The 140083-nt window shown below is 31.4% G+C and overlaps 16 protein-coding genes and 9 non-coding genes across 34 annotated transcripts; 22 read left to right on the top strand and 3 right to left on the bottom strand.

Annotated features, from left to right (window-relative positions):
• Positions 1–5024: 5024 nt before the first annotated feature.
• LOC114175841 (Pyridine nucleotide-disulfide oxidoreductase family protein) lies at positions 5025–10305 on the bottom strand. 3 transcript variants are annotated; one of them, XM_085670541.1, is made up of 14 exons: positions 10001–10304; positions 9830–9934; positions 8981–9094; positions 8827–8880; positions 8548–8664; positions 8273–8382; positions 8115–8188; positions 7499–7560; positions 7078–7276; positions 6791–6851; positions 6494–6561; positions 5958–5996; positions 5676–5818; positions 5025–5503 (listed from the first exon to the last, which is right to left on the bottom strand). In XM_085670541.1, exons 1-14 carry the CDS (start codon positions 10124–10126, stop codon positions 5273–5275), a joined length of 1503 nt encoding a protein of 500 aa, XP_085526667.1. In that variant the 5' UTR covers positions 10127–10304; the 3' UTR covers positions 5025–5272. The 3 variants fall into 3 exon arrangements, with proteins under 3 accessions (XP_085526667.1, XP_085526668.1, XP_027916468.1); XM_085670542.1 differs by lacking the exon at positions 7499–7560 and having other exon boundaries at positions 7078–7272; positions 10001–10305; XM_028060667.2 differs by lacking the exon at positions 5958–5996 and having other exon boundaries at positions 10001–10300.
• A 20521-nt stretch (positions 10306–30826) lies between these two features.
• LOC114174882 (transcription factor bHLH68-like) lies at positions 30827–33949 on the top strand. Of its 2 annotated transcripts, none has more exons than XM_028059615.2 (9): positions 30827–31209; positions 31387–31675; positions 32074–32148; positions 32376–32441; positions 32639–32704; positions 32859–32942; positions 33116–33160; positions 33414–33461; positions 33561–33949. In XM_028059615.2, exons 1-9 carry the CDS (start codon positions 30971–30973, stop codon positions 33693–33695), a joined length of 1047 nt encoding a protein of 348 aa, XP_027915416.2. In that variant the 5' UTR covers positions 30827–30970; the 3' UTR covers positions 33696–33949. The 2 variants fall into 2 exon arrangements, with proteins under 2 accessions (XP_027915416.2, XP_027915417.2); XM_028059616.2 differs by having other exon boundaries at positions 30830–31209; positions 32859–32915.
• A 3307-nt stretch (positions 33950–37256) lies between these two features.
• Positions 37257–44549, top strand: LOC114176884 (putative E3 ubiquitin-protein ligase LIN-1). Of its 2 annotated transcripts, XM_028062069.2 has the most exons (15): positions 37260–38155; positions 39050–39286; positions 39407–39492; positions 39580–40737; positions 40828–40972; positions 41115–41375; positions 41471–41777; positions 42111–42235; positions 42316–42432; positions 42814–42945; positions 43022–43144; positions 43400–43510; positions 43594–43740; positions 43907–44152; positions 44285–44549. In XM_028062069.2, exons 1-15 carry the CDS (start codon positions 37349–37351, stop codon positions 44300–44302), a joined length of 4020 nt encoding a protein of 1339 aa, XP_027917870.2. In that variant the 5' UTR covers positions 37260–37348; the 3' UTR covers positions 44303–44549. The 2 variants fall into 2 exon arrangements, with proteins under 2 accessions (XP_027917871.2, XP_027917870.2); XM_028062070.2 differs by lacking the exon at positions 44285–44549 and having other exon boundaries at positions 37257–38155; positions 43918–44099.
• A 3026-nt stretch (positions 44550–47575) lies between these two features.
• On the top strand, positions 47576–49881 carry LOC114178212 (protein NRT1/ PTR FAMILY 1.2-like). Its single transcript, XM_085670522.1, has 4 exons — positions 47576–47719; positions 47823–48042; positions 48284–48822; positions 48921–49881. The coding sequence occupies exons 1-4, from the start codon at positions 47631–47633 to the stop codon at positions 49798–49800; spliced, it is 1728 nt and encodes a 575-aa protein (XP_085526648.1). The 5' UTR covers positions 47576–47630; the 3' UTR covers positions 49801–49881.
• Positions 49882–54335: 4454 nt separating this feature from the next.
• On the top strand, positions 54336–56651 carry LOC114175627 (protein NRT1/ PTR FAMILY 1.2-like). Of its 2 annotated transcripts, none has more exons than XM_028060392.2 (4): positions 54336–54606; positions 54718–54935; positions 55032–55573; positions 55682–56651. In XM_028060392.2, the coding sequence occupies exons 1-4, from the start codon at positions 54522–54524 to the stop codon at positions 56547–56549; spliced, it is 1713 nt and encodes a 570-aa protein (XP_027916193.2). In that variant the 5' UTR covers positions 54336–54521; the 3' UTR covers positions 56550–56651. The 2 variants fall into 2 exon arrangements, with proteins under 2 accessions (XP_027916193.2, XP_085526541.1); XM_085670415.1 differs by having other exon boundaries at positions 54336–54633.
• A 3272-nt stretch (positions 56652–59923) lies between these two features.
• LOC114174942 (cyclin-dependent kinase F-1-like) lies at positions 59924–61990 on the top strand. Its single transcript, XM_028059675.2, has 2 exons — positions 59924–60465; positions 61062–61990. Exons 1-2 carry the CDS (start codon positions 59977–59979, stop codon positions 61752–61754), a joined length of 1182 nt encoding a protein of 393 aa, XP_027915476.1. The 5' UTR covers positions 59924–59976; the 3' UTR covers positions 61755–61990.
• Positions 61991–65187: 3197 nt separating this feature from the next.
• On the top strand, positions 65188–72056 carry LOC114175665 (protein tesmin/TSO1-like CXC 5). Its single transcript, XM_028060443.2, has 8 exons — positions 65188–65827; positions 66265–66372; positions 66481–66658; positions 67490–67843; positions 68709–68809; positions 68883–68977; positions 70018–70440; positions 71553–72056. Exons 1-8 carry the CDS (start codon positions 65628–65630, stop codon positions 71747–71749), a joined length of 1656 nt encoding a protein of 551 aa, XP_027916244.1. The 5' UTR covers positions 65188–65627; the 3' UTR covers positions 71750–72056.
• Positions 72057–73536: 1480 nt separating this feature from the next.
• On the top strand, positions 73537–75232 carry LOC114177190 (uncharacterized). Of its 2 annotated transcripts, none has more exons than XM_085670953.1 (3): positions 73537–73794; positions 73952–74056; positions 75017–75232. In XM_085670953.1, exons 1-3 carry the CDS (start codon positions 73658–73660, stop codon positions 75054–75056), a joined length of 282 nt encoding a protein of 93 aa, XP_085527079.1. In that variant the 5' UTR covers positions 73537–73657; the 3' UTR covers positions 75057–75232. The 2 variants fall into 2 exon arrangements, with proteins under 2 accessions (XP_085527079.1, XP_027918247.1); XM_028062446.2 differs by having other exon boundaries at positions 73952–74070.
• A 1299-nt stretch (positions 75233–76531) lies between these two features.
• On the top strand, positions 76532–80726 carry LOC114179804 (proteinaceous RNase P 1, chloroplastic/mitochondrial-like). Of its 2 annotated transcripts, XM_028066266.2 has the most exons (8): positions 76532–77997; positions 78092–78181; positions 78282–78463; positions 78546–78666; positions 78915–78986; positions 79124–79253; positions 79598–79680; positions 80357–80726. In XM_028066266.2, the coding sequence occupies exons 1-7, from the start codon at positions 76609–76611 to the stop codon at positions 79642–79644; spliced, it is 2031 nt and encodes a 676-aa protein (XP_027922067.2). In that variant the 5' UTR covers positions 76532–76608; the 3' UTR covers positions 79645–79680; positions 80357–80726. The 2 variants fall into 2 exon arrangements, with proteins under 2 accessions (XP_027922067.2, XP_027922066.2); XM_028066265.2 differs by lacking the exon at positions 79598–79680.
• An 894-nt stretch (positions 80727–81620) lies between these two features.
• On the top strand, positions 81621–83655 carry LOC114179352 (putative protein ABIL5). Its single transcript, XM_028065674.2, has 8 exons — positions 81621–81837; positions 81913–81995; positions 82462–82609; positions 82714–82813; positions 82905–82944; positions 83033–83187; positions 83289–83353; positions 83428–83655. Exons 1-8 carry the CDS (start codon positions 81763–81765, stop codon positions 83512–83514), a joined length of 753 nt encoding a protein of 250 aa, XP_027921475.2. The 5' UTR covers positions 81621–81762; the 3' UTR covers positions 83515–83655.
• A 2759-nt stretch (positions 83656–86414) lies between these two features.
• LOC114176718 (uncharacterized) lies at positions 86415–90591 on the top strand. 3 transcript variants are annotated; one of them, XM_028061846.2, is made up of 5 exons: positions 86415–86822; positions 87343–87420; positions 87507–89158; positions 89281–89401; positions 89917–90591. In XM_028061846.2, the coding sequence occupies exons 3-5, from the start codon at positions 87524–87526 to the stop codon at positions 90504–90506; spliced, it is 2346 nt and encodes a 781-aa protein (XP_027917647.2). In that variant the 5' UTR covers positions 86415–86822; positions 87343–87420; positions 87507–87523; the 3' UTR covers positions 90507–90591. The 3 variants fall into 3 exon arrangements, with proteins under 3 accessions (XP_027917647.2, XP_027917649.2, XP_085526849.1); XM_028061848.2 differs by having other exon boundaries at positions 86415–86826; XM_085670723.1 differs by having other exon boundaries at positions 86415–86826; positions 87343–89158.
• Positions 90592–91059: 468 nt separating this feature from the next.
• Positions 91060–92034, bottom strand: LOC114176703 (uncharacterized). The gene is made up of 2 exons (XM_028061824.2): positions 91618–92034; positions 91060–91511 (listed from the first exon to the last, which is right to left on the bottom strand). The coding sequence occupies exons 1-2, from the start codon at positions 91753–91755 to the stop codon at positions 91368–91370; spliced, it is 282 nt and encodes a 93-aa protein (XP_027917625.1). The 5' UTR covers positions 91756–92034; the 3' UTR covers positions 91060–91367.
• Positions 92035–99144: 7110 nt separating this feature from the next.
• Positions 99145–99241, top strand: LOC114180064 (small nucleolar RNA Z43). The gene has a single exon (XR_003603638.2). It is a non-coding gene; the product is annotated as a small nucleolar RNA Z43 (small nucleolar RNA).
• A 732-nt stretch (positions 99242–99973) lies between these two features.
• On the top strand, positions 99974–100055 carry LOC114179988 (small nucleolar RNA U83). Its single transcript, XR_003603568.2, has one exon. It is a non-coding gene; the product is annotated as a small nucleolar RNA U83 (small nucleolar RNA).
• Positions 100056–100168: 113 nt separating this feature from the next.
• On the top strand, positions 100169–100258 carry LOC114180061 (small nucleolar RNA snR60/Z15/Z230/Z193/J17). The gene has a single exon (XR_003603636.2). It is a non-coding gene; the product is annotated as a small nucleolar RNA snR60/Z15/Z230/Z193/J17 (small nucleolar RNA).
• A 113-nt stretch (positions 100259–100371) lies between these two features.
• LOC114179989 (small nucleolar RNA snoR99) lies at positions 100372–100476 on the top strand. Its single transcript, XR_003603569.2, has one exon. It is a non-coding gene; the product is annotated as a small nucleolar RNA snoR99 (small nucleolar RNA).
• An 86-nt stretch (positions 100477–100562) lies between these two features.
• On the top strand, positions 100563–100686 carry LOC114180023 (small nucleolar RNA SNORD14). The gene has a single exon (XR_003603600.2). It is a non-coding gene; the product is annotated as a small nucleolar RNA SNORD14 (small nucleolar RNA).
• Positions 100687–100804: 118 nt separating this feature from the next.
• Positions 100805–100928, top strand: LOC114180022 (small nucleolar RNA SNORD14). The gene has a single exon (XR_003603599.2). It is a non-coding gene; the product is annotated as a small nucleolar RNA SNORD14 (small nucleolar RNA).
• Positions 100929–101052: 124 nt separating this feature from the next.
• On the top strand, positions 101053–101176 carry LOC114180021 (small nucleolar RNA SNORD14). Its single transcript, XR_003603598.2, has one exon. It is a non-coding gene; the product is annotated as a small nucleolar RNA SNORD14 (small nucleolar RNA).
• A 95-nt stretch (positions 101177–101271) lies between these two features.
• LOC114180024 (small nucleolar RNA SNORD14) lies at positions 101272–101395 on the top strand. Its single transcript, XR_003603601.2, has one exon. It is a non-coding gene; the product is annotated as a small nucleolar RNA SNORD14 (small nucleolar RNA).
• A 2382-nt stretch (positions 101396–103777) lies between these two features.
• Positions 103778–106963, bottom strand: LOC114175730 (chloroplast processing peptidase-like). Its single transcript, XM_028060517.2, has 5 exons — positions 106446–106963; positions 104785–104922; positions 104411–104497; positions 104264–104331; positions 103778–104167 (listed from the first exon to the last, which is right to left on the bottom strand). The coding sequence occupies exons 1-5, from the start codon at positions 106866–106868 to the stop codon at positions 104020–104022; spliced, it is 864 nt and encodes a 287-aa protein (XP_027916318.2). The 5' UTR covers positions 106869–106963; the 3' UTR covers positions 103778–104019.
• Positions 106964–107907: 944 nt separating this feature from the next.
• On the top strand, positions 107908–107980 carry TRNAA-UGC (transfer RNA alanine (anticodon UGC)). Its single transcript has one exon. It is a non-coding gene; the product is annotated as a tRNA-Ala (tRNA).
• Positions 107981–116816: 8836 nt separating this feature from the next.
• On the top strand, positions 116817–118630 carry LOC114176129 (polyol transporter 5-like). The gene is made up of 2 exons (XM_028061064.2): positions 116817–117062; positions 117139–118630. The coding sequence occupies exons 1-2, from the start codon at positions 116960–116962 to the stop codon at positions 118503–118505; spliced, it is 1470 nt and encodes a 489-aa protein (XP_027916865.2). The 5' UTR covers positions 116817–116959; the 3' UTR covers positions 118506–118630.
• A 9096-nt stretch (positions 118631–127726) lies between these two features.
• OFP8 (ovate family protein 8) lies at positions 127727–128894 on the top strand. The gene has a single exon (XM_028065118.2). The coding sequence runs from the start codon at positions 127806–127808 to the stop codon at positions 128694–128696; it is 891 nt and encodes a 296-aa protein (XP_027920919.2). The 5' UTR covers positions 127727–127805; the 3' UTR covers positions 128697–128894.
• A 5788-nt stretch (positions 128895–134682) lies between these two features.
• Positions 134683–135751, top strand: LOC114179357 (uncharacterized). Its single transcript, XM_028065679.2, has one exon. The coding sequence runs from the start codon at positions 134923–134925 to the stop codon at positions 135505–135507; it is 585 nt and encodes a 194-aa protein (XP_027921480.2). The 5' UTR covers positions 134683–134922; the 3' UTR covers positions 135508–135751.
• The last annotated feature ends 4332 nt before the right edge of the window (positions 135752–140083 follow it).

The raw sequence follows: 140083 nt of genomic DNA, 5'->3' as shown, positions 1-140083 counted from the left end.
TGAATTATTCAAACTTATTGATTACCATTGAGCATACTCTTCTCTTGTAGCATGAAATCAGGAGATGGGAATTTCACCCTGGTGGTCTAATAATACTGGACCCATGGCCTATTCTTTTCCCCTACATCAGTAAAGTATGTGCAATCATGATGGTGTGCCAGCTGCTAGATTAACTACAAGGTGAAGTTGAGAAAGAGAAGAGTGTGACATGAGGGACATAAATTGATTGCTCTTTACCAAGGTAAATCTAACATTTGTGTCTCATCACAAATCAGCATCACCCTTTTACCTTGTCTTGTTCAAAGAGAAGTAACAAGGTCCTCAATATAAATAATATGCTAAGGTTGGTTATTTGGATGGACGGTGGAGTAGTGGGATATATAGCATAGGTACGTAGGGGGATTAGGAACAAAAATCTGTATGTTGGAACATATATTCAGTGATTTTATTCTCTTTCAAACTTTACTTTAATTTCATTAACTTCGCTTTATTAATTGGGTAGAGCGATAGGAGTGTACCGTGACACCGTACAAGAACATAATCTGAGCCTCTTTGGTTCAGAGGATATCGAGGATGGTGGTGGTTTAGAAGAGTTCAAGTCTAAATAAAAAATAAGAGGGTAAGAGAAAAAGAGAACTTTAGATAAGGTGAAGGAATATGTTGAAGTATTATATCGGATGCATAATAGAATCTCTTTTTCGAAACGAAAAATAAATAAATGTTTACTCTCACAGGTAGCTTTTATGTAAAATATGAATTCTTTAGAGTTTATGATTTTTGTCTTTAAAATTCAAGGAAATAAGAATTTTTTAAATGTCATAACTTTTTTAATCTAAACAAATTAACACTATATTCACGTTTACATAAATTATTTGAATGTAACTTGATTTATAATGAACTCATTTTGTGACGTGATGTGTTGAACTGTATAAATAAATAAATGTATAGTTATATTTATATTTTTATAAATAAGAAATAATCGTTAAAATAAACAAAGAAGGTAAAAAGTAACGTGGTGAACTAAAAAATGCCTTAAATAAAGAGAAAAAGCGAAACAACTTACATTAAATATCCTTCGCATTTAAGGAGGAACCGTGTAATTGTCTTGTTCCCGAATCTTGAAAATGAGTTGTGACCTACATATTTGTGTAACATGAACCTTTATATAAACAAATACATGATTATATTTGTATTTTTAAAATAAGAAAGAATCAAAAAAGAAAGTAAAAATTAATGTGATAAATTAAAGGGAATACAGAAATTTTAAATAAGAAAAAAAAAAAGAGGAAAAGTAAGATGTAAGTGTTTTGTTGCGTCAAAAATCTTGGAAAAAAATATTGTGAATACAACTAAGTCTAAACTCATTGTTTGAAGGTTTTTTTTTTGAAGTTAAAGTTAAGTCTCTTTTCAAGTTAAAGTTAGGTCTCTTATGTAAATTCAACTTATATTTCATTAGTTAGATCTCTTATGTAAATTTGACTTATATTTTATTGTTGCTGAATCTTCTTAGTAAACTCTTTCAAAAGATTAATTAGTTCTAATGAGTGACATTTTCCTCACAGATGAAAAATTCTTATTAAAATCAATATTCTTTGTATATCTAAAAATTTGTATTACTAACTTAACTTTGTATTTTAGAAACGTAAAATTAGTCTTTTACTTCATCCTTCACCTCATCTCAAAAACTCTTTTGTCCTTGAAAATTTTCACTACATCATAAGTCTTTTTCTTCACTTCTCAAAAGTTATTTAAAACACTCAAGTTCTCCACTTATGATAATTCAAACGCATCAACAAATTATTATCATAACAAAGTCACTATATAATTCAACTTTTAATAATTATTTTAGCTGATATTTTGAATAAACTTCTCTAGCATATCAAAGTTAACCAATTTTGATTTTCTTTCATCAAAATATTCCTTTTAAATATTTTTTAATCAAATCACTTTCTTACAATATATATATATATATATATATATATATATATATATATATATTTATATATATTTCAAACTATCTCGATTTTCGTTATTTAGCTTATTTATTACAACATTTCTCCAATCATATGTAATTATTTAAGTTATCTTGCAATATATGTTTATATTAAAGAGTAAGAATCCTGAAACTAATTCTTGTTACCCTCTCAATAACATTTACCGATTATAAAATATTTATGATAAATAATTTTCCTTTTTATTATAGTAATAAATAATCGAAAGATAATATAAATACTAATAAAAATTAAACTAATTAAGTTCCTTTTTAGCGTAATTTTTATTTTTTTTTTCTCTATTTTCTCACAGGCACACGTATTATGACAGAGCTGATCGCATCCACTAATACCGGTTGTGCCGAAAAGAGAGCTTTAGTGGCAACCCAATGAGTGTGGGACGTATGCACATAACACAAAATGAGTCATCACAACGCACCTATTTTCTTACATAGGATCAAGGCTCTATACTGCTGGTCGGGTCTCAAAAACAAAAGGAATGAAATTATAAGATTTATGAAAAGAAACAAAATTAGCAGTCCACGAAAATTAAAATTATAAAAAAAAATGTTAAGATTTTAAAAAGTTATCTATGTTGCTAAGCGGTGTTTGGAAACCTGTTTTTGAGATAAGAATTTTGTGCTACAAGCTTTTGGTTCTGATGTTTTTCTATCTTTGTTTTTGTTTCTTAATGGAAATCACGTATTTCCATGTATAATTTTATTTTATTTCCTTAAATTTCAGTTACATTAGCTTCACTCTACATATTTAACTTTTTACTTTTAGAGATATTATGGTATGACTTATAGTTTATTTTTTGTGATTTTGAATTTTCTTTTTAGAAATTAGTTACGTGTTTTTATGTTTTAGACTTTCTTTTAGAAATTGGTTATGTTTTTATCTTTTTGAGCTTTCATTTAGAGATTATTTTATGTTTTATGTTTTTGGATTCAAGTCTTATAGGGTTTATATGTTTTCTTAAATTTATGTATCTATATATAGAGGTACCAAAAATTGATATAAAGAGAGTCATATTATATGCATTTGCATTATTTGAGAGAGAATTCTCTTATTTTTTGGATTAAAATTCTGATAATTATTAAAAATTAATATTTTTGTGACGAATCTATACCTGACTTATCAATTTGTTAAATTGTGATGTCTTTTACCCCTATTTTATTCTTTGTTCTTTTCTGATTTATTTTTGTTGTGCTTCTTAAGGATTCATATCCAGAAACGATCATACTATTGGATAAGATCGTATCAATAATCAACTATGAAATTAAAGTAAGATAATGTTATCAACAATTTATCATAGAACTTTTTTTCCTTTTTATTTCTCTACCTTAAAAAAATGTCTTATGAAAAGTCTCGAAATTGAACATGTAACAATTTTTATTTCACCATTTTATTATTGAATAATCTTAATATTATTACTAAAAGAATGTAACATGTTATATTGTTGATGGATTGAAATAATATTTCCTAGATATCAATTTGATAAAGTTAGTGAGTTTTTAGGTCACTAGTTAAACTAGTAAGCCTATATTTAAAATACATGAACATACTAATGTTAAAAGTTACATTAAATTAATATATATATATATATATATTGTATTCATATGTATTATGGATCCAGTAAAATTATTTTTCTTGTTACTGAGAAATGAATCGGGTAATAAACATTGTCTTGAAAAATAAGAAAAGAAAGTTAATAAGGATTAAAGACATGATTATTAAGTTTGACATTTACAATTGTCTAGTGAGAAGGACTTCTAGATATAGATGATCAACATGAAACATATCTTGATACAATGTATTTATCTTGTTCAAGAACCTAACAATTGACATCGTATTTGAAAAGTACCATAGAGGTGAGGGACTTATGGGTAAACTAAATAAATTTTAATTAAGAGTCTATGATGTATGGTCACGTTTCAAAGAAACATTACAAGTAAACCAAGTATTAAAATGAGAGTTTCAAATGTTATAGATAAACGAGATAAATAATATACAAAAATATAACGCACAAATATATTCTCACGATACTGAGTTAAAATTCACATTAAATATATTATTTGAGTTAACTTATAATTCATAAGAGCCCAACAAATCGAGCACACAGTTTTGAAGTTTAGAAAGTTATAAAAGTGATACGTGATCATCAGAAAAGTGAAATATTCCTATATTTCCTTCGTTAACCACAGTCCTAATTTTAACCATTTTGGGTATTGTTGCAATTCTAGTACTCTGAATTGGGAAGCAACATCCACCATTATTATAAGCCATTTTTCATTGAAAGGTAAAGAATATTTGAAAAGCATTGAATGACACATAATGATGTGATTGTGGAGTGTGGAAGACTTTGAGCATTCTGTGTTGGGAGACTTTGAGACGACTTGAGCAGTGAGTTGAACGTATAAAGAAATTGTAGCAAGTGCTAATTTGACTTTTGAGACAAATAGCTATGGCTACTACCTTCAAGCCACACTAAATTAATATCTTTATAATATACCAAAAATGGAAACACTGAAAATTTTGATTTGCAGGTGGAACTAATCATTTTTTCTACTTTAAAAAATTATGATGTTTGACACAATAAAATATGGGAAGAAAGCATAAAAAAATAAATGTAATAAGGACTTTATTCCTTCTCATGACATAAATTAAACTTATGTATTCACATTAACAATCAGGTGTGTGAGCAAGACAACAATTTTATCATTGTGAATTGAAATTCCATTTAAAAAGAAGTAAAGGAAGAAATAAAAGATAGACCGACAGATTTTTCATACTATTTGTATTCAATCATAAACCTTATGGTAATTCATAATAAGGATAATTTCTGATTGATAAGCTTTTACAGAAGACATGCCTATTAAATTCTTAGTAATAAGCTATATTGAAAGCAGTGTTTCTTTTTCTATTTAAGCTGATACGTAGCACAAACACTCTCGTGGACTTAGCAGCCTCTCTTACTAAGGGAATCATCAGAAACCCGTTTCAGAGAGCTTCATGAAATACATCAACATATTGTAGTTCAAACGTGTTCAATTGGGAAATTAAATTTTGTATTATTCACTTACATACTAAAATTAAAACTAAAGAACTCTTCAAAGGGATTCAAAAATTTTAAGAAATAATTGAGGGCATTACAACAGACACAGGGATGACTTCACCTAAAAGTTTATAGCTTCTTCGTGTATTTTACCGTTCTTCGGGTACGAAAAGATGTTTATGAAGCATAAAATAATGAAGTATCATGTGAAATAATTGATTAATTATGAGGTAGCTTTATATAGTTCATCCCAGGTGGCAAGTTTTTCCCTAGGCTTGTTCCTTAAACTTCCAAGCCTCCTTTCTTCAGAGTCTATCTTTTCCCAATCACCGAATGAAACTATTCTGACATTTCTATCATGCAGAAGCTGGAGAAGTCCGTCCCTGCCTGGTTTTCGCAGGGCTGATGACGAAATCAACCCTCCTTTTTCAAGGTCTTCGGATATGCTTGAAACCTATCAAGTCAAAATGAGTACAAAATACAAAACTTACGTAAGTAATTTATTGCACAAGTATAACAATTACCAAGACATTTTACTATAACTGATTTCACTGTCATCTTGCTACTTCTGTAAGTTTAACTGGTATGGGAATAATATGTATGATAGAAAAGAATAAGATACATACAGTTTCTTCCGCACAATACAGGTTTGTGGCAATAATGCCAGTTGGTCCTCTCTTCAGCCAGCCACAAACATACAAGCCCTTTTCAGGGACTCTGGGATCTGAAGGGTCACTCAACACTCTACCTCTATCATTTGGAACTATACCTGAAAGGTAACCATCATATATACACAACTATGAGCTCCTGTCAGATCACACGTTTACATACATCCACACATCATGTTTCTCGGCATGTCTGAAAAAGTTCCATCTAAATGTTTTTTATAAAACAGGAGAGACACAAACCAGGAAAGTTGGGAATCCGCCAAAATCTTAGTCCTATAGCTACAATGAGAAGAATGTAGAAAATAAAAATACATCAACACAAGAGCAACAATCCATTTACTTATCTGTCAAGGAACACCCGTAAAAAACACAACTAGACAAGTGAAACACAATAGTGTAATTACAAAATCATGCCATGAAAAACCAAGAAAAATACACTGAAGACTATTTTCAGGAGAGTGTAAACTTCTTCTAAGCCTAAGAATAAGAAAGTATTGTAAATGCTATTTGTTTTCATTTCATTTCCCAATTGAAACCATAGGATCGACAAAACTACATCATTTGTTTCCAACGGTTTGGGGAAGTTTGGTATGGGAAAATGTTTCTATTACATTTTTTGTTTTCACCTTTAAAAACAAGGTGATTTCTTCTAGAATTAGTCATTTTTTAATAAACACTGTTTTAAACGTGAATACTTCACCAAAGAATATGTAACATCGATTAACAAAGAATTAGATGAGAACTGAATTGATTGAGAGCATCGATTACTCATTCACCTTTCTTATGATCAAAAGGTAAGCCATCAACCGGTACTGATTTGTAACCAATGCTCTTAAGTACCATCCTACAAAAAGCCAGCCAGTTGCACCATACTATTACTCTCAACATTGTGTGACAACAATAGATGAATAAAAATCTTGAGAGGCTGCAATCAGTCATTTAAAGAGTATAATAACAATTTCTTTATGATGTATATAGATTATCAAAAAACATGGATCTTTGATTATAATGCTACCATCAGAAAAGATTTCATGTCAAGCAATGACAATTAGTAATCATAAATAAGATGATACCCGCATTTTATATCTTCAAACTCTCCAGTTCCAATGGCAATCTGTTTGCCGTGGCTAACACCTGCAATAATTAGCTGAATCAGAAATCACAAGTAATCCATTGCACAATAGACTACTATGGACTTAAATGTACTAGTATATAGCAAAGCTTTAAAAATGGCTTATATTAAGCATTTTACGAAAGCCCAGTACTGTACAACTTACAACTTTATATATTACTTTGTCGCCAATACTATAGAGCTCTAACTTCAAAGTAAAAAGTAAATATTTGGACAAACAAAAATTACCCTGAAGAACCGTCTTCTCAAAGTGCACCCCAGAAACATGGCCAGCTCTCTCTTTCGACTCCTGAAAATCATTTGGCTTACGGAAGAAGATGAAACGGAGTTCACGCTGGTTCAAACTGGTATGCTTAGGTTTTGCTTTAGCAGCCTTAGATAGCAACTCGTGAACTCTTCTCTGTATTCGGTTACTCTTAAGTTCTTCCTTTCCCAGTTGACAGCATCAACACAGATATAAGATAACATCAGTGAAAAGGAATCAACATTATTTTATTATCAAAATACAAATATTAATATTCTTAATTTAGATAAGAAAAATAGGAATTTAGAAAACATATGGTACTAAGGGAATCCTAGTCCTCCATGCTTTTGGGTGAAGATGATTGAAAACAGTGATTAAAGAACTAAAAGTAGATTCATCTTATACCTCATCAACTGGGGTTAAAAGTAGATCAGATTCCTGAATTAAAATATCAACATTATGAATACCTGTAAAATAGACCTTAAAGCTTCAGTTTCCATCATGAAATAGCATGTAACTCTTAGTATATGACAATTAATAAATTAGTAGGAAGTAATCGGCACTAATACAGATCAAGATGAGAAACCAATTACAACATGTCAGATTGTAAGAAAAAAGTGATGATAAGGGCTCCATTTCATTTCAGACCGAGTCCTCAGGTTGTAAATGGTTTGAAATTAAAGGCCTATGAGTAACTAGAAACAGGTGCATGAGTAAGAAGCACTCGTAAGTATTTGGAAGAAATCAGTAAGGGACTGAACTCGCAGAAATCAATGGGAAGTTGGAAGCGAACAAGCAAGGTAATTACTAGGGATACAAATTAAGAAAGTATTAGTTTACAAAGGAAACTTTGAAGTCTAAAGCATTATGTAGTACATCACATAGCGGAGGCATAACCATTTTTCAAAACAGTTCCATAGGAAAAAACCAAAATCAAAACCAAATCAAAGTATCTAACAAATGTGAACAAGAAAACCAGATCGCTAAACTAACTAGGTATAAGAGTCGATGCAGAAGTTACCAAGAATTTCACGTAGTTCTTTTGCAGTACAAGCTGCTTGTGCTGGACCACGTCTTCCAACCAAATAAACCACCCTGAAATATTGCTTATATTACAGAAGGCAACATACGAGATGCCAATGAGACTATCTGGTTACTTCAACTAATGCAACTAAGAACCTGATAGAGCTCTCCTCTAGGGTAGCCAAAGCATGACTGGCAATATCAGTTGTTGCTAACTCAGTGGTAGGTCGTAAAAGAATCCTTGCAACATCTAAAGCAACATTTCCCTGAAATTAAATAAAAACTTTAAATCCAAGTTAAAATTATATCTATAGAAAATCCATTTTCACATCACAAGTATGCTTTTTAGTCTAAACATTCATTAGATTGTCTTTTTTCTAGAAAGAAACTAATACAGCTTTGGAATGGTAGGACACGATAGGTAAAGGTACCTGACCAAGGATTACAGCTGAATCAGTGCTCTTTAGGTCTGGCTCAAGATTTTGTCCATCTGGGTGCCCATTATACCACCAAACAAACTCCCTAGCAGAATGTATCCCTTTCAAGTTCTGAGAAGGAGAAGAATATTAAAAATCATTGAAATAGGAGTGACTCAAACTATCAGCTAGCATAGCCATCACATAATAAATGAACATTAAGATATTGCTTATGCCATTAGAACACCAAAAACTCTAGCAAATTCAGGAACGAAAGTAATAAATCGAAGTTACCTCCCCAGGAATACCAAGACTTCTATCACTTTCAGCGCCATATGCAAGGACAACCTGCCCAACTTCAGAAACTGATTATTGAAACGATGGTACAAATGACCAATATCTACACTTTGTTACCATTAACACAAAGAATCAAGAATTAGAGCCTCACCACATGATACAGCTCACGTAATTCAGAGAGAGAAACGCTTGATCCAAGGGTCACATTACCCAAAAATGAGCATCGTTCTTGTTGTGCCACCCTTGAAAACTGGTTGATGACAATCTGTTGCAAGTTTTCTGGTAAACTAAGCTCAATGGTGTTACTCTCACCAAAGAAAATAGTGAAATCCACAACACCATAAAAATAAAAAATAATGTTTTGAAATATTTCTTCAAGTAAACCTCAAAATTCATCCTTAAAAAATTTGTCATCTGGAACAGTAGTTCCTAGCAAAAGCCCCATTCTAGTCCCTAAGAATCACAAATCATAGCCATATAAGTCCACATACACCAGACAAATTAATCCCTCACAATCACAACACCAAATATATAGCCATCACATATCCAAATATCTGCAGTGATTAGAATTAAACATTTATGCAATCGGCGTATTGGAACCAATGGAAAAAGATTGAACAGCTTATATTAATTTTGTAAATCGAACTAACACACATAGAAGATTTGAGTTGCCCATTCTTCATCCAAAAGATCCAACCTACTGACTGTGTGTGAACACATGATTCTCGCGATTGCACAAATTCGGTTTGATCAGGGACTAGGCGGAAAATTTTTAATTTTAGGAACTACTGTGGCATGAGGATTTTACACCATTTCTTTTTTCACTACTACAAAACCAAAACATCTAAATAGCTATAACATAATATAACTAACAACTTCTTTTTCTTCCCCACTCCGTTGCAGGCAAAAAAGATCCCATTAACATCACATACATTATGAAAAACACCAGTGCTAGTGAATTTTGAAATAGAAAAACGGTGCAAGAAACAAGAATGTGGACCTTTGTTTCAGGGTGATCGGGTGCAACACCAGAGCGAACCAACCCAAAAGGTGTGGGCAACCTGTCAATGATATCAACTTGTGCTTGTTGGTGCGCCTTCAACATCTACAAAGAACCCATTCGGTTACAGTTATCCATTTTCACATTGAAAGCCTAAAGATTAGGGTTTACCTTCTCGGCAGTGTAGAAACCAGCAGGGCCACTTCCAACGACACACACCCGCAATGGGTTTGAAGAAATGCCCGAGAAGCTCCTACATAGCCACCTCGTAGCTCGGAAAATTGCTAATTTTTGCATTTTATTATCTGTGAGAGAGAGATAAAAAAAAAAAAAAAAAAGACAAATATGGGAAAAGAAATACACAAAATGGTGTTGGGTTTTTTCTGCAAGAAGGGTTTTCTTCTTGGGACGGAAATCAGAATCACCTGTACTGTGTCGCTCTCACAAACAGAACATTATCGGAGGCGATCCGACTTGAAATGTTTCGGGTCTGGATCGGTTTGGTGGAAACATATTTTCGGCTTAATTCTAGACTTGACAGATCCAATTGAACTGGGCCAAATTATGACATTGGCGGCTCCTTTAGGGCTTTTTGTTCTTGCCCTACAATTTCTTTGTGCACCCCAAATTTTCACGTGACCATAAAAAGAAGGATTCAAGATTATTTATTTTGGATTATTTATTTTTGAAATTTTCTGGAACAAATTTTTTAAAAATTTCAGAATATAATTTCTGAAACAAAATTTCTTAATTTTTGGAACAAGATTAATGGAATAGGATTTTTAAAACTTATAAAATGTTTTAAAGAACAAGTTTTTTTTTAAAAAAAAATTGGACCTCTTAAATAAGTTTTCTGAAATGTATATAATACTTTCTGAAACCATTTTTCCAGAATGAGTTTTCCAAAACAAAAGCATTTCTTTAGGCACGGCTTATTTTTGCAACATATCATCATTTATTCATGATTATCTAAATAGAAAAAAAAAACAAATTTATTTTCGATTTTAAGATAAAAAATAATAAAGAATAAGAAATTAGTCTAACTTAAACATGATAAATTTAATTACAAAATTAAATAAAAATTTCAGAAATGAAAAACTAATCATAAAAAAAAAAAAATCAAATACAAGCAAATGGTTAATTTATCATTTTGCTACTGTACAATGAGAAGCAAGGAACGGAAGCAAATTGAAATGAAGGAGTGATGCCTCAAAACATGTGATTCAATGAAAACGACTAACTTCTTTGCAACAAAATGTCACATACACCAGTCATGTTCATTCACTTGTAACGAAGAACAATTCATAGGAAAAACTTCTTCGGAAGAAAAATAAAACTTTACGTTTTTTTTTTTAATTTTTTTATTTCTTTTTGTAAAAGCTATAAGTTCAACCATATTTTATCTTCTTCTTTTTTATAATTGATTGTGAGAAACTTCATTTTTAAAAAATAATGTTTTTAAGTGTCACGACATAATTATGCTAAATAGGAAATATAGGTATTTTTATTCAATATAATTAATCAGTTGTATGATTAACATTTATGTCACCTTGACATAATATATGATTAAAATTAATTTATTTCATGTCAAACAGCCAACAAAATCTTTACACTTTCTACACTTTTATTTTACTTTTTTTTTTTCCTTTCTTCCTTTTACTTCCTTTTTCCTAATTCAAATATGCCAATAATAATAAATTCAAGTCTGAAATTTCTGTGAGTTGAATGGTTTGTGTTAAGTTGACTAGTACATAAAATTTATTTCACGTTTTCCTTCCTTTTGAAGAAGCACATGTTTTTATTAACCCACCACTTGCTTCGTCAAGTTACTAACTGTTGGGTATTGGGCTCCCTTCCTATGTGGAGAAAAGGCCCAAAATTTGAGAAGCCCATGTCTCACTTAAACCTAGTGGAGAGGAGGCTATAAAATAAAGAGAGATGCAGAACAATAGAGTAAGAACACACTGAAAGCCCTAACACATAGAGGGAGAGGTAGAGGGAAAATTCTGTTCACGTTTTTCATAGAGCTGTCGCAGTAAATTCGGCGCTGCGGATTCGTTCACCGTTGGATCGGGCTGAAATTTTTACAGCAGGTTCGGAACTCATTGCTCTTCATTCTGACCGGTCGGATCTTTGATACGAGGTCTGAGTTGGGAGATATTAATTTCGCACTGCAGCAGTGATTTGTAGAGGTTTTCCTCTCTTGTTCTTCTCTATTTGAAAGCTTTGTTGCTTTGTTATTTGGTTGGGTGTTGGCACTAATTTGTGCTATTGATTAAGACTCTTTTGTACTCTTGTTGATCATAGTGAAGCTATTTCTTTGGTCTGGACGACTCGTGGTTTTTACCCTTGATTTGAGGGGTTTTCCACGTTAAAAATCTTGGTGCCTTTATTTGTGCTTTTGGTGGTTTATTATTGCTGCTCTTTGATTATTGCTCCTCATAGATTCTTGCAAGTTAGGGGAAATTATATCCGCTGCATTCTCTGGTATATTGTTTGTTATTGTTTTCCCCATCAGAGTGGCATCAGAGCTCTTGGTTGGGCTATATTTACTTGCTTGAATGATGGAGGCAAATGCAAAGATGGTTGCTTTGAATGGTACAAATTATCATTTGTGGAAGGGCAAGATGAAAGATTTATTATTTGTCAAGAAATTGCATCTTCCGGTCTTTGCTACACAGAAGCCAGATTCTATGTCTGAAGAAGAATGGGACTTTGAGCACCAACAGGTATGTGGTTTTATTCGGCAATATGTTGAAGATAATGTTTATAATCATATTGCTAATGAGACACATGCCAGAGCTTTGTGGGAGAAGATTGAGTCTTTGTATGCTTCTAAGTCGGGCAATAATAAATTGTATTTGTTAAATTGCTTGATGAATTTGAGGTACAGGGAGAATTCTTCTATTTCTGATCACTTAAATGAGTTTCAAGGGCTCCTAGATCAATTGTCAGGAATGGGCATAAAGTTTGATGACGAAGTTATGGGATTATGGTTGCTTAATACTCTACCAGAGTCTTGGGAGGTATTTCGGGTTTCAATTACGAACTCTGCCTCGAATGGTGTTGTTTCTTTTCAGATGGCAAAGAGCGGTGCTCTTAATGAAGAGATGAGAAGGAAGGCACATGGTTCTTCATCTCAGTCTGAGATGCTTGTTACAGAAGCTAGGGGGAGAAGTCAGAAAAAGGAACATAAAGGTGGTAGAGAGAAGAGTAGGAGCAAGTCCAAGTCAAGATACAAGAATTTAGAGTGCCATTTTTGTCATAAAACTGGACACATTCAGAAATACTGTTTTAAGTGGAAAAAGGAGAACAAAGACAAGAAGGGCAAACAGAGAGAGAATGATCATGATGATGATGATCGTGTCACTACTGCTACAGATGGTGATCTTGTTCTTCTTCGTGACTTTGAGTCCGTTAATCTTGTATCTGATGAGAGCATGTGGATTATTGATAGTGGTGCTACACTGCATGTTACACCTAGGAAGGAGTTCTTCACATCTTACACTTCTGGTGATTTTGGAGTGTTGAAGATGGGTAATGATGGTGAGTCTAAAGTGATTGGTGTTGGTGATGTTTGCCTGCAAACCAACATGGGAGTGCAGTTGTTGCTTAAAGGAGTCAAACATGCTCCGGATGTCCGTTTTAATTTAATCTCTGTGCAGTTGCTTGATGATTGTGGTTATGACAATCACTTTGGTTCTAGTAAATGGAAGCTCACTAAAGGTAACTTGGTTATGGCCAGAGGGGAGAAACAATCTAAATTGTATTGGACTAAAGCTTTGGTTGCTAAAGACAGTGTGAATGCTATGTATATGGAGGCATCTTTGTGGCACCGGAGGCTTGGTCATATAAGTGAGAAAGGGCTTAACTGCTTAGCTAAAAAGGATGTGCTTATGGGATTGAGAAATGCAGAATTGGAGAAATGTTCTCATTGCATGGCTGGTAAACAAACCAGAGTATCTTTTAAGAAGCATCCACCCTCAAGGAAGTCAGAATTACTTGAATTGGTGCATTCTGACGTTTGTGGCCCATTAAAGGTAAAGTCATTTAGTGGTGCAGTTTACTTTGTTACTTTTATTGATGATTGTTCCAGGAAGCTATGGGTCTATGCTCTTCAGCGGAAAGGTCAAGTACTTGAAAAGTTCAAGGAATTTCATGCTATGGTTGAGAGGCAATCAGGCAAGAAGCTGAAATGCATCCGTAGTGATAATGGTGGTGAGTACCGTGGACCTTTTGATGTTTATTGCAGGCAGCATGGTATTAGACACGAGAAGACTCCTCCTAAAACTCCTCAGTTGAATGGTCTAGCGGAGAGGATGAACAGGACCTTGGTTGAAAGGGTTACATGTATGCTTTCAGAAGCAAAGTTGCCTAAGCACTTTTGGGGAGAGGCATTGCTTGCAGCTGTGCATGTTATTAATCTCAGTCCCGCAGTTGCTTTGAATATTGAGGTGCCAGACAAAATTTGGTTTGGTAAGAATGTTAGATATGATCATTTGCGTGTCTTTGGTTGCAGGGCATTTGTTCATGTTCCTAAGGATGAAAGATCCAAGTTAGATAAAAAGACAAGGCAATGTATCTTTATTGGCTATGGTGAGGATGAATTTGGCTACAGGTTTTATGATCCTGTTGAGAAGAAGCTTGTTAGAAGCCGTGATGTACAATTCATGGAAGATCAGACCATTGAAGACATTGATAAGGTGAAGAAGACCACACCCGAGAAAGACAGTAATCTCACTGATGGTAATCCGATGAGGTTGCCCACTCACAATTTGGAGAATGTTGAAACGGAAGCTCAAGACAATGAGCAACATGGTGATGTTGATGATCAACAGTTTGGAAGTGGAGTAGAGGTTCCAATTGATGATGCTCAAGAGGAACATGATGATGATGACGATCTTGGTGATATACCTGAATCACCTCAAGTCCAACTCAGGAGGTCTAATAGACAAAAACAACCTTCTACAAGGTATTCCTGTGATGAGTACATAACCTTGACTGACGGTGGAGAACCTGAGTGTTTTGAAGAGGCTTTGGATAGTGAAGAGAAGAAACAGTGGCTGGATGCAATGCAAGATGAGATGAAATCTTTGCATGATAATCACACTTACGACTTGGTGAAATTGCCTAAGGGCAAAAGGGCATTGGAAACTAGGTGGATTTTCAGGGTGAAACAAGATTCAAATTCTACACTTCCAAGGTACAAGGCCAGATTAGTGGTGAAAGGTTTCAGACAGAAAAAGGGTGTTGATTTCAATGAGATTTTCTCACCTGTGGTGAAAATGTCATCCATCAGAACTGTGCTAAGTTTAGCTGCTACTCTTGATTTGGAGGTTGAGCAGATGGATGTGAAGACAGCTTTCCTTCATGGTAATTTGGAGGAAGAGATATACATGAAGCAACCTGATGGTTTTCTTGTTAAAGGCAAGGAAGAATATGTGTGTAGACTAAGGAAGAGTCTATACGGTTTGAAGCAGGCTCCAAGGCAGTGGTATAAGAAGTTTGAGTCTTTTATGTGTGAGCAGGGTTACATGAAGACTACTTCTGATCATTGTGTCTTTGTTAAAAGTTTTTCTAATGATGACTTTATTATCCTGTTATTATATGTTGATGACATGCTTATTGTTGGAAAAGATATTTCCAAAATTGACAGGTTAAAGAAGACACTTGGCGAGTCTTTTGCCATGAAAGACTTGGGAGCTGCTAAAAGGATTCTTGGCATACATATCTCACGTGATAGGAGAGAAAAGAAGATTTATCTATCACAAGAGCAATACATTAGGAAGGTGTTGCAGAGATTCCAGATGGAAAATGCTAAAGCTGTGAGTACTCCTCTTGCTACTCATTTTAAACTGAGTGTTAAACAGAGTCCTTCAAATGAAGTTGAGAAGACCAATATGAGTAGAGTTCCTTATGCATCTGCGGTGGGCAGTTTGATGTATGCGATGGTGTGTACAAGACCAGATATTGCACATGCTGTTGGTACAGTTAGTCGATTTTTGTCAAACCCAGGTAGAGAGCATTGGAATGCTGTGAAATGGATTTTGAGGTATCTTCATGGTACAGTTGATATGAAGCTTTGTTTTGGAGGTGATAAACCTACTTTGATGGGTTACTCAGACTCAGATTTGGCTGGGGATATTGATTCCAGAAAGTCCACTTCGGGCTATTTGATAAAGTTTGCAGGGGGAGCTGTGGCTTGGCAATCAAGACTACAAAGGTGTGTAGCGTTGTCTACTACAGAAGCAGAGTTCATTGCTATTACTGAAGCATGCAAGGAGGTGTTATGGTTGAAGAAATTCTTGCAGGAGCTTGGTTTTAGGCAAGATAACTATTCATTGTTTGTTGATAGCCAAAGTGCTATCCATCTTGGTAAGAATCCAACTTTTCATTCTAGATCCAAACATATTGATGTGAGGTATCATTGGATACGTGATGCTTTGGATGCTAAGTTGTTGGAGTTGAAAAAGGTTCATACAGATGATAATGGTGCTGATATGATGACTAAAGCATTGCCAAGAGGAAAGTTTGAAGTTTGTTGTGAGATCGCCGGTTTGGCGGTTATCTCCACATAGTTGTGAGGGGGAGATTTGTTGGGTATTGGGCTCCCTTCCTATGTGGAGAAAAGGCCCAAAATTTGAGAAGCCCATGTCTCACTTAAACCTAGTGGAGAGGAGGCTATAAAATAAAGAGAGAGGCAGAACAATAGAGTAAGAACACACTGAAAGCCCTAACACATAGAGGGAGAGGTAGAGGGAAAATTCTGTTCACGTTTTTCATAGAGCTGTCGCAGTAAATTCGGCGCTGCGGATTCGTTCACCGTTGGATCGGGCTGAAATTTTTACAGCAGGTTCGGAACTCATTGCTCTTCATTCTGACCGGTCGGATCTTTGATACGAGGTCTGAGTTGGGAGATATTAATTTCGCACTGCAGCAGTGATTTGTAGAGGTTTTCCTCTCTTGTTCTTCTCTATTTGAAAGCTTTGTTGCTTTGTTATTTGGTTGGGTGTTGGCACTAATTTGTGCTATTGATTAAGACTCTTTTGTACTCTTGTTGATCATAGTGAAGCTATTTCTTTGGTCTGGACGACTCGTGGTTTTTACCCTTGATTTGAGGGGTTTTCCACGTTAAAAATCTTGGTGCCTTTATTTGTGCTTTTGGTGGTTTATTATTGCTGCTCTTTGATTATTGCTCCTCATAGATTCTTGCAAGTTAGGGGAAATTATATCCGCTGCATTCTCTGGTATATTGTTTGTTATTGTTTTCCCCATCACTAACTATTTCAACAGTTTTAACCTTCAATAAAATGTCTGCTTTACAATGTCTACTTTTGTTGTCGTTTTATAGCTTTTTCCACAATGAAATAAAAGTGGTTCCATTCAACAAAAGATGATTAAATCCGAAAACCCAGTGCACGGGTTTAACGATGCTATATATTGCCTTTACCAATGTTAATTAAAAGGTTCTTATACGTATATTTCCCAATATCACGTAAGTCGCAAGAAGAGAAAACGACCGTATAAAGTTCAAAACACGTACGTATGTATAAAGTGCATGCAAACACGTACGTACATGTATACGTATACCTCTTTATTGATGACGTTTAACAAAAACTTAGTTTATCCTCGATATTTTATATTGAGTGATTAAGGGTAGGGTTGGTGAGAGATTGTCAATGTCACGAGTGACGTGAGCATGACGTGGTAATTAATTAGCATGTTTAAAAGCAATGATAGAATATTAAAAATTTGTGGCTGTGTGAATTTACGAGTAAAAAAAGGAAAAAGCAAGAGAAATAATTATAGTATGGACCCGATGTTGATTTTGGAATAGGGAGATTTATTCTTTAAAAAAAGGAGAGGGAAAAAGAGAGGTGTAATTTTTGGCTTTTTGCTTTATGTGTATCGGAAAGAAGACAAAGTGGGCCCGGGGATTGGGCCCACAGCACTAGGATTGAGTAGTTGTGTCCAAAAACTTTAGCTCACTGTCAAATATTGAAAAGCCCAAATAGAAAGGAGTTCCCTTTGTATAGAACTCTTTTCGGACTATTACAGCCAACCCGGGCCCACAAACCGCCTATCTCACCTCCTTAACTACTTTTTCAGGTCGATCTCTTTCCACCTTTTTTATTTTTTAAATATTTTTATTTCAATAAATTATAATAAATTGAGTCTGAAACAAATTGTGTTAAGCAATGCCTCGCACGAGTTAATAAGCACTGGCACAGATACTTAACGAGATTTTCACGAGTTACATCACTGGCAAAATTGAAACTTTTGTCTTTCTAGAACACCAATATAATCCTTATTAATTAATTACATAAACCTTCATTGGTGTTTTTATAATCTAGATTACCATTATTGTAAAGCGTGTGGTTCGACTAGTATTGGTTGGAATGAAATTATTGAAGCATAGATAATAATTTTTAAAGTCTTTTAGACTAATAGGTTTAATGGAGAAAACAGATTTAACACTCGTGATAATGAGTCTATATATTACTACTTTATACTTCACCTTCTCAATGTATTCTCACATAAAACAAATGACAAGTTTAAACTTTTTTTTTTTAATCAAAGCTAATTTTGTTTTTATAAATATGGACAAGTCACGTTAAGTTATACAATTTCATTGTGAAAAAGTTATATTTAGATAAACTTATCTAATGTTTTTAAAGATAAAACTGTATAAATATAAATTAAAGTTATACCGTTTTAACACAAATTTCAGTTTAAAAAATATTTTATATTAGTCATATTAATTTAACACGACTTAAACATAATAAAATCATGACAAATGGCACGATTTTCTCATATTCGTAATTCTTTAAAATTTTATGTATTTTGATAAATTAAAAAAATACATTAATTTGGTTAAAAAACCGAACAATATGCAATGTCCAAAGTGTATGTTGAAATTGATCAAAATTAGGCTACACACGTGAAACAGTAAATGAAAAGAAAATATAGAAACTTGATTAGTTTATTTCATACTACGAAAAATAAAAGTGAGAAAATAAATATTTAAAGTAATGGTAAGAATGATGAAAAATATGAACCTTTTTCACTGTAAAAGAAATATATTTTCATCTTTATTAGTTTAATTTTTGGGTATAATTGTGACAGTCCATGGGCTTGGCCCATTTTCTCCCTCTAACTTTCTTTCAAATTTCTGTCTTCATTCTTTTATTTTGTTTCTCGTATTTTTTTTAAGAGAAAACCATTCTAATTATAAAATAATTTTATCCCATCAGAATTGAATTTACAGTAATTGTTTTTGTCTAAAATTTCATTACTCCTAAATTGCAAATGTTTTCAGTATCACTTATGTTTGTTGTGGAGAGATATTCCTCTCAACTAATGTCATTGTTTTTTTGTATTTTTTTTGTTGCACAATTGTTCCATGGCGGAGGTTAGGTAGACCAAGTCACAATCTAAGTGGAATTCTGAGTAGGACAATTGTTGAGGAAAAGATTATTATAGGTTGTACAATTGTTCCGTGGCAGAGGCAGGTGGGCCAAGTTACAATCAAAGTGTGTTTGGTCTACTACCTACCCTCTTAAGTAAAAAGAGTTGTACCCTAACTAATGATTATAATTATTTAGTATAGTATAGTAAGGGTTTGATCCTAATATTTTTAGTGATACCTACCTTGAAAGTTTTTGTCTCTCTTTTACATAGTGCTTTAACTATTCTAATGAGGTAAATAAAACAATTTAATTTAAAATTATGATGTGTAAATGCTTTTTATGTTTTTAGTGTACAATTTATAATTGAATTTAATTTGGAATTGTTGGTGTTTTTATTGGTTTTACATCTCTGAATTTTGGTTTAATGATTATATTAAATGACATTAGTGTCATTATCCAAACCATACTTTGTGTGTTATTTATGCATTTTAAACTTCTTGGAATAACTTAATCAAGTAGTTTGAAATTGAATTTTGTTTTGGAAAGATTTTAAAGAATTTGTTGTTTTTGCATAATCTTCCTAATATATGCCATTTACAGAACCGTGATTCATCCAAATTTTATATATTGGACAGATCTTGATGCGTTTTACGAATTTGATAAATTCACTTAATAGATCGAATTCGACATAAGGTATTTCAACTGAGTAATTATAATATTTTTCTAATTAGATTTGCTGGGGAAATTTTATTGCGGTAATTTTTTTTAAATACTTCAATTTGATTAAATGAGTTGGAAATAGTATAGATGTTTTATATTTTTTCGAACATCAACACTGACAATTTGTATGATAATTGTAGGTAATTCGCGTATAATGTTCATAATTAAATTGTTTGAAATTGCATATGTACACAAAGGATTAGGAAGGTAGGTTTAACTTTTAACTATAAATTAAAAATTTAATTAAGAATTTGTGAAGTAAACCCCTAGATGATAATTTTATCAAAATAAATATTCATTATTTAATTTCAGAAGTAATGATTCACAAAGATAATAATTTTAACAAGTTTTCCCTTTCTTTTTCTCCATGGACATTGTCACACACCAGTATAAACTCAAAATCTTTCAAAAGACATGCTTTAATTAAAAGTCACCTGTGAAACTCTTTTGATCCTTAACTTTACTTTAGGATTAAGTCTGGTAATGTTATAACATTATCATCCGTTAATGTTATTGAAGGCATATATGTATTGGTATTATGTTTTATTAAATAGATAAACTATATAAACGTTAAATTGGTGCGTCATTTCATAAATTTTAAATCGATTTAAATGTCTAGTTACATTATTAATTATTTGTTTTCAATTTAAAATTTTGAATAAACTGATTTTGGCTTACAAATTCTTCATTATTGTGAATCAATCAGTGTCAAAACTATCCTTTTCACAACTTTTTGTTAGACAGTAGTAGGTTTCAACAGTACATCTGATTCCATTTTTATAATTGTTTTAGAATTTAGAATTATGCCCTCAGACACTGAGTTGACCCCTTGATTCAACTTCTAAGATATCTTAATTCTTAAGATCAAATTACGGATTTTTGTTTCCTCTATCTTGAAAACGATTGTGAGAAATAATTAAAAAATAATGATATCGTCACCGAACCCCTCAAACTAAACGAAGATATCAATCATTTTAATATTTTTTTATCGATAATTATTAGTTGTTAGTTTTTGTTAGTAAAGGAGTTAATCACAATCTTTTGTGGAGATTCAAATTTGTGTTTAAGTCTTACATTGAGTGAAAATGAGAAAATTGAGCACCATATAAGGATGAAGACTCATAAACTCATTGTGTTAAGGTTTTGGGTTGAGAATGATATCAATATTTTATGTGTGAATTAGATTCATGTCTCATTGATGTTAAATCCCTCCGGTGATCATCTCTTGAAAGATCCAATACCACTCTCCCTTCTAAACTAAATTGGTTAGTGGTAGAAATCGAACCCAATTGTTAAAAAAATGTTGAATCCTCACAAACATAATTAATTAAAATACTTTCTTATAATATTGGCATGAAATATTTATCAAGTTTATTATTGATCGTTAATATCAGGTGAAAAAAATTACTTAACCACTTTCAGTGAATTAAGTAATAAGCATTAAATTAATTTTTGTATGTTCTTATCTTTTTATGCTTCATGGTTGGAGAAACGGAGGTTAGAAGTGGATGAGTGAGTGAATTATACAAGTGTGACAAAAGATTAGTTAAAGTAAGATTGTTAATTAATTAATTAATTAATTAATTCTTGAGTGTTTGACTTTGTTTCTCTTTGATGAGAGTTTCACTTTTGACACATGAGAGGGTAGAGAAAAAGCAACGAGGAAAATGAGCATTGTTAATGTATGTAGATGATTTAAAAATAGATGTAGTGATGGAGGGTGCAATTAAAAAATAGATAGTGTGAATTATTTTCCACAAGATATACGAAAAGACAAAATAAGTAAAGATAGTAGGGTTGTGAGAAAACATTGTGCATAGGGCATTGGAATTTGTATTTAAAGTAAGTATGTATAAACTATAGAAATATGAGTATCAATTTCTTACTCAGAATGATTGAAGCTTTTATTTATAATCAACTGGGATCCTGCATGCCTTTTGCTTCTCTGCCAACATTATTCCTTCCCACATTTTTAAAGTTACTCAACACTTCACTATTTTCCTCCAAGATATTCACGCGCATTAGTTTCTGAAAACTAAATATTCATTTTTATCATTTATATATAACTTATATGTTGAGCTAATTAGGGGTGTACGAAATCAAACTTAAAAAAATTAAACAAGACTATATTATTCTTTCATCAATTGCGCCAAACCTAACTATCACACCTAAATAAAAAAAAGAAAAGAGAAAAAAGAGGTGGTACAATTGATGTGTAGTGGAACTCAAATCACAATTGAAATGATGCATATCACAATATCATCTCGTGTGCTTCTTTTATTTCTAGCCTAAGAAAATAACAAAGTTTTTAGATATTGAAATTGCACTTTACCTTTCTCTCCATTGTAGGGTTGTTCTCTACATTTAGAAAGGAAAGTAGGACTAGGGAAGGGTTAGCTTTTGGGACATCCTATTAACCTACATTTTTATTTATATTTTCATATTCTTGTTATGTGTTAACTAAACCGTCTTGGGATCATCTTCAAGAGGCATAATAATGACCTAATTTTAAAGGAATTCCGAAGCATGTGATGAGGAATCCGATGACCATTTTTTAAATTTTTTTAAAAAACACACTCTTTTCAAGTTTTTTTATGGATAAATATTGGGTTTCAAAAACCACATTCCAAGTTTCAATATTGTCGTTTTAATGTGTTACACAAATAATTTAGAGTTATGAGTAGGATTTGCTAATTATGATATTGTCTAAGAACATCATGCTCATCACGCGGATTCATATTAACAATAATTCTTTGGTTACGTGACGGGAAAAGACAAAGCACCCCGATATTAACACTCTAATTAATGATCATGGATTGTAGAAAGTAATTGTAGTAGATTATTAGCAATTACTTTTACTCACGTGTTTAAATTGCAACTTTTACTTATAAGTTATGACACTAATGACTAATAACTTAAGCCGTTTGAGTATATAATTGAAGTTCAATTTTCATAATGTGAATAGAACAATAGTTAAGTGGAGTGAGCTATTTTTAAGCGATCAAGTATACAAAAATACACGACTCTTAGAGGGGTGAAAATAGCAATTATTTTATAACAATATTTTTCCCATTTATTTGTTGTTGCTAATAATAGAACATATATTTGACTTAAAAACTTGCGTGCACTCTTTGGTATGAAATAAGTTTTGGCTATGTTGATCACAAATGTGATTGCTGAAATAATCAAAATACATGTTAAAGAAGGACATACATATATAGATGACGTAAAAGCTAGGTCAATGTCTTCCTTTTTTTTTTTTAATTATACATATGTACACGGTATAGAGATGAGAAAAAAAAGCACATAGTTGAAAGGAAAAGTTAAACGTGTACTACTAAAAAGACAATTATTAAGTGGGAGGGGGAATCCAATATATAAATTTATTTAAATATATTATTTAAATAATTAAACGTAAGACTATACCACGGAGATATTTTACATATGTTTAAATAATTTTGTTTACACGTGATTAAAAAAACAACAAACTAAACTAATTTGTAAAAGAAAATAAAACTTGATTTTTTCTTACTTTATAGTTTATTTAATTTTTAAATGAGAAAGAGGGTAAGGTAAGGACAAGAATTTGTTTCTCGGGAAAATAAATGAAAAAGTGTGGGACTGAGTGTAGAAAAAGGAGGTTGTGTCATGTGTGTGTTACCAAGAAACGACACCGCACCTATAACCAAGATTTGGGAATAGGGTATGTGCTAAGAAAGACAAACCCCACACTAGCTAAACTATGTGTCTATTACTTATAAATATCTTTATATGCTTAAAAGTTATATTCTTTTTCACTTTTTAAAAAGTTATATTCTTTTTACTGCGGTTACTTCAGATTTTTTTTTATTTACGTAATTCGTTTTTATTTATTTTTTATACTTTTTCTGTTTCATTTTTCTATTATATTATATTTGAGAGGACAATAATATTGATTATTAAATTTTGATAATTTTTTCTTATAAAATGATACGTTATTTACTAAGTAATTTTTAAATATTAAAAATAAAAAATAAAAAACCAATGAAAAAATAACACAAAAAAATTATCAAAATTTAACAATAAAAAATATTTTACCGATTACTCATAGAAATTTCACGGATATTGAACAGGTAGATCATAGATGACATGACATCTTCTTTTAATTTGTTTTGTCTATATTTTAAATTTTTTCCAATAATTCACGTGCATGAACACCGAATGTAATTATTTCCAAGCATCTGCTCGACAGGGTAGCCTTAGCTCAAGAATTAAAAGCTTATTTTGTTTGTTGGGAACATTAAAATGCGGTTTAAGGAATGTTTGTCTGAAATATATAAAATTTAATAATTGTATTAAAAATTACTTTAATTGTTATTACATGAATAATCGCATAAATGGTTTATGTTGACTATTGATTTGCATCGATCGCATTAAAATTTGTGATAAAGATTCTCATGGAAGCATGTGTGTCTAAGAATATATTATTTATTTATTTAATGAAGGAGGAGGTAATCTTTCGTGGGAGAATTGTATACTCTAATTTTATAATGTGTGTATACTTTAATTTTTTTATAACAAATTTATTAGTTACTAATTTAATATTTTATTAAGATATTTGTTTTACTTTCATCCGGGAAGATTAATTTAAAAAAATTTACTTCAACATTTATTGATGATGCTCTTAATTGGTATTCAAATTTTCAGAATTTATCAATTTATGTCCATTTTTAACAATAATAAAAAACCAGCGATCTTAATTAATTGATCACTTAATTTTATTTTTTAAGTCTTTTTTATTTTTTAGTTACAACAAAAAATTCATTTTCTTAACAAAGATGATCAAAATAAGATTATAAAATAAAATTAAAAAATAAAATTAAAGATGAATTCCCCTTAAACAATATACTTACATTGGAAAAGACATACAATTGTAATTATGATTAAATTATAAAAAATTTAAACATTTAAAGAAATAAAAACAATTATATATATATATATATATATATATTATGCAATAATATAATAAATAATGAGTTAAAAATATTGTTAGTTCATGAATTTTGATCTAAAATTGAAATTTATTCTTATCTAAAACTTCGATAAATTTGCTCCTAAACTTAAAAAGTGAATGAATATAGTCATTTTAATTTAATTATGTTAAATTTTTCTGACATGTCAAATGCGTTTCATATTAGTATTGGAGTTGTTTATACCGTTTGACACATTTTCTGTTCAATATTTGGTGGTAAATATATTTGACAACTCAAAAAGAATTTATGTAATTAAGTTTGAAAAACTATATTCATTCATTTTGAAAGTTTAGAAACTAAAATATATCAAAATTTCAGACAAAAACTAAAAACATATTTAACACATAAATAATAGAGAAACATATAAACTAAAAAACAATTTCATGGATAGTTCTCTTATCTTGGTTAGACTCATGATTTACAAATTTTTCCAAATTCATTTGATTGTTCTAACTCTTCACTCCTGATTTACCCCATTCCATTTGTTTCTTAACTTGTTCCTAGTAGATTAATTCGAATTCATGGAAAGGCTTGAAGTAAAGAGGAAAAGGAAGAAGATATTCTCCGTCCAGTTTTCTCATATCACAAACAAAATGTTAATTATTAATATGTTAAATTTTATTAAAAGAGAATACAAATCCATTATCTGTCCCTCCTCTCACCTCACTTTTATAAGAAAAAAAAAAAAACAAAACTTTATCTCTTCATTCATACCAGGTTACTGGAATGACATTATTGGTAGATGAAAAGGTTCTTGAGACACTTTTCTAATTTGTGTCCTTTAATCAAGATAAACTTTTTAAATGACGTCGTCAATCTTGCATTCGTATACCTAAATGCACAGTCCATTATGGGTGTTTATGATCACTCCATAAGATTTAGTATTATTTATATTATTTTAGAACTATAATATCATTTATTGGAATTATGCGTAATAATGTTTATCGAGTATTTCAATTTAGTCTTATGAAATATAAATGAGTGTTAAACATATATGGTTATATTGGTAAAGATATTAAATGAAGATTTTCATACGGGGATAGGAAAACTTGTTTATTGGTTTGCGGTATAGATAATAATCATGATGTCTCAAAATTTATAATTTATTAGGGCTCTCATTGTTTAAGTGGTCAGATTCATTTTCACATATTAACTTTAGGTGTAGCAATATAATAGATTATCACTTACACAAAGTTGATCTAGGTGTAAATAATTTATAGATATATTACAATATAATATAATATTTCCTATATTATATAGTTATAAACTATAAGTTTTAAAATTTCTGACAAGTTACAAATATATATATATATATATATATATATATATATATATATATATATATATATATATATATATATAAATTGTTTGAATTTTAAATAATTGATTACATTAAATATTTTGAATTAGAATATTTCAAATGTAAATTTTATAAACTGATTTCAAACGTTCATAAAATTATAAGTGGGTTTTATCAAAATTGCTCCTTTTGAATGATTTAAATATAATTCAAATATATTTTTAGTTTTAATAATTATGATTTATGAGTTCTTTCTTTCTTTCGAACTTAACTTTAAGATTCTCCTAGGAAAAATGAGTTTGAAAATTTATAGTTTCTTTTAGACTTCTTAATTTCTATAATTACTTCGAGATTTATCTTCTAATAAGTTTATGCTAGACATTACTTTCATTACATAAAAATCTTATTAAAAAAAACATAAAGTTCACACCAAATCCATGATCAAATTACATTGCACATATAAGAAAAAAAACTATTATAAAAAAATATGATTTTTTTTTCACGAAAATCATTATACTTTGAATTCCATATATATATATGGAAAAAGATATTAGAAGTAGGTTTTAAGCCTAAAATAACTCAACCTCACAAAACCGATTTATAGGACAAGGATTGCACCCACTTATATATTGTGAATTGGCCTTATCTCTAGTCGATGTGAGACTTTTAACACACCCCGAGGATTGCAGCCACTTATATATTGTGAATTGGCCTTATCTCTAGTCGATGTGAGACTTCCAACACACCCCCTCACGCTGAGGTATATTCATCTCGTGCGTGGGACAAGAAATTAGTGGGTGGTCCGTTATCGGGTGGAACAGAATGTCCAATAAAGTTCGTTAGGATAGACTCTAACATGGCTCTGATACCATGTTAGAAGTGGGCTTTAAGCTTAACTCAATCTCACAAAACCGGCTTGTAAGGTGAGGATTGCACCCACTTCTATATTGTGAATTGACCTCATCTCTAGTCGATGTGGGGATTCCAACAAAAGACAAATTCAACATATCAAAAAATTTATCATTAGTCAATCTTTTCACGCTAAAAAAGGATCTTCAGTTTTTTAAAATTTTTTGCTTTAGAAGATTTAGTATTAACTTTCTTTGGACTACCCTTATCAGGTTTCCTTGTAGTTTGAATCGGCTTATCATCCTCCTTAGGATTATAACATTTTCTTACATCAATCATATTAGCCCATTTCGATGTTATTTTTATTTTCTCTACAAAACAAGTTTCTTTAAATGTCAAAGAACTAGGAACTGTCGCTAAACTATTATGAGTTGAATCTAATTGTTATAAACCTAACAAACTATTAACAGTATGAGTGACATCCTCAAAAGAAGTTATACTAGTCAAGGAATCAAATATCACTGACACACCACCATCAACACCACCATCAAGATTTTTAATATGAGAAGATTCATTAACAACACAAATATTGTCATGATTAAACAACACTTGCTCAATTTATGACCGAGTAACATGTTGTACCATAATCTTGAGACTTATTTGAGTTGTATCTCATTAAATATTAATTTTATATCGAATCTGGACGTATATGATCGACACGTAACCTATATTAGAGTGACCTATGTACACTTTTGAGCTTGTAAAAATGGTTTTTCTTTAAAATTCGGAAACTATCCATTTCTTTAAATTTAGAGATTGTTGAGTTGTTTAAGAAACTATGTAGAAAGTTGTTTTTTAATAGTAAGATAAACACCTTCAAAGATAATCACTTTTATAAATTAAAGATTTCTTTTCTGACTACCAACACTTTTGAATACGTTGGCTTAAAGATGAACTGAAGTATACGATATAAGGGTTTTACATTTTGTTTTATTCTATATTATGCGTAGATACTAGTAATATGCCCACGCTTACACCAATATAATCTCCAAGGATAGGTATAATAATTAGGAAGAAATTGCATAGAGACTATTAGTGGTTAAGTGCATGTTATTTTTTATATGTATATGCGATCTTCTAAAAATTGTGATGCTTGTAGCTTAGATCACATTTAACATCTTATCCACGTGTGCTAAAGTGCCACTATTCTTAAATTGATTAATTGATCTTTCCTTATTCGTGCAATGTATTGCAAACTTAAATATATACAAGCAGATACATTTTCATCTTTGAAAAAACGCACCTTTAAAAATTGTTTAAAATCTAATACTATTCCTTTTGAGAAAGGAAACGTCAAAACGACACACGAATAATTAAAAGCAAGCCACATGAATGTCGTTTCAGGTTTTTTTTTTATTAAGTGATTGGTTTGGTGAGTGCTTTGCTTTTGTCACATTACCAGAGAATGAGTTTCTTATCCGGGGAAAAAAATCCGTAACAAATAATACTTAATTTAAATTATTTCTCAGATAATTTTAGTTAGGAAACAAAGTATAAAATTTTGTGTGATAGAAGATGTAATCACTTTCTTTCTCATTTCGTCCCTACCATTTCTTTTACCTGTTGCACTTAAGCAAGTACATTTTGATATTGATTTCTACTAATACGAATTCAAACTCTTAAGAGTCTGTTCGAACAAGACATTTTTGAGAGAGTAGTTTGTTTTTTTTTTTTTTTTCAAGAATTTGAAATGTTTGAAGAAAAAATATGTTGTTTTGAAAAAGAATTTTGAAAGAAATTAAAGTTTTAGAATTTTGTTAAAATAATTATAATACTTCAAATTTTACCTAACGTTAAGTATTTGAAACTTTTAATATTCTGAAGTTCATATTTGATTTTTATAATTTGAGTCTATTTAAGTTAATTAAGTTAGGTTTGATTCTGAGTAAATTTGACTTAATCTAAGTTCAAGTAAATTTGGTTCGATCTAGGTCTAAATAGACTTGACTTGACTTAGTTTGATATAAATTTAACTTAGTTTGACATGGTTTTGATCTTGATGTCTAAACCTAATATGTGTTTAACTCGAACTTGGTCAAATTCATTTAACTTGATTTGTCTTGGTCCCACCTAGGTCTAAACTTACTTGGACCCAATTTGAGTTGGACCTGCTTCGACCTGACATTGGACTAACCTAATTCATATGAACTCGATCTCTTCTTAACTCAACTTGAAAAATGAGAAAAAACAAAATAAAATGACCCCTTCAAAATTAATGTATTAAGAAGTTCATTAGAACTTCTATCAATGTTAATTATTTTACCAAAAAAGAAATTTAAAAGTAATAATGCAAACTAGATTTTCTCCTTTCCAATTTCGTCAAGCCAACATTCACACAGGCAAATTTGGTTGTTCATAGCTTATATGGTTATTTTATTTTGCTTAAAAATGATGAAGCTTGTTTAGAAAGTTGATTTAAACCAATAAAGTTATATATATTTTTTATAATGAAAGGGTGGAACTATGTAATGTCTACCTTGCAAAGTGTTCCATTTTGATCCCAATATATATTCAACTTTTAGGATTCAATACAATTTTGATGTCTGCATGTACATTTTATGCTTCAATACAATTTCGGGCTTTCTATTAAAAAATATATAATTTTGATTTGTGCTTAATTTTTTTCATGTTTGATATTTTTTCTTACATTTTAATTAATTAAATAGTGTTTATCGAACTTTTAATTAAATATGCTAATTTTTTAAATTAATTAAACGTAAATATAAATTATAAATCATATATCAAATTAGTAATTAGTTTATAATTACAGATTTTCTAAAATAAGGAGATAAAATATCTTTATTTTTAATATGGATGATAATCAAAGTCGCGGATTGAGGAAAATAGGAAATACATACTGTATTTAAACCTATATTTGAATTAAACACCTAATCTCTTATAAATTATATTTGGAAAAACTGTGTTAAAAAAAGTTTGGATCAAATATCAGGAGAAAAAACTGAAATTGAAAGAACAAGTTGCAATAAATAATAATCAAATTGTTTAACAAATTAGTCAGCTACTATTAAATTCTGTTCCCACCAATAACATCATAACAAATTATGTCATCTACTTACAATGAAAACAAAAGACCATGCACAATTGGATACATAGTAAGATGAAGATTAAATAGGTAGCTGTAACCCTATTTTCCACAGAAAAATTAGCTGTAAGGTTTAACTTTTCATACATAAATATATAGAAGACACATACTAGTTAATTAACTCTCTGACAAGTGGTTAATTAATGAAATGGAATAATAATAATGAATGAATGAATGCAGATAGAGTCAAGGATAAGAAGGTGGAAGAAGTGATTGTGTTGGATAAGTCAAATTAAATTTCCCAAGTTTTAGACGTCTCATCTATTAAAAGGCATTGCAATATCTACAAGTCTCAGCAGCGCGCCACGTGGAAGATGTGATACAAAAATCGTGCACTTGAGAGTGGCTATGGTTAGACGCATATATTGGTTTTCTTAATTATGGGAATTGCTACCACCTTTTCTGTCCCACTTTGAGATAAAGCAAAAGCTAGTAGCTTAGGGGAAATACAAAAGCAAAGGGAAGAAAAAGAAAAACATGAAAGGAAGAAAGAAAAGAAAAGAAAAGCAATAAAGAAAGCCAAGAAAAAAAAAAATAAAGACAAAAGGTTCTCAAAACTCCATGATTATTCAAATTCTCTCAAAAACAGTACCAAGCAGTGGTAGTAGTGTTCCCCCTACTTAATCCACCCACACTCTGAAACTCCTTGGATTGGAACAACATCAGATCGTGGAAACTAAGAAAGGCATGAATAGAGGTGTGTTGCAAAGCTCACCGGTGCAACAAATGATGGCCGGAAACCCTAATAATTGGTGGAACATCACCACCACTCCTCCTCCGCCACCGCCTCCTTCTCAGCCTTCTTCTCCGTTCTTCTCCGCTCCTTCCAACTTTCTAACTCCGTATAACACCTCTTCTTCTCTTCCTCTTCCTTCTTGGCACGATAACAATCAAGACCTACCCGAGTCATGGAGCCAGCTACTCATGTAATAATCTCTTTCACAGAATCAAGCACTTTATGCTTCCTTCACTCTGCTTATTATTACTTGTTTTAATTTTAAGAAACGGATCATTTCATTTTCCGAAAACCTTTTAAGTGATCCATCAAAATAACCGATCAAATCTGAGTTTTGTTTTTCGGTGCATGTGGTTTTGGGAAATAGGAGTGGAATGGTGTCTGAAGAAGAGAAAGGGGCCATGTGCCAGGTTCGGCAACAAATGCTGAATCAGGCTTCAAGGGCTTCTATTGTTGATGTTAAGCAAGAAGGGTCGGTGAACAGCTACGTGTACGGTCATGGAAACGAAGAGTTTCACCCCGCAAAACCAACTTGGCCTCAAATAGTGCCTGCTTCTTCCCCCAAATCATGTGTAACAAGTTTCAGCAGCAGCATGTTAGATTTCTCTAACAACAACACAGATGCTAGGCCTCTTCCTCCAGACCCATCATCAGAGGTATATATATTCAGAATTTAATTCCTTATTTTTATTTCTTTTCTGGGTTTTTCTTTGAGTTATGTTATACATTTCGTGAAACTTTACTAAAGCCATCGGTGTTGAAGAATATTTTTGCAAATATCGTTTCCGATTGATAAAGGCATGGGTCCTCTCCAACTTTTATTTTTTGAATGAATATCAATTATGTCAAACGGTTCTTCTGTTCTTTCTTTATTATATAGATCAAGCATAACGGATTTCTTTGCTTCTCTTTATGTTCTATTCTTTCTATATATAATAAAACCAATTCTAGTATATACATGGTCTTGTACAACTTCTATTTTCTTCTTCTCTGTGGTTTCTTTTTCTTTGCATTATAATTTTAACCAATAGTTTTTTGTTTTTTGTTTATTAAGTGTAATAGCACTGCAGCTGGTGGGGCATTCAAGAAAGCTAGGGTTCAACCGCCCACAACGCAGTCGACCTTCAAGGTATTTTCATCCACTGAAAACTATTATACAGAAACTTCCAACCTCGAACACTTTTTCAGGCAAACCAACACACATAACCGCACACAAAAACATCACATGTGTGTGGGTGGTCACTGTTGTTTTTCTTGATTGTCTTGTTCCTGCACATGTTTTTTTTTTTTTTCTTTTTTATCTTGAAATGAAGAATCAACTTAAGCCAATTAATTAAGCACATGTGTCCATTTCAGGTTAGGAAGGAGAAATTAGGTGACAGAATTACAGCCCTTCATCAACTGGTTTCCCCGTTTGGAAAGGTATATAAACTTAATTTATTCAATTGAAGATTGAAATAAAACTAAATAAAAGAAAGTACCAAGAAAAGTTAATTGTATTACCTACCTCCAAAATAATAATGTTGAAGAACGCAACATGCTCTTTGTTTAATTAGCATTGCATAGAAGATGACCGGGAATATGACTGTTGTGTATGCTATTTTTTTTCACTTTTACAGACTGACACGGCTTCTGTCTTATTAGAAGCTATCGGGTATATCAGATTCCTTCAGAGTCAAATTGAGGTAATTAATGTTTATTCCCTCTGTCGATTTTTGCAAACAACTACGAGAGTCAGTGAATAGTGAATGCACGCTAGCTGTTAAAAGTCCATTATTTCACACATTGATGTATAGTTTTTGAAGTTCTAAAATTATTCTGTTTTCACCATCGATGCAGGCCCTTAGCTTACCATACTTGGGTAATGGATCAGGAAACATGAGGCAGCAACAATCTGTAAGAAATAATACCAACCCATTTCTGGTTAGCACACATAGTAAAGTCGTTTCTCATTTCCCAAAGCAAAATGATAAAAAAAAAATAAACTTTTTTCTCTCTTCGGCATCTTTCTTCTTGCATGTGCGCCAGAGTGAATACTAATTAATGGGTAATTATGTGGTACTAATTGAGTGATGATTATAATTGTTTAATGTTAGGTTCAAGGAGAGAAGAATTGTATATTCCCTGAAGACCCCGGTCAGGTATGCTTTTTCCTTGGATCCACTAACCCCTTAAAGGGGTTTGGGGATTTTGCATTTCAAAAGAAGCTATAACATGTTCAACTTGAATTCTATATTATAAATGAAGAAAGTAGCTAGACAATTAAAGAGAAATGTCACCAGCTTTATCTGATATACTATATATATTATATTACGTACTCTCTGAGTTTCTCTAATTTACTGCATTGTTAGTCAAATTCTTAATTATTTCATTTTATTTAATTTCTGGTTACAGTTGCTGAACGAAAACTGTTTGAAGAGGAAAGCAACAACTAGTGAGCAGGTACTTCGTTTTGGATTCGATCTTGATAATGATGAAACTAGTTCAATTATATGTTTTTTGATTTTAACTCGTGTTGTTTTGTTGTTGTTAACTAATCAGGAATCTGAAGAAGAGGCGAAGAAGGACTTAAGGAGTAGAGGTTTGTGTCTGGTTCCAGTGTCATGCACGCTGCAAGTTGGAAGTGACAATGGAGCTGATTATTGGGCTCCAGCTTTTGGAGGAGGATTTCGGTAGACGAAGCTAATTTATTATTGGGTTAAGTAGCATAAATTAATATATATATATATATGTTGCAGCACAGAGAGAAACCAATTCATGGAGATTGTATAACATCATTAGCAGTCAATCTGCTGCAAAACCTAAGGCTGATTGCTCATGATGCTATACAACATTCCTGAATAAAATTTGTGCTGTGAATCGAGTAGTATATATTTGCAACTCCTTGTTAAGACTCTAAATTCATAAAAATCGACCTTTTGTTTATTCAACCAGCTTAATTAGATGATTGTATATATGCAGTAGTAACTGTATGATTATTTTCATTGCTACTTCTGTAGCAGTAATAAAAAAGAACATAAAGCTATTACTAATGCAGGTACATAAACTTCCGAAATTAAGTTCTGAAAAAATTCTATTCGTTTCATGTTCTTATTGTTAAGTTAACTATGTGTGAATTTCGTTAAGGAATATAAGAAATGGATCTTTTGAAAGTGCTTGCAGTGAGAAAAAAACTTTTGGTTGGCTTTTGTTGCTGCTGTTATGTTTGGGTTGTGGATGAATAGACGTAAAAAAGTGTGCCAACTTCACACAGACATACACCGACACAGTCCAACACGCATGCAGAATTGCATCGCATGCGGGGGTTTTATATATATATATATATATATATATATATATATATATATATATATATATATATATATATATATATATATATATATATATATATATATATATATATATATATATATATATATATATGTATGTATCAATCACAGGATGTGTAGCAGAATAAATAACCCTAGATTGGCTAGGGCATCCCGCGTGTTACTTCATTGCAGAACATATACAAATTTCTGAAACATTGTAATAAAAACATTGTATTTAGAGTAACTTTCAAATATAAAACTCTTAATGAGAAAAAAAAAAAAAACTTTACCTGCCTTAGATTTTGTTTTAATACTTGATCTTTTATATTTGAAAGTCAAGACTTTATTTTATTAGCTTACTTAAAAAACAAATATAGAATTTTAGTATCATGTAATAAACTTAATATATGACAATAGTGCTAATAGAACTTATAATTTATATTTTCTTAAACAGACTCCATTATTTCTAAAAGACTTTTTAAATAACCTACAATTAATATGACTTTTTTTTTTAACTATTTTAAATGTTTTTTAATGTCTAGATTGTTCGTCCTGACGAGTGACGTAACTTATTTTCATTTCTATTTATTCTGTGAAGACAATGAATTAACATATAAATGATAAAAAGAAACCTCAAACAAATCCTAGCTTGTTTGAAAAAAAAAAAGGGTATTATTAGAAAAGAAGGAAATAAAAAAGGAAAATGAGGAGAAATAACATACGTAGAAATAAGAAAATAGAGAAAAAAAAATCATTTATACATTTTTTTTCGTTTATCCAAATATAAACGAAAATATTTTATTTATTTAATTCTATCAATTAAACAAATATTTATTTTCTTTGTATTTTATCTTCTCATTCTAAATTCAAACAAATAATAATTTCGAAGGAAACTGAAAACTTGCTCAATTCCGGTGACATTTATGTTTGAAATTATGGGCAGAAATTTTCCAAACTGTGATAATATATATAATGATAACTTGTTCCCCTTTGTTTCCATCAGTATATCATCTATCTTGCAACATTAAAAAATCATAAAAAACAAAATCTTTGTTTCTTCGTTAGTATCACATAATATGTGGATTGAAAATGAACACATTCCTGTATACAAATTTTCAATAAAAAGTGGCGAGTATGAATTATAAAATTTGTTGATAAATATTATTCTTCCAATTTTTTATTTTATTTTATAAAACTGATCATAACTGTAGAGAAGGTAATGAAAATATTCAACAACAAAACAAAATCACTTAAAACTTCAAATTTCACAATAACATTTACGTAATTCGCTTTTTATAAAACTAAAAAAAGGAAAAATAATAAATTGAAATCAATGTCCAATTCCGGGTTTTTGTAGTGCATTTTTTCTCTCCTCGGTGACAAAAATATTACAAGGCCAATCTGATAAAATTCCAAGCAAAAAGCTTGGCCCACATACAGTTTCCTTATTATTATTTTTAATCTGGAATAAAATACTAATGCAATTCTTGAATGTCTAAGATGTTGTTAATTTCAGTCACTAAAAAGGTAAAAAAAAAATACATATTTATCAAATATCTAATTTGAAAATAAATTAAAAATATATAATTGAAGAAATTGGATTTTAGAACCAAATAATTAAAACTGAAATCTCATTAACACTTTCATCGAGAGAGGAAATTTATATATAAATATAACTTAGATAAGTTAAGATAAGTTCACTGAGACTAATTTCTATAAAGATAAGTTACTTTTTTTTATCATGATAATGATAAAACAGTTTTATTTTCAAGCATTTATTTGTAATCAAATAACCTTTTTCCACTTTCTTTTCCAGCCCCTTTTTTCACTCTTACATTCATTTGTAATGTGTCAAACAAAACATTAGTCACAGTGAACAAGTTAGATGTTAAAAAAAAAAAAAAATCCGCCCTATGATTCAAAAATGGGTTGTGATCTTGGTCTTACTGCCTACGTTATGCTCTTGTTATCAAGGCCCATTTTTTCAACTATGAATGAAGCAATGGGCTGAAAAAAAAAATCAAATGCATAAAATCACGTGTCACAAAAAGTTTTTTAACCCTAAATTGTACAAAGTGATGAAAGTATTCGATACTTTAAAAAAGGACCAAAATTTTGAAAGAATAAAATTAGCAAGACATAGCTAACATTTTGATATGATAATAATATTCTGTGGTCGTGAATCAGTAAGCAAGTGGAATTTACGCGAAGAAAAACAAATATTAATTTAAATAATTTGGAAGTATGGTTAAGAATTAAGAATTAGAAAAGAAGCGTGATTGAGTTAAGAAGGAAAATAATATATACACAAAGATTAACGGTCAAACGGAGCCGGCTGGGCGGCAAAACTGGTCCCACACCTTGTTCATGTTTTGCCGCCACATTTCGAAGTGGATACAGTTACCAAAATGACCCTACAGCTGTCGCCGATGTTGCCATCTTTAACTTCGCCCTCTCTCTCTAATTGCATCGTTTCTCTTTCTAATTTAAAAATTCTTAAACTGTAAATTATTAATTTGTGATTACAACCAAAATTATACAAACGACAAACTAAGGTGTATTACTGTACACCAATTAAGGTATCTCTGTCCTTTCACAATATCTGAATATAGTTTTGACGGTAATAATAAAAGGATTATATATCTCACTACAATTATCATCACCAATTAAACAACGAAGTTCAAAGAAATTAAAGACAAAACATAGATTATGAGGTGAATATAACATTAGCATATAAAATATTTACTTTAACCTAATAAAGTATGAGCCATTCTTCGTTATGCTGTGAATTTATTATTTACATTTCTCAACTCTATCTATCTACCTATTATTTTTGTTTACTTATTGTCAAAGTAAGTGCCTGAGACCAAACCAAGGGACTTATGGGTCATTTCAAAAGGTGCCGCCCCAGACTTCCCATTCCGGCAAATTGAATCAAAACCGTTAACTGCTATTTCCGTTAACGTCATATTCCTGTACCCCTAAACGCACCAAACTTTCACTAACTGTCCCACCGCCATGACCACCGTAACGGTCACCACTCGATCTCAGATCCTCCGCCACACCGCCGCATTCACCTCCTCCGTCCTCTCGCAATCCGAACTCCGGCGCCGTCTCATCGCTACTCTTCTCCGTCACACTCCGATCTCCGACCAAAAGCACCTCAAACTCGCCGCAGACACTCTAGAAAGCGCGATATCCTTCTCCAGCCCCGCCCTGCGCACCTCCTCACTCTCTCTCGTGGAGAAGCTCCTCCTCCCTCTCCCCGACTTCGCTCTCTCCTCGCTACTCCTCTCGCTCGCCCACGCCCTCCGTAACAGTCCAACTGAATCCGCCACCAGCCTCCTCCGGATCTTTCACTCCAACAACAACAGCAACAAAAACGCTTCACTCGTTAGATCGGAAATCGCTCCTGCACTCTACGAGCGCCTCTTCTCTCCACACCTCTTCCCTGTCTTCCGCTGGTTCGATGAGCAGAGGACGAATATTCTCTCCTCCACTCCCTCAACCTCCATACGTGAAAATGATTATTATTCAGTTTCTGAGGAGTACTCGGTGGTGCTGCCTTGCGCTAAGGTGCTGTCGAAGATGAGCGAGGAGCAGGCCGCAATGCTCCGGGAGGTGGAGAGAGAGTACGAAGAGGTCCTCGACGAGAACTGTAGGGTTCTCGCAGAGTATTTCAAAGAGGTTTTGGTGAACGAGAACAGTGACGCGGGGATTAGTCCACCGTCGTTGATAATGAAGAGCGGTGCTGAAGGTGGCGGCAGGGAGAACATAACGGAGGAGATAACGCGAACGAATCTGTTAGAGAACGGACGGTATAATGTAATGTTGTATATCTACTTTTCACCAATTCGTTACTCTTTTCAAATCAATTGCTTTTGTTATCTAAGGATTAAGGGCAAACCTTATTATCTTACTCACATGCAGGTTACTTCGATTTTAATTTTAGATTTTTATTTATAAATAAATGAATTATACAGACAGTTTGAAACAATTCTCAAATTAATTATATCCATTACATGTATCAAATTATTTTATGATGATCATTAAACTTTTTTTAATTAACTGGATTACGATTTTTCCTCTCTAGCTTAGCTTACATGTGATTCTTTAATATCAGCAAGCTTAGATATGATTTGTTGTTCTCTTAATATCATTCTGAAATTTTGTCCAAATTTTTCATAATTTTCATGTTTGATGTTAACTATATAAAGATACTTGCTCAATAATGCATACACCAATTTAAATTATTTATCATTTTTTTTCTTTCTTTTTCTAAATGTCTACTAACATGTGACAGGAGTGCGATTGCATTAATTATTTTCCATTTTCTCAAATTGTTGTCTTAAAAAATACGTTTTAATAATTCTATTTCGAAGGTGATTTTACGAAAATAATTCTATTTTTCTTATAACTGGTATTTTAGCGAGTAATACATAGGATACATATTTTTTTATATAACTAAAATTTATTATTATAAGTGAATATTTTAAATAGATAAATTGTATCTAAAATTATGATTTAATTTATTTTTAATTGTTGAAAACGTATTTTGATAAATTGTTAAATTTTAATTTAAAATAAAAGAATATATAATTAAGAAATATACGTATAATAAAGTAAAGAGAAAATAATAAGAGATGATCTCCAGAATACTTGCACTTTCATTTCATAATCATTCTGTCACACTTCTTTTTTTCCTATGATTTGCTGCAGCCAATATGGTCCGAAAGGGAAAGGGAAGCATCTGTTGAATTTTTGAGCCCCAGTTCCAGCAGAAGATCTTCCCAGGAACCATTTTATCCTCAAAGAGTCTTTTCCAGAATTGTCAAACCCAAAAATCCTTCAAAAGCTTGGACAACACCGGTCTATTTAAACTCAACCGCTGACGCCGATTTTTTTTCAGATGAGAGTTTGGTTAGTTCTTCTTCAGATTCCGAGGCAGAAAATGAGGTACGTAATTGATGCTACCGAGAGAGGGTGCCGAGAAAATATTCCAAGGAGGACTGAATTTTCTATGACAGTTGTTTTAGTTCTTGAAACGCTAAGTGATGATAAAGCTGTGTCCTGTAGGAAAAGGACAAAAGTATCGCATTGTTGGAGCCTCGACAAAGCCAAATTCAAGAACAAATGCAAACCGTCTTCAAACAATCTAGTGGGTACGTCAATATTTAACAACCACCATTATTCTTCATTATCTCGTGGTGTGCTGCGTTTTCTTTAACTTGGATTATTCCTATTTGTAGTTCACCAGATTATCCTATGGCCGACTTCGATAACACGCTTAATGGAATTGGGAAACATGCACCTCCCAAGGACTTTGTCTGTCCAATAACTAGTCACATATTTGATGATCCAGTGACTCTTGAGACTGGTCAGACGTATGAACGTAAAGCTATCGAGGAATGGTTCAACAGAGGGAACTTTACCTGTCCCATCACTCGCCAGAAGCTGCAAAACACTCAGCTGCCCAAAACAAATTATGTGCTCAAACGACTAATTGCAAGCTGGAAAGATCGCAACCCCCATTTGGTCCAACCGCCGTATGAGAGTCCATACGAAGATACTGAGGCAGTTGTGCAGTCAACAACCGTTTCAACTTCTCCTAATAGCGTTATAACCCAAGCCACAGTTGACGGGATGATGAGTGAGTTACGCTGTGCCATCAATAATCTTTACATGTCAGAGGTTCTCAAGGAATCGGAAATGGCCGTGCTTCAAGTTGAGAAGTTCTGGAGAGGAGTGAATCTTGGAGTGGATATCCATAGAATGTTAGCAAAACCTGCGATTATCAATGGATTTATGGAGATCCTTTTCAATTCTGTGGAGCCCCAGGTGCTACAAGCAGCAGTTTTCCTTCTAGCCGAGATGGGGTCAAGGGACAACGCTGTTATCGAGACTCTCACCCGTGTGAAGACTGATGTAGAATGTATAATGGCTCTTTTCAAGAACGGGTTGACAGAGGCTGTTGTGTTGTTGTATCTACTAAACCCTCCCATCACGAGTCTTGCGGAGATGGCCATAGTGGAGTCTCTCATAATGGTTTTGAATACGAAAGAGGAAGAATTGGTTACGATGTGTTTGAAGCCAAAAACAGCTGTAGTGCTTTTACTTGCTAGGATAACTGGAAGCAGTGAAGAGATAATTGCATCATCTGTTGTCAATACCCTTTTCTCTGAAAATGCAATTGGAACTATTGTCAGCAGTTTTGGAGCTGACTTGGCAAAGGAGAGGATTGCTGCAGTAGAGATCTTATTGAGATGCATGGAAGAAGATGGGACTTGCAGGACGAACATTGTTGATAAAGCAGAGTTGTCACCACTTATGGAAACCTTAATCGGTGCAGATGATGGAGAGCGTTTTAAGATTATTCAGTTTTTTGCTGAGCTGGTCAAATTAAACAGGTATAAAAATTTTGTATTCATAATTACACTAACTAATTAATTAATCTACCTTTTAGTTTGTCTGATAGCTTCTTCTGGGATTCCCTTCAGGAGGACATTCACTGAACAAATTCTCCATATTATAAAGGAAGAAGGACCATTTAGCACAATGCATACTCTTCTTATTTATTTGCAGGCTGCTCCTCACGATCATTGTCCAGTTATGGCTGGCCTCTTACTCCAACTCGATCTTCTGGTGTGAATCTTTGACGCTCCCTATATCTTGAATATAAGAACTAGTTGTATCTCTTCTTACGTTATCTTTTTTTTTTTTTCTGCCATGATAAAATGCTGTTTTACAAGTAATAGGGGCTTAACTTTCACCGTGCTATTTTTAGGTTGAGCCAAGAAAAATGAGCATATACCGTGAAGAGGCTATGGATACTCTTATTGCATGCCTGAGAAACACAGATTTTCCCGTTACCCAATTAGCAGCTGCAGATACAATCATGTCACTGCAAGGGAGTTTCGACTTCTTCGGAATCCCTCTAACCAGAGAAGTCCTCCTTAAACGTGCAGGTATTGACAAAAGTTCCAGAAGTCTTGTACTGGTGGGTCATCAGATTAGCAATTCCAGTCCAGAAATTGAGATAACTCCTGTAAAGTCCTTCGAAACATTTCTTCTATTTTGACTTTGAGCTTTCTCCTAGCCAATATTTTTTCTGATGCCTAATTTTTTGTTTGGCATCGACAGGAAGACGAGAAGGCAGCTGATGATTGGGAAAGAAGAATTGCATATGTTCTAGTTAGCCATGAATTTGGCACTATTTTTGAGGCTTTGGCTGATGGCATGAAGAGCCGAAATTCAGAACTACGATCAGCATGCTTTATATCAGCTACCTGGCTCACGTACATGTTGACCATTCTACCGGATACAGGCATACAAGTAGCAGCTCGTGCTTGCTTGCTGAAGCAGTTCATAGCTAAATTAAATTCTGCCCGGGATGTGGAAGACAGAATCCTTTCTATGATTGCTCTCAATAGTTTTCTTCATTTCCCTGGTGAGGTTCACAAAGCCATTAATTAGAACTCACAGCTTACAATCATCATTTCAAAATCTGGTAGCAATAATCCTGTCTAAAAAAGAAGGAATAAGAATAAGCGCTGATAAGAAGTTCCTCGAAGCATGACAAGCCACTAAAAATACAGAATTCAGCGTTGATTTATATCAGATATTATCTGTATTATTCTATTATTGGGAATGAAAAAGTTCAAACTAGTTTCCTTCTAGATGAATATGCGAGGCTTTCATATATTTATGTTTTCAAATTCCTCCAAGTCATTGCTATGCAAAATAGAAAAAGGGTGATGATACGTTATATTGTGAATTTCAGAAGGCTTAGGTGATCTAACTTCCTACACTAAGGATATCTTAAGAGGATTGAGAGAGCTTAAGAGATCCTGTCCCTTAGCACCTAAAATGCTAAAATCTCTGGTTGAAGAAAATGAATCTAAAGCGGTAAGTTCTTGTATTCTTAACCCATTTTCTAGAATAGGCATCAGGCATTGTGGATCATTTAAATTTCTCCATTGGAACAGGACATTTGGATACATAAAGAGCTCATAAAAGAAGACTGCAGCGAAAATGGAGAGGTGGTGTCTGTCACATGCTTCAAGGATAAAATATTTTCGGGTCATACAGATGGCACGATTAAGGTAATCGGATTAAAATTTTACATACTCTGTAAATTCTAATGAATAATGATTTTAAGTGTCAAAAGAAACATATTTCCTAAGGCTGTTGCAGTTTATATAAATGTCTTCTTCTGTAAAAAACAATATTTGTTTCTTAGATGTCTAGAAAATAAATCATTACATAATTGATCTATCAATCCTAAATAGGTATAAATGTAGATATATGTACAGAATAATGGAGTGGACTTTATGTGGTGTTCTCTGCTACATGCTTCAAAAAATGAATAGATCTATAGATACTAACTCATGCTTGATCATTGCTAAATACGTTTCTGTATTGGTTGCAAATTACAACCTTACTGTAGTATGAACTGACTGCAAAATACTCTGTAACTTCTGAAGGTCTGGACATTAAAGAATAATTCATTCCATCTGTTGCAAGAAATTCAAGAACATACTAAAGCAGTGACAAACTTGGTGATTTCAGAATCTGGTGACACACTATATAGTGGTTCACTTGACCGAACGTCAAAGGTAAAATTTTAGGTAGTTACTCTAACTTCAAGGTCAAGCCGTCTGCTAACGAAGGTTTTGTTTCACAAAATAACAGGTCTGGTCTATTGGAAAGTCAGCAATACATTGTGTACAGGTGTATGATATGAAGGACCAGATTCATAATTTAATTGTAACCAATAGCTTAGCTTGTTTCGTTCCGCAGGGGACTGGTATCAAGGTACTCTTAAACTATGAATACATGTTCTTCTTTGAATGGTGCTGAGAGAGTCTGATCACTTCTTTTATACAATCTAGAGTGTAAAATAACACTAGTCTCCTTATTATCAATGCCTCTGTGTCACACTCAACCGTAGTATCAAACATTGTGCTCTATACTCTGACCGTTTACTTTATTTTATTCCCATGTGACTGATTATGTAATTGAAAACAAAATCCCCAACATTGGTTTCTACTGAATTGGCTTGCTCATCAGGTTCAGTCACTGAGTGGAGAGTCAAAGCTGTTAAATTCTAGCAAATATGTGAAGTGTTTGGCTCACGTTAATGGGAAGTTATATTGTGGATGCCATGACAGTAGTGTTCAGGTATAGAGTTTTTTAAGTGTGAGACAGTCTAATGGATGCTATATCAACATTGTTGCAATAATATTGATCACGTGATATTTCAGGAGATACATTTGGCAACTGGAACAGTCAACACTATTCAAAGTGGTTATAAAAGATTACTAGCGAAAGCAAATCCTATTCATGCAATTCAAATTCATGGTGAACTTATATACGCAGCTGGTTCTTCCTTTGATGGATCTTCTATAAAGGTATCTTAGACTCGTTTGATTTAGCAGTACATAGAAAGGCAAAAAATAGTTAAAATTGATATTTTGAATTCCGAAGGGCAGAAAATGTATGAGCTACTTGGTGTTAATTTTAAAGATGATATACCATTATCATAGTTAGCTAACTGATGCATATATAAATGTCAAGATATGGAACAGTTCCAGTTACAATATGGTTGGATCACTGCAAACTGGATCTGAAGTTCGGACAATGGCAGTGAGCTCAGGATTGATTTATTTGGGGTGCAAAGGAGGTACTGTAGAAATTTGGGATAAGAAGAAAAGCAGTAAAGTTGACACCTTGCAAATGGGTACCAATTGTAGGGTCAATTGCATGGCTCTAGACAGCAATGAAGAAGTTTTGGTAATTGGAACTTCAGCAGGACAAATTCAGGTGACTTTTTAGAGTTCAAAGTTCTGCATTTTTACTTTGTCATCAATGCACCGTGTATGTAGCCTTTATACATTGTCTTCCAGTTCCAAATCAGATACAAGGAAACTGTAATGATAGAGCTTTCCCTTGCAGGCTTGGGAAATGAATTAACAGAAAATGCTGAGGGTACAGCTGGTGCGGGAAGACATAGATGAACTTGACAATATTTGATTCGTTAATACTTTCATTCTAGGTTCTTCGTGAACTGTATATCCGAGTGCCTTGTACATAAGATTAACTCGTAGATACGTTATTAGTTTGCAACATGTGAAGTTATCTTTTTATTTGTTTTCCTTTTTTTATGGAGGGATGAGGAGAACTTCTCCAATGTGAATAACATTATGCTTTTGTCTGGGTCTCTGATGTTTAATTTTTTGAAACATTATATGAATAAGTATAAAGAAAAACTATATGAATATAATCATGATCATACAATTATAATTTAATAGTTTGATTAAATATTTACCTTTTTATTAAAAAAAGTATTAACAGGGTAATATTTATTAAAAGTTATATTAGTATATAATCGTACCTTGCTTACATATAATAATGAATTCATTTCTTATATGTCTATCTATATATGATATAGTTGTACCTCTAAAACTTTGGTTAACATTTTTTTCTTTTCTAATTTTTTATTTATTTAAATTATATCTTAATTTTTCTGATTTTTATTTCTCCTTTGATATTTTATTTTTCATGTTTTCAAATTCTTTATGCTTAATTTTTAGAGTTATCTTTTTTTTTTCAAACGAGTATTGAAAGTACATTAGTTTTCCATTAAGTGAAAAAAGTCTATTGATTTAAATAGATGAAAATACAGAAAATAATTATTATTATTTGTAGTTATTTTAACGTTTAATACACTGTAATTGTAATGTTACTCTTACAAGGTTTATATATTTATTTAACTACATTTTTGTTTGTTATCTTCATAATGTATTTTAATTTTACCAGTACTAAAAGTATTCGATAAACATTACACACCCGATGACTATTTTTTATTTTTTAAGTTTCTTTTTAAAAGGGTTATTTTTTGGAAATGGGAAATTGAATCATTTTATTGGATACTTTAAAAAAAATAAAACAAAGAAAAATTATTGCAGTTTGAATATGAGAGCCACTGAGTTATAAATTGGACCAAACAAACAAATATAATTATACAAACATGAGGTTACTTAAAGGAAATTTATATTAATTTATTTGTGATAGATGAACTATTACACTGATTTTACTAGAATACATAAAAACACATTTTTATGATTTTCAAATATATTTTCATATATTTTTAATAAAAAAAAATCATTATTTCAATTCCTTAATAAGACTCATATTTTTCGGGAAGGTTTTTTTTTTTTTTTTCTTTCTTACTGGCACTACCCTAACAAAAATTACCCCACTAATATCGCATGCATGGGCCTTATTAACATGAGCCAACATACATCTCCCTCATTACCAAGTTATTAGACAAAAAAAAAATGCTAACTTAACTGGTCATTTTCCTTCTATTAATTTTGGTAATATCTTATACAGGCATTACACATTCTCATGAAAAACATGTAAATTATTATGGTAAAAAAAAGTGGAAAAAAATGAAAATGTTTTAAAAATTAATTAAAACAAACAACATAATAAGGATAAAATATAGATAAGTATTCTTTTGACAAACTTAAATTAAAATTTAATAATTACATTTAATTTGGAAAAATAAATTATTAATACTTAAATAAAAATGGCTAGTATAATGTAACTTAAAAATATATGATGTTTTATGACTGATAAAATTAATTGAATCATGTCAGAGTGGGAGTACTAATAAATTAAGCTAAGTATTAATGTTTTAACTTTGAAAAAAGATTGCCCTGAAAGCTAAAAATATATTAATTATTAATTTCATGTTAAATTAATTTTAAATTAATGATTAAAATAGAGTTCATTTTGAGATTTCATTCACTTTAAAAAATAGTTTCGTAAAAAATATTAAACAAAACAACTATAAAGATCTTAGTATGTATAAACCTAGAAAAATAATAACTAAATCAAGATATATACCTCATTAAAAAAAATAAAAAACATCATTTTAGAAACACCTAATTTTAACATCGATGTGCTAAAAAGGCACTTGGACAATAAAAATTGTTAAAGTAGAATCTGTGAAATCATGAGCCAGTTGGAGCGAAATAAATTATTACAGTTAACGTTAAGCTTCAAAAGCTAACCTTTGGATCCGTCGTTGGACACTAAAACTAACCTTTCTGTTTCATCGATACACATTATTTCACTTCAAACTCCAGATTCTGATTATGACCAATTACATCTGCAAAAACCTTATTTATATACATTAAAATATAGCGCAAGAACATGAATAAATATTTATTTGTTTCATTTACAAAGATGAGAGCATAAACTAGATAATAACGAAATTTACCTGCCTCTACCGAAATTGAACTATGGAGAGAGATCTATTTCTGTGTATGAAACAAAGTTCTTGTACAGTGTAGTGTTGTAGTGGTAGGTTATATATTCTCTCATATGCTTTGGTTATATATAGATTCTCATATGCTTTGGTTATATATAGATGGTCATAGTTATTGAAAGATTGTGATTCTATATGATTATGTGACATTAATCTTATCTTTATAAGACATTTGACACCACTTTAATCTAAAACTTTAAGACAATGGTGCTATGAATCTTTGTTTTTATATAGTGTTTAATTTTATCTATTTTATCTAATGTAAGATTTTTTGACTCGTACTTAATTATTTCATAACGAGTAACAAACTTCAAGTATATTTGTGTCTAACATTTTCATGTGTATCACAAAACAAAAATGGAGCAAAAGAAAATCACCCCAAATCTCACTTATAATTTTAGAAATTAAAAAAAAAGAATTCACACTTTTTAATGTGAAAAATACGTTCCAAATCAAACTAGAATAATGTTTCAATATTTGAAATCAATTTTGTCAAAATTATTTTTATCAAATTGACAGTTAAAAATTAAAGTCAGTTAGACAGTTAATTACCCTTTCGTTCGACCGATTCACATATATGATACAACGTATTTTTCACTTCACGCCAGTTCAAGGTGGATGCCACATATTCAAACCAATTGAATCCCATTTCGTGTACTTCCTCTGACTAACTAAATGGTTTAGTATTTTTCTGCACTAATTATAATTTTGTTTTCCTTTTTAAGAAAATTATTGGTTGTCTGCAACAACAAACACTCATCTCCTTCTATAACTAAGATGCGATACTAAATTATTATAATACCGTTGTGAACTGCATCAAGTTAATTGTATGTGAAAAGAAAGAGCCTTGTACATAAGTCTGAGTTCATGTAAACCAGAGTTTTTCTGTTGTAGTATATAACGAGCTTCAATTATATTCTGTGTGTACCCTTTCCATGTAGCAGAAGAAAAAGGGTGATACGAATGGAGCAGAATAAAGGCAGTGAAGTAGTTGAAAGGAAAAGGGGTGGTTACAGAACCATTCCCTTAATCATAGGTGATGACCCTTTTGATCAAATAATATATATCATGGTTTTTCTTTTAGCACAATCTTGTTTTACTGCTACTGAAGTAAAGGAGTTCTAACCAAGTTGTGATTTTCAATCTTGTTTCTTTAGCAAATGAGACGTTTGAAAAGATTGCAATAGTGGGGCTTCGTGTAAACATGATATTGTACCTGCTACAGGAGTATCATTTTGAACCTGCAACTGCAGCTATTGTAGTATTCCTGTGGAGTGCCTTCACCAATTTTTTGCCCATCTTTTGTGCTTTCCTTTCTGACTGTTGGCTTGGACGATTTTCTGTTGTTGCACTGGGAACACTCATACACCTTCTTGTAAGCCATTACATCCACATTCTTAAAAAAATCTAGATTTTTTACCGGATTTTTTGGTGTTATATGTCGAGAACTAAAAAATACACTATACAAGGGAGGAACAGTATAGAAAAATCCATCAAAGAATCCAAATTTCACTCTTAAACCATTAAAGTTTAGTTCTTGTTAATTATATTTGGTTCTTAGTATACATTAAAACTTACTTGAATTTCCTTCGTCTTGATTTTTATCTTCATGGCAGGGCTTAGTTGTGTTGTGGCTCACTGCTATTATTAGGCATGCAAGGCCTGAGTGTGAAAAAGAACCTTGTGCAAATGCAACAGGATCTCAACTGCTGATTCTTTTTTCTTCACTCACTCTCATGGCTATCGGAGCCGGTGGAATTAGGTCGTGTACCTTAGCCTTTACTGCGGATCAAATCAACAACCCTGAAAACCCACAAAACGAGAGTACCATGAAGAGTTTCTTCAATTGGTATTATGTTTCGGTTGGACTTTCAGTAACGATTTCATTGACATTTATAGTGTACATTCAGGTTACAGCAGGGTGGATTGTGGGTTTTGGAATTTCGATGGGGCTCATGTCATTTTCAGCTGTCTTGTTTTTCCTGGGTTCTTCCATATATATCAAAGTGAAACCAGACAAGAGCTTGTTCACGGGCTTTGCCCAAGTGATTGCAGCAGCTTGGAAAAACAGACACTTACCTTTGCCTCCGAAGAACTCAAACATTTGGTATTTCCACAACGGCTCTAATTTTGTTCAACCTACAGACAAAGTAAGGTATGTAGTATTTGTGATACAACATAACGCACTAATTTCTTTCTTTGTATCTTGTGTTTAATAATAACAAATTCAGTTTTTTTATTTTCTGCACCTAGGTTCTTGAACAAGGCATGCATGATAAAGAACAAAGAGAAAGATTTGGACAGTGATGGCATGGCCAAAGAGCCATGGAGTGTGTGCACAGTGAGACAAGTAGAGGAATTGAAAGCCATAATCAAAGTCCTTCCCATTTGGTCTACTGGCATAATAATTTCTACTAGCATAAGCCAGCAATCATTTTCAGTGGTTCAAGCAAAAACCATGAACAGAGTGGTGTTGAATATGGAAATCCCACCCACCAACTTCATTGCATTTATATTCCTGACTCTGACCCTATGGGTGGTTTTGTACGATCGCATTTTAGTCCCCTTGCTCCCTAAAGAACGAGTACTCACTGTAAAACAACGAATGGGAATTGGGTTAGTGATCTCATGTTTGGCCACTATAGTTTCGACATTGGTAGAGAAGAAGAGAAGAGATTTTGCAATAAGGGAAGGGTTTGTGGACAACCCCAAAGGAGTGGTGAACATGTCAGCCATGTGGTTGGTGCCACAATGTTGTCTGTATGGTTTATCGCAAGGTCTTAATTTCACCGGACAAATCGAGTTTTATTATTCTCAGTTTCCGAAAACGATGTCTAGTGTTGCTGTTTCGCTGTGTACCCTTGGCTTTGGAGTAGGGAACTTGGTGGGATGCTTGATTGTGAAGGTTGTGAAAGATGGAACAGAGAAAGGAGGAAAAGATAGTTGGCTAGCATCAAATATTAACAGAGGACACTATGATTACTACTATGGACTACTTTTCGTTCTTAATTTGGTTAATTTGTTATGCTTTTGCACATGGAGCAGAGCTTATGGGAGTACTCAGGATATAAAATATTGGGATGAAACGGTTCATACAAAATTGTTATCAGAGAAAAACACCAACACAAAATAGAGAAATCAACAAAAACAAATAAAGGGATTTTGCGGTATATTTTATTTGTAATTGTAGTAATGGAATAATATGTCGATAAGAGCAGTGGCGATTTTTTCGACCAATATTTTGAGCATTTCGACCAATATTTTGAGCATTTCGACCAATATTTTGAGGATGTCAAAATTTTGGTTAAATTACTCTTTTGTTCTATTTTTTTTGTTAAAAATATGAAGTTGGTCTTCTATTTATTTAGTCTCATTTTGGTCCGATTTTTTAAAAAAATTGATGTAGTTTGATTATTTTCGTTAAATTTTTTAAAGTGGAGCAATGATTTTTAATTATGACTGACTCTAAGATTAGGTCAATTACACAAACAAAGCAAATCATTTTTATTCACAATTTCAATTTTGATTAAAAAATCTTTATCTGATTTAGAAAATTTAACGAAAAATGATCAAATTGTATCATTTTTTCAAAAATCGATATCAAATTGGAACTAAAAAAAATAGAAGGACTAACTTCATATTTTTGAACGAAAATAAAAATTAAAAGATTAATTTCAAAATATTTATATAAATTGATAAAAACATTGTATTTACTTTTTTAAAAATAATAAAAAATAATAAAATTATTATTATTATTATTATCATTATAATTATAAAATAAATACAAATAATTTTTATAATTTTAGTATAATTAATTTTCATTTATAATAGTTAAGTTTCAAATAAAAATAGTCAAATAAAAAAATGATTAAATTAAATAAGTGATCACTTGAAAGATAATATTAATAAAATAATTAGTTTTATTTTTAAAAATATTAAAAAGGTAAAATTGAAAATGTGAAAAAAAAGAATAAAAATATATTAAATATAGATATATAAAAAAATTTATAATATTAAATATATTAAAAATATTAATTTTTAAATATATATTTAAAATTATATATTAATTAAATTATATAGATATAAAAATTTTGGGGGGCATGGCCCCTATCTCTTGTCCGCTTCTGGATCAGAGAGGTTTATTTAGATTATATAAATATTTTTCTATTTATAAATAAAATAATTGCAAAAATAAAGTGATATTTTTTTTTTCATGTTTTCAAATTTTTTATGTTTGTGTTTTAGAGTTATCTTTTAACTTTATCAAACCAGTATTGAAACTTTCCATTGAGTGAAAAAAGTCTACTGGTTTAAATAGATGAAAATATAGAAACCAATGAGTATTATTTGTAGTAATTTTAACGTTTAATACATTGTAATCGTAAATGTTGTTTGTTCACAAGGTTCATGTATTTATTTAACTACAATTTTGTTTGTTATCTTCATAATGCATTTTTATTTTATCAGCACTAAAAATATTCGATAAACATTACACTATTTTGATTTTTTAAGTTCTTTTTTAAAAGGGTTATTTTTTGGAAATGGGAGATTGAATAATTTTATTGATACTTAAAAAAAACAAATAAAAAATTATTGCAATTTGAATATCAGAGTCATTGAGTTATAAATTGGACCAAACAAACAAAGATAAATTATACAAACATGAGGTTACTTAAAGCAAAATTATATTAATTTATTTGTGATAGATGAACTATAAAACTGATTTTACTAAAATACATAAAATCACATTTTTAAATATATTTTAATATATTTTTAACAAAAAAAAAAATCTTATTTCAATTCCTTAATAAGACTCATGTGTTTGGGGAAGGTTTTTTTTTTTCTTACTAGCACTACGCTAACAAAAATTACCCCACCAACATCGCATGCATGGGCCTTATTAACGTGAGCCAACATACATCTCCCTCCTAAAGTTATTAGAAAAAAAAAATAACCATGCTAACATAAGGAGTCATTTATCTTCTATTAATTTTGGTAATAATCTATAATAATATTTATAATAATATTTAAACAGATACCCTCTTTTGTTCTTTTACTCTTAATTACTATTTCAAAAATTAATTATTTTATAAATAATTTATCTTTAACCGTTATTCTTAATTGTTATTTTAAAAAAAAATTATACTTTTAATAATTATTTTAAAAACCTTTTTATATATATTTTTTATTCTTTTAATTAATATCTAATAATTATTTTAAAAATTAATTATATATTTTTTATTGATCTTAACTCAAATTTTTATAAAAATTAAAAGATACGAATACATTATCATGAAAAACATGTAAATTATTATGGTAAAAAACAAGTGGAAAAAAATGAAAATGTTTTAAAAATATAGATAAATATAGATAAATATTATTTTGACGAACTTAAATTAAAATTGTATAATTTAATAGATATTTAATTTGGAAAAATAAATTATTAATACTTAAATAAAAATGGGTAGTATAGTATAATGTAACTTAAAAATATATTATATTTTATGGCTGATAAAATTAATTGAATCATGTTAGAATGGGATTACTGATACAATGTTGTGTGAATGCTACATTAAATTAAGCTAAGTATTAATATTTTTACTTTGAAAACGGATTACCCTGAAAGCTAGAAATATATTAATTATTAATTTCATGTTAAATTCATTTTAAACTAATGATTAATGTAGTTTTATAGTTCATTTTGAAGAAAATAATAAACCTAGAAAATAATAACTAAATCAACAGCTATACCTCATTAAAAAAATATATATATCATTTTAGAAACACCTAATTTTAACATCGAAATGCTTAAAAGGCACTTGGATATAAAAATTGTTAAAGTAGAATATGTCAAATCATCAACCGGTTTGGAGGGAAATATATATTACAGTTAATACTAAGCTTCAAACTTCACTGCTGTTTTTTTTTTTTTTTGGCTAAAAAGAAAACAAATAAAGTGTTATTTTCATGTAATTTGGCCACACTGCTAACTACTCTCATATATAAATTGTTCCTCATTCAAGGGACAATAAGTTAAGGGAAATCAAACATTTAACAATTAAGTGTAGGTTAAATAAATTAAAATTAAGTTTAATACAATTTAATTTCCTGTAAAAAAATTACACTTTAGTGTAAACGAGCTAAAATTGAAATTTAGGTCTGACGTTTTAAAGGATGTGTTTTAAATTTAACATACTTAATTTATTTAGATGGGTATTCTTTATTTATTAAACATATTCTTGAAGTATTTAATCTAAATTTATATTAATTATGCATTTAATAAATAGGGTAACGTTTGTTTTCCAAGTATTGATAACCTATTTACTAATTATCATTTACGAAAATATGCATCAGTTTCTGATGAAAAGTGTAATTGACAAAATATTTATGATAAGTTTATTTATTCGCAATATTTTTATAAAATTTACCAGATTCTAATAGTTAGTTTTTTAAAATTTTAGTTATTTTAATGAGATGTCTTATAAGTGTTCATGTATCAATATGCATCTAAACAGTTCAAAATCGATTAATCATTTATCAATACGTGTATCTAAACACAGATAACTTGTTTAATTTTAAACACTACATAAGCTCTTATTTAATAAGAAATTATTAATTTAAAAATTAATTAAGCTGTTTTTCCAAACTGACTTTGATCAATATGAGAAATTATTCAATTTTTGTTACATTATATTACTGAGAAAATGGGTGTTTAGCCTTAAAATATAGATAATTAAATAGTTAATATTTTTTTGTTTGAAAAGAATATATTATAGAGAGTGAACGTATAAAATAAAAAACATTGTACAAGTCAAAATCAACAAATTAAAAGTGTGTAAAAAGCTCATGGCATTTTTTTTATAACTAGGTAGGAACTATAACTACCAACCAATGTTCTTTTTTCTTTTTTTGGAGTAAAGTTGAAAAGTTTAACTTTTTAAAACTAAACAAATGTGTCAAGAAAAATGAAAAAATAAAATAAAATCACTGTTACATAACCGAGTCATTTGATTCAGAACAGTAACATTCACAGTTACAAAAAATATTCATACTTAAATATTTACCAAATATTAACCTTTTGTATAGATGCAATATTAGTTTCCACACATATAAGCAATGATTCTTCGAACAAAACAAGAAATCGGTTGATGCGACATGTTTGGAACTCCGAATCTAACTAGGAGTTACAAAATACAAAAAAACTTTGGTTACATCCAAAGGATCAAATTTAACTTATATTTATATCCAAATTAATAAAAAAATCACATTTTTTACGAAAACTACTTTCCAATTAAATTTTAAATACGTTTCGGTGTTTACAATGAATTTCATGAAAGGAGTTCTAGATCAAACGAACAGTAAAAAACGAAATCCAGTTCACTGACAAGTGAATGACATAAATTAAGTAAATTTTGTGCTTCACCCTTTGAAACCTTTGATCCGTCGTTGGACAACTAACCTTTCTGTTTCATCGAGACAAATTCTTTCACTTCAAACTATGGTACAACGTGGACGGCAGATTCCGATTAAGACCATTACATCTGCAAAAATCTTATTTATATAGTAAGTTCTCACAACCGTGGGAGCTAAAACCTTGGAATTTTTACTCATGCATGTTCACACACGCCAGCTTTTTCATCCCTTGACCAAACTAAAACGATAAATGCACAAGAACATGAATAAGATGAGAGCATATACTAGATAATAACGAGGTTTACCTGCCTCCACCGAAGTTGAACTGAGGAGAGAGATATATTTCTGTGTATAAAACAAAGTTCTTGTATAGTGTAGCAACGAGTAACAAGCTTCAAGTATATTTGTGTCTAACAATTTCATGTGTATCGCAGAAGAAAAATGGAGATGCCAATGGAGCAAAAGAAAGCTACCCCAAAGGTTGAAAGGAAAAAGGGTGGCTTCAGAACCATGCCCTTTATCATAGGTGATGCTGACCCTTTTCTTTATCATGGTTTTTCCTTTCAGCAGTTTTGTTTGATTGATAAAGTCATGTACTAGAAGTTCTAACCAGGTTATGATTTTGAACTTGTTTTAGCAAACGAGACCTTTGAAAAGGTTGCAAATGTGGGGCTGCATGTGAACATGATATTGTACCTGCTACAAGAGTACAATTTTGACCCTGCAACAGGAGCCATTATAGTATTCCTGTGGAACGCCTTATCTAATTTTATACCCATGATTGGTGCTTTCGTTTCTGATTCTTGGCTTGGACGATTTCGTGTTATTGCCCTCGGAACCATCATCGACCTTGTTGTAAGCACCACAATACTTAATAATGAACAATTTTTTCAGAGTTCCCAAAACATAAAGAATTTGTTCTGAAAATTACATGAATTTCTTACATGACAGGGCCTAGTTGTGTTGTGGCTCACAGCGATTATTAGGCGTGCAAGACCTGAATGCCACAATGATGAAGCTTGTGCGAATCCTACAGCATTTCAACTCCTATTTCTTTTCTCTTCACTTGCTCTGATGGCTCTTGGGGCTGGTGGAATTAGGCCGTGTACCTTAGCCTTCACGGCTGATCAAATCAGCAACCCCGAAAACCCAAAAAATGAAAGGACCATGAAGAGCTTCTTCAATTGGTACTATGTTTCGGTTGGCGTTTCAGTAGCAATTTCAGTGATATTTATAGTGTACATCCAAGTTAAAGCAGGGTGGGCGATAGGTTTTGGGATTCCTGTGGGGCTTATGTCGTTTTCTACTATGATGTTTTTCTTGGGTTCTTCTTTATATGTCAAAGTGAAACCAAACAGGAGCTTGCTCACTAGCTTTGCGCAAGTGACTGCAGCAGCCTGGAAAAACAGACACTTGTCTCTTCCTCCCACGAACTCCGACACATGGTATTTTCACAATGACTCCATTCTTGTTCAACCAACCGATAAAGTAAGGTATGTACCATCAGAATTCAATACCAATCTGGAAGTAACACACCATGACGTAAACCTGATTTTGTAATCTTACATTAATCAATTTAATATTTGATTCTCCCTTCTTAGGTTCTTGAACAAGGCTTGCATACTCAAGAACAGAGAGAAAGATCTGGACAGTGATGGCATGCCCACTGATCCGTGGAGTGTGTGTACAGTGAGACAAGTAGAGGAATTGAAAGCTATAATCAAAGTTTTTCCTATTTGGTCGACTAGTATCATATTTGCAACTACCATAAGCCAACAATCATTTTCTGTGGTACAAGCGAGGACCATGAACAGGGTTGTGTTCCACACAGACATTCCATCAACCAGCTTCACTGTATGCATAATCCTTACTTTAACCATATGGGTGGCTATTTATGACCGCCTTCTGGTTCCCTTGTTCCCAAAGGGGCGAGCACTGAGTGTGAAGCAACGAATGGGAATTGGAATATTTATCTCATGCTTGGCCACTGCAATGGCAGCGTGGGTGGAGAGGAAAAGAAGGGATGAAGCAATAAGGGAAGGGTTTATAGACAACCCGAAAGGAGTTGTGAACATGTCTGCTTTGTGGTTAGTGCCTCAGTACTGCTTATATGGTTTGGCAGAGGGTTTGAACATCATTGGACAAATAGAATTCTATTACTCCCAGTTTCCTAGGGCAATGTCAAGCATTGCTATTACCCTATGCACCTTTAGCTTTGGGGTAGGGAACCTTGTGGGAAGCCTTATCGTGAAGGTTGTGAACGATGGAACAGGGAAAGGTGGAAAAGTTCGTTGGCTAGCATCAAATATCAACAGAGGCCACTATGACTACTACTATGCCCTTCTTCTTGTTCTGAGTTTGGTTAATTTATTATGCTTCTTAGCCTTTAGTGCAGCTTATGGGAGCACTCAGGATATTAAAAACTGGGATCAGGATTTTGCTCCAGAGAAAGAGATCGACAACAAATGAAGGAAAACAAAGACAACAAACAAACAGAGTTTATTTTTTTCCCATGTTTTAGTACTAAATTGAATACGGGAAAAAAATGGTATTTATTTATATTATTATATAGTATGTTTGTAGACAAAATTACATATACAACTTTTATCGTTACTAAAGTGTAAATTCAACAATCAAATATTAAAAATGTAAATTTAATCAAATCAATGCAAGTTGAATGATATCCCCTTAAGGTAATAAAAGGAGCTATTAAGTACTTTAACTTTAGATTATTAGTTTATGACAATACGGAAACATTAATGATAATTCTTTTCCTAAAAAACTATAGATTATCTATGTGTCATATTCTATCGGAAGCTCTATCTGATTACTACTATGAGCTACTTTACATTCTAAATGTGGCGCTATGCTGTTGCGTATGGAGCAGGGCTTATGGAAGTACTCAAGATATAAAATATTGGGACGAAGAGGTTGACGCAAAAATTGATATAAAAGAAAAACTTAAACACAGAATAGAGAAATGAAAAAGTAAATAAAGGATTTCTGCCGTATATTTTATTTGTAATTGTAATAAAATGGAATAATATGTCGGTCAAAATTACATTTAGATTATTTAAATATTTATTATCTTTAAATATGGTTTCATTTTAAATATGGTTTCATTTAGGAGTGGCAAAATTAATGATAAGTTCGAAAAGAAAAAATGTGGGTTGGGTTAAGACTTTTGATCTGTTAGTCTATATTATTTGGATAATGATATTTCAACAAAAGTTTTTGACAAGTATTTGACAAAGGTGACGTGGCAGCGATTTTTTTTAATTTTTAATTACGAAATGGTTAGTTCACACGTGCAGCGGAAAGAGAAACCAAAATGAAATTAAATGTCAGTTAGAGAAAGTGAAGAGAGAAAAGGGAGAAAGTGAGCCCGCCGGAATTTGTGGTTCAGTGAAAGTGAGATTCCGGCAACCATTTCGCCGGGGGGGGGGGGGGGGGTGGAGGATAGTTATCAGTGAAAGCGAGAAAGATAGAGAGCAAGAGGGATAAAGCGAGAACGAGAATGAGAGAGTGATCGAAGTTAAGCATTGCAGATTAGTGGTGGATAATTGCAGTCATTGACGCCGTTTGGGTGGGTTACCGGAGGCAGGTCGTAGAAGAAGTCGTCGACAACAAGGAATTCGTCATCCCGAGCGTACACAACTGTATAAACAGTTGACGCCGATGTGGGTAGTAAGGACGCTGTATGTGGGGAGTTGAAGCAAAGTTTTTTGAACTTAGAATCATGGAATCGACTCGATCATCAGATTTTCGATTCTAAATTCATAACCCTAGCCCATTCCCATTTTGGGCAGAGCATATCTACTAATTCTTTGATTCCAGTTAGTAAGGTAAGAGTTGAACTAAGAGATAGATTCTAGAAGCTAAAAAAGGGTATCCTGAGCAATTTCAATAATAGCGTTCATTGATATTCCTGGTATAGTAGATGTTATCACACATACAATATAGTGTTTTCTCTTCTAAGTTAAGAAAAAAACAACACTTTTTTTCTTTAAAAAAATGACAGCCCAAACAGACTGACTCATTAGTTTGTCAATCCATCATGACGGGACAAATTCTATTTTTTAACCCGTACTATGTAAACGGGTTGACCCATTCCAACCTATTTTCAATAGGTCAAAAATAGGTCGAGTCGAGTCAAAAAAACTGGTCGACCTTTAGTTATATTGTTACAAAGACATTTTTTTTTATTCATTTAAAAAAAATAAAAAGTAGTATAACAATAATAAAAAAGAAGTGACATGGATTTCTTAAAATTTAGCTTATTCAAACGTCAAAACCAATTCATGTAGAACATGAAATAGATAACTTGAGATTAAATTTTTATGGTATATGATTGACATAATTTTTATTGAAAGGTAGATAATCTTCTCAACGAAATGACGTTTAAATTATGAATTTTTTATATTAAATTAAATATAATTTTTTTATAATTTTATTATAAATAGTTTTATTTATTTATAGGTAATTTTATTAGAAAACAGTAAAAATAAAAAGGTTAGATTTAAATAATTGATAAAATTAATAAAATAATTATTTTAATTTAAAAATAAAATTTTATTTAAACTATAATTTTGGAAATCAAATGTGACTTTTTTTTGTAAAATTAAAATTAAAACAATAAATTTGTAAAATAATTGTACATAGTTATAAATAAAATAAATTATAGTCGTTGAAATACAAATATTGTCAGTAATATTACGTAAATAATATTATGAATATTGAAAAAGTAGTACTAAAATGATAAAAAGATAAATAATTATTTGAATTAGAAAAAGTAATTATTAAAACGATAAAACTGAAAAAAAATTGTATCATAAATAATTATTTAATTTAAAAAGTAGGAACTAAGAGAGTAAAATTGAAAAAAAAAAGACAAAAAATATATTTTATATATATAGTTATAGGCTACTGAAAATATATTTGCCACACAATTATTTTTTTATGATAATAAAATTATTATTATGGTTATTATTATAATTATAAAATAAAAATTAAATAGTTGTATTATAAATTAAAAAAAGAAGGTCAAATCATAAAAGAAATATTAAATTTAGAAGAACTCTTATTTAAAAGATAAAATTTATAAAATTATTATTTTAATTTTAAAAAAATATTTAAAAGAAATTAGAAAATAAACGTTAACATAAAATGAAAGATCTTTGTATATATATCGCGTATACATTTTATAAATATACGTGATATTATATTAATTGGTGATGATAATGTGATGTTATTAAGTTAATATATAAAATAAAATTATATTTATTAAATAAAGTGAAATATATCAAAAAAATGAAAAAATTGATAAAAAAAAGAACAAGAATAGACGATTTTATAAAATTGTTTATAAAAACAACGGTCAATTTTAAAAATTTAATAAATAATTATATCTTGAGGATAAAATTAGTATTTTAAAACGAAAATCTTATATATATATATATATATATATATATATATATATATATATATATATATATATATATATAAAAGAGCTATAATTATTGTAACTATAAATATATTGTGATGTTAAATCTTTAGATTTCTTTTATATGGTTAAATTTTGTTATAAAATTCTAAGTTTTCTGTACTTACCTCCTATAACTGTGATGTGTATATTTTCTGCACACGTCTCAAATAAAAAATAACACGTGCTAATTCGAATTCTGAGGAACTAACTGCTAATGTAATCATTCAGGTATCATTTAAAGGATTCTACTCTGTCTCACATCTTACTAATAATAATAATAATAATAATAATAGCCACTTAATACGTTTTCTATCTAAAAAACAAATTCATAGATTTAATTTAAGGCTTAAAACCTTATTATACCAGAAAAGGTAGGAGAGGCATTGAGTAGTGTTAGTGGAAGTGAGTGCGATGGAGATGGATCCTCCACCCAAGAGCTGGAGCATCCACACCCGATCCGAGATCATCGCCAAGTACGAGGTCATGGAACGGGTCGGGTCGGGGGCTTACGCCGACGTCTACCGCGGCCGTCGCCTCTCCGACGGCCTCATCGTGGCCCTCAAGGAAATCCACGACTACCAGTCCGCTTTCCGAGAAATCGACGCGTTGCAGCTCCTCCAGGGATTCCCAAACGTCATCGTTATGCACGAATATTTCTGGCGCGACGACGAGGACGCCGTCCTCGTCCTCGAGTTCCTCAGGACCGACTTGGCAACCGTTATCGCTGACGCCGCCAAGGCCAACCAGCCCCTCCCCGCCGGCCAGCTCAAGCGGTGGATGATCCAGATTCTCTCTGGCGTCGACGCCTGTCATAGCAACATGGTCCTCCACCGTGATTTGAAGCCCTCGAATCTCTTAATTTCCGAAAACGGCCTCCTCAAGATCGCCGATTTCGGACAGGTAATCACTTATCATTGTCGACAACCACAAAACCCTAACCCCGACTTTTGAAATGTCTGAGCGCTTGATTGAGCGGGTGTTTGCAAAATTGACTTTATTTCAAATATTTTCAATGCTTTTATTCATTTTAAAATCAAGCCAGTAGAATAATAAAAACACAAATCTGAAGTTGTTTCAACTCAAAATCAACACCAAAAACTCAGTGTATGTTTAGTCACATGTTCGATTATCCAGAATGCGGAAATAATCATTAATGTGTTTTTTTGTACACTTTTACATATCTAGTTTTAGCTTGAGTAGTTGGTTTCTGAGTTAACGTAACTTAAATGGCTTCTGTATTAAATAATGACAATATTTAGTGAGTTTAGCTACTAATTTGCTTTAGAATATTCACTTTTAATTCAATTTTCATCAAAACTTACTTTACATAAAACCAATTTCGTAACACTGACCCAAACACATACACACACTCAATTCCTCAAAAAGTGAAACCAAACACATGAACACTAAAATTTCGTTAACTAGCGTATCAACGAAATTCTGGATGACTTAATGGGATTCCAAATACGTACTGAATTGATGGCTATTTTTCTCAGGCAAGAATTCTCACGGAGCCTGGAATTGATAATGACGACACTAGTCCTAATACTCCCGATGGAAATGCAACATGCACCACAAGTGACATAAACAAGGAAGATGATGAAGAGAATGAACTTGGTTGTTTCACTTCATGTGTTGGGACTCGTTGGTTTAGGGCTCCTGAGTTGCTTTATGGATCCAGAGACTATGGTTTGGAGGTTGATTTGTGGTCCTTGGGATGTATATTTGCGGAGCTTTTAACTTTGCAGCCTTTGTTTCCTGGAACTGCTGATATTGACCAGCTCAGTAGAATCATCAGTGTTTTGGGTAACCTTGATGAGAGTGTTTGGGTTGGTTGTTCTAAACTTCCTGATTATGGGATAATCTCCTTTAGCAAGGTGGAGAACCCTGCTGGAATTGAAGCCCGTCTACCAAATAGGTCCCCTGATGAAGTGGCTCTGGTGAAAAGACTGGTTTGTTATGATCCTGCTAAGAGGGCTACGGCAATGGAGTTACTTCATGACAAGTACTTTAATGAAGAGCCTCTTCCTGTGCCGATATCTGAACTGCCAGTTCCTCTTAACAGAAACGGACAAGATGAGGATTCCCCTGGTGGGTGGGGTGATCTGGATGGAATGGAATCTGATTCTGATTTTGATGAGTTCAATATCACTAGAACTGGTACCGGTTTCTCCATACAGTTTCCTTGAAGAATTCAAGGTACATCGTATCCTTGGAACCTCCCTTTACCTTTTGTGTGGTGTTGTTCAAATGGTAATTATTTGGTGAGAATATTTATCAGAATTTTTTTTTCTGATTTGATGTTCACGTGTGAACAGAGAGATAAACACTACTGAAAAAAACTTGATGGACTGTGTTAACATGAATTCATACTTGACCATGACACTCACAGTTGTTGTAATACATGGATTTGCATCTTGTCATATTTACAGATATAACGTATTAGTAACTAGTTTTTTTTCTGTTTGTTCCTGTCATGACATGACCTGGTAAACAACTTAGTGCAAGAGGATTTATATCTATAGAACAACACCATAAACATAGGACTGCCAATGGACCAAATTACCCAAATTTCTTCCTTTGAAACGTTAAGCCCTAATACAATTTCTTCAAATTTATTCACACGATCATTCACTTTTCAATAATGTTTAACAGAACATCTACAGTTTTGATAAATGCTGTTAAGTGCTGCATACGACTGTATGCTTAAACTATTTATGCGTGTAAGTACCATTTCATTATATGCACAGAGGCAATGATCAATATTCCAATGAAAAACAAACTGAAAGGATAAAAATGCTACTGTGGTTAACAACATAAGTTCTTGAAAAAAAAAAAAGCTTCTGGGACTATAACAATTTCCTAATGTCTTCTGAAGTATGAGAGTTGCTCAGCGTGGAAACACTGATATCAGCATCAGTTCCCCCTGCCAAATTCTACATCCCAGTTAGCTAGTCTTTAAGCAATATTGTTCATAATTTCTAGACCAAGAGATGAAACTATTGATTAACCAAGGGCAGTAGTGATAGCAACAAATAACTTTTGTATCTAGTTTTCGAAAAATGATCTAATTGAGTATTTTTTTCAAAAGTTGAAATTTAATTGACACATTTTTAAAAACAGATACGAAACTGATACATCTAAATGAAAATGGGATTTAGTGGGTGTCATCCGATTAATTAAACTAAAATATTTTTACTCATATCGGTCTTAAGCTTCAACTGAAGCTATTAGATAGCTGGTGAGCCCTGACTCTTTTTCTTCCAAAAATGTGACAGACTTTGCATAAAGAAGAATGTGATACACGTCAAAAAGAATTATGAATATACATTTTACCTTAATCTTCTTCCTTACGCCACGTTATGATTTTCTGTTTACATACACAAGAGAAATAAAGAAATAATAATGATAATAATATATTGAATTAAATTATCTAATTAAATATGAATTATTTATTGAATATAAAATTAAGAAAATGAGTTGTAGAAGGGGACTACAAAATTTATGAGATGTCAGGTATAGAAATAAAAATGCATAATTAATTATGTGTCACATTTTTAATTATTGAAAAAATCTCTATAGACTATCTTCTAATTTTCATATTAATAATTACTAGTAAAATACATATATTTATTTTTTATGATAACAACAAATAATACAATTATTATTATAAAAATAATTTTAAATAAATTTTATAATTTTATTGTTGGTAATATTTACTTTTTTATAGATAATTTTTTACTATAAATAGTTTTTCAGTTTAAAAGAATAGGTAGACTTTAGAAGAAAAAAACAGTTAAAATAAAAAAGAAAACAGTTAAATTAAAAAAAAAACAGTCATTTAAAAGGTAGAATTGATAAGATAATTATTTTGATTTAAAAAAAATACTTAAAAAAGATAAAATTGGAAATAAAATGTGTAGAACAAAAGAGGAATATCTTTATATAATAATAAAGATAATGATAATAATAATAAGTAATTAAAGTAATAATGATAAAAAAATAATATTTCATTTATTTTTTATATTTTAATCAAACAACTCAGTTTTCCACTATTTTTTTACATTGTTTTTCTTTCTTTTTTTCCTGGGCCCTTTATTTTCTCTGGAAATTAAATAAAGCATTGATTAGATGAAATGTAGAATGCATTGTTGAGGTCCATCAAGCATTAATTAACATATGAATAATAATTCAGTATACGTTTGCTATCTTCTTTTAAAAATTAAAATTTTAATAGTTCAAACAGCCTATATCTCAAATTTAAATACTTGACTATAAATCTAAATTATTAGTTATCTATCAAATATATCTATTTATTATGAGTTTTAAACATTATTTATTCATATATTACACGTATTTGTTTACTGTGAATTATATATATATATATATATATATATATATATGAAATTAAACATTTTTTTATGTTTAGTACACAGGTTAAATATTGTCGATAAAACAAATAGTGGCAGCAAATTGGAGAGAATGGTAATCTAAATAACTCTTTAAACGCTGACCAAGGGTTATCTCAAAATCTTGGTATATAGTGTTATGGTCCATGCTGAATCTATTTTTGCAATTTTCCAGCAAAATAAAAATAATAAGTACCTTCTAAAAATATATAATAATGAGAGAGTACGCAATGATGTTCTGAAATGTAAGTACAAGAAGTTAATTTCATACTTGAAAGACAAAATTTGCTACATCAATTATAGATCTATCTTGGTAAAATAGATACTCAAACACTACAAAGGAACTACCAACAAGGTTTCGTGATTTCATGATGAAAAACTGACGTTAAAAGGGCTCACACACGTATGCATGGTCGGAACAAATTACAATAGTATACATTTATTTTCTATAATTTCTAACATTTCCTGAAATTTTCCAATACCCATATTAACACAATTGATGATCAAATTTTATGGTGTTTTCTTGATGGTAATCAAAGTAATTGAAAATGGAGAATGATGATGATGCCACCTTTTCTAACTCTCACCTGAAAAGGAATCGAATAATGAATTGACTTTTACGATGAAGTCTCATGTTGGCTTATATTGGGCCAATCGAAGTGCTGGTGTGTCTTCCATGGTCCAATTGTAGTGGGTTGTTCGATTCAGGTTTTTAAACCTTCAAACCCTTTTTCTCATTTCATTTTCTTTACCAATTTTTGCAATTGGTCCCAGGAAAAAAATTACTGTGATACAAATTTTTAAAGTTATCATATTGTAAATATGAAATTAGAATTTTCTATCTCAATTTGAATTAAATTGAAAGGATAATATTATTAAAGACTTTAGCATTGCAAATTTGTTTGATAATTTGTTTACCTGTGTTGCATGTTTATGAGATGACAGTGAAGTTAGCTCAAAAGAATAGCACTGGGAAGTCAACAACTTGGGTGGGACCACTTTATTTTAGCGCCAAATTCTCTGTTTATTTACATCTTAGGTTTAACCCAAAAACGGAATCCACTGTTGTAACCCCCAGCGACGCAAAGAGAGGCGTAGGATAAAAGACGCACACGTGTCGACCTTGAACGGGTGATATAAGAAATGGGTTTGGAGGGGAGTTGAATCGAAGGGTGGAGGAGGAAAGAGGAGTGAGGCTTCTATGAATTTGCGCCGCGAGATTGGCACTTTAGCGGAGGAGCGTGGGATGAAGAGGGGAAGGAGATCTGGCCGTTGAATATTTACGAAAATTGAATTTGAAAAGCTTGGGAGAGAGAGGGAGGAAGAGAGGGGCGAACGCGAACACCACCAACGAAAGAAACACGAAGCCCCTCTCTTCTATTCTCTTCTCTTAATCACACACTATTCTTCTGCTTCTTCTTTTTCTTCTTCTTCTTTTCTTTCTATTGTTGTGTTGAGTTGGTTTTTGGATCGAATTGTCTTGATTCGAGAGTTGCACGCGCAGTCGCGTGGTGTTTGGATCTGAAACCACTGAATTTGAGCTTAACTTTTGATGAATTTGTTGCTGATTGTTGTTGATGTTATCGTTGATAATCGGTGAGTGGAGGAGTGAGTGAGGTTGTTACTTTTTTTATTTTAAAAATTATTGTTTTAATGGGAGAAGGGGAAGGTGAGGGGAGTGATTGTGCTCCCAAGAATGTTGTGCCCAACGACGTCGTCGCGAATGCGCTTTTGCCGTCTGATGTTCCCGCCAAGAAGCTCGCCAGACAGCTCGATTTCACCGGCTTCGGCGGGATGCCACCGCAGTCGCCGGTGGTTTTGCCGCTGCAGCCTTCTGCTTCCGTCAGGGTTGGGTGAGTTCTTGAATTCTGTATATGTTTCTATCTTTTTTCATTTCTCATGGAATTTCAGAGTTATGATAGAAGGAAGGTTTAATTGTGTTTTTTTGAAAAATGTCTGATTTTTTTGGAAATTCTGGGATTATGAGTTTGTTAGTAAAGTTTCGATTTTGATGTTTCTGTTTGGGCGTATAACACATGGCCGGTATTTGTTTATTAGTTACGAAGTTGAGTTGCAATCAGAGCTTCTGAAGATTTGGATAGGAAATTTCCTTTCTGGTTTCGGGTTTCGGTTGTTGAGAAATGAGAAAGAAGTGACTGATAATTATTATTTGCTTTGGTTAATTTAATATGGATGGAATTTTTCTTTTCCAGCTAAGGTGTTTGTTGACGACTTGAATTGGCTTTGGTTTTTTGCTCTTTGGTCTTCAATTAGCGTTTGTTTTGTTCAGGAAACCAGAATCTCCAAAGTCGAGACCGAGGCCTGGCTTTGAAATTAAAGAAGCTACTCCCAAAAAGCAAAAGCAGTGTAATTGTAAACATTCAAAATGCTTGAAGCTGTAAGTGAAATACTCTGGCTTTCTCTGTGGTCTTGTTATTGTGCTTTTGATACTTGTTGGATGGAATGGTAAGTTATGTGGAGCTAATGTTTGAAATGTCTTGCGCAGATATTGTGAATGTTTTGCTTCGGGAATATATTGTGATGGTTGCAACTGTGTAAATTGCTATAACAATGTGGAAAATGAAGCTGCTAGACGAGAAGCGGTGGAAGCTACTTTGGAACGCAATCCAAATGCGTTCAGGCCGAAAATTGCAAGCAGCCCTCATGGAACACGTGATAGCAGGGTATGTGCTCCGTTTAGCTTGTCTGACTGTTAGTGTTGCGTGTCATGTTTTATATTGTGGGTCATTAGCATTGATTTAAGTTATTGTTTTTATTGATTAGAAATTTAAAACCTATCTGGTTACATTCTGATGCAGTGGTGCAAGACATTTCTCCTGTTATCTTTAATTAATTTTATTTAAATTCATTGTGTACTTATATGCAAAACTTCTTCATTATATTTGGAGGTCACTTCTGCTTGTGTGATTGTTTTCCCCCATTGCATAATTTTAAGTTCCTTTAAGTGCATCATTCCATTATTACGGAATCATGCATTTGCTTATGACTTAACCATTTCCGGGTTTTATAATTTTGTAGAAATAAGCATTTTTATTTTATATTAAATATCCTTACTTGTTACATTAATTGTCTCTACTCCGTACCTATCACTATGTCGATATTGTTTTCAACAAGCAATAATTTAGATAATTCATCTTTTTTATCTCCTAAAATGTTGTGTCAATGGAATCGTTACATTTCATTTTAGTTTCCTTATTTGTTTTTTCTTTAAATTTAGTAACACAAGCATACCCAGGGCTCAGGTAACTGAGTTTTTTCAAGCATGTGTCTCATTTGTCTGCACAAACTTGGCTTTTTAAGGTATAAACATTTTGTATGACAGCAACCTATTGCTAAAACAGCTGAAAATTCACTTATATATGCCCCAAAGTGTAAAACTGTAAACAAATGATTTTTCTTCAGAACTTAGTAATTTTCTATTACCGGCAAAAGTGTTACGTTTTTCTTTTAACTTTTCAATTATTGACTATCTTTGGGCATCAAAATGAATGTAGGAGGATGCTGGGGAAATTTTGATATTGGGAAAGCACAACAAGGGATGCCATTGTAAAAAATCTGGGTGCCTCAAGAAGTACTGTGAGTGCTTCCAAGCCAACATTCTTTGTTCTGAAAATTGTAAATGCATGGATTGCAAAAACTTTGAGGGTAGTGAAGAGAGACAGGCTTTGTTCCATGGAGATCAAAATAACAACATGGTGTATATTCAGCAGGCGGCCAATGCTGCCATAACTGGAGCTATTGGTTCCTCTGGCTATTCATCACCACCAATATCAAAGAAACGAAAAGGTCAAGAACTCTTATTTGGGTCAACCATCAAGGATCCATCACTTGGAAGGCTGGGACAACAGGTGAAATTTGTTAATAATGTTTAAGGTTTATTTTACCTTTGGAAATCAGTAAAATTGGGGAAGTGGAGACAAACAGCTACTGCAGTTTTACAATTTACAGTCACTTAATATTTCATGACTGTAATATTTACGATTATGCAATAGCGATTTATAGTTTTCAATTAAACGGGAAAGATTCATTTAAATTCGATTTAGTCTTTATTTAATCGACACAGGGTCCCTTTGATTTGTAGTACGACTCAAACCCAGGAGGGAAGCCCATCTCAAAAAGCTAATCTATTGGGCAGGTGGGCCTCAAGGCCTAAGTATGACAATATGCTTTCATATTTTCTCTGTGCGATATTATAGTATCGTACATTAATTCAAAAGCCTGTGTCCACTATGGCCAATCTGGATATCCAGTCAGAGTCTGACTTCTTTGAATGCTTAGGGTTTCACTTAGAGCAAGTCTTTCTCTGGTTGATTTTTACCATGTCTAGGTCGCCCCATCCATGTCAACTGGCCTCAATGAAAGCATCATTTGTTGTGACCCAAGCCTGTCAGGAAAGTCCATAACTAAAGACTAGCCTTGTGGGTTGATGATTTCTTGTCTTAAGTGTCACATTTGCTTAATCACGCACATAAAAATGTCAACTTGTTATTTAAATCGTAAGTGAATAAATACAAATCAATTCTGCTGCTTTGACCCTGAAAGTTTCACTTCAATACCACGATGACTTGACATCGGGTCTAGAAAAAGTTCTTCCTTGAGTTGCAAGTTCATATTAGCTTACTGCATTTTTATAGTGAAAATTGCAACGTTTTTTTTATATCTAATTCATATACAATAATGTTATAAATATATATATTCTTTAATGTTCACCAGGCAAACAATGTCAGAGCTTCTGCACCATCCTCATCCTTGTCACCTATCCCAGGTGGTCGTGTAGGACCGGCAACATTAGGTCCTTCAAAATTAATGTACAGGTAAGACTGTTTAAGTTTTATGAAATGAAGATATATTTTTTTAATTTAGTCATTAACTTGATTATTGTTGAAGGTCTCTTTTAGCAGACATCATACAACCACAGCACCTGAAGGAACTTTGCTCAGTTCTGGTGCTAGTATCTGGACAAGCCGCAAAGACATTTACAGGTATATTGACTTGTTAAATTGTCAATTAGGAATTGCGTCATATGTTTTGAATCTATCATCACTGTTGATTTTTGTTTCTTCTTTATGAGTAGTGTTGTCTTAACCGAGAATAGATTTTCTGTCTCCCACTTTTTCCCTGCTTTTTCTCTTTTGTATACTGAGTGAGCATTATACATGGTTTAATTCTGCGTGCTCAAATTGAATTTGTTACATCAGATAAGACTTTTTAATTTTGTTGCTTTACAAGTGCTTGACAAAATGAAAACTAAACATGTTTTCAACCATGGTAAGGTTCGAATATTTATCAACATGTTTATGTGCCATCAAACTAGTTTGAGGATTTAATTAGCTAAATAATAAATTACAGTATTCAACCTGATTTATTCATAATTTACCTGCAAACAATAGTTTCCTTCATGGGAAATGAGGAAAGCAGAAAAGGAAGTGCCATTAATTAAAATTGATCTATTTTGAAGAGGAATTAATTTGACGTGATCTCTAAATGTTTGGTGAGTTTTGGAATATTGGAGGGAATGCAAATGTTCAAGATGCTGGAGTATTGAAAAATTTGAGCACCTAAGAAACCTCTATATTGACAAGTGACCTTTTAGTTCATCTAAATTTTTTATGTTACTCCATAAAAATATGATTAGGAAACAGTTCATCAAAAGTAATTTTTTTTTTTGTTTATGGACATGTTTTCTTTTTATATATTCTGTTTCTATCATAATAATTATTAAAACTTTCATTTTATTTTCTAGAGTTTTTGTTTTGGAAATGGTGAAAGCCATGTAGCGTTTTCATGATCATAAGTAAAAAATTAAGGATTTGAAAAAAAAAATGTTTCCTACAACCAAACTGGCTCTAATACTTGTGGTCCATTAGTATACACGTACTAGAAGAAAAGATTGTGTGTGGACAAGAAATTTCTAGTTTTCTGTGTAATTGGTGATTTCAGTTGCTATCTATCTATCTCCTAGTGATTAACATTATCAATTGAAATGTGTTCTTTGACCAATTATTTTTATTACTGTGAACAGACCAGAAAAATTTAATGGATAAGCATGCTGAAGATCACACAGAAACTTCTCTTGCTTCTTCAACTCAAGAGCAATTACCAAGCCAAACGGAAGCTAATGTTGAGAAAGCTATGGCTGATGATGATTGTTTGAGTGCAAACCAGACAGATAAAATCAGCCCCGATAATTCTAGTTCAGATGGTGCTGATGTCCCAAAAGGGAGGCCAATGTCTCCTGGAACCTTAGCATTGATGTGCGATGAGCAAGACACAATGTTCATGACTTCTGCCTCCCCTATTGGATCAAGGGCGCATGCTTGCAACACATCTACGCAACCGCCATATGGACAAGGAATGACAGAGGTCTATGCCGAGCAAGAAAAAATTGTATTGACAAAATTTAGAGACTTTCTCAATAGGGTCATCACTATGGGAGAAATAAATGGTAAGTTATGATCCGAGTTACCTTCATCTGATCTGAGTTATGATTTGTTTGCAAAAATTTCATAAAATCCCATCCATAGCACTGGTGCTGTTACAAATGGATCTTCTCAACTTTCAATTTAGACAAATAATGGCCACCCTCCCTATAACATTGACAGCCATCTCAATAACCGTTTTCTATTTTCTGTGAGTTGATTTGTCTTTGTTACCATCTGGTTAGTTCTACTTATGTGAAGCTAAACCTGTATTCCTTATGTATAAACTGACTTTATTTGAGTCTGATACCAATCAGTCGAGAGACAGTTTACATTTTCACGAAGATAAGAATTACGACAAAGAAAGTAAAATAGCACTGCGTTGGCTTTACCCCTTTCTCACTTACTAACCCTTATGCTCCACTCCCCCCACCTGAATTTCCCCTGTTCCATTTGCTTTCTGACACCCTGTCCATCCATTTCATTAAGATGCACATCCGTAGCATGAGTATTCTTCATGATTTCACTGTTGCTTCACTGCTGGCCCTTGAGGCTTGATTCTCGTACCATCTTATTCCTCCTAGAATATACCTTAGTTATATCACATCCCTGTACATGATATTTTCTCCACTGCTAAGAGCAATCTATTCATATTCCGTTGATTTCTGGGTAGCAGCTTGTGCTTAAACACCTAATCTTGAAAAATGTTCACTTCACATAGAAGTTACGCGGTTTGTTCTGTGTTCTGCTGATTTCAAGTTATTGTTTGTTGTGGTAAAGGATGAGTAAGTTCTATGGAGCATGAAGTAAATACCTAATGGACTGAAAATAGTTGTGTATTATTGTTGTAAAGTGTACATCAAGATAGTCAGATTATCCGGCTGTTTCTTTCTTGTTTGTTAATGCTTTGTTGGGCCTGTTTATATATAGCTATGTCTGTTGAAATGGCTTTGAAATTTCCGAGTTATGTGCTCAAAGTATCAAAATCCATGTGCTGGATTCCTTCTTTATCTCAGTAGATGATAAAAGTTTATTTGTGGTTTACATACTCTAACCAACTATATATCTCGCGTATTTTTTGTATTACCTACTATATTGTTTGATGTTGCTAATTTCTAATATCTATTCCCAATTTCAGAAACGAAGTGTTCTTCATTAGCTAGAAGTGAATTAGAGAGTCAAAAGGAAAACCCAAACAACAATTGCACTGGAAATGCCAGTACTGAGACAGCGCATCAGCAAGGAACCACTAATAATAATGGTGTTGCCAAAGCTGCGGGCAACATTACTTCTACATCTTCGTTCCCTGGTGGTAGTCTTATTCCTGAAAAATAGATATGAAAAGGAATCTAACTTAGATGAGCTGAGATAACTATGGAAGAATATTGTGTGCAGGTATGCTACAACTCTGAACTGTAAAAACATTATTCTTCGTTATGTTGCTTCTCTTTGAAGGGCGTGTCAACTGTTAATCACACAGGCTCACCAATTAGTTATAGGATCAATTTTTTTGGTTATCAATTTTCTTCTTCTACTCTAGTCATTCAAGTATAGAAATCTGAATTAATTGCTCTGCTTCGACGTAACTTGTAAATTGCAGACTTGTAATTTCATAAAAGAAGCAATGTAACTTAATTCCCCATTCTAGAGTTTTTTTCCCCTTTACTTTCTTTTGCCTCATTCATTGTTGTATTCAAATAAAGAGAAATTATGGTTTGAGAGCGCATATGAATTGTAGTTTGGTCACAGTCTAGCTTAATTTAATTACATTTCTCCAATGGATGATAATTTGATTCTATGGTTGGTACTCAGCCGATAATTCTTCACCATTTAAGGCTTTGTTACTGTAATTTAAATTGCACAATTTAAAAAATAATTTTTATTTCTGAATTTGACAATCTAAAAGTATTTTTTACTTTTGAATTTTATAATTTTAAAAAGATAAAATGGAAATTTTAATATTCATGAAGTAGGACGAAAAGTATGAAGTTACGGGAAGATTTTGTCGACAATAAAAATTGTAAAGGGGTTCGACCTTGGGTTGATGAATTAAAACTGGCATAGTTTACCTAAATTTTAGAAAAATAAATTTAAAATTCAGAGGGAATTACTTTTGAATATTTAATATATTTAACAAAATATAATACATGTAAATTAAGACTATAATTAAAAATAAAATATTTTATATCATATATATCTATAATTAAAGAATTAAATATGTTACATTAACTTATTTTTCAATTTTTAAAAATATTTCGATTTTTAATATTGTGTTTTCATCAATTCCAAGTTTTTGAATTTTTTAACGTATATATAATAAATTAGAGAATTGAAGTTTTAATTTAATATTATTTTTAAAATTAGGCGAATTTATTTTATGGTAGATTGGTGGTAAATTCAGCTATCATATGTTTAACCCATATAAGTGGATTTGACTTATGATGAGGTGAGTGGGGTCATAGGTATATTGAATTTAATTTTTTTATTCTTATAGAAACATTTTTATTGTTTATCGGTTGGTCTTCGGATTTTACCTATTTTAATATTTTTAGGAAATAATTGATAAAATATGTTATTTAAATGAATAAAAATGGAAAGAAAAATATATATTTGTACAATAAATAAAAAAGAAAATTAAAACTGAAAAAAATATAAAAAAGTAAAATACCATCATCTACTTTTATGTCGTTTTCATATCTCTTCATCTAGAAAATGATTTTAATAGCTTCATGACTGGACTTCAACATGTACCCAACCCAATGGGCTAGTTCAACCACCAAATAAAAATTTACTATATCATTATTGTCCTCATCATCGCAATCAAAGAACGGAAAGAAGAGAAAAATAGCGGAAAAACATTAAAAAGTTATTTATGACTTTTAAATTGAGCAATTGAGAATATATTATAACCATTCCTAAAGATATAATATGTGTTATGGATTATAATTTTGAATTTTTTTTATACTTTTAAATTACACAATATGCATTTTAATTGATTTTTTGAAATATAATGAACTTGATTTTTCTAAAATAAATTATTATTTATGAGTGTTAATTAACTAATTATTAATTGTTACAAGGTATAGGTTAGAAATGTCTTTCACAGATATGGCAAAAGAAAATATAGAGAATCCCTAAAGAAAAAGAGAAATACAATTAACGACGAAACGACATCGTTGCATGTAGTATAGGAGTAGGGAAGGTTTCATATTCAGAAGTGTTTCCAGCTGAACCAACACGGAAATGGCATCATCGAAGGTTTTGTGTAGGTTGTCGTCTCGGTTACAGACACTTGCTCACAGCAACTTCACCAAACCCTCACTTTCGCTTCACTCCAATCCACTTTCTCTTTCTGCGCGCCGCCTTTCTCGCACTTTCCGGTGAGCCCTGCATCTCCCTCACGCTTCGTGTCATCCCCAATAGAAAAAAAGATTGGATTTTTACATTGGCATTTTGTTCTTGAAAACCTAGACGACACTTTTATATGATTTTGTTTATTCATTTGTTTTAATTAAACTTTGTAATTTGGTTGGTTAGGTTACCGGTGGAGTTGGGAAGCTTGGAATCAATTATGCCGTTACATAGCGCGGTGGCTTCAGCTCGATTAGTGTCAAGCTTGTCTGTTGAGTCTATGGGTTGGGGGTTAGTTCCTCAAGGTGTGTTCTTTTTGTGTGTATTCTCTATTCAGCAATGTTATTGTGGATTTCTGACATGACTTTAAGAAATGTGAGATGAGTATACAATTAGAAGGGTGAGGTTTTTTTCTTGTGTTTTTGTATCTTCGTTTTTTTATATGCGTATACAATTAGGAGGGTGAGGGAATCGAAGACCTCGTTTAAAGTACTCAAAACTCCTACCATTAAACCAATCCTATGGAGTAAAGTTCATGTTTGCTATATTGTGTTGTGTACATTCTGCTGTTTTCTGTTGCATTGCATATGAATCGGTTAAACTTCTCAGTAAATATTTATAGGAGAAGAAAACAAGAGAGTAAAATAAGTTGTGTTTATCTCGGAAGTTAAATTGATTTAATTTATTAGGGAAGCTTAATTCATCTTATTTACTTGTTTCCTTCTCCTATAAGTGTTTGTGGAGAAATTCATCCTAATTTTTATCAGGATTCAACTAGTTTTTCATGGAGGCATGGCTTAAAGTGCTTCTTTGCCAATTTGTATAGACATACCATTTGGTTCTCGTTGGTTAGAGGTTGAGCTTTCTTGTGTGAAGATTTTGTAGGGTATAGCATTACCAAATGATCAGCACTTGGTATTCGAAGTATATTTTACAGGACCTACCTGATACCCAAGCAGACAAATATGTAGATTTTATAATTTTTGCATAAAATAATATTTTAGAACTCAACAAAATTAAATGTCATTGGATCCTTTCACACTTTCTTAGAAGTTGTCTGCTTCAGTAAATATCTATCTTTGATGTTAGGCTTGGTGTACAATGTAGAAATGTCAGGATTTTATTTTTGTTAAAGTACATTGTTGATTAGAAAATTGCACCCATCTGATTTTTCTATCTGATTTGAGGTACTAATTTTAATGACTGAATGACAAGAACTCATTGCAATGCTTCCATTTGTGTATTTTACAGGTATTTCCATGCCTTTATGACAGCATTTGTCTGCAGTTAGTAGCTGCAAGGTAGCATTTTCTTTTGGATGTCAGGCTCATGTTGATGTTTTCAGTTGTTGTAATGTTGAGGCTACTGACATATGATTCTTCATCTGACATGTTTGAGGACACGCAGTGCAATTGATGTTGCTTGCATATTGCTTAGTTCAATTTATCTTCATATATTTCTGGAATATATCATTTTTGGTTTTTCCAGTCTATTGATAAATATTTTGTTAACTAGTAATGCATTTGAGTGCATTATACCTGAGGATTTAATCCATTTGAGTGCTTTTGATTAACTTAATAGTTAGCATAAGCTAATAAACAACTTAAAAGTCATGCATAATAAGTCTCATTATTTGAATTTTATATGTCATCTATTTGTTAGTTATATTACTTTATCAATTTCTAATGTAAATTGGCACATGCAATACTTATTAAGTCCAAAGAATGTTTAAACTTTATGGATAAAAGAACTTTTGTCATTTGATGGATTATCAAAAAGTACGAATCTTTTTACTATTTGATTACTTTGTTTTATGGCATCGCAAATGAAATTGTTTTATGACATCACAAATGAAATACATCTTGACATTAATGTTTTATCATCTCATGGTATATTTGGTTCTTTATCAAATGAATTATGTTTTGACAATCACTAAAATTGCACACAAATAGCTCTACTTCCAAAGGATGAAGATGTAATCATTCAAGAACATAATGCAATCATGATCATCAATAAAATCTAGTACAATGGCTATATCATTTATTTCTCTTATAAATTCTGAACTTTAAATTTGAAAATCCACTTTGCAATTTGTCAATTAGCTTTTCTTAGATGAATAATGACATGTAACAATACTCATTAAATATACGTTATTCTGACTTGTACAAATCATGACATATAACATGTTTTCAATTATATTAAAGAAAGATACTCTATGCATGAGTTTATATTTCGCTTATGGTGACATTTTTCTAAATAATTTAAAATGATCCAAGAAAATTGTAATAATTTTTTTTATTTCGCTTATGGTGACATATTTCGCTTATGATGACTAATAAACGAGTTTTAATTCTTTAAAGTCCGTAATGTATGTATTGTATCTTGACTCCAACCTTTTTTTTTTTTCTAAACATGACCATACACTTTAAAATTGAATACTTTAGTTAAAAAAATTGACAACATTCTCTCTATAATCTTACACTCAATATAACATGTAATCTTGACTATTTTTGTAACGTTCTTACTTTTATATAACTAAATTATTATTTTTATTTTACTTTTATAAATATAAAAGTAAAAGTTATAAAATTTCACATTTTAATTCTTATAATTGAGTTTGTATTTTACAAGTTCTATAAGTATTAGAATTTCTTGTTGTATTAAGATAAAGTTTGAATTTAAAAAAACAAACTCGTAATCTAATAAAGTAAAAATCTTATTTGAGCAGATTTATGTATGTAGGCTTAAACAAGGGAAAGAAAAAACATATAATATCTTCGAGTGAAGGTGAAGAGTTAGCGCAGAGAGCACAAACTCAGCAACAGATGGTGGTGAGGTAGGTGATGGCTCCCTTTGCCCTTTACTTCAACACTCTGCAATTTCGACAATCTCTCACTTTCTCGTACTCCAAGCCTAACCTTTGTTGTCTCTGTCAACCTCGTCCTTCAAACAACATCGTCACTTTCATTTCCATCAAAACAAAACAAACTGCAATTCGACACTCTTATCTCAATTCTCTATCCGAAACCGCTCCATGGTTTGCCAAGACAGCTCCTTACGCTTTCAGAGACTGCAGGGGGTCTTTGGAAGCAAGAGCTACCATCAGTGGCAGCAGTTGCACGGTTACCGAGAAAGTGGAAAAGAAGATGAGGAAGAGGAAACTGGATAGGGATAGCCCGCAAGTGAAGTTGAAGAATGCTTTGGACATGTGTTCTAAAAGAGGTGATGTTATGGGGGCGTTGTCCTTATATGACGCTGCAATCTCAGAGGGTGTCAAACTGGGGCAGCACCATTACACTGTGTTGTTGTATCTGTGTTCTTCTGCAGCTGTCGGTGTTGTTCGACCGGCTAAAAGTGGAAGTGGTGCTAGAACTCTCAACGCACTTGTTTCCTCCGACGGACTTCGGAATGAGGGGCTCAGTGAACCAATGGACACAAATGACTCATCTTTTGAGTTGGATTGCAATGCTGGGTTAAATTCTGATTTGAATTCCACTCAGAAAGATGGGATTTTTGTGGTGAGTGATGAAGTCAAGAGATATGCACTTGAGAGAGGGTTTGAGGTGTATGAGAATATGTGTGTGGGTAAGGTTCAAATGAATGAGGCTGCGCTGACGGCTGTGGGTCGAATGGCCATGTCCGTGGGTGATGGTGACATGGCTTTTGAGATGGTGAGACAGATGAAGGACATGGGGATAAGTCCTAAGTTAAGGTCTTACGGTCCTGCTTTATCCACATTTTGCAATAATGGGGAAATAGATAAGGCGTTTGCTGTTGAAAAGCACATGCTTGAGCATGGTGTTTACCCTGAAGAGCCTGAGTTGGAGGCTCTCTTGAGGGTGAGCATAGGAGCTGGAAATAGTGACAAGGTTTATTATGTGTTGCACAAAGTAAGAAGTAGTGTGAGGAAAGTATCTCAGGCCACTGCGTCTTTGATTGTTGATTGGTTTAAGAGCAAGCAGGCTTCAAGAGTTGGGAAGAGAAAATGGGATAAGAGATTGATAATGGAAGCAATAGAAAATAATGGTGGAGGCTGGCATGGGCAGGGTTGGTTGGGTAAGGGGAAATGGGAAGTTGCTCATACAACCATTGGAAAGGATGGAGTGTGTAAGTGCTGTGGACTGCAGTTGACCACTATTGATCTCGATCCTATTGAAACTGAACATTTTGCCAAGTCAGTTGCATCTATAGCCATGATGAGAGAAAAAGGCTCAAACTTCCAGAAATTTCAGGTAAGAAATTATCATTATTTGTAAGTGTTCTAATCTAATTAATGTTATAGATTGATGATGTTGCAATTGGAATATATGAAAACGTGCATTGCAGAAATGGCTTGACTACTATGGACCTTTTGAAGCGGTGGTAGATGCTGCAAATGTTGGCCTTTTTGGCCAAAGTAGGTTCATGCCACACAAGGCAAGTTACCGAGCGTAGAAAATACTCTTGTCTTTTATTCCCTGTTTGTTGTTCTTGTTTTAGGGTTACTGATTATTTTCTTTTGAGATGAAAACTTTAGATCAATGCTGTTGTCAATGAAATGCGCCAAAGGCTCCCTTCAAAGAAGTTACCACTTATCATTTTGCATAATAAGCGTATCAAGGGAGACAAAATGGATGAACCAGTCAATAGGGCATTAATTGATAAGTGGAATGCTGCTGATGCACTCTATGCAACACCTTCAGGATCAAATGATGACTGGTAAGAACAAATGTTAATTTTTTTGTTATCTGTTTCTTCTGGTTAGGCATATCGTGCTGCATTTTACTGACCCGTGTTTCAGGTACTGGTTGTATGCAACTATAAAACTTAAATGCTTACTTGTTACCAATGATGAGATGAGAGATCATCTATTTCAACTTTTGGGAAATGACTTTTTCCCCAAATGGAAAGAAAGGCATCAGGTAAGGCCCTTTGGAAAGAAGAGATTTCTATTAGATCTTTGTTTTTATTGTCATGCTGATTTTATATATCTGATGAAATAATGTTTTAGTCATGGTAGTTGGTTAAATCATATATAGACAAATACATCTGCAATTTAAGGTTTAAATCATTGGTAATAAGATTTTGTCTTGAATTTATATTCCCTTTCTTTGATTATGTGCAATTTAAGCCCATCCTAACATTGGAATCCCTGTCTACCAAATTTAAGGTACGCTTCAGTTTCTCTGGTGGTGGTAGTCCAGTGTTTCACATGCCCCCTCCTTGTTCTGTTGTAATTCAGGTAAGCTCTTACCCTGTTCGAAAAGCAGCAGAACATGAACACAGATTAAATTATATTTGTCTATGAATCTAAATTTGAAACAATAAAGATGTGAAGAAAAGAAAGAAGGAAACATAACATGGCAACTGTGGTAACAGGAATCAGAGGAAGGCCACTGGCATATTCCAATTGAAACAGAACTTAATTATGAATCAGAAAGAAGATGGTTGTGCATTACCCGTGCTAAACTAGACATGGTTTTTAAAGATTCTTCCACATCATTTAAAGGTAAATAATTGATGGCACACTCACTGAGGACTATCTGGTTTGCACTTACATGGCTGCTTTTACAACTTATTGTCTTTATTACTGTTGTTTCAATGAAATTAATGATATTCTTTACGATAATAAAAAATAGTTGTCAAAAATAAAATTTTAAGCAGCAGTAGCAGCAACAAATTCATTATCAAAATACATGTAGTAGAAATTCATACTTTCCTACAGGTGTTTTAAACTCTAATCTGTTGATGCTTCTTGTATTAACTCTTCATTACATATGCTACGAAAGTACATCTGAAGTAATATAAACTCAGCTAGCTTGTTTTCTGTGACGATGAACATTGGGATTTCAGATGGTCAAAGGTTAGGGTTGGAAAAGCAAGAACTTGTTACTCGCTAAATTTATGATCCTCTCCATTTTAGAGATTGCATTGAGGTGAAAACACTATTTTGACTTTATTTGTTCTTTCTTTATGCAATGGTTCATGTAGCTTTCATGGTCTTCTATATATATACTTACCTTAGGTCCCTTTTGTTATTCATTTTTTCTTTTAACATGTAGAGTAACTTCTCCACTCAATTAACTAAGTACTATCAGAGGCTTTTGAATTGAACTAATAAAAAATAGAAAATTCATTTCATTACCTCGAAAGAAAAAGAAAAGATTTACAATGCTATATATGACACGGGGAGTTCGGTTCTATAATTATTAGTAACTTTAAAAGTCTAAGGGTAGCTCAAGCACCATTAAAATGATATAACTCTTTTAATCCTCGTCATTTATTCTCGATTTCCACCTAAATATTCATAAATTTCAAGCTATGATCTTTCAGTAACTGTTGCATGAAATTGTCATTAGCCTGATAAACATGTCTGTTACAGCATGGAATACCTCAAAATCCTCCATAGAACTTAATTTTGTTTGCTCATTTCTGCTATGCATCCTTGCACATGAAGATGGTTTAACAACTTGATGCCTACTTTCGTATTTTGGGATTGGGAATAGTTACTCCAATGTTTGCCATCGTTATTTATCGCCAATTATGAAGTTTTTCCTTTTAATCAACCTAATGTTATGCTAATCCCCTCCTCATTTTCTTTCCTTTGGTTAGACTCTAAACACTTGCAAAAAGGAGAATGTGCAAGATCAACTACTAGAAATGCCTCTGAAAAGGATCCACAACGTCAGAATACTTTCAACCACGAAGAAAAAAGGGAAAAGTCTCAGGAATTGTATAAAAGTGTTAGAGATATTTTTTTAGGACCAGTATCTTCGGATAATAATAACTCTATATTGTCTGACATTGAAGCTGCAGAATCAATTGGTGGTTGTACCATTGATTTTCAGATATAGAGCTGCCATTGTTGTGCTGATCATCTTGAGCTATGCACTAGAAATTATCGTAGCGGTCTTATGTGAAGCTCCAATATAGTTTTATATTGCCGGAAGAAATACAAAGGATAATATGTAGTTCTAAATTATTATCTAGAATTAACCTCTGCATTCAAAACGTTGAATTGTTGCTCACACATGGGACAAGATACTATTTGGTAAAGGAGGGTGCAAAACTGATGAAAAAGGCTACATGACAGCCCACACGTATCCAAAGTTGATATAGTTAATGGACAGAACACCAAATTTCAATTGAACAGTTCTATGTCATGTTAATGAATCATAATTAAATCAAATTTGAACAGCAGAAAGCATCTGCATGTAGCATACCATACTGAAGATACAAGTAAAAGTCACAGGTCATCAAGTTTGTTCCTAATTTTGTATCTTTAATACTTTTGTGACCGTGTGACGTTGATGTTCAAATCTCTGTCCTTTACCAAACCACCTTTTACTAAGGTTGATCGAATAAAATAAGATTTTGTATCTAACAGGTTCCTTTTTGTTCTAAAAAAAATGTAAGGTGAAAGGAGTTAACTATGATTATTTTAATTAAAAGTTCACATGATATATATATATATATATATCCTACGCATACATACATGTCAGATGAAACACTGCATGTGCTAAGCTGGTTAAGCCTCCAACCAAATAAGCCCTCTGTCATGTGCCTTTCAAAATATAAATATAAATATTATTAGCAACGACACATATCATATACGTGGTGAGTGAGTGACTTGTTCTTATCAGATAACTCAAGATGAGCCACTGTTTGTTGCATGATTGTCAGTTTTTAAAGGAATGACGTGCTAGTAGTAGGGCCTGTAATTGCATTATACTGTGAGTCATTACTTTGAGGTTTTAATTAATTAGATGCCCATCACGGTAAAAAAACAGAATATCACGGGACTGAAACTGTTTCTTTGTCATCATGCTCTATAATGTGTGTGCTGGCTGGTCATGGGCTGCAGAATCTGTTTTTTAGGAGCCTTGTTTGCTTCATCATATCACAAGCCTCCAAAAGCCAGATTACATAAATCCTCTTATAATTACGTGGTGAGCCTCATTCAGAAAAGTGAGCATTATATTAGATCCTATGTTTACAAGCATTAAGGCTGTAGCAATATGATGGAGTTGAATGTCAAATCTATAGCTGATGCTGAGGTAGAAGAAACCATGCGCTTTGACAAGTCTCTTCAGGTTCACATCTAGACTCAACAATACTTTATATGTTAGTTCAATCTTTTGTTCATGCGTATGATGTTTTTATTGCAGGAGCTGAGGGAACTAAGGTCTCAACTACACAAAGCTGCTGAATACTGTGAAACAGCTTTCTCTAAGAGTGAAGAGAATAATGAGTGAGTGAAGATTTGGCCTTTAAATCCAGCTTTCGTAGTTGTTTTTGTGTCTAAATGGAATTCAGATGAGTTTGAAAGAGTATAAGCTTGAAACTGAAAAATCAGAAACTTGTACGAGACCTTTGAAAAAACTTAGGATGTGTCTAAATTTGGAGTGACTGACATACTCAAAATCTCATTGTACGAGACTGAAATAGTGTGTGTATAAATATAAATGGAAATGAATTACAATACTCACTTCTGATTTTGGGTTGAAATAAAGATGTTAAGAAATATTGTCTATAGAGTATTCTAATAATTGTGGTTGGTTAGGGTGTTTTAGTTGCTGTTTTAAGAGGTTACGTAGTAAAACCAGTTTAGTAGTTCCTGTTACGTTGCTTGTGTTGTGTTTTCTAATTTGCATTAAATATAGTTTGGTTGGTGCATATGTTGACGCGTGACGAATTGTTACTGGAAAATGTTGCAGTGTGGTGGACGACACAAAAGAGTACATCTGCAGAAGCATGGTCACTGTTATTGATCATCTTGGAAACGTATCTTCCAATCTCGATGGCCTTATTTCTCACACTAATGCATTTTCTGAAGCTGAGTTACGAATCCAATGCCTTCAACAAGTTAGTATTGCTTCACACGAATTAATCCCAAATAAATGCATCGGCTTAAAATAAATCTCTTATTTAAAACTATCTAACCAAGTTTAATATTTGTTTCTTGATAGAGACTTCTCTCGTGTGAACAATATGCTCGCAAATTGGCCCTCTCAAAAATGCAATGCAATGAGAATTCGCTTAGATTTCATTCGCGTTATTTATCACCATGTAAAACAAATATTTCCTTCACTCCAAATCAATCACATTGTTAAACCATCACAGTTTTCTCATTTATGGCAATGATTTTTATGATCTGCAGCACCTTCCCTTGACAGATCAAGCAGTAAAAAAGTAACAAGGTAATAAATACTTCTCCAGTACTAGTTAAATTGAAACTGAAATATATGTTAGATAGTATATCTAACCTTTTTCATTAATCAAATGAAGAGATTCCGAAGGTGAAGCTCCTTTAAAGTTAGATGATAAACATTTACCAGAGACATACGAGGATTTGCCACTCTTTATGTACACCCATAAGCCTCAAATTCAGAATTTGAAGCCAACCACAGGCACACTTAACAGCCACAATAATTTGGCCATGGGTAGGTACTAGGTAGACTAGTATTAAATATTGTTATCTCGTAATTTTGGGGTTTCATCTCTAACATTTTGTTCTTGAATATTTTCCTGGTTTAAACAATAGTGGCACCGATTAAGGATGGTTTGTCTTTCTTATCGAAAGTTCCAAATCCTAAATTCCATTTCCAAGTAAGTGTATCCTCTGTACCCTGCGACAAGTAAGTTCTGTAATTTTTTATCTGTTCATGCTTTTGTGTATGCAGAGTACACAGAAGGTTGGACGCCACAGAAGATCCTTGCATGGTAGTGACATCTTATGGCTCTTGAGGCGTTCAAAACGGGTCCAGTGAAAAACCAAGAACCTATTCATGTGAAATCTTCACTTTTCACATAGTTTATGATGTTTTACCAATAGTCCCTTTTGTTAATGCATTACAAGAAAATATTTGTATTTGAAGCACAGTGAAAGTTTATCCTTTTTCTTTTTTCAAGATGTTTTGGACACGAAAGATTTTCTTAAATCATGATAACAACCTAGCTTGTCTGACACTATATAAATGCTTTATCTAACCCAATTTCCGAAAGAAAATGTTTGAGAGGCTAACTACCTAAATACTGGTCCCAAGTGCGACCAAAATGGAAGGAGCTGAAAATAAAGTGGATGAGGATTTTAGTTATGATCTTTGACGAGAGTGAGTCTAATTTACAATAATATATCTATAACAATATATAAAGAGTATTCTCTCTTTTATGTTTACATTTCATAATACCAAAATATACCCTTTACAATATTATTATTTATTAATTTTTTAAAATTAATAATTATTTTTATCTATTTTTTATAAAATTGTTTATCTTTTTTTATTCATCAACAATTATTCTCTCTATTTATTTCATTTTATTTTTAATAAATATACATTTATTTTATATATTAACTTAATAACATTATACTATTATCATTTATTAATATAATATCATTCATATTTAAAAAATACATACACACAGGCGCGATAACGCCTGTGTTTACACTTATATAGTAAGAAAAATGGTTGTTTGACACCATTTGATAATTTGTATAAAGGTAAAATAATTTTAACAAAAATTAACTTTTATATTTTTAGAAAAAAAGAGAAAATAAATAATTATGAAAAATAGTATCAAATGGTAAAAAAAAATGGTGTCAAAATACTAGTTTGAAGTGAGAGACCAAAGATATACAAGAAGAGCATCACTAATAACCCTATACCTAAGTGTTTAACTCAAAATGTACAAGTTATCCTAATGCACAATAACAACCTACGTTGAAAATCAAAGATTTACATTATCTAATTATTTAGTTAACCTTTAATAAATAAAATGAGTTCATACTTCTTAAACATGATTTTAGATTAATGAAGAGCAAGGTGTAAAAATTATATTTAAAATACATGATTTCAATATTTTGTTTATTTTTAATTTGGATAGAAGTAATATATACGATTTCTTCCTCTATGTTTTCAATCTCTTTCTTATTCTATTATTTTAATTTTTTCTTTTTTTAAAATAATTATATAAACAGATTTTTTATTTTAAATTGATTTTAATATTTTGATTAGTAATTTTAAATTTTTATATAATCAATTTTTTATTTTTATATAATTTTAAATAATTAGATTAATGAATTAAAAATAAATTTGTTACTTTTCATAACTCGTTATGTTTTTTTTAATATATACAAAATTTACAAATGTAAATTTATTTTATTAAAGAATATATACGTGAATATTTAATTTTTTTTAATATTTTAATAATTAATGAATCTAATAAAAATATTTTATGAAATCTTTATCAAAAAGAAATAAATTTTAAAATTAAAAGTAATAGAAATAATTGGTACTTTTAAAATATATATATATATATATATATATATATATATATATATATATATATATATATATATATATATATATATATATATATATATATATATATATATATATATATATATATATATATACACACGTGTGTGTACGTGTGTGTATTATTTTAAAATTCATAAAATAAAAAGTATTTCAATAATACATATTTATGCAATTTAATATATATATATATATATATATATATATATTAATTTCTAAAAAAATATTGCTTTTATTCTGTATTTACAATAGTAATTAATAATTTGTTTTCATAAGAGTTGTTTAACACTTTTTTATGTAAACCAAGGAAAACGTACAATTTTGTTCAGTATAACTTTAAATGAATTATTTATTATATATCTTTCAGTTATTTTTATTTTAATATATTATGAATAATTACCTTTTCCGATGTTATACAAATTAATCTTGTTCTATCTTCACATTAATTAAATTAAAAATATCCTAGAACAAAATTATGTTATTTGAAATTTAAAAAGTGACAAATAAAAAGTATTATTTTATTAAATAACTGAAATGTAAAAAGAAATGGACTCAACTCTACATAATTTTTTGGTAAAAAATACATAACTGTTTATATATATATATATATATATATATATATATATATATATATATAAATATAAAATAGACAGTATATGTCAACCGATCTAACTGTTTCCGTTCTCTAAATAAAAAGTATTATGTAAACTTTGGTATTCAATTAACGTTAGTTATGCCGAAAGAAAATGTAAAAGAACATAGACCATTATTTATTTTTTTACATTTTCATTTATGTTAAAAAGTAAATTTTAACCACAATTCGACTCTAATAAATTAAGTATGTAAGTTGAAATTTGCATTATATATATTTTAAATTAATCTGATCTCTAATCACTGATTAGTTATATATTCAACAAAAATTTGTTAAAATTCTTTTTAATAATAACTAATAACATTTTAAAAATTTAACTTTAACTTAATTCTACAAAATAATTGTATAAATTTGCACTTAAATATATACTCTAAATTATTTTTATCTCAAAATTAAAAAAAAAAAATTACACTGATTAAAGTTGACTTGGCCTAACCTTTCTTTCTTCATGCGAGGGAGTAAGAATCATTTACCTATAGCATATCATTGATTAGCCAAATGAATCACAATTAAGTGAGATGAGAAATGTGATGCAAGTGTTCAATCACACCACATGAAAAGTAAACACATTCTTTAATGATCATTCATTGCAGAAGTCTTGCATAGAAAAGAAAAAGGGAATCAGTACTAATGTTTTGAACTGATTTTTGTGGCTTCACCAACTATAGAGTGCAGTGCCAGTTCCCACTTTCCATTCGGTGTGTAACTGACACAATTATGTTTCCTTGTACTCTGCTGCAACATGTCTTAGACCAAAACCATTATCTCTCATTTATTGCATTCATAATCTTTAATTGATCCCAATAAATAAAGCAAGTAAGCAACTATACTCTACCTCTTCTGCTCACAACCGTGTTTTGGAAAGTGACAAGTGACGCAAACACTTTCGTTACGTTAAATATGTATCCATCCATCACGCGTGTGTTACCCTATGAGTCTCTCCTATAGGACTAGGTAGGACTTCATCCCCGTCGTTCCTCATTCGCATAACAACACAACATCTCTTTTATGTTTTCATCATTTCTTCCTCGTCTGGGTTATGCTATCTTGTTTGTTCTGCTGATTCTGACATCTCACGACTTCGTTTGGGATTAATGGCAAGAAAAGGGTAGGTATGCATGAAACCGTAACTCCTTTTTGCGCTTTTGAGCTTTATGTTGCAATTTTGTTTCTATGTCGCATGTGAGTTCTTGTTTCGTTCATTTTTTCTCGAAAAAGAAAGCAAACATGGGAATGTAAGGTTGCATCAACTCCGAGGATGAAGAATAACGAGTATATCAAGAAAAAGGGGGTTTGTGTTTTGGCTGAGAAATCTTCAGCGGCGTTACCATTTTCTTTCCCCCTTCAATTTGGCTATTTTGATTGTTTTTTTATAAAATCTATGTACTATATCCCTTATGAGTTCTGTGGTGATTAACTCATATCAACTCTCTCTGTCTACAAATGGTTAGTACGAGAATAAAGTAGGATATATATAACTTAGTCTACAGTTCAGTCTTAAATGTTACGATACCGACCATTTTTTTTTTTTTTACCTTTGCTGATGTTTCTTTGATGTATGTTCATTGTGGATGACATTGTTGATGGGGACTGATTATTTAAGTGCCTAATTGAATGCTTAATTGCAGATGTTTCAGTGGGACAAAGTGACAAACAAGTATGATACATTCTCTATAAAACAGTGAAATTGAAGGGGACTGGACCATGTAAGTATTCTGCAAAAAACTATTAGAATTGTTGAGTGTTTTAGAATATAAACAAATTCAGTCTGTTGATGCAATTTATGTGACAGAAAACAAGGATTAAGTCATGTATAGATCATTTCTGAGATGTGATGATCCAAAAGGAGTTGTAGGATGTGGGACAATCAGGAAATACAGAACTCGTTCTCACAAAGTGAAGGACAAGACAAAAATGCAAGAGACAAGTGAAATAATGGAAACATCCTTGATCAACAAAAGATACAAAGAGGAGAAGAAGGTCGCCGAAGAATGTGATGGAAATCTCGTTGGTCCATCATCTTTGCAGCTCACACAGGTCTTCGGAAAGGATCATATGCTAGATTCATGGTCTAGAGATATTATATGTGAAGGAAAGTCCGAAGATATTGCAAAAGGTATTTTAAAAGGGACTATTGGTCTGCAAGATTCTCTAAGCATGCTTCGCAAGTTGCAAGAGGATGCCGCACAACATACACCTTCTTTTGGGAGAAAACAGACTGAGAAACCAGAAAGAGACAGAATTGATGGAAACAAGATTGGTAGAAGAGAGGCTAATCCATTAGGGGAACAAAGTAATACAAAGGGGTTTCAAAGACCACAGCTTTCTGCCGGTGGTTCTTCAAGTAACTGCAAAGAGGAACTTAAGAAGGTGATTAAGGAGAGTTTGGTTAGGCAAAATATGTTTCCAAAGACCTCTGAAGGATTTCATTCAGGTTCAGAAACTTTTCATATAAGCACAAGCCAATGTTCTGGGGTCAAGACTGACACCCTTTCTGATCCTTCTTTATCAGTAATAGCTTCAAAGATTGAAAGAGGACCTAGCCTAGTTTTCAAGCTGATGGGTTTAGAAGAAGGCCCCTCAAAATCATTTCCAGCTGCTAAGCAAAAACTGTTGGGTGGTGAGATAGATATGTCAAAGGTCAGAAACAATGATTCTACAGCTGAGAAGGTTAATCCAGAACTAAAACCCGTGAGGGAAACTCTTGACACAATGCATTTCAAAGGTATTTCTAAGGAGAATTTTGTCAAACATGTTCATCATCATTTCAATGACACCAGTTCCAAGCAGTTTGTTGATTTATCTCACATTTCACTTACGGAACCTCAATGTACAATATACCAGCAATCAGAAAAAAGAGCCTATGTTCCAGTTCTTCCAAAAGAGTTGACAAAACTGAGAAGAGAAATACTCTCTTCCAAAACTATCAAACATAGAAAAGGTTCCAGTTCCACCAACATGGGAAAAGAAATGGAAAAGGGTATGAGGAAACGGCTTAAGAAAGAGGAAGGACCTAATTTTCTCAAAGAGGATGCAAAAGGAAGCATTCCTGTTGAAGAATATGCGGGTAAGGTAAAACTATACTGTCACATTGGTCACACATCACATGTAAATGAGACAATTGATAGAAAATGGAAGGTACGGCCCATTAGTAGAAAACAGACAGAAAAGGATATCTCACAACCTACAATTGTGGCAGAACATCAGTACAAACGAGAAATCCCCTCCACAAAATTGAGCAAGCTGAAAAGTGGATCCAGAATCGACAAGAATGAGATTTCCTGCCTAAAGAGCAGAGGTTCAGACAACAAAAAAACTACGAATTCCAAGGATGTTAATGTTGACAATAAAAAGGTTAATTCCGTGATAGATTCCTTAACAGGTAGAAAGAATCAGATGAAAGAACAAAGCCCTGTTGCAGAGCCAGAACCAGCTAAACTAACTGTACGTTTACGTTTTATTCTGTTTTTTTTTTTATCAGCACCTTTTATTCTGTGCATATATGTTAACCAGAGAATGAAGTGAAACTTTCAATCTAAGTCTGAATTTACAATTCTTATGCATAGGTTGAACAAATCAGGCAGAGAGAAAAGAAGAAAAATTACCCCGAGATTAGAATCTCCACTAGACTAGAAGATGAGCTCTCGATGGTGTGTGAAGCAGATGCCTTCACAAATAAGATTGGAGGTAAGTTTTTCAACCTAAAAATGAAACTAAAAATGCATTTTTTATGGATGCATCGTATATATGTTTATGCTTATCAAATATATGGAAGTAGCATGCCTTCTTAATTTCTTGAACAATATACAAGCAAGTTACTATATTTTCTAATTTCTGATGAAAACCAAAAGTTGTACTGCTACCTTGAATTCTTGTAGATTTCTACAGGGCTTTTTTTGTCTCTTTCTAGTTGTCTTGGTCCGTCTCCATCAAAATAATTATTCGAAGTTTCCTTCCTCACCGAACAAATGGTGTCCAAAAAAGAGCATTCCTCCATCTATATTTTATTGGATCATTGATATTTCTAACCTAGAAAGTTCTGTCGGAAATAATAGTTCTATTATGACAACTTAATTCAGTCATTGCTTTGTATTATGTTATCCTAAGCTTACAACTAGGAATAGATCGAGAACTTCATCACATAACATGCATTTTCATTCTGTGTCTTTGTGTAACTTATTTGTCTCTTTTTGACACAACAGAAAAATGCAAGCTGAGGAAGAGTTCTTCGGGGGATGATCTCATTACGCTGCTCAAATCTGAACATAAAAATGATGGTATCAGTGCTTATAGCATCGACGCTGACAGAGAAGGGACAGAGCTGAAACATTTTCTTCTAACGAGTCCATCATTCATAGGACACGCAAAGAAGCTCTTCAATCTTGATGTGGATCGTCCCAACACCCTAAAAAAAGATGAAACTGTTTGCAGCATGGCCAACATGAGGCTTTACTTGGATTGCGCTTACGAACTGACAGAACGTAAAAGTCTTGAAAACTCAAGATTACGCATCTCCTTATGCAGGTTGGTGGAAGAAATCTGTGATGGCATTGAGAATCTGAAATTTTACAGAGAAGATTATGATTGTGGAGAAGAAGATTTTTCGTACAATAATGACACATTTGCAATGATGGAAAAAGACATGAAGTGCAACGGAGAGATAAATGGAACGTGGGAAAGTGGTTGGAGAACAGGCTTTTGTGCAGATGAGGCTCAACTGGTTGTCAATAAAATAGAGAACCTGATTATAACTGGATTAATTGAGGACCTTGTAATCAATTTATTAGCTTAATTTCATTTTTACTCAAATACTTCGGAAAAAATATTGTATAATTTTAATATTTTTTTTCCTTTCAAAAACTTTTCATTTCTCTTTACATTCTTATTTGCTATTTTTTTTTTTTAATTTTCAAGTATCAGTTTTGCGAATTAGTATGACAACATTTCTATTAGAAAGATGGTTGTTAGATATTTAGTGATCGATTAAGTTTTAGATTAAATTTTGAAAAGAGAAATAGACGGACACTCTTTTAAAACATAAACACTCTCCCACACCTACACCAAATAAAAAATGGTTTTGTATCCTAAGTTTTTTATTTTTATTAAATATTAAGTAATAAAATAACATTATAAGCCACAATATTGTGATTTTTACTAGTTGGCGTCTATGTGTTTTCTAAATTACACTGAAAATATATTTAAATTAAATTATTTTTAACAGTACTCCTTTAAAAAAAAAATTAAAAGTAACTTTGTCTCTGTTTGTTTATATATTAAAGATAATATTATTATTTCTAGTTATATCTTTATCTACTTTTTTTAACCCTGGAAGAAGAAGAAAAAGAGAATCGAAAAAAGGCGAGACAGTTTTATTTATGTGTTTATTTTACATAAAGCAGAGACAGCATCTTAATCATAGTTGGACCGATACACGCATTTACATAGGAGAATCCCGAATGATCGATTTAAGAGGCAAGATGATGGAGACATGTCATCATGAGTCATCCATCATACATAGTTTCTTCCATGCTCTCACATCTCAAATATTCTCTGCTAATGCATGGAACCACAATCAGATGAAGAATCAAAAACCTATCCTTCTCTCATAACCAAACCCTGGATTCTATCTCAGATTGTACACACACAGCATAAATCACGAAGATGTCCCCTTAAAGATAAGAAAATTAAGAGTCTCCAGAGCAAAATAGATGAAAGTCCCTGATGAATGAGTGAAATAGCACCCAAAACTCGATCCCACCACACATTGCCACCCATTCCCATACACACTATCAAATTCCTGAAAAATCGAACGCCACAAACACATAATCAATACAAAACAACACCATATAAAGATTGGAGAAGAGAAAATGAGAAAAATAGAAAGAAAGATGAAAGAGAGGCACCTTCTTGATATGGGCAGCAACAGAAATGCAATCAGAAACATCGTAGAGATCAAGGGCGTGAGAAGCACAGGCCATGGCATGGATCTGCATCTTGGGTGACATGTCTGTTTCTTTCACCAAAGCTCTGCCTTCCAACATCCTTAATTCAGTGATGACGGTTCTTCTCGGTTGTTGTTGTTCTTTGTTACAAGGTTTTTGTGGTGTAACAATCTGTTATCTATGGCTGAGATTGTGGCACCAGAAGATGAACAGAAGAATGAAGAAGCCCCAGTTCCGTTGCTGATTTGAGTGATCTTATTCTTGATGGGGTGACACTACTTCAAAAGATACACGTAACCTTACACCAACCTTATTTTCACCTTTCTCTTGTCTCCTTCTGCTTCCCTCTCTCTCCAACAAAAATCAAAACCAATGTCTATAAAAAATAAAAAAAAAATTGCTTTTCTTTTATGTTATTCAAACTGCAATTGTTTATTTCATTTCATTCCACTTGTTTTATAATTCTAGCAGTCTATCTGGTTCCGCGTTGAGTACACGTAACCCCGTTAAAAATGGGGAAAGTGGGAGCTGTTACCTACCTGTTAATGAATTTGTATCAATCTTCCGAAAATTGATGGGTTGTTTTTACAAATTAATAAAACAATATTGATCTCTACTTTTTGGTAAATAAATACTTATTCGGAAAAATATTTGTTCAGGCATGTATTGTGAAAAACAAAAACATTATGATGGTTGAAAATCAATTCATAAAAACTAATATATTGATGGTAACGTCTCATTTAATTTATAAACGCAATTTAAGGAAACGTCACACATAAGATAGCATAACAAGGCAGTCTTGGGATTCTCAACATCACCCTTACAAAATTGGGCACACTACGATGCCAACAAAAGTAGGATAACTGGTTAACTAAAAGTTTACAATCTAATAACCACGAATATAGGGGCCATAACCCTAAAGAAAGCATGAAGGGAAAGAAGTATAAGATCCATCCCAGCTGGCTAAGTAGCGGAATCGTCATTCCCTTGTTGACCACGAGAACCTCGCCCATCTGCTCCCATCAATCAAATTGATGATCATCGCAAGGAAGAACAGCCACATACAACACAACCATGCAACGAAACGGGTAAGTTAGAGCCAACAACATAATCATCATACAGTCAAATATATTTTCATCATCTCATATCCATATAACAACCAAGCATGTTATGACTCTTCATTCAATACACTACGACTCGACTCGACTCATCCGGATATGTATAACTTGGTCGGATTCAGCGGATGCTTGCACTTGTGGTGGATACCTCTGCTCGACCCTGAGCTGCTCGATCCTGAGTTATGTGTTACAAGTGTCATGATGAATCAAATCTCCCTCACCACAAGGTTAGCCCTTACTGGATTTCAGGCCTCCTGCTACTCTCACCACAGGAGTCAATCCGCTCTAGGTGAGACTAACTGGCTCCTCAGAGTGTCAGGATGCAACCTTACCTTGAATCCTTACCTAGTTATACAGATGGGGCACCACCATGGACACCCACTAACAGGGGCCATGGAATTATGTCCCGACCACTGAAGCGTAGCCCCGGAGGTCTCACCTAGAGACCCCAAGGAATTACACGCTGACACGGACCAACATTCATAGAACAACAGTAGGAGAACAGCAAAATCATGTTTACAATTCCATACCCATCAATGAGATTTATTCCTCATACGCATCACATTTTGAATCCATACATCTGATCATCACCATCCCATGAGTCTAGGGTCTCATCTCATGTCAATACCATGTTCCTTTAGTTTCAAACCACACATGCATCTCACATGCCAAGTTCCCACAACACTCATCATTCATCATTTATGAATCATGTCACGCATACATAGCAATCCATCATATATATATATATAGGCACATACACCTCGACATACAAGCATACCCGAGCAATTTCCACTCATACCATCACATAGTAGTACAATAGAATACACTTCAGCCACCAAAAGACATAAAAACCCCAAACTGATCGCATCCTCGCTCAGACCGTCGCTCAGGCTGAGGAGTCTCGCCCAGGCGAGAGTCTCTCGCTCAGGCGAGTCCTCTCCGCCTAGGCGAGAGTTCGCAAATTTGGAACAGGGGCCTCTACACGTTCTCGCTTAGGCGAGACTTGCCTCGCCTGGGCGAGACGCTCGCTTGCTCGAAATTGAGCGAGTCGCCTAGGCGACCATCTGTGCGAGAAGGCCAAGGCGAGCCTCTACTCGCCTCGCCTGGGCGAGACGTGCTCGCCTGGGCGAGTTTAACAGTCCCCGCCATTGCCATGTCTGTAAAAGACATATTTTGCACAAAACAACAACACACCAACCATTTCAAGCGATCTCCACAACATACAGGTCAAGAATCATAAAGTGTACCGCAAAACAGTTTATAAACACAGCCATAGTGAGGTTCTAGCTTCTCGTACCTGGACAAGCTAGCTGAAACCTCGACACCCCAAACTGTGGAGGACGAACAGCTTCTAGGAATGGACTCGAAGCTGGAAAACGACGTGAGAATGGGTCAGTTCAGAACCCTAACAACAACTTACGAAAAACAGACCAAGGAAAGGAAACTACGAGTCCGAGAGCACTTACGTGAGCTAAGAACGGCCAAACGGAAGGTGGACTGTCAACACGGTGGAACCCTAATGGAGAGAGCGCGGCTGCGGCTCTAAGCACCAAGGTAGGAGAAATCTGAAAAGTGGGGAACTAGGTCAGACTCGGGTGGCTTTATCTTTTGGGCCAGCCCTAAGGCCCAATAGTTCAAGGGCAGCCCTTAAAGCTTTAGGGCAGAAAAGTAAGGTGGATTTTCATGGGCCTTACATTGATAATATTAAATGTTTAGTTATTTGTTGAAAAGAATATATGCATCGAATATTTCTTTGTTGGAAATGTCAAAATGAGACGCTGGATTATCTTATATTTATGTTTTTTTTGTTTTTTTTTCAGTTAATATTATTTTTTTGGTGATAAAAATTAAATAAATCAAGTCATAACTGAATCTTGAAATTTGGTTTCTTTATGTTCTTAAATATAAAGAGTTATGTCATAACGAAAAACTATAACATTTGATCTAGCAGTAGACATCAAATCAAACAACTGATATTATAATCAAGTTATAAGTTTGATTCTTAATAAATAATTGTTCAGAAAAATATGGTTGCAGATGACATCAAACTATCCCGTAATCTTTTGTCTGGTAATAAGCATTCGCTTGATTTAACAATTTCTATGAAAATAAAAACAAAATCCCTACCATAAACAATATTAAATTAAGCAATAATTAGTGTTATCTTTAAATTATTGAAATATCATTTCCGTGTATGCTTTATTCGATTAATTAATACGTCCTCACTTGAAGATGTTCTTAGGCATAAACAATATAAAATGAATTTCCAATATACGCTTTTGTTTTATAAACTTATGCGTCGAACTTTGTGCAAACACGTTGAAGATTTTATTAGGACGAATTAGTGAAGATTAGGACGAATCTTCCCACTCAAATCCAAACTAATTGTAATCATTTATGTAAGTAATTGGCAAAAGTTAATCTCTTTCTCACAGTGAGTTGGGTTGGGAAATTAAACTATGACGAATTATGGGTTTGTATTTCCCTCTTATGAGTTTTGGCAAAAGTTGGTTGTGAAATGGACCATGCTTTCACACAATACTAGGTTTTGGGTATTCACATTCACAATGCATTGGAAAAACAAAGAATAAGCCAACCGCGTATTACTCTCTCAATTGTTTGACCAACAAAGAGTACAAAACTTCACAATTACAAAAACCAAAAAGGAAGTCCAAATTTATCTACCAGCCTCCATGGAAGAAAAAATCTTCATTTTCTTATTGCAAAAAGTGGTAGAATGAAGAATTGTTAGAATTTTCTTTTGTTTGCTATTGATGTAATTTCTTTTATTATGATTAAATGTGTGACTCACGTAGTGAATATTTTCATGCGAGTCCAATTTTATCAAGTGATCAAATTTGGGCTTTGGACATCACTTTGTGTTTATAAATTTAGATTATTTCTTCTTGCACTCCTATAATTTCAATTTGCATCCGTATAAGTTTGAAAATTCCAATTTTTTTCTATGATGTGAAATTTTAAGTTTTACTATTGACTTATGTAATTCCGAAATGTTTTGAGTTATACAATTGGGAACATTAAATGTCAATATTTTTGTATTATGGAACATACAATTTGAAAGACAAATTTGTATCGCATAGTGTACTTTAAATTGTACAATCCAAATATAAATTTGTATTCCAAGATATATAATTCTAATCAAGATTGTATAATTTTGAATACAGAATAAAATATTCATTGAGGATTATACAATCAAGAATACAAATTATACATTAAGGGAAAAATTGTATTTTGAATTATTCAATCCAACATAGAATAATAAAAAATACAATGGTTGGTAAGTATTTTTTTTAACAATGTAAACATGTGAAAAAGACAACATTCAATTGGATAAGTAATGGCTGAATAAAGGGTTTGTTATTTTACAAAGTTCATGAGAGAAATTACACTTGATGGAGGAATCACAAGAAATGGAACTCAATTCACAAACTTGTAAAGGTGCATGACTAGTGTAGAAAAAGGACGGTGATGATTCTGATGAAAAGAATAAAACAAAAGCAAACTGGTCATTTCATCACTTTGACATTGTTTCGGTGGATGCACTCTTAAAGCATGAATGTGAAGATGTGTGAGTTTGTCCCATGTTTGTTTCGGGTAATTTGGGACTAATTTGCATACGCGGGTTTCCTGGAGGAAGGAACGAACCATGAAAGCATAGAGGCTCGGATATGAAGGGATGTATTGTAAAACTCATGTGAATGACAAAAATGACCTCACTTTAATTTGAAATAACAGTGTGGTGGAAGTGGCCCTTATGATCTCTAGTGTTCTTGCCTCATGCTCGTGGTGTTGTCCCTGCTGAGTCTAGTTTTTCTGTTGGAATTTTTATTTTATTTTTTATTGAGTATTAAAAACATATCATTTAGTATTTCAAAGATAATTTTAATATATTTTCAAACTTTAAAATTAGTGATTATTAATGTATTTTAAAAATATAGTAGAGCAAGAAAAAATCAATAAAGAATTCAAACCATGTCCCTGAGGGTATACCTTAATGTTGTCTTCGTGGTTTGTTTGGTGATATGGGACGAAGATGTGGCCTGCTGGTGCTCTTATTGATGTTTGTCGTTGATGACTATTATGGGAACCAAAGAGAAGGATACTAATAAAATAATAATAATATTATTATTATTAATGAGAAGAATAAGGACAATAATAATAATTAATATATTTATATATCAAAAATTAATATAATAAAAATATTTATAATAATTATAATAGTGAATTCAATTAAATAACATTTTTTATAATTAACAAATTTAATTTAATTTTAATATAATTTTCACTATTTATATTTTTGAAATTCCCTAAATACCTATATATATGAAAAATCTAAAATACCCCTTAGGATTCTTAACGACAAACACGTAGGGGGAGTTCATCACTCTTCTTGGAACATAACATTTTTTTCAACCCTTGTCTCCCTCTCCTCGCTCATTTCCACATCTTGTATTCTCTTTGCATATATATTACACTAACACAAAACAAATCTTTTATGTTTGGCGCTTTTTGTTTGTTTTGTCTTGTTTAAGTCAGACGTAGTAACGGTAGTTATAAATTTACGTATGACTAAAAACTGAATGTGAATTTACGTCTGACCCAAGAAAACAAACATGAAGTTATGTGCCATGGACTCTAACCAAATGTAAAATTGTCAAAAAATCATGCGTAAAAATTTACGTATGACACTGTGTACCAGGCATAAATTTTACGTCTGTTAGTGCATAGTCAGACGTAAATGTATGTCTGTTAATGCACAGTCTGTTAATGCACAGTCATACGTAAATTATTTTTGTATGATTTGAAAATTTGTAATACTTAGATTATAAAATTTGATTCGAGACTGAATTAAAATTTTTTAGCTTTATCACGTACTTTAAATATAATTAAACTTACCTAATAAATTACAAACTTGGAAAATAATTTAGGAAATATAATAAAAATCCTTAATGTAATCAGATTCTTACGATTTAGATATAATTAGATCTGGATCACTCATATCCCTATTATTCAGATGTATAATCAAATTCTTCATATTCAAGGATTGAGTTAAGATACTTTCTTTATACACTTTAATTATAATATAATAAAATAAATAAATATGGTTTTTTTATCTATAATAACATATAAATAATTTTCTCCAATTTGTATATACAAACTATTATTTTCATTTACTGTATGAATCTAATAATTTTGAAATAAGATTAAATTAGTAGTGCTTTCAATATTTAATTTTATATAACAAAACCTCTTCTTATAACATGAATTCGTTTATATATATATATATATATATATATATATATATATATATATAATGAATAACAATATATAAAATTTGTACGTTTGATGTATATTTTCTATTTTATCCTTTATATTCTTTATAAGTTATAATAAAAATTTTACCACAGAAAGGTCGTCAATTTTAAAAAAATTTTAAATAACTGTTCATATTTTTTAAATAAAATAAAATTATAAATATTTCTCATTTTATACAATTAAAATTATTGTTGTAAAATAATTTCTTTATAATATACAATATATATAGTTAATTATTTTATTATTTTAAGTTAGGTGATACTATTTTTTTATGCCAGTTTACTTTGTCTTTCGTTTTATATTTTTTATATTTTAATCTTTTATACCAGTATTTTTTTATTGTAAATTTTATATTATAATATTAAAATATTGTTGATGAGAGAAGAAAATAATTTGTACAGGAATATACTTTCATTATAAAATAACTTCATAATGATATATATATATATATATATATATATATATATAATTTAATTATTTTTATTTCTAATTTTGGTGATGCTATTTCTTTTGTTAACTTATTTGTCTTTTATCCTCATATTTTGTTTATATTTTAATTTTCTATGTCAATTTTTTTTATTTTAAATTTTATATTATAGTATTAAAAATATAGATTATATATATATATATATAATATTTATAAACTAACTACTAATTGGCATTATTTAATCAAGGAATGGGTGCAGAAACAAAATTAATTTTCCATTTTTTTTTCACATCTTTGCTAAATGTTTAACATCCCGAATAATTTGGTTTAGTTAGGTTATTATTTGGCGGCGCAGGTTAAGGAGAGCGCATCCTCCGCACATTCTAGAGACATCTACTCACACAAAACCCTAGTTAGCAAATCCCCATCCCCTTTATAAACACTCTCCACGCCCCACCTCTCTTCATCCAGATCCAGAGGCTAGGGTTTCCTATACACTGTAGTTCATGAGATTCCATCTTGTTTCAATTGTTTCAACCTTTTGTTGTTTTCATTTCTGATTATTATGATCGATTGTTGAAGTGTGTGTTGAAATTGCATCAAAGTGGACTGTGATGATTCTGTGATAAGGTCTCGTTCGTCGTAATCGGCCTCATTGGCCTTGCCGACCATTCTGCTATATCACCACCCATATTCTGAGTCCTTTCTTTGTTCATTTATTTTTCTTCATTGAACTTTTAATTGATTAATGTTTCTATCTGTTTTTTTTTTGTCAGTTGTTTATCCATGCTTGTTATTGTGGTCAGTAGCAAGATTTGTACTCTCTGATCGACCTATGATTATATTACAAATAATAGACAAGCATATGTCTGAACTACTCCGTGTGGATCAAACTAATCTTATCTATGAGGTCAACTATGAATGTTTTTTTTTTTGCGATTGATTATGTCTTTGTTAAACTTAGTCTAGCTGGTGATATTTTAGTGAGATATTATTTTATAAATCTTTTAAGTTCCCTGTTTTGCATTGTCAATGGTGAATGAGTCGGTGAATAGTAATGAATGATCTTTCATTCATGATTATGCAATCACTACTGCCTTCCCTTCTTTGTACATTTCTTTTTCTCTATTGTGTTTTTGATTGATTATTGCGTCTGTCTTTATTTTAATTTTTTTAGTTGTTCTTCAATGTTTGTTATTGTAGGCAGTAGAAAGATTTGTACTCTTCAATGGGCCTATGATTAAATTACAAATAATAGACAAGCATATGTCTGAACTACTCCGTGTGGATCAAACTAATCTTCTCTATGAGGCCAACTATGAACATTTGTTCTATCAATGGTTTATATATTTTGAGTGATTGTGTTTTTGTTAAGTTAAGTCTAGCTAGTGATGTTTTAGTTATATGTTAGTTTATTAAGTTTTCTGTTTTGCATTGCCAATGATGAATGAATTGGTGAAATAGTAATGAATAATCTATCATGATTATGCGATCACTACTGCCTTCCTTCTGAGGTCTTCATTTTGTCTGTAGTTTATTAGTTATTTGCATGAATTTTGTAGTTAATTGTTTTCATCTGTTGTCTAAACTCTTTTCTTTGGATTGAGTTTGTCTGTTATAATTATGTTGGAAGGGTCATGTGATGATCATAAGCATAGTTCAGATGATTAATCTGTGATTATATTTAGTTTTAGTCTTTCGCTCCTATCTGATGACCCTTCCATTCATTACTCTTAAAGTCTTATTTTTTAGGCTTTAGACTATGTTATTACTTAGGTTATTGTTGTTTGACTTTGTGGGACATTTCGTCTACCCCTTTAGCAGTGCATCCGAGTGCTTTAGGGATGAATACGTCCCTAACATTTAAGTCATCCATCCCTTTCACTTTGTCAGCTTTTTTCATTTGTTTTTTGCTGATCATTATAGGATGGAATATTAATCTGTTATGATGAAAATCATGTACTGTAAATTCCAATTTTAATCATTGCATTCTATCCTGTTGCAAATGTAGCTATGCTATGAATTGTCTGTGATGATTCCAAACAAGGCTTGTTTCTCTAAACATTCGCAGTGGCCGCCTAAGAGCTTTCGTCTTCGCCAGACTTGAGAGCTAATGCTGCTTTTATCCTTCCTTGGATGTCTGAGACCTCACAGCTATTGCTTATTGTATTTTATGATTCTTCTCTGGTAATTCGTATTATATGTTATGATTACATGAATGATTTGTGGTGTGTTAAAAACCCAGTTTTTCTGCAATTTTCTATTGATTCGATGATGACATATTCTAAGGCTTGTTTCTCTAAACATTCGCAGTGGCCGCCTAAGAGCTTTCGCCTTCGCCAGGCTTGAGAGCTTGTGCTGCTTTTATCCTTCCTTGGATGTCTGAGGATTTATGTTTCTTGATTTTATGGATTGTGCTCTATTATTTAGTAGTATTTTTTTAGTATTTTATTTATTGAAATTGTCATTTTCAGTGTATATTGTTGGTTTGTAGTATTCTATATTGCTTCCGCAACTCGATGATGATAAATCCAAAGGCTTGTTTCTCTAAACATTCGCAGTGGCCGCCTAAGAGCTTTCGCCTTCGCCAGGCTTGAGAGCTAATGCTGCTTTTATCCTTCCTTGGATGTCTGAGAGTTTGATTATGTCTTGCAAAGTATTTTTACTCTGTAAGAGAAACAACAACATATTTAAATAGTTTCTTAAAAGTGTATTATGCAGCATTAAGTTAATCGACAATGATGATAAATCCAAAGGCTTGTTTCTCTAAACATTCGCAGTGGCCGCCAAAGAGTTTTCGCCTTCGCCAGGCTTGAGAACTACTGCAGCTTTTATTCTTCCTTGGATGTCTGAGTTCAAATTGATACTACCGTAGCTTTTTCTTATTTTGTGGAATACTGCTATACTTATATTGTATGATGTTTTAATTTTGTTTTCTCTAGGTGCAAGCCGATTACAAATATTAGACGTTGCTAATGCCGTAGCTGATCTGTTTTGTTAGGCCTCTAGTTTAAACCGCGGCCATTTACGTGCCTCTTTGTATCATTGATTAAGTAGGAAGATAACAAAATTTTGTAATAGTTAGATAACTACAAAATTTTTTAAGATTCTTATGCAAAAGCAAAGTGTTGTACAAAATTGTTGTTTTTAAGTTGAACCAATTCTTGGGAGACTTGATGTAACCGATATCCAAGTATTAATGTGAAACTTCATTTTGACGTAAAAGAATAATCTGACTTTAATTCCTGAATCTCAAGGAGATAACAAAGTCGTATAACAGTTTAGAAACCCAGTACTTACCAATTTCTAAGCCTACGGAGAGACAAAGTATATTATTTTAGACGTACTAAAAAGAATATGAGAAAACTATTTTGACGTAAAATATGTATCATTCAAATTAGAAGAACTCCACAGGTAGGTACCACACCGAGAAGTAAGAAAGTCTTGCGTTGTGTCTTTGAATTTTGTAATAAAATTAAATTCGTTTTAAACAGATGTTATTCCTGGTTTACTGAATCACTCAAGCTTAAATTTAGGTTTAATTTAGTAAGAAAGTCTTGTATTAATTAACGAGATTTGAGAGAGTGAATCTTGTTGATATAGTACGTTCGTTTTCATTTATTTTTGCGGTTATAGGTGCGTGTATTTGTGATACCAGTTAACAACAAAAGTAAATTTTTATAAACCCTAGTTTACTGTTGCCTAACACTCATTATTGTATTGAAAAATTAACACACTTCTTCACAATCCTCACACTGGAATGCACGAAACCATCTCCACCATTATTTACCTTTACCTTCATCCCCAGTCACATTGAGACCCCAATCTCCATCATATATCGTCACTTTTTATTTCACAAAAATTGCGTAGAACATCACATAGAGAATCATACATACAACAGCAGCCCCACGTGCCGTCGAGGTCTCAGATTTGTTTCGTTCTGTTCCGATCTCCTTCGTTCTGCTCCGATCTATTTTGCTCTGCTCTGTTCTGTTTCGATTTGTGTTGTAGGTGGCATTGCGGTGGCATCAGTTCAGTAACGTAGTGATGGAGAGAAGACAGGACGGTGGTGAAGTTGAAGAAACCATAGCCGGAAGTCATCTTCCTCTATGTTGGTCACGTTTTTTACATTTTTTTCGGGTAATCCTTCACCCGTCCGCATTTGACCTATCCGAATTAATCCGAACCCGTAAAACTCAAAAAATAAAAAAATTTGGATTGGATCAGATTGGTCTGGTTGGACCTGAATCCAGCGCAACCCGACCATTGCTCACTCCTACCTAAAGCAATGTTCTTTTGTGAAAATTTTACAAATCAGCCGATTTGCACAGATAAATTCATAACATTTTTGTGTTCTTTTTTAAAGATTTAAAAAAATATTCGCAGCCGGATTTGCGAGATTTCTTAAAACTTTAATCCTTCTAAATTGTGAAAATTTATAAAAGTATCAACTAATTTATAATCCTTCTAATTATAAAATATATTATTCTTAAATTATAATTTACAAAAGATTTATTATTATAATTTATTATATATATATATATATATAATAATTATTAATAATTAAAATATTATTAAAAATGTAATGAATATTATATTAATATATAATAACTAATAATATTTATATAAAATGATTATTATTATTATTAATTAATAAAAGTATATAGTAATTAATAATTATAATAAACTAATAATATATTTAATTATTATTGTTTATTTATATATATAATAATTAATATATAAAAATATAATTAAAATATTTTTAAATTTTAACTTTTTTAATTTATTTAGTTGTAATTTTATTAAACTTTTATTATAAAGGATATTTTGGTGAATTTAAAATTTTATCTATTATAATTATTTTTTAATCTATTATATCAATCAAATCATTAACTTTCATAAAATTTATCTTCAAATTCACCCACTTTATCCTCCAAATCTTCTAAAAAAAACACACATATTCATTCTCTTACATCTACACAAATCCATCTTAACACACCCTTGGAGATTTTTTGAAAATCTAATGTTTCTTTTCTTGGAGCAGCACAAGGGATTATGTGAACATGCAGATTTCTGAATTATCTTTAAGATTTTATAGTGTAATTTACAAGCTTTAACTGAAGTCTACTTTGACAATGATGTGATGTTAGTTTGAATTTTACATTCCTTAACTTCTAAATCCAATACAGGTTTGTAAACTTTACATGATAAATCAAATCAACTATATTAAAAAACTCAATTCCTTGAAACTTGAATATATATTAGAACCATGTTATAATATATTACAAAATGGTTTACTTCAAAGCTTGTTTGTTAAGTTTGAAATAAATAGTTTTGCATCTAAATTATGAGCATTTACAACATAGATGTTTTTTGAACTTAGCAAACGTCCTCTATTTCTTTCCTAAGATTAAGACTAAGAATACAAAAATTGGGGGAAAGTTTACATAATCCACACTAATAAATAGATGGCAAGTGTGGTCATTGAGAAGGAAGAGCAGTCTCTGCACTCTCCTGCTGCGTGGTTTCAACATTGCAGCTATCCTTTGAAACTGTTCCAGCAATTCTATTTGGTGGCCAATACCGAAATACTGATCTACCTATGATGTTCTTGGATGGCAAGGGACCCCTAACAAAATCACATTCCATTCAAAACATAATTATCAAACACAGAATACTAAAGATAACGAATGCATCTCAGCATACTTAAAAAAAACATCATTACCACACATGGGAATCATAGCTGTTATTGCGATTGTCTCCCATCACAAACACGTAGTTCTCTGGTACACGCTGCAATACCAAACAAATTATTAGATTAAAATTCTCATGAGAGTCTAGCACTCGTCCCAAAAAATGTCAGGATAAATACCGTGGGTTTCATCTCATATGCAGGTGGTTCAAGAATGTAATCTTCATTCCTCTCAACCCCATTAACTACAAGATGCCCTTTACGGACCTGCAAATAATTCACTTGCTCAAAATCACATTTCAGACTAAGCTGCAGAATCCAGCACCCCAAGAATCTCGGTTACATTATACATGACTACTAAATTGCTATTCAACCCGACTTTGAAGTTCCAATTACATGTAATAGTCAGTAGCCACTATCTAACAAACCAAACTCCTGAACAATTAGAAAAGAATAAACTTCCCTTTAAACCAAAAGATCTAACAAAAGATAACATGACTATGAATGAAACATCGTCGAAAGATAATACCATCACTCTTCTCAAAAGATCTTACCTCCACAATATCACCTTCCTTTGCAACCACACGCTTTATAAAAACATCGTCATCACTATATCCAACTTCTTGAAGCACTGGAGGGCTTTTGAATATCACTATGTCACTTGCACATGGTTTTCTAAAATAGTAAGAAACCTGAAAACATAATTTACAATTGAGATGCATCATAACATAAGGTAAATTCAAGAACAAGAATTGAAGGAGAAGAAATTTAAAAAAAAAAGGAACTCAATAAGGAGATGATTCAAGAAAAAGAATTAAAATAATTTAAAAGAAATAATTCAAGAAGATGATTAAGAAGATCCAAGATGAGAATGAGACAAAATTGAAGAAAAGAAATTAAAAAAAAAAAAAAATTCAAGAAAAAAAATTCAAGAAGAAAAAGATCGAATAAGAAAACATTCAAGAAAAAAGAAGATTGAAGAAGATGAAGAAGAAACAAAATTCAAGAAAAAGAAGAACAAAATGGAAAATTTAAGAACAAGAACTCAACAAGTTAAAAAAGTAAAAGAATCAAGAAAGAAAAGATAAATAATCAAGAAGAAGAACACCAGTAAGGTCAAGAACAAGAGCTCAAGAAAAATTTAAAAAAATTTAGAAGAAGAATTCAAGAAAATGATTAAAGATTGAAGAAAAATAATTCAAAAGCAAGATTCAAGAAGGAAAGGTTCAATAAGAAGAAGAATTCAAGAAAAAGAGGACTCAAAAGAAGAAAACTCGGGAAGGAGTTAAGAAAAAAAAAACTATTATCTGCAAATTTCTAAGTCCGTAAAAATAATCTGTTTTAGCAAAACAAAGAGAAAGTATGAATTTACCAATTAAGTTAAAAAGTCTATCGTGATCCCCATAAATAACCTTGTATATGTCTCACAACAAGAAATTTTTAGGTTCATGCCTTACACAGTTAAAAAGTGTACATAATTTTTTCAGAGAATCAACATTTCAATTACTAGCACCCACTCATGAAAAAAAATCAGGTAACGGTTTCAAAAGTAGTGTCTTAAAGAAAGCAAAAACTTCGACTCATGTTTACAGTACCTTACAAACTCCGCACACATTATAGAAAAGCGCCAAATTCTTATCATATTCCAACAAATAGCTGAAGTTGTCAGATGAAGATGAATCTAATCTAAAGCACTTAACATACAGACACACTATAAATCGTAGCAGAAAGTCAAATCAGAGGCTGATATGACAATCTATAACAAGGGACAAGCCATATCCACACATACACAAGATGCTGTCTGGACTCTTTTTTCCTTTTCGAAGTAGTTAATATCAACATTGAGCGAGTCTCATCATGTTTCAAACTTAATCGTCTTTTCTAAAGTCAAAAAGAGTACAATTTCAGAGGATAAATTGCCCTCGCATTTGTCGTTTAAAAAATTATATTTGAGATTGAAATAAAGATCAATTACATGTTTGACAATCTTTGAGTATAATAACACTTTCAAGTTTAAACGATTGATTTTTTAAACATTAATAATCAGTACACTTTAAATCCAGAGAGCATTCTACTTACTGTAAAAAGTGCCAAATCCGAGCTGAATATCGTCCAAGGTTCAGTTCTAAATACAAAATATACAACTAATAACAAGTTCATGAAGAGTTGAACAGCACCCTTTTGAAATTATAAGGTAAATGAACAAAAAGGCTACCTTTTCAGCAACAATTCTATCGCCAACATCAAATGTAGGGTACATTGACAGCGAGGGAATGTACCTAGGCTCCGCCACGAACGTGCGAAACGCAAGCGAAATTGCGATAGCAGCAAGTACCGTTTTGGCGTCATCAGAAGTGAAATTCAGCCACTCCGGCAAAGGCCCTTCTTTTTTCTCCGAGTCCCGGTCACCCCCACCGTCTCCACCCCCATCTCCGCCGCCGCTGTCGTCGGTCTTGATGACCGCTTTGATGTCCTCGCCGGGATCTCTGAATGCTCTGCATAGGAAATTACGGCGAGAGAGTGGTACGAAAGATTGCGCGGAATTGAAAGGAAAATAGATGGAATTGGAGAGGCGGGGATGAGTGAAGTTAGGGTTTTGAAGCGATGTGAGTGAGGGAAAGACGGAGAGAGAAGTCATATTCTATGGTTGTAGTTGGAGTTTGAGATACCAACCTCACCGTAGAAAGGTAACCAAAACTAAAAAAACAAAATTTATGATAGTGTTTTGGATCAAGAGAGTTTCTCTATTTCCCACTTTGTTGTTAAGTCTTTTCTACTTCCTACATTCATCAATCTTCGATTCTATCCGCATTTAATTATTTTACTAAGTATTATTGCATTAAGATAATGATATTTTGAGTCATCAAATTTCATCTTTTTTAATCCACTGATACGTTATTTGTGATGGTATTTTCTTTTTAGTTTTTGAATTATTTTTGAGTGTTGTGATGTGGTAATTGAGTTAAGCGTGTGAAGCGATTTATTTGTGTTGAGTGTTAGAAAGAAACTTGTTATGATAAAAGAAAGTTAAGGAACGAAGTCGACAAAATTAATTTTTGACGCGTCAAAATTTTTTTACAAGCTGATAGATTATAAACGAGTAAAAATTTACCTTATCATCCTATTATAAAATAAGAGTATACAAAGTCAAATAATGATAATAAAATTTAATTAAGATCTAAAATCCTTATAAATTTAAATATTTTTAATTGAATTCCATTAAAAAAATTATTCTATTGACTCTTCGTACAATTTCCTATTTTTTTTAACTAGTTAAATATACAAATTAAACAACAAATATTAATTAAAAGTATAAAATTTTAAGAATTTAATAAAATAAAATAGTTTTATAAAAAAATAATTAAAAATACCTAAGTTTACGAGGATTTACAAATTGATTAAACTTCCTTAAAATATAAACCAACACACATTGAACAAATACTTAAATCCTAAATTTGAATGTTAATACTTTAGTTATTATTAACTTAATTTTGAATAAAAACATTCAAATGTATCACATCACTATAAAATTGATTTTAGCAAAATATATTCAACGGAAAATAGTTTTATAAATTCTATTTTATCAAAAAGGGTTCTATGTTTAATTCGTATCGATGTAATGCTTTTTTTTATTCATGTTTTGAATATATAATTACTTGCATGATTTTATAATAAATGGGGATGTAGCTCAAATGGTAGAGCGCCCGCTTTGCATGCGGGAGGTACAGGGTTCGATCCCCTCCATCTCCACTATTTTCATCTTATACATTATTATGAGTAACTTCAATGACTTTTCTTTTAAGAACATGAGTTTTTTTATAAGAGAAATAAAATGGTATTGTAGCATGATCAAGACAAGTTCAGAAGTGCCTACTTATAATATTAAACATTAGTTAATTAAAATTTAATTTATTGGTGACACAAATTTAAATTATATGACAATATTCTATATTTATAATATTTCAAATAATATAACACAAAAAATGTTATTCTTTAAAGTATAATAACTTCTATATTCATTTTAATGATTTTGTCACATTCTCTCATTCACTTTGTGATTTGTTGTTAGAAAAAAAAAATCTTTCTTCATACATTTTTAGACTAACTTGATATTTACTTAAATATATAACAAAAATATAATGTAATATTATCTTTTGACTTTTACAATAAATAAATATAATAACTTTTTTCAGTTTAAAAATGTTAGAGAAAAATAGAGACAAAATAAATAAAATTAATCACACAAAATTATTGTTATAACAAACAATAATAATACACACAATACAAGAAAATGTTGTAACAAATGATAATAATACACACAATACACTATGAGAAAATGATGAAATAATGACCAAATTAAGAAACAAGAAATAATTAATCATTATATTAAATTAAATATAATTTTATAAATAAAAAATTATTCGTGTCTAAAATAAGTTATATTATTAATTAAAAAATATAATTAATTTTGTAATTAGATTTTAAATTGGTAACTGATATTAGCAACTTATTATTAATTCCAACTTAGTTTCAACACTTGTTTATATATATATATATAAAATTCTAAGATACGAATTGATTTTAATCATGATTTTCCAACTTAACTTTGTTTTTTACACATTTTATATTTGTATCAATAACTCTAATAATGTTGGAATATAATAATTGATGTAAATTATCTAATTATGTATTATTTTGTTGTTTTAGGATGATTACGAAACAAATTTTTACACCCATATAAGGTGAAGAACAAGTTAAACATGTTTATGAGGTTGGTGAATCAAATAACATTCATACGAATGTAGATGATGATCCAACTCAAGTAAAAATCGAAAGTTCATGTCAAAATTCAAACAAATGATAATATTGTTGAAAAAAAAACACACTTTAGTAACATGAAATCACTATAAGAAATAAAAATAGATGGAAAGTGAAAATTCACTTGCAATTAATGTAGCTTAACTTTTGGATAGTCAAAGCAAGAATCGTAAACACTTGACCTATTGCAAACTTCGAATAATTCGAGACATCAAACAAACTTATGTTCATTTCAAAACAAAAAAAAAGTAGGGAGTGAAACAATAGTTGTTGGCAAATATGTATTTAATCAAGAAGCATCAAGACATGTACTTGTTAAGATGATAGTTATACATGAGTATTCAAAGTCGGTGGTTGATCACATGAGATTTAAGAAATTTTGTCTTGCTTTACAACTTTTATTCAAGGGGATTTCTTGATACACTATAAAAGTGAGATTATGAAGACTTATAATGAAGGAAAAAAGAATTAATGAAATTGTTATCAGAGAATCAAAGCGAGGTTGCAATCAATTTTGTAGTTTTATTTGGACTTATGTAAATTTGAGTTTATTTTGACTTTGTTTGAAACTTATGGTAGCAATGTAATGTACTTTATTTGATTTTATGCTTAAAGTATTTTATTAAATATTAAAAAAAAATACTCGTAGATATTTACGGATATTAAAAAAATATGCGAATACTCGCATAACGAATACAAGCACAGATATAGGGATAAATACGAGACAAATATTCATGCAGAATGGGGTACGAGAGAATTACTACCTGTACCCTATGATGCACATATACAGATAATGTATCATATACAACACGTATTTGATACGTCAATACGCTAATTTTGAAAATAATAGGACATGACACGTGATATATGCATATTGAAAAATATATAATTTTTTAAAAAAGAATATGGGAAGTATATGATCATTCTTGAGTAAATCAAAATTAAAATCAAATGTATTAAATATTTTCAACATAAAAATTTATAAATTATTGTCGTCATAATAGTATTATTGTTTTATATATTAGATACTTCATTGATGAGTATAATAAAATATTGGATATAAATACGTGTAAGACACAAATAGGTGACACAAATTGAATTATCGGTGCATCATAACCTATATCCTGTTGTCTTGTTAACATTTGTTTGATGTAAAAGATGGGAGAGCTAATTTTCTTTTAGTGAAATTATAACTAGCACCCTAAGGATACTGTTAAGGTATAATTAATGATATTTGGTTCTATTATATTTACAATGAATTATTCAATAATTAACTCTATTAATTAAAATAATATTAACATTGTGATGATGATGGTAAGATTATACCTTTTTATGATTTTTTTTTTCATTTTGTTCATAATGCTTTATGTCAATCTTTCAAATTAATTTTTCTTGTTTGTTTTGAATACTTTATTTAACATGCTAATTAATATTTTTCTGTATTGATTCTATTAGTAGATGGTAAATTGCACTGAAAATAATGGTAGAGACAACAGCCATGGTGAGAGAAATTTTAATTTGAATGAATTATATATAGAAGATAATTTTCCAAATAATGATTGTTTAGGAATAGTTAAACATGTTGAAGATTTAAAGGAAACAATCATTACACAGAATCCTTTGGTTGATGAGGTTTTAGAAAAAATCGATAAAATTATAAATTTTGAGAAGATAAACGTTGTGTCTTTTGTTGATCAATTTTTTCTTATGAAGAAGAATTGTACTCCTTTTATAAAAGATATGCATATCAACATTAGCAAATGTAGATTTGTTAAGTGATATGAAATTGTAAATAAACATTATTTTTTTAACAACATTTAAAATGTAATTATTTAATTTAATTTAATTTCTTTTTACGTGTATGGAATAAATTATTAATTATAATAATGTAATATTTATAGATATTTTTTATCTTTTAAATATGACAAAACTATATTAATAATATTGAAATTAAAATTTATTTAATATTACAATTAATTATATATTTTTTTTTAATCTTCGACCATTACTGATTATTGTTAATGAGTGTCATAAAAACACCGGATAGCAGCACCGTTTCTTTTAGAAAAAACCCGATATCAGAAATTGTTTCAATGGTTTATTTATTTTAATTTATGTATTTATTGAAAAGAATGTGGAATTTTCTTTTATCCTTTTTCTTCTTTTTCCCAAATAGAGATTGGCGTGTGTCCTCTCCTCCACTCGAATATTATGAATCCAGAGACGGATACCGATGGATTCCTATCCTGTCATCAATGAAAGTGAAGTTTCCCTGCTTCTTTATTAATGTTTCAAAACTATTTATTTAATGTTATTTCAAATTACTATTAATATTTCTTTTGACAATATATTAGTCTCATGAATTGTTAAATATAATTATTGACGGTATTAACTAAAAATAAAACAGTCTTTTTTACTTTTACTAGATTTTTTATTTCATTATTTCTAGAGATGGCAAATAAATCCGTGCCCGTGGGTATCACCCGAACCCGTCCCCGTTTTGACGGGAAATCCCCGCTTTGACTGGGTATGGGTATGGGTATGGGTAATACCCGAAATTTTCAACTGGGGATGGGGATGGGGATGAGGATATATATATACCCCCAAATACCCGTCCCCGCTTAAATTACTAAATTATTTATAATTTATTAAATAATCTAAAAAATATATATAAATAAATAATATATTTACACATAAAATATAATATAATATAATATAATATAATATAATATAATATAGTATATATACATATAAATAAAATATACTTTTATATTTATATATATATATATATATATATATATATATATATATATATATTTACACATATACATGTAATATAATATAATATAATATAATATAATATATATACATAATAATATAATATAATATATATAATATATACGTATAAAACAAATTAATCATTTAACTAGTGAGATCTTTTATAAACAAATTTATAACATTACAAATTTATAAAAATTTAAAAGAAATATATATATATATATATATATATATATATATATATATATATATATATATATATATATATATATATATATATATATAAATAAAAGCATAAAATATCTACGCATATACATATAATATATATACATAATAATATAATATATATTATTATATTTATATTATTATATAATATAATATAATATATACTTAAAATAAATATATATCTATATATATATATATATATATATATATATATATATATATATATATATATATAAACATAAGATATCCACACATATAATATATATACATAGTAATAATAATATAATATATAATATAATATAATATATATAAATAATTATATATATATATATATAAACATAAGATATCCACACATATAATATATATATATATATATAGTAATATAATATATAATATAATATAATATAATATAATATATATATATATATATATATATATATATATATATATATAACATATTTCTCATTCTCTTTGTTTTTTGTTATACACTTTGTTTACTCTCTCAATTGTCTGGTTTGTTTTTCAAGATTTAATTTTGAAGGTAATTTTTCTTCTTCTTATTACATAATTTTTACTCTCTGTACATGGTTATGTTCAAATAGGTGTTCCTCAATTTCATTCTATGAAATAATTTTTAGGTTACACATTTGATTATCTTTATTTATTTATTTATTTTCATGAAAATGTTTGACTCTTATTTTGTAGCTCTTCTTTTTGTTACTTTGGTTATACACTTTTTTACTCTCTTTTAATTGTTTTGCTTGTTCTTTAAGGTTTAAGCAGATCTTCAAGGTACTTTTCCTTTTATCATAATCATAATTATACATTTTTTTTTCCGTTATGTTATGTTCAAATGGATATTCTCAAATTTGGGTCACACATTTAATTATCTTTACTCCTTTATGATAATTTTATTTATTATTTATTTTTTGTTTCATGATAATGTTTAATTCTCAATTTTAAGTGCTCAATTGCATAAATCCTTAATTTAATTCAAGATCAAAAGATGAAGAATCTATGTTTAAATTTGAATTATTATTAATTTAATTTTGTTATTTGTGCTATTTCGTTTAAGTGGTATAATATAAATTTTTAATAGTATAAAAAATATTTGAAATATTTTTAAACTTGATTATTGGTTTTCCTTTTATATTTTGTTAAAAAAGAAATTAACCTTGTTACTTTGTTTGATTTTTTTTTGTTACGTATGTTAGTTTCTAGAGAAAATGAGCACAGGAGATCGAGATTTGCAGGTACCAAGTCCACCACAGTGTTCACAACAACCAACTCCCTTTCAAAGTTCCAATAATGACAGTCAATCTCCATTGAATCCATCTACGCAAACACCTTCAGAAGTTCATGATGAAATACATTCAACAACACAAGTAGAGCCTGAGAAAGGGAAATTGAAAAGTGTTGTGTGGGAACACTTTGAAAAGATAAAAGTTGAAGGAAAAGGGGGACAAAAAACACTTTTTTCTAAGATTTCAAGTGGCAAAAAGGAATTGGCTTGTGGAGCTTATAATGAAGAAAATGCCAAGAGGGAACTTGCAACAATGATTATATTGCATGAATATCCATTGTCAATAGTGGACCATATTGGTTTTATTAGATTCGTGACAACAATTCAACCATTATTTCAGCTTCCTTCACGAAATACGATAAAGAAAGAGATACTCGGCATCTATGAACATGAAAAACAAGTTGTTATGAAGTTGATAGATACAAATAAAGGAAGAATAGCAATTACATCGGATATGTGGACTGCAAGCAATCAAAAGAAAGGGTATATGTCTATCACAACTCACTATATTGATGACAATTGGACATTGCAAAATACAATTTTGAGGTACACCTTTTTTAATTTATAAATTTTCCAGTAATTTTTTTTATGCACCTCTAGAAAGATTATATGTCTTACAAAATATTGCTTAATTTATAGGTTCATTTATGTTCCCGCACCTCACACAGCTGATCGACTTTGCAATGTATTAGTTGATTGTTTGTTCGATTGGAATATTGATACAAAATTGTCTACTATCACTTTAGACAACTGCAGCACAAATGATAGCATGATTGAAAAAATTAAGGATAAGTTGAAGTTGGACACACTCATTAAGAAAGGGTCTTTGCTTCATATGCGTTGTTCAGCACATATCCTTAATTTGATTGTGAAAGAAGGGTTAGCCGTCCTAAAAGAAGGGGTGGAAAAAATTCGAGAAAGTGTAGCATATTGGACAACAACTCCTAAAAGAATGGAAAAATTTGAGGAAACAGCTAGACAATTGCGAATTTCTTTCACTAAAAAGTTAAGTTTGGATTGCCCAACTAGATGGAATTCTACTTACAAGATGCTTGATATTGCCATATGTTATAAGGATGTGTTTTTTAGGTTAAAGCAACGTGAAGCTCAATACACTTCTTTGCCAACTGATATGCAGTGGGAATTTGCAAAGGATGTTTGTCGAAGGCTAAAATTATTTAATGACATCACAGAAATCATTTCTGGCTCCAAATACCCAACTGCCAACATCTTTTTCCCAAAGATTTGTGAGATCAAGATTGCAATAAATGATTGGGTTAAATCTCCTGAGATAACCATTCAAAATATGGCAATACAAATGTTAAAGAAATTTGAAAGTTACTGGAGTGTTATTCATGATATATTGGCAATTGCTTCAGTTTTAGATCCAAGGTACAAGATGGACATGTTAGAATATTATTTTTATAAATTGTATGGTAATGATTTTGATCTGAAACTTAGTAGGATTCGTCAAATGTGCTATGATTTGGTTTTGGAATATCAATCAAAAAAGAATGAAACTTCTTCTTATAGAGCTACATCATTGGAGTTGGGAAAGGATGTTGATAATGATGCGAATGAATTTTTAGAGTTTATGGCAAAAAAGAAAAAATCTAGAACTACAGTTATGAAAACAGAGTTGGATTATTACTTGGAAGAAGATAATTTGCCGGTTACACAAGAATTTGATATCCTATCATGGTGGAAAACAAATGGGTTAAAGTTTCCAACCCTTCAAGCAATTGCAAGGGATGTTTTAGCTATTCCAATAACAACTGTAGCTTCTGAATCTGCTTTTAGTACTGGTGGTCAGATATTAACTTCTCACCGTAGTCGACTTCATCATATTACTATAGAGGCTTTGATGTAAACAAGAAGTTGGATATGGAACTCAAACCATCTAGGTAAGTTACTCAAATTTATTAATATTTTTTGTTAGTATTTTTTGTGAATTCTCATCTAATATTCTACATTTGGTGTTTGTAGGTGTTAAAAAATTAAAAGGAAAAGATGTTCTCATGAGTGAAAATGAATCTGATGAAGAAGGTACATTATATTCTAGTAATTAAAATTTTCAATTTCAATTATTATATCATATCTAATTTTTCATTTTTTTTCTATGTGTAGGTGGATCGAATGCAAATGAAACCACTGATCATTTGTAAAATTAATAAATATTTTGGTTATTATAAAATTTTAGTAATGTGTAATTTTTTAGCTTTTATATAATTATTTGAATTTTATTTAGTTGTTATTTGATACTTTAATTTGAGATTTATACTATTATAATATTTTTCTTAATATTTGACATCATGAAAATCAAAAAGAGTATGTTATTTTAATATTGAATATTTTGATAGTATCATGATTCCGTTGGTGTGATTTTTAAATTTTTTTTATAAAAAATATTTAATTGATATATGGAACAATAAAAAAATGGGTATGGGTATGGGTATGGGTATAAGAAAATACCCGTTACCCGGTGGGGATGGGGATGAGTCAAAAGTTGTATACCCGTTGGGTTTGGGGATAGGGATGAATTTTTATTATGGAGATGGGGATGAGATCATGATACCCGTACCCGCCCCGCCCCGTTGCCATCCCTAATTATTTCTTTTAATAAAATCGACAACTTATTTTTTAGTTAAAAAGTATTTTATTTATCAGTTTCGGGTTAATAAATTAGTTTATTGATTTCAAACATTAATGGTGAAACCAACCTATATTTTTTTAATAAGTTATTTTATCTAAACCAATTTATTAAATGTATATTAATTAAGTTTCATTTTTCTTTGTTTTATAAATTTAAACAATTACTACATTAAATTTATTTTTTTACAATTTTTGTTATGTTTAATTTTCACATATAATCGTAATCTTAATTTTTTTTTTCAATTTAAAGTGCACAAAAGGATTAAAAATGATTGAATAAATAGTAAAAATAGTAAGTAATTAATAGTCCTTATAAAATTAAAATGGAACAAAAATAGTTATTTTTCAAATTCTTTTACATTCCTCATTAGTTATAACTTTTTATTAACATGTATTAGTATTAGTGAATTATAGACTCTTTTGATTAGAAGAGAAGTATTAAGTATATTGAATGGCGCATTCAATCTAATGTCTGTGTATGTCTAAGTACTAGCTAGATATTAAGACTAACAAACAAATTTGAAAAATACCTAACAGCAATACACGTCTAAATAAAACAAGTGTTAAATAAAACTTTAGAATATATTTCTGATGTTAAAAGAGATAAGTTTAAATATAAAAAAAATACTTTTATCTAATAATACTATTTAAAAAAATAATCTTATATATAAATATAAGAAGAAATAAATTAGAAATGTATGTATTTATTATGATATAAAAACAAGACATTAATGAAAATTAACTGTTATTTGTCTGTTATATGGAAATGGAGGATTCTCTGTGCATTAATAATTTTGTTAACTTGGTATGACTTAAAAGAAAAAATACGGAAAGTGATTGATTAGATATGTTTTGGAGGATACTATCTGTGGTGTTGCTTTTTATCTTCTCTTTTTTATCTTCTTCCCAGTGCTCCTGCTGTCTCAGCTCTCATTCTCACTGACAAGCAAGCAATGGAGAACGGCGCCGTCAAACAAACCCCTCCCGCTCGGCTCAACACCTTCACACTTCTCTCCGCCCTTCTCGCTTCCGCCACCTCCATTCTGCTGGGCTACGGTGGGTCACTTAATCGCTCAATCTCTTTTTTCCCTCATTTCCTTTTACTGATTAGAACCTGTGATTGGATACTCAGATATTGGGGTTATGAGTGGCGCCGCCTTGCTGATAAGAGAGAACCTAAAAATATCGGCGGTGCAAGAGGAAGTGCTGGTGGGCACACTCAACGTCTTCTCCCTAATCGGATCACTGGCCTCTGGAAAAACCTCCGATTACATCGGAAGACGCTACACAATCGTCTTAGCCTCATTCACGTTCCTGGTGGGCGCAATCTTGATGGGCCTGGGCCCTTCCTTCGCATTCATCTTATGCGGTCGAATGGTGGCAGGCATCGGCGTGGGTTACGCCCTCATGATTGCGCCTCTCTACACCGCCGAGCTCTCTCCGGAAATGACACGTGGCTTCCTCACCTCTCTCCCCGAAGTTTTCATCACCCTAGGGATCCTCCTCGGCTACATCGTTAACTTCTTCCTCTCTTCCCTCCCTCAACACATTTCTTGGAGACTCATGCTGGGCCTCGCAGCACTCCCCGCAATCGCAATCGCTTTAGGCGTCATCGCCATGCCCGAATCCCCTCGCTGGCTTGTCATGAAAGGAAGAATCCCACACGCCAAACGCGTTCTTCTCAGAATCTCAACTACTCCCGAGGAAGCTGAACTAAGGCTTCACCAGATAACAAAAGGTGCAGAACCGGGCCCCGAGAATTGGCGCGGCCAGGGCGTTTGGAAAGACCTTTTGTTACGGCCCACTCGGCCCATCAGGCGGATGCTGGTTACTGCCGTCGGGATTAATTTTTTCATGCAGGCCTCCGGAAACGACGCCGTTATATACTACTGCCCGGAGGTGTTCAGAGCTGCCGGGATTCACAGCAAGAAGCACCTTTTCGGGGTTAACGTCATCATGGGAATTGCCAAGAGTTCCTTTGTTTTGCTCTCCGCACTCTACTTGGACAAGTTTGGGAGGAGGCCTCTTTTGCTGTTGGGCACCACTGGGATGGCCGTGTCGCTGTCCGCGTTGGGCCTGGGCTCCACGATTCTCCAACGCTCCAGTACGAAGCCTCTTTGGGCCGTTGTGGTCAGCATTGTGGCCGTGTGCGCCGATGTTTCGTTTTTCTCTATTGGGCTTGGGCCCATCACCTGGGTGTACTCGTCAGAGATATTTCCTTCCAGGCTTAGGGCCCAGGGGTCGAGCCTTGCGATTTCGGTGAACCGGTTGGTGAGTGGGGTGGTGTCCATGACTTTCTTGTCTATTTCGGAGAAAATAACGTTTGGAGGGATGTTTTTTGTGCTGGCGGGGATTATGGTGTTGGCTACGGCTTTCTTTTATGTGTTTATGCCGGAGACCAAGGGAAAAACTTTGGAAGAAATGGAAACTCTTTTTGAGGATATTAAGACTGATAGGAACATAGTGAAGGAGACGGAGACGGAGATGGAAGTTGCTTAGAGGAGGGGTTGTTGGTAAAATTCAGGTATCTGTCGTGTTAGTGTGTTTACTTTATCTCTGTAATTGAAAATTGAATAAAAATATGTATACTGGTAACGTCGCATTTCAGAATTTATTTAAACAAATTCTAAACACCATCACTTATAACCGCATACAATTATTCGCGAAAATTTGGTTAATAGTAGTGAAATTATTAGAACTGTACGAGGCATAGAGGGAAGTCACATTTACCGAATTGTCCTTACTGCATCCAAAAGTACACAATAGCTACTAGCTTTTATCATAAAGTTATATTATTCGTACCATAAAAATATACAGTTTTTAATAGGATATTTTTTTATTTAAGATTGAACAAGTTATTTGTTTTAAGGTAAACGGAGGGAACAGGAAATTGTGAAAAAAATTCGATACTAGCAGAAGAGTGTTAGATATTTATTATTTGTAAATGTTATGTTTACCACGTCAAAAAAATTCTTAGTTTTATGGTATAACAGAAAATGTGATTGTTTATAATTTAAGGAAAAGTTAACATATTATTATTTTTTAATTCTGATAAAGATTAGGTGAGTGTGAAGCATATTTTGTTAAATTTAGTGAAGGAGGCTATTGAGTACATCCCCTACACTGCTAGATAGAAGGAAGTAAGAATCGCGCATGAGTGTGAACAGACATGGAAATTTGACCAGCCTATAGGGCTTGATGGCTAAGAGTAAAAAAATCATTCAACCAAAAAAGTTTAGATGACAAAAGAAATAAATTATAAAGTCAAAATATTGGGAAGATTTCGTGGATAATTTTAAATAACCAGTCTTCTTTGGAAACGATTTTTTCTTTTTTAAACATTACTTAAAAAAGATTTTTTATATACATAAAAATAGTATATGATTAACATTGATATTATGATATTCATTTCACATTTGGTTCAGCAACCAGCATAATTGTAGGTTTTGTACTCGAGGATTGATCCATATACATTTAAAAACAATTGAAAAAAAATTCTCTATAATTTTTTTTAATTTCAAAGTTCAATATATCTTATCAAAACAACTATTTGATGCAAGTATAACCATTAAAAGAAAAACTTAAAGATTAATTATTTCTTATTTCTTACAAGTAAATACAAAAACATATTATTAAAAAAAATTATAATATTAATAAAATAATAAATAAAAATATTTAGTCATATTTCAAACAAACAATTATATGTAATAATAAAATATTCAAATGATATAAAATGAATGCATGTCATTAAAAGGGTCAATTCCAATCTCTGACCCTAGCAAGCAATGGATTGTACAAAGTGAACCTCTGCAGACCAGTAGATTTAAATGTCAAGACATTTTTCACGATGAACTAACTTCCATCACAATTCTACATTCTCATCCTTAATCAAACATAACAAGATTATAAATCTCATACTCATAAAGAAGAAAAACTATATACAAAAGCAGAACAAATATAATTTAGTGGGTAAGACCCATTTTGAGTGTGATCATAACCAATTCATGTTAAAAATTTGAGATTGAAGCATTTTTTCTTTCTAGCCTTTTAACCAATGTTTTGTCTGGATCATCTTCTTCCCCGAAATACTGAGACTTCACCTGTCTTTTCTATTTCAATATTGATGAAACAAGTGATGGCAAAAGAATAAGTAAACTATGAGTTGAGTCACGGGTTCATAAAATGAGGTACTCTGATCCTCACATCACACCACACGTACCCACAAAACTTAGGGGTTGACATTAACCTTTGTCATAGGCCAAACACCGTACAACGTTAAGCTCTCTATGCAATTACTCCAAATGCACATGTTTTGGCTTCTGCTTCTCTTTCCCATTGCTTCAATTCAAAACTTCAAACACTTTCTGGTGACTTTTCTCTCGGTATTATCTGTGTCCAATGCTAGTGTCTGACTCTGCAAGAGTGACCTGTTTGATGCAAACTTAACGTTAAGGATTTGAAATTCCAACCTAATCTCCTGTACAAATATCCTATGCTTGCACCAATCTAACTGTTACACCTGGTATTTAAGTCAATATAAAGGACAAGTTGAAGAAATTGTATAAAATAGAAAAAAAAAGAGAAGAAAACTACGTGAGAACCATACGTCATGATCCAAATGTCAAACCACAACACCTCCCCATGCTTTCATTGACAAGCCATAAGGTAACAAAAAATGGGGTTCAGACCCTTTATATAATCATCATAAGCAGAGGAAAATCAGAGGAATAGTGTGGTAAGAAATCCATGTAATCGTAATGGTATCTCCTTGTCATTAAGTTCATGTGAATTTCAAAAGCTGACTGTAACTATCCCATATTGTCTGTTACCCCTTGGTGGGGCTTTTCGACTAGTAAAGCGTAAGACCTTCGCGTTTCCATCTGTCCTTATGTGTTTGGAACCTTCCAACACTTTCAGATGCTCTTCATCATTCCAAACACATTTTTACTCTTTATGTTTAGTGTATTCCCCTTCTAATTACAGAAATCATTTAATAATTTCAAACTGTCATGTCTCCATTCATCATTTTTCCATAGTTGATAATGACAAACACTGATTTCTTTTTTGTGTTTTGAATTCATTTGGTGTATTAGCACACACTTACCTGTCATGTGAAGGTTAGGTGAAATTGTGATGATGCTTTTTAACCTGCAAGGTGTTTGTAAAAGTGCTCCAGAAGTGAAAAAATCACAGTTAAGTTAAAACAACATAAAATATTTCTGTGTTTGTTTGTTCTATCTAGAATGCAGAGAAATGATGTAAATGTGTGTTCGAAATAAGCAGTTAGTATATAATAATCCCACCAAGTTTGATGTATTAAAGAGATTCTAGGGGATTGGAATTAGAGAGTAATAATTTGTGAGTGGGAAAGAGAGAAGGTGCTGATATGACAAAGAGTTGAAACCTCAAAGTTGTCTTGTAACTACCGGACGAGTGGAGAAAGACGCGAACATGTTGACAAAAATGGTTAATAAGATCCATTAAGAAGGGAACATTGATAAGGTGACAATACTACCTTTGTCCTCCACTCCCATATCTCACATATCGAAAATCAAATTCCCCGTAGTCTCTCTCTCTTTCTCTCTGCACCATCAACTTTTGAAAGTTTCTAAATTCAGAGGACTGAGAAATATAAACAAAAAATTATACTAGGAGAGCCCCCACCGTCTTCTTCTTACGCTCATTTTCAAAATCCAATAAAAAATAATAATTTAAAAGAAGAAGGGTCAAAATCAAACCGCGAAACCATACATGATTGGTTTCTACTCTGTAGTCAATATTTTATTGAACCCACTTTCTTGGTTTAGGGTTAATGTACTTACTGGTTACAGCTATTGAAATATGCAGATATGTCGCAAATGGAAACTGCATTTTGATTCAAATGATTTGGTGTAGACTCATTCTTCAAGAACTAACTGGTTCAATAGAATGCTCTCATCTCAGTTGAATGCTATAAATATAGGTACTAGGTTTTACTGCTTAATGCTCAGTGAAAGAGAACTCACTCTTCTACCACTTCCTTCTGTTATATATGAACAATTTCTGAAGGTGGCTCAACTAGCACAAGAGAAATCAAACGCCCAATTTCAATTAATCCAGTTTAATATTAATAAAATCAGATTTTAAGAACTACTCTATAATCTGCTATATGTTATTATACTGTTCCAGTTTTGTCGTCAATCTTAAGTTTAACACTCACGTGTGTATTAAAGTTGTTTTTCATAAAAAAAAGAAAAAAAGTAGGAGATAATGGTTAGTTTTATATTACACTAAGCATATATCACGGGATTATGCAGATGTAAGAAAGGAAGTTTAGGTAAAGATTCTTAAAGTGTTATTGAAAAGGCTATGGTAATGTAGGACTTGGTTATTAATTTTTATTTCTGTTATTGTGTATTACTAGGAGATGCCACCAGCTTTCGTTTTCTACTATTTGAATTTCAAACGTTAATTGTTAAGCGCCATCAAGCATGAAGTAGTATAAAGTATAATTAACTGTGGTCCCCTACTACTATATATATCCCACAGCATACAGATCCTGAACTTCTTACATTGTTTTTTTTTTTTTTTTAAATTTTTTAACTCAATTGGTATAATGAATCAATTACTATAATAATAATAATAATTTAATACAATACAAGGAATGATTGGTTCCATTACTTTAGAGTACTTTTATCAAGGAATATTGCCCAAAAAAAAATTGTGTTTAAGCAAGGCTAACTTACACACTTTCATCGTATTTTAAACAGTTCCATATATCATAAGTTTGGGACGATTTGTAATGTTAGAATAGTGATTGAAAGTTAAGGAAAGAACTGAAAAACTGATAAAAAATTTGGGTTGGAAAAAAATGCATTCTAAGTATTTTCTTTTTAATCATATAATAGATATAAAGTAATTGCCAATTTTGCTGATAATTTTCCGCATATCAATAAGTTGCTAATAAATATGGTTATATGAATATATTTTTTTACAAAGATAATGTCTAAGTTTGATATATTTACTTGTTATAAAAACTTTAAAGTATGATATGTAAAATCTACTTTTGTACAAAATAAACAATTAATAATATAATCAATTGAATGTGAAATTTGAAACAATATTTTTGAAATGAGATAATCAATTATTTTGCAACAAAATCAATTATTTATGAGCTATGTGGAAAACAACTTTGACTTATCCACTATTAATTGATTATAAACTTATTATAATTAATCATACGTTCAAGATAAATGAAAAATAATTTTAAATCAAATTTATGCTCAAAAACATTTAGAAAAAATCGTGATCATATTACTTTAACAATAATAGGAGATATCATCAAAATCATCCAACACAATTAATTATTTATTTTAAATTCCTTTTAACAAATTCAAAAAACTTTATGTGTCAAACATATTTACTAATTAAAAGAGTAAAAAATGTGCAATGTTAACACCACATCTTAAAAAACATAAAATGTTAATAATATTGTGCTTACTTAAATATGTTCAACCGTGGGTCTTAAATATATTCTAAATAAAATTATATTCTTAATGAAGTAAAATTTTATATTTTAGTTATAAAAACATGATTGACAAAAAGAAAAATACAAAGCTTCAATTTGATCTAAAGTTCAGGGACCAGCTATCACCTATCATTTTAAGTATACATATAGAAGCACACGCACGGATTATTGACAAATACATTTCCGTTGAAAAGAAAGTATCAGTAACATTATTTTTCCACAGCTAAAGAAGAAAAAAGAAAAGAAAAAATTGGTAAGTGCCAATTAACCAAATGCTATTACATCTTTTGGTTGTTGGTCATGCCTAGTTACGATCAAATACTAATTAGCTAATGATTTCTAATGGAACTAGTTTTAAACTCCTAACTTGGCATGAATTGGAGTTTGTTTGTAGGTTTTTTCTATCTTATGTTATTAGGTGTATATTTATTAAAAGAGATTGCATGAAGTAGTGGAAAATAATAATAAATATGTTTAAATATAATGAGAAGTAAGTTAGATAATATAATTAGAGCTATGATTTATTATTTGAATATATATTTTGTTTATAAACGTTGATATATTTACATGAATATAATTAGAGGTAGATCTTGGTTGACCGAGATCTCCCAAAAATTTTCCGCTTCACTATTAAAATATTAATAATATATTTTCATTATCTTAAAATATAAATATTTAAAAAATTAATTTTTTAGAGATAATACTTAAAAAATTATAGAATTTGAAAACATGAAAAATATGATAACATTTATTATAATTTTTTTCACTTATTATTAATTAATAATTTTGTCGCTAAATTTTCAATATCATACTTGAAAGAAAATTGGTTTAAAAATTCAACTTCATTATTTTATTGTAGACATTCTTAACTATTTGAAGAATTTATTAATATATTATACCCCTTTGATAATAATATAAAGTACATTTTAAAAATCTGGCTCACACAAAGTTTGAAATAATAATTTTTTACATAAGTGTAAGTGCATAATAATTAGCAGTTTTAATAATGAATTATGGTAATTATTACAGTGGTGTAATAAACTATGTGAGAGTGCAAATCATGTTATTCATTCCATTTATATAAATTATTATTTATTAGCTGAAATAAAATTTAATTATATTAATTATTGAATATTAGTTGTTGATCAATATTATTTCAAATATTATTATAAAAACAATCCAAACAATTACAAAAACTCGTCATCTTCATAATAGTGATAAACAAATAAGAATTCTTACATTTAAAAAAAATATTAATTTATAAATTTTTTATTAATATCATGTATTTTTATTTGAATTTATTGTTAAAATTTGTTGTTAAATATTAAATTTCTTTTTATAAATATTCATGAATATTAAAAAATTATGTCGGTATCTAAATAATGAATACTCACACAGATATGAGTACAAATACGAAACAAATATTTATCCAACTAATAAAATACGGAGAGCTACTACCCCGATCTTATTCGTCTGTTAACATTTCTACATGTACAAAACAAAATACTAATCAAACATAATATAAACTGTACGAAACATAAACCATCTTTATTTATAAAGAATGTAAAACATAAATTATGTAAAAACACAAATGATACACAACGTAAACTATACTACAAATGGAACAAAAAGAGGTAATATAAAAACATACATGACGTGAAAAGAGAATAACTTTGTCTACACATTTTCACATAGCAAATAAAAATAAATTTTATAAATTTTAATTTTGAAAACATGATAACTTTTTACGTTAGATCGTAGTTTATGAATAAGACTTACTTTATCTACACATTTTTAGATTGTAAAACTTAGAAAATAAATTTTATAAAATTTAATTAGAAAACTTGACATCTTTTAATAAGTTATGAATACTTAATTAAGTTATGATCCTTTGAAAGAGCAAATTTATGAATTTTAAAAAGATTTCCAAACTTGTGTTCAAAGTTTCCTTTATTTTCAAAATTAATTTAAGAACATGGTGTTTAAATTCTCGTTAAATCAGTCTTCTTAGTTTATAAAATAAATGATAAAAGTGAAAATAAAAAAAACAAGAGGCATACTCAATCCTAAAAAGAAAACCAGATAATAGTAAGCATTAAAGTGTATTTTTTTTTTTTTTTTAAGAAAGAGAGAAAGAAAGAGAATAATTTTAAAAATGCATTGATCTAGAGGTAAAGGCCCTCCTTGTAAACCTTCAAAGGATAAAAATAAATTAATTACTATCTCACATTTTTTTTTTACTTAATTAGGTAATTATCCACATTCGTGACTTTTTTCTCTTGTTGGGTTTGTAAGATACTTATTCCTAGCAAGCGTACATTTCAAAAGTATTCATAAGATTAAAAATACATTTTTAATTTATCAAATAAAAATAGATTATACTATTTTATATTTTTATTTAATTTGTTGAAAACAAAACTGCAAATTCTATATCTTTATAGTCTGAAAATTATAAAATGTCTATAGTCAATTTTAATATATTTCTAAATAAAATATATCACTTCTAATAAAATATAAAAAGTGTCTTTTTCTTATTGAATGTACGAAGAGGATAATTTACATCCTCCAGGGAAGAGGATAGTATATCACTATCCCTCAAGATTTTGTCTCAAGCTAATTTTAGACACCAAACCAACTCGGAAGCCAATTTTATGTTATATTATATATGTTTAAATAAAAAATTACTGAATAATCAAGTTCACATGCTGTAAAACAATTTTATTAATTTATGATAAACATGGTTATTTGTATACATTAATCTTAATTTGGAAAAATGTAATAATAATTATGTTTAACAAATTATCAAAATATAATATATTTTGTTACTTACCAAGAAATAGCAGTTAAGAACCATTTAAAAAAATATAGAATTTCTTACGACGTTTTGACAATCGCCATGTACCGAAAAACTATTTTGAACAAGTTTTCTAAAAAAATCCAAATCTATATAAATATAAATTTCATGTTACAAATTATTTTTTTGAACTTAAATTGAGTTTCAAATCTATTATAGGTTCCTATCTTAACAAATATGTCTTTTTTTTATAAAGTTTTTATTGATATCCTAAATATCAAATTTTTTATTCAAGTTTTAAAAGGAAAAAATAATTTTAACACAGTTCTAAATAACAATGTAGCAAAAGAAATCGATATAAAACTCATGATTACGAAATTAGAGAATAATTTAGTCTTGTTTCCGCAAAATATTAATATAATACTTTTAACAAAAAAAAACTAATTCTTATATTTTTTGTTTGTGATTTTTGAAGTTGTATCGTAAGTAACATTTTTGTAATAGATTTGTGGGTTAAATATGTTTTTGTCCTTTGAATTTTGAAATTAGTTTATTTCGAAATTTTAGATCAATTTAGTATTTTATTTTCTCAATACGTGAATTTAATCATTTTAATCAAATTTTATTAGGTTTATTTGAAGTTTCGTAAGTATTTCAAGATTATATTTGAATTGTTTATACTATTTCACACATTTTTTGTTGAATGTTAAGTCAAATACTATTATAAAATACACGTGAAATGTTAAATAAAGTTAACAAAATTTGATTAAAATGACTAAATTAACGTATTTTAAAAAAATAAATGACAAAATTTGTACAAAATTTTGAAATAAATTAATTTTAAAATTTACTGAATAATGGAGTCCCTTCTCAACTTGTGGAAGAAGGAAAAAGAAAAAGAAAGAAAAGCATGCATGGTGAGTGCAGGTCATCAACTTTTTACTCTTTCACAACACCAAATCCTGCTTCTCCAGTAAGCCTACCCATACCCTTCTGTTCCTACGTATCTACCAAGCTTTCTACCCTTTTCAGACTTTCACCCATTCCCACCCACATTGCTACGGTAATTCTTCAACTTCTTCAACTTCTTCAACATTCTTTCTTAGTAAGACTAAACTAACGTAAAATCTTAATTAATTTACATTTAATGTGATATTAATTAGAATTTGTTGTATTGTTATGTTTTTGGTATATTTTGAAAAGGGAAAGTGGGGACGTGAAGAAGGTCTAAGGTCAATTACAACTGTTACAAGTATTTATTAAACTAAACTCAAATTCTCTCCTTCATCCACTCTCTGCCACACTAAGGACAAAGCATAAAGCAGCATTTCTGTCCTTTATTTTTTTATTCATTTATTAATCAATTAAATTTCTCCCATTTCAAATCATTATTAATAACTCCTCTCTTCTCTTCTACTCTTCATGCATTTATACCCTCCCTCTCTACTCTCTCCTTCAAACCTCTCTCTCTCTCTCTCATCTCACACTGTCTTTGGCCATGGAAAACCAAACCGGTCTCAAGCTCAGAATCTCTCGCATGTTCAGATCCTCCTTCGGTTCCTGTCGAACAAAACACATAGCCGATGTCATGGAAAAAGCAGTTTTTGCACCACCCACCTCCACTGACCCACCCTCTCCCAAAGCCACACCCTTTCCTCCCTCTTGTACCTCCAAAACAATCAACGATACTTGCATACTCTCCTTTGACGATTCTCATTCTCTCTCTAGACGCAAAATCTCACATTTTTCACCACCTTTTCTCTGGGCCAACACCACCGCTACCACCACCACCAACAACCTCAAGCTTAACCTTGGTGTCATGTCGTGTCCACCCACTTCTCCCAGGGTTTCCCGCAACACAATCCAAGAACGCGATTTCATTTTCCACGACAAAACAAAGGCTTCGTCTTCAACAAAAAACATTAAGACCAAGAAGAAGAAGAAGAAGAAGAAGAGACGTGCCCAGAAGAGAAGGGACTTTTTCCCTTTCAATTCATGCTCCAAAGACACCAGCTTTGGTGGCTACTGGTGGTACAGCAGCGACGAAGACGATGAAACTGACACCCTTTTCTCCTCCAAGAGCCTCTCCTCCGACTCCTCCAGGTCCCGGCGCCGTGGCCGGAAAAGTGACCGGAGCTCCGACATGGGTGTTCTGCCGCTGCACGGGAAGGTGAAGGACACGTTCGCGGTGGTGAAGCGCTCGAGCGACCCTTACAGTGATTTCAGGACTTCGATGGTGGAGATGATCGTGGAGAAGCAGATATTTTCGCCGGCGGATTTGGAGAATCTCTTGCAGTGTTTTCTGTCTCTGAATTCGTATCATCATCATAAGATCATTGTCCAAGTGTTCACGGAGATTTGGGAGGCTTTGTTCTCTGACTGGTTTTGATATCAGTAAAACAATAAATAAGAGGGAGAAAGAAAATAACCTCTATCTTGTCTTTTTTCTCTCTGTTATTTGTGTTAGTTAGTTTCCAAGGAAATTTAATTAGTTCAGTCCTTCTAACTCGCTTTGCATGTATGATATGATATGATATTCCATCTTCTGCCTGCCACTCAGTTTAATTACAGAACCCTTTTCATATCACATCTAATTTTCTTATTTCTGTTGCTACTGTTCAAGATTCTTTTCTATCTCTTGGAATGTCACAAGTTAAAAATGTTATTAAAATCTAACATTTACTCAAGTCAAGGGAATTAACAATACATCTTTCAATACACAAGCATTGTTTATGGGAAAACCAAGCTTTCTTGATCACATAATTAGAACGTGTTGGTTGGTTGTTGTTGTTAAAGAATGGGGTGTTCGTGTGTGGATATACTGACAATTATGGAACTGTGGCTGCAAAGAAAGTGGTGAGATTGTGAAAGGAGCTAAAAAAAGGGCACTTGTCTTGTTTTTGGGGAAACAAGGGGCGATAAATGAGTTCTTCCTCTTCTCTAGGTTTGGTTGGAGTTGTGAGCGTGGAGCTTGAAAGAAATGGTGATGCGATGGGGTGCTTTTTTTGATTTTAATGGGGCAAAAGAAAGTGTTTGAATTGAAAGCACCAAAGCAAAGCAAAGCTGTCTCACTCTCCTGTGTTGTTGAATTGGACCTTTTTCAAATTCTTTTCATCTGGATGCGCCAAAAGAACACAAAAAGACTATCTTGTATTGTATTCTAAAGTGAGAAAAAGTCCCCTCCATCACACCTACATCGGAGAAAAGGAAGAGATACTATCCTCTTTCCAATGGAATTAGGAGGTTATCATTACCAAAAGTTCCCCATGTGATGAGAGTTCACGGAGTGACTGAGATCTGCATTGGATTAAGTCAACAAAATACTCCATAGATAAACTTTTATGTACCTCTGAGTTGTGACCACAACAAAAGATATTCATTCCAACACACCTGTTGTATTTAAAAAGGGATAGTCTAATTCATCGTTACTTATAATAAAGCTAAACGTAGCGAATGATTCCATATTTACACCGGATTTTTCTTATTGCAGTATTCTACAGTAGCAACTGCCATAAAAAGTAACTACACTTCATCTGCTTAACACCGAAGAATATTTAATATCATGTTAGCAATGTTGACCGTATTTTTAATAATATATATGGCAGAAACATAAGGGGTATTCACATGATGCAAATATTTTTAGGTCCCCTTTTCTTGTTTGAACATCATGTGTTTCTAATTAAGAATTATGAACTTGTAGACCAAGATGCAGATATGGCCGAACAGCAAATTTATTTGTCCTAGTTTCATGACAAAAAGTTATTAGCCAATGTCCGGGAAAAACGTTCCTTCAATTCTTTTCAAATGTCCTATATATCACTCCGGTCAAAGAAAAAACAACGTTTGTTCAATAATTTAGCAATGAATCTGTCACCATGCAAGGACAACATGATTTAGAGATCCTTCAAAGTATCAAGTCAAAAAAAAATAATTGTTCACACAGACGTTTTATATATTTTTTTCCTTTCATCTTTCTCGGTCGTTTAATCTATCTCGTCTCATTTTTGTTTTTTCCGTTTCAACCTCTCTTTTATGTACATAAAAAAGTTGTACAGAATTAATATACATAATTTGTGATCCAAAAATAATGAGAGAGGGAACACAAAAGTTTGTCGGTTTTGTAGGGGATTGGTACACCTACAGAAGAGACAAGATGCATAATTGTTAGGCGAAAACATTAGAAAGTTTGTATCATTAACCAAATTCATGTGGATGAATGTATTGTTATGGAGCAAATTGTATTGGTTTGAGCAAGCAAGACAGGACAGAAGAAGCACACACCCCTTTAACATGAAACACTGTCCCAGACGGAGATCATGTCGTTTGTCTTGACTATATAATCGAAAGTTGAGAGATCTGAAAATAATTGTCGTAAGGAAGGATCTTGGGCTGTTCATGTACATGTATCAATGAATGACAGGCAAAGATATGTTAGGGTCATGATGGGACTAAGGACTGCAGCTTCAACAAACTAATGGAAAACAAGGGTAGCCAAAAATAAAGTTTAAAGTTTAGTATAATTTAGAAAGAAGTGAAAAAAATAAATAAGGAAGAATTGGAGAAAGGGAAAGGATCGGTCATGTGTTTGTCAGAGGGTGGATACGTACACTTCCCATTCCATTATACTGTGATTTGAAGGTGAAAGATGAATTTGGGGGCGTAACGTCGGTGTCAAGAGAATGGGTGTAGCAGCTTAAAAACTGAAACGAAAGAGAAGGCACAGTGGAATGAGAAAGTCTGGGGCAAAACTGTTATGAGGGTTTGCAGAAAGAATAATATAAAACCAAAACGTTTCTATCTTTCAATTACTTGTGGGGACTGTATCTCCTACTCTACTTAATGCTATCATTGCCCAATTACTCCAACCTACAACCTACGTAATAGCTAGTTAAACAAAAACAAAAATGAAGCAAAATGAAGAGGATTTTGTTTTGCTGATGAGTATGTTTTTTGTAAAGAAAAAAAAAATGAAGTTGTTTTATTTGTTTTTGTGGCAATCTAGGAGGTCTGGTTTATTTATGTGGCATTGGCAATGGGTTTGTGTCCGTTTGCCTCAAATGGAAAGCAGATTAAAGAATGTCTGGTAGTGGTGAATCCATTATGCCTTGGTTTGGTTGCTACTCTCATTAATGATCGCATTTTTTGGGTTCTTGAGCCCCAAATCTCCTTGTCAATGCACACAAACCAAATATGTGCAATTAATTTTTGGCCGTAAAAAGGGCCAATTAATCAGCTGCATTGGGTGTCGGTTTCTGAACATGGGCCTCTTGGCAGCATAATTGGGCTGCCCTACCTCTTTCTATACTCTTTGTCGTTTAATCCCTATCTTGGCTTTGGGCTACCTCAAACATTCTTGTCACTGTCCTTCCTATGTTCTTACACAAACCACTTACCACTTACTACTTCAAATTTTTTGGATCTGTAAGTGACCAACACTGAACTCAACAATTTCAAAAATAATTCTATGTGTTCGTTCACTCACGGGTTTGGCGTTTATAACATTCTCTAAGAAACCAAATATTTGAAACCAACCAACCAACCATTCTCTCACTACATGTCAGTGACTTTTGATAGTGCATCAAAAGAATCACAATGCCAAATACTACTACTATATAGTCTTGTTATATAAGTTTTGAATTATGTACTCTGCGTACTACACTGACCTATTTTCACTCGCGTGATTCACTAAAAAGAGTGATTGTACATGTAACATAGCTCTTGTAAAATCTTCAGAGAGATAAATAAATACCCTCACATTTGTGGTCCCTCATATCTTGTGCAATGTTGATAGAATTCAGCAATATTAGTAATTGAAATTGAAACTATGTGATGTATATGAAAATATGAGTGAGAAAAAGGAGAAGGTTAAAAAATTTGAAGTTTTTGTGGTCGTGAGGGGTATGTATGGTCAGAGTGATGCAGGATTGTATCTGAATGTTACATAATGACTATCTGGACTCTGAAAGAAGATGACAAAAGAGAACTGATAAAAACACTGCCTTTGGCTTCAATAAGGGCACCATCAACGAGTAACTAACTCTGCACCTTTGCTGCACCCATATTTTTCTGTCTCTTATGGCCTTTCACTACACTGTTCACACATAATATACAGAGAATTTTACATAAGGAAAAATATAGTTTTAGTTGTGCAAGAATGTACTATAAAATTAGTATAATAGACTCTTGAAAAAAAATGGTGATGGAAACTTCTCAAAAGAAAATAGAATGTGTTTATAATGCATGACTTAAAACATTAAACAAATAAAAGTTGTGCTTCTCGTGCATAAATTCAGTTTTAAATATATATTGCGATTTTGTTAATGTTACCGATGATGATTGTCCAGATTTTGTAGTTTCGGGTTCATGTTTAGTACAAATTCATTTAATGTTTTTGTTTTTCAAGATCTTCCATGACAATTCTTGATTTGGTTTTGGTTGTTGCAAAGTAGTTTCATAAGCTCTTTCTAGAACAGTGACAACCACATTGATGGTTATGTCACCGTAACACTCTCAAAATCATTTGAGTGATAGAAATTTTACACTCAAAATCCTAGGAGTTAGCATTGGTCGGATGTTTTAATGTGCACATTTCTTCATTTCTTCGTTTTCAGAATACAAATATTTCAAAATTAATATTAATATCAATAAAGAACTTCATGACAATAACAACTATATAAAAATTATTGAAGAAATTTGAAATATTACTAGGACTTGAGGACACCGTCATTAAACCTTTTAACGACTTTTCAAATCGGAAACTATTGTCACACAACTTTGAAAAGAAACATTTTATGTATGAAAACTATTTTGTCATATAGTCGGAAGGAGTCTTGTAAATTGAAACCATTATTTAACTCTTAAAAATTAAACTAAACATGTTCAATGTAATATCTGAAAGAAATTAGTTTGAAAGTTTACAGTGAGAAAATAAGAACATAGAAATTAAAAAAATAAAAAAGACTGAATCACAAATTAAAGAGACAATAATAGACCTTATTTTGAGATTTAAAAATGTCAGCATGGGCTTTTTTTAATAGTACGGTAGCATTTTTGTCAAACACCACAAAAGTGGTTCAATCTCTTGCATTAGTTACCCGAAGCTTAAGTTTATACTTGAATGAAGAATATATATATATATATATATATATATATATATATATATATATATATATATATATATATATATATATTCATATATAACAATACAATACGAAAAGCATCATGAATAAAGTTGTGGACAGTATTTCTAAATAACCTTGATCACATGTTTATGGTATTTTTCATAGAAACATATTTTTTAGTTTGGATACACTGCTTTGTTGCACACAAAAACAATGAACTACGAATGATCATGTTTAAGAATGTGTTTAATTGTAGCCATTACAACAAAATTACTTTTCTATTCCACCACCATCAAAACAATACTTCATTAATTATTTAACTCAATATAAGAGGATAATAATATTATATTTCTTTGCAATCTTTTAGTTCTTCGATGGAGTTTCCTAGATTGAGTCCAAGGAATTCATCTTCAATGTTGATTTTAGAAGATTCAAGCGTTGTGATATAGATTCTACGTCCTATAAGGTATAAAACTTCTTATCAAATATATTACACATTAAAAGTCTGAACAAAACTTTACAAATTCAAAAACAACAAATGGAAAAAAGAACTTTGCCTTTGTCATTGAAGCTAACATCAGCTAAACAATTCTTCATACAATTAATTAACCATTGCAACACAGTAAATTTGCCCATTAACGTGAGAGAGAGCGATTACTGATCAGGAGAAAAGCTGCTATAAAATATAAGACAGAATTGTTTGAGAGGCACAGAAGTCAACAACAACCCGCTCCTTTCATCAAAAGCAAAAGCAACAAACTTAAAAAAAAAGGGTTAAATATGTTTTGGTTGCCTTAATTTTTGGTGAATTTTGGAATTAGTCTATTTTAAAATTTTGGACCAATTTAGTCCTTTATATTTCGAAATATGTAGATTTAGTCTTTTAATCAAATTTTGTTAAGTTTATTTGACATTTGAAGCGCATTTGATAATAGTATTTGACTTAACATTAAAGAAAAAATGTGTCAAACAATATAAACAATTCAAATACAATTGTGAAATTTGTATAAAACATCAAATAAACCTAACAAAATTTGATTAAAAAGACTAAATATACGTATTTCAAAAGATGAAAAACTAAATTGGTCCAAAATTTCAAAATGGATTAATTTTAAAATTCAATCAGAAATATATTTATCACAAAAAATAATTTAGGGTTTTGTGTGTTGTGGGGCCCTGTAGGAAGCAGAAAGTAAACAAGGGCAATAAAGGGAGCGTGTGAAGACAAAAGACCCTAAAAGCAAAGGAAGCCGATGCCAGAAAGAGGAATTGCATTCATCATTCAAAACAAAAAGCTGAAGAACCTTTCATGGCTACCCTTCTTCTATCATCTTATAAAGAAGAAAAACACTTCATTCATTCATTCATTCACATCCAACTACACCATCAAAACACACAGATACATATATTTTGTTCTGTGTCTCTTCATGCACCAAGTACACAACATCATAAAAAAAAATCATTACTATCACTGTTACTGTCATCACTTCAGCAATGCAGCTAGGAAACTCCATTTCCAACACCATGAAGTTCTTGCACAAGACTCTTGAGAACTTCAAGTCTTGTTTCTTTCCCAGATACCAGAAGCTTCCCAAAACGCCTCCACAAAATCAGTTCTTGGGCATGGACAATAACAATTATAAAGACTTGGAAAAGTTCTACAGTGACTTCACCGAGCAATGGGATTCAGGAAAAGAGAAGGGTAGGCAAAAAAGCAAGAAGAAAGGCAAAGAGGTTCCAAATGAAAGCGTCGTTGGGTTGAACAATGCGAGGCATGATGAGCAGAAGATGAAGAAGAGTGAGGAAAGAGAGGAGTGTGAGAAGAAAAAACAGAAGGGGTTAACCAATGAAAGGGTGAATCAGAAGAAGGATTGGAGGGGTAATGGAAATTATTGCATGGTGGAAAAGAAGCTTAGAGAAATGGAGATGTTGGAGATGAGTGATGTTGATTATGTACTTGACATCGAAGAGGTTCTGCATTACTATTCTAGAATCACGTGTCCCATGTATCTTGAAATTGTGGATAAACTCTTGGTGGAAATGTACTCTGAGTTCAATTCTTGTTGTTACACCTCGTAATCGTGGTATTAAATCTGGGGTGAAGTGAGGTCTTAGGTTTCATGACTTTTGTCTTGTTCTTTAATGTTTCTGTCCATTTCGTTTGTTTCTAAAATTCAAATTAACTGTTGTTGTTGTTGTTCAATATCTATTTCGTTGATCAATCAGCAAAGGATGAATTTGACAAGCACTTTTTAGATGTGAAAGTTCATAATGTGTCTTGTTTTGAAAATTGCTTTGTTTCTTAAATAAAATAAAGAAAATGTGTCTTGTTAAGAAGACTTTTCATAAGCTTAATTTACGGAAACAGAAGGTACTTGGGTCCCTTGAGGAAAGCCATAAACCTTTTGCTTTTTTCTTTCTTTCTTTTTTTATCCTCTTTAATGGATGTCTTTTATTAAAAAACTATTAGGTGATTTAAAATTATTAAGAGTTTGGAGTACTCTTAATTGTATGTTTTCTAAAAAATTATTAGAAGTATAAACTGTTTAAAATTACCTAATAATTTCTTGCTTTTTACAACTAAAGCCATTGGCAGAAAGGTTGAGGAGAAGACATCTGAATGATAAGAAAATAAAATCAAGGCAGTAAATAATATGATTAAAGAAAATAATTAGTGTTGGGTATAAGAATTAAGGTAAAAGAAATAAAATTAACTATTTATTCTATCCAATGCTTTTATATTTATTAGATTTTATACTACCTATATTTATTCAATTTTAAATCAAAAGAAATAAACATATTCCGGGCTTATTTTTAAATTATTATAAAATTATTATATAATAGGTAGCCATTAGGTGCTACCTTTTTTATTTGTTAAATTAATATAGAAAATCCAGGGAAGTCTTATATTGCTAACTTTTAGATTAGTGTAACAAAATGAAATAAAATATTCGTTTGGATTGATAAAACATGGAAACGGAGTTTCTTTTAGTTATTTTCTAAATTACGTATTTTTATTTTTCTCAAAAGAAAAAGGAACGAAAATTTGATTTATCATTCATGGTTGTCTCTTTTTTTGTGCTACACTTACTACTACCATTCACTTTCCAATTATGATGCAGTCATATGAAGCATAGTTTCTTTTTAGTGCCTTCATTTAAGGTGAAATACAAAATTCTTTTAAGGAGAGAAAGAAAAAAAGTTTAAATTCTTTATAGTTGAAAATAAGTTTATGTGTAAATTAATTTTATTCTTATATAATTTTAATTTTTTTTAATCTATGCGTAAATTAATTTTAACATATTAAGAAGTTAATGTTATCATTTTAATATTTTTTCTTTTAAAACCGTGTGAAATTCATTGAATATTTGTAATATAATATTTTAATTCAGGTGTAGAAAATACAATGGAATTAATTATTTTTTTATTAGTTTCATAATTAAAGAAAGAGTAAAATATAAATTACATAAACATTCATTAATTTGTTAATTATTTTAGCTGTGATCGGAAGAAAAAAAAAACAGTTACAAAGCTTGTATAGACAAAAACTACTTTGATATTATTTTTAGTACTGGTTTTTCTGTTTGACATGACAAGGCCTATTCCCGCCATGAACCGATCCTTTAAGACTTAAAATGGGTCCAATAGAACGATGACTACTGTAACGTTTTAGGGAATTGTTTTTCCCATTTTTTTATTTATAAGTTTTTTCTACAATATTTATAGCTCAAAAACATAATTTTTTGATTTAATTTTCGTTTATTAGTATAAAATATGTTCTTCGAAACGTATTTAACACTTTTATTAACTAAGTTAAAAATATATTCTTTAAGTATTTAATATTCCAAAAATTAAATTTTAAAACATTAAAAAAGTAAGATCTGTAACGAATTTTCCCAAATATACTTATTAAAATAATGAGTTAATATAAACTGTTCAATGTCCAAAAAAAATTAATCAATTCAAATATGAAGTCATCTTAGAAGGCCTAAATATTAAAAATAATTTAGGAAGTGGAAGAAGGGTGTATAAGTCAAATAAAGGAGCAAAAATAAAAGTTTGGCTTTTTGTACTTAAACTTAAGTAGATGAAGTGCCTATTATGACCTGGTTATTTCATTACTTAATTAATTTATATTTAATAGAAATTTTATTTTATTTTTATGTTGGTACACCTTTGCTATAAATGGTTGTGATAAAACAAACCTACTAGAATGAAATAGGAAAAATAAAACTAGTCTTAGCCCATTCAGTTTAACTTGCACGCTTCACTTTCTGCCCAATCCCCATGAGCCCAAACTCTATCATTCTTTGGGGGTTTCTTTCTGCACCTACAATTTTTCTTCTGCACCCAAAAATCCAAAACATGTATCACCCAAAAATGCACTACCATACAAAGTGCTCATGTGCATTGCATTATTCTACTTACATTGCTCATGGATATTTGAAATTGTATATTATAATTTGAAAAAAAATCATTATTTCAAAATCATTTATATTACGGAAACATGTTAATACTACTGTTTTTATACTTTTGGAACCATTTGATCATCAAATCACCAATGCTAAATTTTACAAGATTTATTGAAAATAATCATGGTTAAATATAACTGAGCAGTTAATAAAAAAAAACAAAAAAAACCTTATCCTATTTGTATCAATGATATAGAAATTAACATGACTTATATATTGGCCTTGTCTATGGAAAAATATTCCACCAAAGCAATTCTCCCTCTTAAGATGGCACAATATGCATGTGCTTTGGATATGGTCACATGGTTGAATTACTAAGAACAAAAGGATAAAGGAATGACACAATCTGAGGTTGGAAGAAACGTCCAAGAGTCTGAGAAAAGATGACACTTTTTTTTTTAAAGTACAGATTCAAAGGTTCAGCACTATACAAGGTGGATCCCATTTTATCTGCTACTTATATTGATCAAGAGATGAAGAGAAACCCACGTCATGAATAAGAAATTGTGCTATTCATTGACATTCCAAGGATATTGGATCAATGTCACTTCACTTCATCAAATTTCACTCATTTCTATGGATCAATCTACTCTCTTCTTTCAAACACACCCACATTGTGGGAACCCCATTTTTTCTCTCATGTCTCTCTCATCTAGCCCTGCTATGCTAAAGTGGAACACCTATAAGCCTCATCATTTTTCTTTGAATTCATAATCATTTTGAATACAAATTCTAGTTTGAGTTGTTGAAGTCGTATGGATAATTAATGTATTAGCCGTTTTCGGTCGTTTATAGTTATTTTGATTTAGAAATTCAATATCTATAAATTATATCGTTGATTGCATGAATAAAACAATTATTAGATGTGAATCAAGTTTTTTCACTACGTGACTAACCGAATACAACACTTACTTTTTACCTAAGATATCGGTCAGATGAGTTAATGAAGCATTAAGAAGAAAACATTTGACGAGTGTTTGCATGTCAATATATTATGTAGGAGTATGCATTATTGTAGCTATAGTTTGTAGATATCTCTAATTGCTACAAACTACAGATAGTAGAATAACATTAAAATATAAAGGCTAGGACGATGAATTGTTCCTTCTATTTCAATTTTCATCTGTTGAAAAGTATCTGTGCCTACCTACCTTTTTCATTACAGAAGCATGCAATGAGAATCATATGGTGAGAAAATTTAAGACAAATAATGTTGTGGGCTTAAGGATGTTGATTTGTGATGGGTGGAGTTAACGACTTAACTTAAAGCTTGACCCTATTCTCAAATGTTATCTTCATTGCTGGTAACTGATTTGACAAAGATGTGTGGTGTCACATTGCATATAGCTAGGGCTATACATAGGTTATATATATTCCTAGGAAAAGTAATTAGGTTTAACGTTGGATGAATGGTTTGTTTTGTTTTGTTTTGTTATGAAGGATAATGAGAAATGAGATTGTTGAAGGTTGTGTTGGTGATGGAGGTAGAGAGAAAGAGAGAGTTTGGGAAAGTGGTAATTAATTGTAACATGTTTGGTTTGGAATCCGGAACATGTGTAGAGAGGAATGATTGAAGATTGGAAAATGAAAGTGGTGGTCCTCTTCGAGAGAAAGATCCCAGTGTTGATATATTTGGGAAGTACACCAAATCGGAAAAAGTAACAAACAAACAGTAGGATACACAACTATTCCATTGCTATCTTCCAATCTATTAATTCACACCTTTTATTCACAAAGATAAACTTCTATATCATGTGTGTTTTAATTACTCAGACACCTTTCAAGCTCTTTTTCAAATTATTAATAGATTAAGTTCTGATTAATCTGTTAATAGAATAGGAGTTTTTCTTTTGTTGTAACATAATATATATATATATATATATATATATATATATATATATATATATATATTCACTTTTTTATGTTAAAAAATAGTAAAATTATTATTGTTATAATTATGAAGGAAATAGAATAATTTTTATAATTTTATGTTAATAGTTTTGGTTTATTTTGTAGATCTTTTTTTTAATTATAGATAATTATTTCAATTTAAAAAATAGTTAAATTTAAAATAACGATGAAATCGAGAAAATTTAAATTTAAAACAACGGTCATATAAAGGATAAAATTGATATAAGGTATTTTAATTTAAAAAAAATACTATTTAAAGAGTAAAAGAGAAA

This window comes from Vigna unguiculata, chromosome 3 (genome assembly GCF_037176805.1).
Source record: "Vigna unguiculata cultivar grain cowpea cultivar isolate G323 ecotype 2 chromosome 3, ASM3717680v1, whole genome shotgun sequence".
NCBI lineage: Eukaryota > Viridiplantae > Streptophyta > Magnoliopsida > Fabales > Fabaceae > Vigna > Vigna unguiculata.
Note: the sequence above shows the minus strand (reverse complement) of the source record. Positions and strands in the feature narration are given on the sequence as shown.

What these genes read in the sequence shown, in the direction of transcription:
- LOC114175841 (XM_085670541.1), bottom strand. Translation starts at nt 10,126, where the DNA reads ATGCAAAAATTAGCAATTTTCCGAGCTACGAGGTGGCTATGTAGGAGC. An exon ending in TGAGAAGACGGTTCTTCAGG is followed by an intron (nt 6,852 to 7,077) that starts GTAATTTTTGTT and finishes TAATTATTGCAG; the next exon opens with GTGTTAGCCACGGCAAACAG. An exon ending in ACCTTTTGATCATAAGAAAG is followed by an intron (nt 5,997 to 6,493) that starts GTGAATGAGTAA and finishes TTCTCATTGTAG; the next exon opens with CTATAGGACTAAGATTTTGG.
- LOC114174882 (XM_028059615.2), top strand. Translation starts at nt 30,971, where the DNA reads ATGAATAGAGGTGTGTTGCAAAGCTCACCGGTGCAACAAATGATGGCC. An exon ending in TGGTTTCCCCGTTTGGAAAG is followed by an intron (nt 32,442 to 32,638) that starts GTATATAAACTT and finishes TCACTTTTACAG; the next exon opens with ACTGACACGGCTTCTGTCTT. An exon ending in TCCTTCAGAGTCAAATTGAG is followed by an intron (nt 32,705 to 32,858) that starts GTAATTAATGTT and finishes CCATCGATGCAG; the next exon opens with GCCCTTAGCTTACCATACTT.
- LOC114176884 (XM_028062069.2), top strand. Translation starts at nt 37,349, where the DNA reads ATGACCACCGTAACGGTCACCACTCGATCTCAGATCCTCCGCCACACC. An exon ending in TAGAGAACGGACGGTATAAT is followed by an intron (nt 38,156 to 39,049) that starts GTAATGTTGTAT and finishes GATTTGCTGCAG; the next exon opens with CCAATATGGTCCGAAAGGGA. An exon ending in CGCAGGGGACTGGTATCAAG is followed by an intron (nt 43,145 to 43,399) that starts GTACTCTTAAAC and finishes CTTGCTCATCAG; the next exon opens with GTTCAGTCACTGAGTGGAGA.
- LOC114178212 (XM_085670522.1), top strand. Translation starts at nt 47,631, where the DNA reads ATGGAGCAGAATAAAGGCAGTGAAGTAGTTGAAAGGAAAAGGGGTGGT. An exon ending in ATAGGTGATGACCCTTTTGA is followed by an intron (nt 47,720 to 47,822) that starts TCAAATAATATA and finishes TCTTGTTTCTTT; the next exon opens with AGCAAATGAGACGTTTGAAA. An exon ending in CAACCTACAGACAAAGTAAG is followed by an intron (nt 48,823 to 48,920) that starts GTATGTAGTATT and finishes TTCTGCACCTAG; the next exon opens with GTTCTTGAACAAGGCATGCA.
- LOC114175627 (XM_085670415.1), top strand. Translation starts at nt 54,522, where the DNA reads ATGGAGATGCCAATGGAGCAAAAGAAAGCTACCCCAAAGGTTGAAAGG. An exon ending in TGACCCTTTTCTTTATCATG is followed by an intron (nt 54,634 to 54,717) that starts GTTTTTCCTTTC and finishes AACTTGTTTTAG; the next exon opens with CAAACGAGACCTTTGAAAAG. An exon ending in GAACCATCATCGACCTTGTT is followed by an intron (nt 54,936 to 55,031) that starts GTAAGCACCACA and finishes CTTACATGACAG; the next exon opens with GGCCTAGTTGTGTTGTGGCT.
- LOC114174942 (XM_028059675.2), top strand. Translation starts at nt 59,977, where the DNA reads ATGGAGATGGATCCTCCACCCAAGAGCTGGAGCATCCACACCCGATCC. An exon ending in AGATCGCCGATTTCGGACAG is followed by an intron (nt 60,466 to 61,061) that starts GTAATCACTTAT and finishes TATTTTTCTCAG; the next exon opens with GCAAGAATTCTCACGGAGCC.
- LOC114175665 (XM_028060443.2), top strand. Translation starts at nt 65,628, where the DNA reads ATGGGAGAAGGGGAAGGTGAGGGGAGTGATTGTGCTCCCAAGAATGTT. An exon ending in ATGGAACACGTGATAGCAGG is followed by an intron (nt 66,659 to 67,489) that starts GTATGTGCTCCG and finishes AAATGAATGTAG; the next exon opens with GAGGATGCTGGGGAAATTTT. An exon ending in AGCCGCAAAGACATTTACAG is followed by an intron (nt 68,978 to 70,017) that starts GTATATTGACTT and finishes TACTGTGAACAG; the next exon opens with ACCAGAAAAATTTAATGGAT.
- LOC114177190 (XM_085670953.1), top strand. Translation starts at nt 73,658, where the DNA reads ATGGCATCATCGAAGGTTTTGTGTAGGTTGTCGTCTCGGTTACAGACA. An exon ending in CGCCTTTCTCGCACTTTCCG is followed by an intron (nt 73,795 to 73,951) that starts GTGAGCCCTGCA and finishes TTGGTTGGTTAG; the next exon opens with GTTACCGGTGGAGTTGGGAA. An exon ending in GTTGAGTCTATGGGTTGGGG is followed by an intron (nt 74,057 to 75,016) that starts GTTAGTTCCTCA and finishes TGTATTTTACAG; the next exon opens with GTATTTCCATGCCTTTATGA.
- LOC114179804 (XM_028066265.2), top strand. Translation starts at nt 76,609, where the DNA reads ATGGCTCCCTTTGCCCTTTACTTCAACACTCTGCAATTTCGACAATCT. An exon ending in CAAACTTCCAGAAATTTCAG is followed by an intron (nt 77,998 to 78,091) that starts GTAAGAAATTAT and finishes CGTGCATTGCAG; the next exon opens with AAATGGCTTGACTACTATGG. An exon ending in TCAGGATCAAATGATGACTG is followed by an intron (nt 78,464 to 78,545) that starts GTAAGAACAAAT and finishes CCCGTGTTTCAG; the next exon opens with GTACTGGTTGTATGCAACTA.
- LOC114179352 (XM_028065674.2), top strand. Translation starts at nt 81,763, where the DNA reads ATGATGGAGTTGAATGTCAAATCTATAGCTGATGCTGAGGTAGAAGAA. An exon ending in GCTTTGACAAGTCTCTTCAG is followed by an intron (nt 81,838 to 81,912) that starts GTTCACATCTAG and finishes TTTTTATTGCAG; the next exon opens with GAGCTGAGGGAACTAAGGTC. An exon ending in TTCGCGTTATTTATCACCAT is followed by an intron (nt 82,814 to 82,904) that starts GTAAAACAAATA and finishes TATGATCTGCAG; the next exon opens with CACCTTCCCTTGACAGATCA.
- LOC114176718 (XM_028061846.2), top strand. Translation starts at nt 87,524, where the DNA reads ATGTATAGATCATTTCTGAGATGTGATGATCCAAAAGGAGTTGTAGGA. An exon ending in CAGAACCAGCTAAACTAACT is followed by an intron (nt 89,159 to 89,280) that starts GTACGTTTACGT and finishes TCTTATGCATAG; the next exon opens with GTTGAACAAATCAGGCAGAG. An exon ending in CTTCACAAATAAGATTGGAG is followed by an intron (nt 89,402 to 89,916) that starts GTAAGTTTTTCA and finishes TTGACACAACAG; the next exon opens with AAAAATGCAAGCTGAGGAAG.
- LOC114176703 (XM_028061824.2), bottom strand. Translation starts at nt 91,755, where the DNA reads ATGTTGGAAGGCAGAGCTTTGGTGAAAGAAACAGACATGTCACCCAAG. An exon ending in TTGCTGCCCATATCAAGAAG is followed by an intron (nt 91,512 to 91,617) that starts GTGCCTCTCTTT and finishes TCGATTTTTCAG; the next exon opens with GAATTTGATAGTGTGTATGG.
- LOC114175730 (XM_028060517.2), bottom strand. Translation starts at nt 106,868, where the DNA reads ATGACTTCTCTCTCCGTCTTTCCCTCACTCACATCGCTTCAAAACCCT. An exon ending in ATAGAATTGTTGCTGAAAAG is followed by an intron (nt 104,923 to 106,445) that starts GTAGCCTTTTTG and finishes TTATGTTTTCAG; the next exon opens with GTTTCTTACTATTTTAGAAA. An exon ending in AGGAAGGTGATATTGTGGAG is followed by an intron (nt 104,498 to 104,784) that starts GTAAGATCTTTT and finishes AATTATTTGCAG; the next exon opens with GTCCGTAAAGGGCATCTTGT.
- LOC114176129 (XM_028061064.2), top strand. Translation starts at nt 116,960, where the DNA reads ATGGAGAACGGCGCCGTCAAACAAACCCCTCCCGCTCGGCTCAACACC. An exon ending in CTCCATTCTGCTGGGCTACG is followed by an intron (nt 117,063 to 117,138) that starts GTGGGTCACTTA and finishes TTGGATACTCAG; the next exon opens with ATATTGGGGTTATGAGTGGC.
- OFP8 (XM_028065118.2), top strand. Translation starts at nt 127,806, where the DNA reads ATGGAAAACCAAACCGGTCTCAAGCTCAGAATCTCTCGCATGTTCAGA.
- LOC114179357 (XM_028065679.2), top strand. Translation starts at nt 134,923, where the DNA reads ATGCAGCTAGGAAACTCCATTTCCAACACCATGAAGTTCTTGCACAAG.